This window comes from Bos javanicus, chromosome 18 (assembly GCF_032452875.1).
Source record: "Bos javanicus breed banteng chromosome 18, ARS-OSU_banteng_1.0, whole genome shotgun sequence".
Lineage (NCBI taxonomy): Eukaryota > Metazoa > Chordata > Mammalia > Artiodactyla > Bovidae > Bos > Bos javanicus.
The window spans coordinates 14926545-15066174 of record NC_083885.1 but is presented as its reverse complement, the minus strand read 5'-3'; the positions used below and the strand labels follow the sequence as shown (position 1 = coordinate 15066174).

The following is a 139630-nucleotide window of genomic DNA, read 5'->3' as shown; positions in this document are numbered from 1 at the left end:
GTCCAGTGACCCACCTCCCAGGTCCCTCTGTCCTAATCCCATTCATTCTGTTTTGAACTGTCTCGTTCAGGCCTCCCATCCAGGCCCACTGCTGTTGCCTTGGTTCAGGCTTCCCTTATCTCTTGCCTATTGCATCCCTCTGCTGACTGGTTCTCACACTACTAGGTGGAGTTATACAAACTCAAAAGCTTTCAGGGGCTGGGAGGCCATGCATGTGTATGAAGTAAAAGGGCCCGGAAATGGGGGTGATGACTTAAGACAGGGTTTGTGAGCTGGTTCCAGTTTTCACATTGCTGTCTTCAGTATTCATGCTGCCATCTCCAGTTTTCACACTGCCATCTCCAATCCTCAGCCATAGGGCTGTCCAGGTCCATTCCTCATGTCTTGTGTCCTGCTGTAGTTTTTTTTTTTTAATTAGTTAATTTTAATTGGAGGCTAATTACTTTAAAATACTGTGGTGGTTTTTGCCACACATTGACTTGAATCAGCCATGGGTGTATATGTGTCCCCCATCCCGAACCACCTCCCACCTCCCTTCCCATCCTATCCCTCTGGGTTGATCCAGTTCACCACTTTGAGCGCCCTGTTTCATGCATCAAACTTGGACTGGTCATCTGTTTCACATGTGGTAATATACGTGTTTCAATGCTATTCTCTCAAATCATCCCACCCTTGCCTTCTCCCACAGAGTCCAAAAGTCTGTCCTTTATATCTGTGTCTCTTTTGCTGTCTCACGTCATTACCATCTTTCTAAATTCCATATATATATGTGTGTGTTAATATACTGTGTTGGTGTTTTTCTTTCTGACTTACTTCACTCTGTATAATAGGTCCCAGTTTGATCCACCTCATTAGAACTGATTCAAATGCATTCTGTTTAATAGCTGAGTAATATTCCATCATGTATATGTAACACAACTTTCTTATCCATTCGTCTGCCAATGACATCTAGGTTGCTTCCATGTCCTAACTATTGTAAACAGTGCTGCAATAAACAGGGGTACACGTGTCTCTTTCAGTTCTGATTTCCTTGGTGTGTATGCCCAGCAGAGGGATTGCTGGGTTGTATGGCAATTCTATTTCCAGTTTTTTAAGCAATCTCCACACTGTTCTCCATAGTGGCTGTACTAGTTTGCAATCCCACCAACAGTGTAAGAGGGTTCCCTTTTCTCCGCACCCTCTCCAGCATTTGTTGTTTGTAGACTTTTTGGTATCAGCCTTTCTGACTGCATGAGATGGTACCTCACTGTGGTTTTGATTTGCATTTCTCTGATAATGAGTGATGTTGAGCATCTTTTCATGTGTTAGCTAGCCATCTGAATGTCTTCTTTAGCTTGAAATGTCTGGTTCTTTGGCCCATTTTTGGATTGGGTCATCTATTTTTCTGGTATTGAGCTACATGAGCAGCTTACATAGTTTTGAGATTAATTCTTTGTCAGTTGCTTCATTTGCTACTATTTTCTCCCATTCTGAAGGCTGTCTTTTCACCTTGCTTATAGTTTCCTTTGTTGTGCAGAAGCTTAAAGTTTAATTAGGTTCCCTTTGTTTATTTTTGCTTTTACTTCCATTACTCTGGGAGGTGGGTCATGGAGGATCTTGCTGTGATTTATATCAGACAGTGTTTTGCCTATTGTTTTCCTCTAGGAGTTTTATAGTTTCTGGTCTTACATTTAGATCTTTAATCCATTTTGAGTTTATTTTTGTGTATGGTGTTAGAAAGTGTTCTAGTTTCATTCTTTTACAGATGGTTGACCAGTTTTCCCAGCACCACTTGTTAAAGAGATTGTCTTTTCTCCACTGTATATTTTTGCCTCCTTTGTCAAAGATAAGGTGTTCATAGGTGCATGGATTTATCTCTGGGCTTTCTATTTTGTTCCATTGATGTATATTTCTGTCTTTGTGCCAGTACCATACTGTCCTGATGACTGTAGCTTTGTAGTATAGTCTGAAGCCAGGCAGGTTGATTCCTCCAGTTCCATTCTTCTTTCTCAAGATCACTTTGGCTATTCGAGGTTTTGGGTATTTCCATACAAATTGTGAAATTATTTGTTCTAGTTCTCTGAAAAATACCGTTGGTAGCTTGATAGGGATTACACTGAATGTATAGGTTGCTTTGGGTAGTATACTCACTTTCACTATGTTGATTCTTCCGATCCATGAACATGGTATATTTCTCCATCTATTTGTGTCATCTTTGATTTCTTTCATCAGTGTTTTACAGTTTTCTATATATAGATCTTTTGTTTCTTTAGGTAGATTTATTCCTAAGTATTTTATTCTTTTCATCACAATGTTGAATGGAATTGTTTCCTTAATTTCTCTTTCTGTTTTCTCATTGTTAGTGTATAGGAATGCAAGGGATTTCTGTGTATTAATTTTATATCCTGCAACTTTACTATGTTCATTGATTAGCTCTAGTAATTTTCTGGTGGTGTCTTTAGGGTTTTCTATGTAGAGGATCATGTCATCTGCAAACAGTGAGAGTTTTACACTTCTTCTTTTCCAATCTGGATTCCTCTCATTTATTTTTCTTCTTTGATCACTGTGACTAAAACTTCCAAAACTATGTTGAATAGTAATGGTGAGAGTGGACACCCATGTCTTGTTCCTGACTTTAGGGGAAACATTTTCAATTTTTCACCATTGAGGATAATGTTTGCTGTGGGTTTATCATATATGGCTTTTATTATGTTGAGGTATGTTCCTTCTCGGAGAAGGCAATGGCACCCCACTCCAGTACTCTTGCCTGGAAAATCCCATGGGCGGAGGAGACTGGTAGGCTGCAGTCCATGGGGTCGCTAAGAGTCAGACACTACTGAGTGACTTCACTTTCACTTTTCACTTTCACGCATTGGAGAAGGAAATGGCAACCCACTCCAGTGTTCTTGCCTGGAGAATCCCAGGGATGGGGGAGCCTGGTGGGCTGCCGCCTATGGGGTCACACAGAGTCGGACACGACTGAAGTGACTTAGTAGCAGCAGCAGTATGTTCGTTATATGCCTGCTTTCTAGAGGGCTTTTATCATAAATGGATGTTGAATTTTGTCAAAGGCTTTCTCTGCATCTATTGAGATAATCATATGGTTTTTCTCTTTCAATTTGTTAATATGGTGTATCACATTGATTGATTTGCAAATACTGAAGAATCCTTGCATCCCTGGGATAAAGCCCACTTGGTCATGATGTATCTTTTTTAATATGTTGTTGAATTCTGTTCACTAGAATTTTCTTGAGGATTTTTGCATCTATGTTCCTCAATGATATTGGCCTATAGTTTTCTTTTTTGCAGCATCTTTGTCTGGTTTGGGCAGTAGGGTGACAGTGGCCTCATAGAATGAATTTGGCAGTTTACCTTCCTCTGCAATTTTCTGGAAGAGTTTGAGTAGGACAGGTGTTAGCTCTTCTCTAAATTTTTGGTAGAATTCACCTGTGAAGCCATCTGGTCCTGGGCTTTTGTTTGTTGGAAGATTTTTGATTACAGTTTCTATCTCTATGTTTGTAATGGGTCTGTTAAGATTTTCTATTTCCTCCTGGTTCAGTTTTGGAAGGTTATACTTGTCTAAAAATTCATCCATTTCTTCAAGTTGTCCATTTTATTGACATATAGTACTGATAGTAGTCTCATGATTCTTTGTATTTCTGTGTTGTCTGTTGTGATTTCTCCATTTTAATTTCTAACTTTGTTGATTTGATTCTTTTCCCTTTTTTTCTTGATGAGTTTGGCTAACGGTTTGTCTATTTTATTTATCTTCTCAAAGAACCAACTTGTAGTTTTGTTGATTTTTACTATACTCTCTTTTCTCTCTTTTTCACTTTTTTATGCTCTAATTTTTATGATTTCTTTCCTTCTACTAACCCCGGGGCTCTTCATTTCTTCTTTTTCTAGTTGCTTTAGGTGTAAAGTTAGGTTATTTATTTGATTTTTCCTCTTGTTTCTTGAGGTAAGCTTGTATTGCTATGAACCTTCCCCTCAGCACTGCTTTTACTGAATCCCATAGGTTTCGGGTTGTTGTGTTTTCATTTTAATTTGTTTCTATGCATATTTTGATTTCTTTTTTTATTTCTTCTGTGATTTGTTGGTTATTCAGAAGTGTGTTGTTTAGCCTCCATACATTTGTATTTTTAATAGTTTTTTTCCCCTGTAGTTGACATCTAATCTTACCACGTTATGATTAGAAAAGATACTTAAAATTATTTCAGTTTTTTTTAACTTACCAAGGCCAGACTTATGGCCTGGAATGTGATCTATCCTGGAGAATGTTCCATGTGCACTTGAGAAAAAAGTAAAATTCATTGTTTTGGGGTGAAATGTCCTATAGATATCAATTAGGTCTAACTGGTCCATAGTATCATTTAAAGTTTGTATTTCCTTGTTAATTGTCTGTTTGGTTGGTCTATCCATAGGTGTGAGTGGGCTATTAAAGTCTCCCACTATTATTGTGATACTGTCAATTTCCCCTTTCATACTTGTTAACATTTGCCTTACATATTGCAGTGCTCCTATGTTGGGCACATATATATTTATAATTGTTATATATTCTTCTTGGATTGATCCTTTGATCATTATGTCATGTCCTTCTTTGTCTATTTTCATGGCCTTTATTTCAAAGCCTATTGTATCTGATATGAGTATTGCTACTCCTGCTCTCTTTTGGTCTCCATTTGCATGAGATATCCTTTTCCAGCCCTTCACTTTCAGTCTATGTGTGTCCCTTGGTTTGAGGTGGGTATCTTGGCACATATAGGGGTCTTGTTTTTGTATCCATTCAGCCAGTCTTTGTCTTTTTTGATAAGTATGATCCCATTGCCATTTAATTTGTTGTTTTGGGTTCGAGTTTATAAACCTTTTCTGTTTCCTGTCTAAAGGAGATCCTTTAGCATTTGTTGAAGAGCTGGTTTGGTGGTGCTGAATTCTCTCAGCTTTTGCTTGTCTGTAAAGCTTTTGATTTCTCCTTCATATTTGAATGAGATCCTTGCTGGGTATAGTAATCTGAGTTGTAGGTTTTTCTCTTTCATCACTTTAAGTATGTACTGCCATTCCCTTCTGACCTAAAGATTTTCTATTGAAAGATCACATTTATCCTTATGGGGATCCCCTTATGTGTTATTTGTTGCTTTTCCCGTGATGCTTTTAATATCTGTTGAGTTTAATGCTTTTAATATTTGAGTTTAATCTTCATTAATTTGATTAATATGTGTCTTGGAGTGTTTTGCCTTGGGTTTATCCTGTTTGGGACTCTCTGGGTTTCTTGGACTTGGGTGGCTATTTCCTTCCCCATTTTAGGGATGTTTTCATTTATTATCTCCTCAAGTATTTTCTCATGCCCTTTCTTTTGTCTTCTTCTGGGACCCCTATGATTTGAATGTTGGTGCATTTAATCTTGTCCCAGAGGTCTCTGAGGTTATCCTCTTTTCTTTTAATTCTTTTTTGTTTTTTCCTCTCTGCCTCATTTATTTCCACCATTCTATCTTCTACCTCATTTATTCTATCTTCTGCCTCAGTTATTCTACTGTTGGTTCCCTCCAGAGTGCTATTGATGTTATTGCATTATTCATTATTGATTGACTCTTTTTTATTTCTTCTAGGTCCTTGTTAAACATTTCGTGCATCTTCTCAATCCTTGTGTCGTCTATTTATCTGTAACTCCATTTTGTTTTCAAGATTTTGGATCATCTTTACTATTATTCTGAATTCTTTCTCAGGTAGACTCCCTATCTCCTCCTTTTTTCTTTGGTTTGGTGGGCATTTATCATGTTCCTTTACCTGCTGAATATTTCTCTGCCTTTTCTTTTTGTTTAGATTGCTGTGTTTGGGGTGCCCTTTCTGTAGGCTGGAAGTTTGTGGTTCCTCTTTATTGTGGAGCTTGCTCCCTGTGAGTGGGGTTGGACTAGTGGCTTGTCAAAGTTTTCTGGTTTCGGGAGCTTGGGTCTGTGTTCTGGTGGGTGGAGCTGGATCTATTCTCTCTGAAGTGCAATGAAGAGTCCAGTAGTGAGTTTTGGGGTGTATATGGGCTTGGCATGGCTTTGGGCAGCCTGTATTTTAATGCTCAGGGCGGTGTTCCTGCTTTTTCTGGAGATTTAGCATGGTATGTCTTGCTCTGGAACTTGTTGGCTCTTGGGTGAAGCTTGGTTTCAGTGTAGGTATGGAGGCATTTTGATGAGCTCTTGTCTATTAATGTTCCCTGGAATCAGGAGTTCTCTGGTGTTCTCAAGTTTTGGATTTAAGCCTCCTGCCTCTGGCTTTCAGTCTTATTCTTACAGTAGCCTCAAGGCTTCTCCATCCATACAGCACAGATGATAAAACATCTAGGTTAATGGTGAAAAAATTCTCCACAGTGAGGGACACCCAGAGAGGTTCACAGAGTTACATGGAGAAGAGAAGAGGGAGGAAGGAGATAGAGGTGATCAGGAGGAGAAGAGGGGGAATCGAAAGGGGAGAGAGCAATCTAGCCAGTAATCAATTCTCTATGTGCTCTCCACAGTCTGGAACACTCAGAGAGGTTCATGGATTTACATAGAGATGAGAAGAGGGAAGAGGGAGGTAGAGGTGACCAGGAGGAAAAGAGGAGGAGTCAAAAGGGGAGAGACCAATCTAGCCAGTAATCAGTTCCCTAAGTGTTGTCCACAGCCCAGAACACCCAGAGAGATTCACAGAGTTAAATAGAGAAGAGAAGGGGAGGGAGGAGATAGAGGTGACCTGGGAGAGAAAAGGGAGAGTCAAAGGGGAGAGAGCAATCAAGCAAGTAATCACACCCCTAAGTGAAAATGGATACTGAAGATTAGATTCTTAAAGGTACAAAATTGATAAGAAATACCAAAAAGCAAAGATAAAAATCTAGAGTAGAGGTTAGACTCTCAAAAATACAATATTAAAAATAAAAAACAAAATCAATCACAAAAATTATAAATATATATATATATATATATATGAATTTGCTTTAAAAATTGGGTCTTTTTTTAAAGGTTATAAAAATGAAAAAGGAGTAATGAACTTAAAAAATTTTTTTAATTTGAAATGATAATAGTAAAAATATATCTAGGACTATCTCTGGAGCTGTTGTGGGCAGTGTGGGGTCAGTTCAGTTTCAGATGGTTCCTTGTTCCAGCTTGTATTTCTTCTCAAGGTCTATAGGCCCCTTCCAATGCTTCAGTTCAGTTCAGTTCAGTCGCTCAATTGTGTGCGACTCTTTGCGACCCCATGAATCGCAGCATGCCAGGCCTCCCTGTCCAACACCATCTCCCGGAGTTCACTCAAACTTACATCCATCAAGTCAATGGACATCACTGATGGCATCAGTGATGCCATCCAGCCATCTCATCCTCTGTCGTCCCCTTCTCCTCCTGCCCCCAATCCCTCCCAGCATCAGAGTCTTTTCCAATGAGTCAACTCTTCACATGAGCTGGCCAAAGTACTGGAGTTTCAGCTTTAGCATCATTCCTTCCAAAGAACACCCAGGGCTGATCTCCTTTAGAATGGACTGGTTGCATCTCCTTGCAGTCCAAGGGACTCTCAAGAGCCTTCTCCAACACCACAGTTCAAAAGCATCAATTCTTCGGCGCTCAGCTTTCTTCACAGTCCAACTCTCACATCCATACATGACTACTGGAAAAACCATAGCTTTGACTAGACAGATCTTTGTTGGCAAAGTAATGTCTCTGCTTTTAAATGCATTGTCTAGGTTGGTCATAACTTTTCTTCCAAGGAGCAAGCGTCTTTTAATTTCATGGCTGCAGTCACCATCTGCAGTGATTTTGGAGCCCAGAAGTCTGATGCTGTTTCCACGTTTCCCCATCCATTTCCCATGAAGTGATGGGATCAGATGCCATGATCTTCGTTTTCTGAATGTTGAGCCTTAAGCCAACTTTTTCACTCTCCTCTTTCACTTTCATCAAGATGCATTTTAGTTCTTCTTCACTTTCTGCCATAAGGGTGGTGTCAGCTGCATATCTGAGGTTATTGATACTTCTTCCAGCAATCTTGATTCCAGCTTGTGCTTCCTCCAGCCCAGCATTTCTCATGATGCACTCTGCATATAAGTTAAATAAGCAGGGTGCGATATACGGCCCTGTCAATGTTAACTACAGGGTTTTAATCTGTTGTACCTATCACTTCCAGGACGGTTCCCTCTTTGTTTATTTTGGCTTCCTCTTTTTGCAAGTCTCTTCAGTGTCTAATTTCCATCCTGACCCAAGGGGGCGAAGGTGGTCACTTATTTAGGCTCATCTGCTCAGTTGTGTTGTGGGGAGGGAGGAGCACTGCAAACAAATATGAGTGGCGTGTGTGGGGAGTGGTTGCAGTGTATGGACCTCACTGGGTTTGCCCCAGCTCACAGCAGTGTGAGCTTTCTGGATCTACACTGCTCGGGGTCCAGGTTGCTCTGTCCAAAGCGGGCCCTGTATTTCGTGCACTTCCCAGGTTCAGGTTCTCAGGTACTCCACAAAGGCAGACTTGGTTGGGCGTGCGTTTTGTGCCCTCCCCAGGTCTGAACAGCTCAGGCGACCAGGTGCTTGGCGACTGCACTGTCCCAGGTGGACCGTGAGTCTTAATCACCTCCCCAGTGCCGGCCGCTGGTTTCCTGGGTGCACCACAAGAGCACCATTTCAGGTGTGCCGCTTGTCACCTCTGGGGAGCTGATCTCAGGCTACAACCCTCCTGGTAGGCATCAACCGTCCAGGATCCCAGGAAGACGTGGTTAGCAACTGGGAGCCTGCTCACAGTTCGGTGGAGGATGCCGTCTCTAGGGCCAAGATAGCCTCTTGCCTTCCGGCTCTGGCTGTCACCCGCCTGCCCCTCTGCCTCCAAGGGAGGGAGGGGCCAGTCTGCAGCCAGTTGGTTCTCCTTTGGTGTTCACTCAATCCTTTGTTCTGAGTGGGCCAAGCTGCGCCTTGCTGCTGCTGCTAAGTCACTTCAGTTGTGTCCGACTCTGTGCGACCCCATAGACTGCAGCCCACCAGGCTTCCCCGTCCCTGGGATTCTCCAGGCAAGAACACTGGAGTGGGTTGCCACTTCTCCAATGCATGAAAGTGAAAAGTGAAAGTAAATTCGCTCTGTCGTGCCTGACTCTTAGCGACCCCATGGACTGCAGCCTACCAGGCTCCTCTGTCCATGGGATTTTCCAGGCAAGAGTACTGGAGTGGGGTGCCATTGCCTTCTCCTAGCTTCGCCTTAGGTTAGAGCTTTTCACGGGAAAGTTCTCTCTCTCTCTCTTTTTTTTTTTTTTTTCTCTCTCTCTGGCTATATCCCACATTTTGGGTTGCTATCTCACGTTAGCTCCCTCAGATTGTCCTCAGGACATTCAGACCTGGTCCTTACCCTAAGCATGTAACCCGTGCCTCCCTGTCCAGCCCCTGCTCACTGGTGGCAGACATGAACGTCTGGGCTACTTCTCTGGCAGTTATGGTTAGATGCGTATTCTGTGGGCTTTTTTTTTTTTTTTTTTCCTCCCAGTTATGCTGCCCTCTGAGATTCTAAAACTCCCCACAGACCCGCCGGTGAGAGGATTTCCTACTGTTTGGAAACTTCTCCTTCACCACTCCCTCCCCAGGAAGGGTCTCCGTCCCTAACTCTTTTGTCTCTCTTTTAGTCTTTTATATTTTGTCCTACCTCCTTTTGAAGAGAATGGGCTGCCTTTCTGGGTGCCTGGTGTCCTCTGCCAGTGTTCAGAAGTTATTTTGTGGAAGTTGCTCAGCATTCAAATGATCTTTTAATGACTTTGTAGGGTACAAGGTGGTCTTCCCATCCTAATCCTCCATCATCTTCTCTATCTTACTTTTCAATTCCTCTACCTGTGTTTCCTGGAATCACCTTTTAAATAAATTTCTTATTCTTGAACCCTTTTCCCAGCATTTCTTTCTTGAAGAACCAGAGAGAAAAATGCTATCAAGAGGAAGAGAATATCCGGTTTGGGTCTTGCTACAGTAAGAAACACAGGACAGGGGATAAAATTCTGAATTCCAGGGTAATACTTTACACCAAGTATGTAACAGGACTCAATAGAAAATAATTCAATGTTGGCTTTAAGGTTCAGCAAATTATATATAAATTCTTCCTAAGATGTCATGAAATTCACATTCAGTTCAGTTCAGTCTCTCAGTCGTGTCTGACTCTTTGCAACCCCATGAATCACAGCAGGCCAGGCCTCCCTGTCCATCACCAACTCTCGGAGTTCACCCAGACTCACGTCCATTGAGTCAGTGATGCCATCCAGCCATCTCATCCTCTGTCGTCCCCATCTCCTCCTGCCCCCAATCCCTCCAAGCATCAGAGTCTTTTCCAATGAGTCAACTCTTCGCATGAGGTGGCCAAAGTACTGGAGTTTCAGCTTTAGCATCATTCCTTCCAAAAGAATCCTAGGGCTGATCTCCTTCAGAATGGACTGGTTGCATCTCCTTGCAGTCCAAGGGACTCTCAAGAGTTTTCTCCAACACCACAGTTCAAAAGCATTAATTCTTCTGTGCTCAGCCTTCTTCACAGTCCAACTCTCACAGCCATACATGACCACTGGAAAAACCATAGCCTTGACTAGACGAACCTTTGTTGGCAAAATAATGTCTCTGCTTTTGAATATGCTATCTAGGTTGGTCATAACTTTCCTTCCAAGGAGTAAACGTCTTTTTATTTCATGGCTGCAGTCACCATCTGCAGTGATTTTCGAGCCCCAAAAAATAAAGTCTGACATTGTTTCCACTGTTTCCCCATCTATTTGCCATGAAGTGATGGGACCGGATGCCATGATCTTCGTTTTCTGAATGTTGAGATTTAAGCCAACTTTTTCACTCTCCACTTTCACTTTCATCAAGAGGTTTTTTAGTTCCTCTTCACTTTCTGCCATAAGGGTGGTGTCATCTGTGTATATGAGGTTATTGATATTTCTCCCAGCAATCTTGATTCCAGCTTGTGCTTCTTCCAGTCCAGTGTTTCTCAAGATGTACTCTGCATACTGCAAGGTGGTGAAAAAGCTTTGGCCTAAGGCACTTAAGTATTTGACTCTAGTCACTGCATTGAAAGGGATGCATTCCTTTCAATTCACTAGATCTAATTATATTTGTTGTTTAGTTGTTAAATCATGTCCAACTCTTTTGCGATCCCATGGTCTGTAACACACCAGGCTCCTCTGTCCATGGGATTTCCCAGGCAAGAATACTCGAGTGGGTTGCCATTTCCTTCTCCAAGGGATCTTCTTGACCCAGAGATAGAACCTGTGTCTCTTGCATTGACATGTGTGTTCTTTATGACTGAGTCACCAGGGCTGCTGCTGCTGCTGCTGCTAAGTCACTTCAGTCGTGTCCGTCTCTGTGCGACCCCATGGACTGCAGCCTACCAGGCTCCTCCATCCATGGGATTTTCCAGGCAAGAGTACTGGAGTGGGTTGCCATTGCCTTCTCCGAGTCACCAGGGCAACCGGGTCATAATGGGAAGGGCTATGACCTGACAGTCCAAGCAAATTGACTGGATGGGCATGAGTCAACATACCCATTTATTCTCCCTTCTGTAACCTACATATTGAGGCTCTACTATAGGCATTACCTGTGTGGACCTGTCCCCGAAGGGCTTATGTTTTTCTGGGGAACAAAATACTAAACTGCAGCCAGAATACCTGAGGTCTTATACCTTCTCTATTACTGTGCTGACTGAAGGAAAATGCATAACCTAAAAGTTGAGAGTTATGTTTTATTTGGCAGACAAAACTGAGGACTTAAGCCTGGGACAAAGCGTGTCAGATATTTCTGAGAGGCTGCTCTGAAGAGGAAAGGAGAGGAGCTAGGATGTATAGGAGTTTTGTAATAGAAACCAGGGTAGTTGGGGAATCTAAAGGTTACTGGGAAGTTAAGAAAGTCAGATATTTCAAGATTAGGAATTTAGTGCTTTTCTAGGTATGAGAAGATGCAAAAATCTGGGTTCACTGTAATCGTTCCTTTGATATACACCTCAGCTATCTGAGGCCAGTATCCTGTGTGTTCTCATCCCGAGTCCCCTCAGGGTGCACCATCGGGGCTGCGGCAGCTGTTGACTGCTAAATAATGGGCTTCTTGTTTCTATGCTAAGTTCCCTCAAGGCTCCCTCAAGGGTGATGGTGCTGTGATGGCTCAATGGCTGTAACATCCTTTGTTTACTGATATAACAAGGCAATATTTTTATTTACAACTGTGTGACTCTGGATAAATTACTTCTCCTTTCTGTATCATAATTTTCCCTCTGAAAATGAAAATAGAGTACTAAATGATCTAATTGCTCTTCCAACCCTGTTATTCTCTAATTTATATTTTCTAATCCCCGTATCTCTCAGCAACATTTTGTATATTCTGTCTTCCAGAGATGAAATCTTGGCGTAAAGTTAATAAAGCGGAAAAAAAAATTCACATTGTAGTCTATAACACAACTGCTGTGACTAATATCTAATGCTTATATAGTTTTAAATGTAGCGAACACAATGAAGGAGGAAACAGACAGAACACGTTCCATCTTGAAAGCAGGACTCCATCTTGGGCCAGACTGTGGACATTGAGCTATATGCCCTGTGTCTATGGAAAGGACATACAAACTGGAAAATTGGACCCCCGTCCCCACCCCCGATGGAAGAGCCCCAGGGCTTGTACCTAGACTCTCCATCACCTAAAAAAAAAAAATACCCTAATTATCTGTGTAACCGAATAGAATCATATATTCTATTATGCTTATTGGGGTATGACCATAGGCCTATTGATAATTGTCCACTGTTAACTACCTAGGCTTAAGGCATATGAATCATGGGTTAACATTGATTGTATCTTTTCCTTTGTTCAGACTAGTTTCAGAGAATTTGGGGAGGTGGGTTTGAGCACGTACACTTAGGTTATATAGTCAGTTCAGTTCAGTTCAGTCACTCAGTCGTGTCTGACTCTTTGCGACCTCATGAATTGCAGCACACCAGGCCTCCCTGTCCATCACCAACTCCCGGAGTTCACTCAGACTCACGTCCATCGAGTCGGTGATGCCATCCAGCCATCTCATCCTCTGTCATCCCCTTTTCCTCCTGCCCCCAATCCCTCCCAGCATCAGAGTCTTTTCCAATGAGTCAACTCTTCACATGAGGTGGCCAAAGTACTGGAGTTTCAGCTTTAGCATCATTCCTTCCAAAGAACACCCAGGGCTGATTCCTTTAGAATGAACTGGTTGCATCTCCTTGCAGTCCAAGGGACTCTCAAGAGTTTTCTCCAACACCACAGTTCAAAAGCATTAATTCTTCTGTGCTCAGCCTTCTTCACAGTCCAACTCTCACATCCATACATGACCACTGGAAAAACCATAGCCTTGACTAGATGGACCTTTGTTGGCAAAGTAATGTCTCTGCTTTTGAATATTCTGTCTAGGTTGGTCATAACTTTCCTTCCAAGGAGTAAGCATCTTTTAATTTCATGGCTGCAGTTACCATCTGCGGTGATTTTGGAGCCCAAAAAATAAAGTCTGACACTGTGTCCACTGTTTCCCCATCTATTTGCCATGAAGTGATGGGACCAGATGCCATGATCTTCATTTCCTGAATGTTGAGCTTTAAGCCAACTTTTTCACTCTCCTCTTTCACTTTCATCAAGAGGCTCTTTAGTTCTTTACTTTCTGCCATAAGGGTGGTGTCATCTGCATATCTGAGGTTATTGATATTTCTCCCAGCAATCTTGATTCCAGCTTGTGCTTCTTCCAGCCCAGCATTTCTCATGATGTTCTCTGCTGCTAAGTCACTTCAGTCATGTCTGACTCTGTGCGACCCCATAGATGGCAGCCCATCAAGCTCCCCCGTCCCTGGGATTCTCCAGGCAAGAACACTGGAGTGGGTTGCCATTTCCTTCTCCAATGCATGAAAGTGAAAAGGGAAAGTGAAGTCGCTCAGTCGTTTTCTGCATATATGTTAAATAAGCAGGGTAACAATATACAGCCTTGACGTACTCCTTTTCCTATTTTGAACCAGTCTGTTGTTCCATGTCCAGTTCTAACTGTTGCTTCCTGACCTGCATACAGATTTCTCAGGAAGCAAGTCAGGTGGTCTGGTATTGCCATCTCTTTCACAATTTTCCACAGTTTATTGTGATCCACACAGTCAAAGGCTTTGGCATAGTCAATAAAGAAGAAATAGATGTTTTTCTTCAACTGTCTTGCTTTTTTGATGATCCACCACATGTTGACAATTTGATCTCTGTCTATTCTGCCTTTTCTAAAACCAGTTTGAACATCTGGAAGTTCATGGTTCACATATTGTTGAAGCTTTCCTTGGAGAATTTTGAGCGTTACTTTACTAGTGTGTGAGATGAATACTAGTGTGTGAGATGAATCCAATTGTGTGGTAGTTTGAGCATTCTTTGGCATTGTCTTTCTTTGGAATTGGAATAAAAACTGACCTTTTCCAGTCCTGTGGCCACTGCTGAGTTTTCCAAATTTGCTGGCATATTGAGTGCAGCACTTTCACAGCATCATCTTTTAGGATTTGAAATAGCTCAATTGGAGGAATGTTTACTGAATATCTATTATATACCAGGTACTATGTTAAGCCCTTTTCTATATCAGCTCATTTAATTAGTATAATAATGTAAAACAGGAGATACTATTATTACTTTCATTTCACTGACAGCGAATTTGAGACTTAGAGACATTTGGAAATAATGTTCAAGGTCACTAGCTGCATCTTGGCTGGTCAGGCTCTAGAGTGGGACTGTATATCATTATGCTGCAGTCATATAGTCATTATCATGATCATTACGGCTGCCCCTGTATGTCGGGCCCTGTGCGAAGTGCCTTATGACTAAGGTCAGCTCTACAGTTACTTGTAGGATGTGCCAGTAGACATTCACAGGTAACTCCAACTCACGGCTACAAATTCCTAGAGTCAGTTATTGACAACTGAGCTGAACTCATCCGTGTGAGCATCAGAAGTGGTTAAGGTACCACATAAGCCTGGGCTGTCTTTTCCTTTGTGGCTGGGTTTGGTCGCTGGGCAGGGGCTGATAAGTCTGTACTGCCCTCCCAGTGGGAGAACAGAAGCTACACATTTACCTGGTTCTCTGGAGGAGGCTCCTACTGTCCCTGAACTCACTGGCAAAGTAATCCAGAACTCACTGTTTTATCTTTGAAATTTGTAGTTATTTTGCCTGATAGGCATTTCTGTCTTCACTTGGTGGATAGAGAATTTGAGATGGAGAAATTCAAAGTGAGATGTCTAAGGCTATATACAATTAGTAACTGATAGAGATGAAATTCATCTGGCCTGTCCAGTTCCAATCCTGGTGCTCATGTTATCCCTATTGCACTACTGCTCAATCATTATCAATATTTAAACATCTTCTCCTTTTATTTTCTTCCTTTTAGTACAACAGTAAGACAGAATTTAAGGGCTTGGTGAAAAACTGGTTTTCAGTCCCAACATATATGTGCACATCTTCTATGTGAGAATCCAATAAGAGTTAATTAAATAATGCCTTCATAGAAATTTCATCATTCTTTCTAAATTTCTCCTACAGAGGAACCTGGCTGACTAAAATTTACTGGTGTGCCAATGGCACCGTTTGCAGCCGTGTTTGCAGATCTACTTGCCGGGGTCCAGCCCCGCCTGATCCAGGGTATTCGAAGGGGAGACGGAGTCGGCGACTATTTACATATTTATCAAAGATATAAAGAGTAATAGAATGAGGATAGCTCAGTAGGAAAATTCAGTGGAGAAAAGAGGCTGAGTAGCTTGGTTTACGCGGGAGACCAATAAAACTTCAAGACAAGAAGTTTGCACCACTTACGGAGGCCGCAGGCGCCCTCTCGAATAGCGGAAGGTGCCCCACCCTAGACACCTTCTCGAGTGGGTCTTAGAAGCCCAGGCATAATTAGTAAGCATGGTGGGTTCCGCACTCCAGATGGAGACTTCAGCCAGAATGTGAAAAGAATGACATGGGGAGACCAAGCGTTGGTGAGCAAGGCCCGTAGCTTTATTTTCAACAGGGGTTTTTATACCCTAAGTTACACATAGAGGATAATAGGGGATGCAAAGTCAGCAGTCTTTGGTTCTTATCAAAAACCAGGGTTTCTTTCCTGCAAAGTATACAAATAGTTTAGGTGATTTACATCATCTTCTGGCCAGAAGGCCTACTAACATTTTATGACTCTTGACAAGGACTTATCAACAAAGACTTATTTTTTCTAAGAGTAATTATTTTAAGGTTTGGCGCCATCTTCCGAAGATAAAATTGCATTCCTATAGGGTGGATGTGTACTGGGTTTACAACAAAGAAAAGAATTTATTACCTTAAGGGTCTAAAGTTACTAACACCAAGGCCACTACTTATTTTTTCTACATACCAACTATTAATTAATACACATTCAAGGATACAATTCAGGAATGTGAAAACTTGGCAACAATCATTGGCTCATCAATGAAATCTTTTACTAGTTTATTCTGACAGTTTCTAACTCTCTGAGAGGCTCTAAACTATTTGAATATCTTAAGCTTCCCGTGCCTCTCGAGGCTGGGAGACTGTAAACAATCGTATGCATAGCTGTAGGAGTCCGGGTAAACTTGTCAGGCGAGTTAGAGAGCCATCTGAGGGGTTTGGATTTAAACACTCCTAATTGCCCAGGAACTTTATTAATTGGAGCTGTAAGTTAACTCTTTGACAGAGAGAGCGAGATGGTGGTAGGGGACAGCCCCCAGTAAAGTCAGAGGTGAGAGCACAAAGCAATAAAGTAGGCAGACTCTGGTTTTTTGGGGGAAGATGCTCGAGAATATCTGGGCGGACTCCTGAGGCTCGATCCCGCCTTTGCGTATGCCGAGCCTCCTTCCTCATGACCTTTGTCACGAGTGGAATGCCTCACCGGCTCCCGGCATCTACTGATCATCAGAATCATCTGAGGAGCTTTGAAAAAAATGTTCTTATGCCTGGCCCACTCCAGAGTTTTGGCACGGTTGGATTAGAAGGAAGAAATCTGTAGAGGTTTGATAAAGGGGTCAGAGCACTGGCCTATCAGCTTGGAGGCCTGGGTTTCTGTGAGGGCTCTGTCAGTGACTTGCTTCATGACTTCAATCATGAAGTACGTTCTTCTGTGATGGCCTTGGTCTCCTAACTACCAAATAAGGGAAACTGTTCTAAATCAGAGGTTCCAAATTGGTTTCCTGTAAGATCCAGGCATACATGTTTACCATACACAGAGGCGATATTAAAAATACTTCATAAGTGTACTGCAAGCACTTTATGCTAACTCCTGCTAAAGGGTGAAGAGGTGTTGGCAGATTTTAAGCAAGGATACTCCTGCTAAGGGCTTCCCAGGTGGCAGTAGTGTTAAAGAACATGCCTGCCAATGTAGGAGACATAAGAGATGCAGGTTCAATCCCTGGATTGGGAAGATCCCCTGGAGGAGGGGATGGCAACCCATTCGAGTATTCTTGCCTGGAGAATCCCAAGGACAGAGGAGTCTGGCGGGCTATGGTCCATAGGGTCGCAAATGACTGAAGCAACTTAGCATGCACGCAGTCCTGTTAAAGGTGGGGGTGAGGTGTTGGTTGATGATTTTTGAGCAAAGACCTGGAGCAGCACTCACAACAGTTTTATGGGGACTCAGCTTCAGTAGACAGTAAATGTTTTAGATTTTGCAAGCCACATACTGTCTCTATCACATATTCTTGCTTTCCCTCAACTATTTAAAAATGTAAAAAACATTCTTAGTCATGTAGAAATACGTGGTGGGCTGGATTTGATGTTCAGGTATAGCTTACTGATCAAACTAGACTCTAAGTGATATATATATTATTCACTGAGCAAAAAAACATAAAGATATGCCCTTATGAAATTTTAATTCTAGTATATATTTCATTCTCAGAAAAATCCATCATCAGTATCACATTTAGCTCTATTTTAGAAATAAGGGGAAAAATTAATTTGTCCAAAATCACAGACAAGAGCTGGGTTATGAACAAAGCTCTGACCCCACAGATTACACCTTTAATCCTTGTGTTTCACTCCCTGTCACATGCTCTTCTTTTCTCTATGATGAATCCAGCACTTCTGGCTTCAAGTTTGTTAATTAAGCAAAGATGATGGAGAGTAGGTGCTGAGGAATTATGGCAAACAAGATAGCTGTGACTCTGTATTTGCATTGTGTTTGACATCTTGGGGGGGAGAGAGAGATCTCAAGGAAGAAATATGAAGAGACCAAGAGGCAGGGCTAAACCCTGAAGAGCTCTGCTACGTAAAGCTGGGTGGAGAAGATGGCGCACCTGGAAGGCAGAGATTGAGAGACCATAGGAAACCCAGGAAAGCATTCAGTCATGAAGGCCTGGACAGAGAGCTTTTTAAGAAAAATGGCAGATGCTTCTAAAAGGCCAGGTGAAGTGGGAATTAAAATGTAGTCAGTGGATCGAGGAACACTGGAGCCCCTAGTGCCTTTGGTAAGAGCTCATTTGGTGGGGTTGTGATGGTGAGGTCAGCTTGGGGTGGACTGAAGAGGAAACGGGGGTGAGAGGAAATGGCAACGCCTCATGTAGACAACTCAGGTGCTTTTGAAGACTGACTTTGAAAAGAGAAGAAACAGGACAGGTTTTGAGGCAATGTGCGGTATACTGTGTTTTCTTTTTTTAAAGAGGATACAGACTAGAGCATTTGTTTAAACTCTCAACTGAAGAAAAATGCACAACTTAAAAGCTGCAAGCTAAGTTTTATTCAGGGACCTTACTGAAGATTATGCTCAGGAGACAGCTTCTCAGCTGTGATAACTCTTCCAAAGAGACAAGGGATGAACCAGAATGTATCAGAGTTTTTTGCCAGGAAAACATCCTTGTAGTCAGATATCAAAAGATTACTACTAATCACAAAACCAGACATCTTAAGTTAATTATTTTAGTGCTTTTGTAGGTATGGGAAGATGCAAGAATCTGAGGTCATTGAAATTATTCCTTAGATGTGCATTTGAACTATCTAGGTTCAGTACCCAAAGCACATAAAGCTTTCCATTTTTCTCTATCCTGAATTCCACTCATGGTGCATCCTGGGAATGGAGTTGGGAAGCAGCCATAGTAGCTAATGGCTTGATTCTTGTTTACTGGAATGGTAGGAAACATTCCTGTCCTCTATACCAAGGTGGGGATGATGGAGATACAGGGCGGGAAGAGAACAATGGTGTCGACGGGTCCCTTAGAGGGATAAAAGGCTTGAGGCTCGTAGCACAAACAGAGGAGTGGGCCTTTCCTGTATATCAGGAAGGACTTTGTCCTCAACTGTAAGAGAGCAGAAAGAGGAGAGGCACTGCCGGAGGAAGGTTCATGGATTTGGTAGATGGAAGATGAGAACATTTCAATCTGACACCTTCTATTTTTCTGAGAATTACATATTTCTCTAGAGATCAGTGTTATTTTTCTTGGACCTACATGTCTGGAAGGATTGAGTTAAGCTTGCATAGGGGAAGAAGGGGAGACACTGAGCTGAGCTGAACACATGCAAATTGTCAACTACTCCTTTTTTTCTCGGCTTTTATCCTTTGTTGGAAATAATCCTTCTTATGCGTTTGGCAGACAAAATAAACTGTTCTTGAAAAAGAAATAAGCATGATGTTCAAAGCATGGTATGCTCATATCATCGAGCTGAGTAGGATGACAGCACTTGGAATGCTTAAATTATTTATCAGAAGAAGTGAATCAGGTGTTTAAGATCCAAAGCCTTAGCCAAAGATTTCTTATTTGAGTCAAATTTGCAAAAAATTTTTAAAGGAATTCATCTGTAGCAAGTATAAAACCTTATACCCAAGCTAAGCATACACAGTCTGTATTGGACCATATAAATATGCTGCTCACAACTCAATCTGTCTGCCACAGAGATCAACTCATTGGCAGCTGAAAATGAAATATCCTTGCTGAATTCAAAAGTGACTTCTACTAATATTAACTCCTTGGAGAATCAAACACTGAAGGCTAGTTCCTTATATTTTTCAGATCACCTAAACTGAACCCCAATTCTTTAGATGTAAAAATAGAAAAAAGCCAAAATGAGTTTTATGTTCTCACTCATTATTGTTTCTCAATTTTAATGTAAGAAGTGTAAGGCACAAAGAATAAAGCTCCCAGGAATTAAAGGGACAGGGGCTTTAGCCATGTGAATCATTGAGTCTGGAGGTTGAAAAGGACCTCAGAGGTCCTTGATGGAACCTTTTCATAATGCAAGAATCCCCTCTTCATCAACCTCAACATAAGACCTGTCAGCATTGGTCTTACAGTGAGACCAACATAAGAGACCTTATGTGAGACCTGAGGTGCACTCACACTGCTGTGATCCATTTGTCTTCATATGAAGTGATTTCAGTTTTCCTATAACTCACTAATCCTGTGCTGCTAAGTTCTACAGAGCAAGTCAAATCCCCTTTAGAGATATCTTGGCCTTCCTGCAGTACAACAGAGCACTTAGGAGCATGGGGCTATGAGTCATTCAAATGTGAGTTTGAGTTACATCCCAACCATTCCTGGTGGTGTGATTTTAGGCAAGTTATTTCTTCTCTCAGAGTATCAGTTTCACATTCATAAAATGACATGAGTCTACTACTATTACCAAATGCAAATTCATGGGCCCAATGCACAGTGAGGCCAAACAAACCAAAATGTTGGAGTCTGGAGGAGAGAAAGGTTTTCAGAGGGTTATGCAAGGAGAACTGTGGGTTCATGCCCACCACCACCCCAAACTCCTCAGAGGCTTTCAAGAAAATATTTTTAAAGGCTAGGTGAGGGGGGCGGTTACAGGGTAAGTATTCAACTCATGCACAGTTCCCTGAGTGGTTGATGGTGAGGTAACAAAGTGGTGTCACAGGGTTTACCATTATCAATCTTTAGGCTCCAGGAAGTTTGGAGGTTATGGGCATCAAGTAGTTAACATTTCCCATTTGGTGCGTGTGGGGGTTGACATCTGTAAAAGATCTCAGGAAATGTGCATCAAATACTGTTATCTGCGTACTTCAGAGAGAAGCTAAAGCAGAGAATATGGGGAAAGGATCTGCCTCGGGAAGGCCCCATAAGGTCATGCTGGATATCAGTTTCTGCCTTCCTAGGGCTGTTGGCCTCAAGTTTGTAATGAACATGGTCATGATACAATGCTCTGATATTCAGGGCTTCCACATCTTTTAGTAAATTCACCATTTCCCTGTTGAATGACCTTGGGAAAGCTATGTCATCCCTTGGTGCCTCTGCTTTCTTATGCATAAAATACTCACTTCATAGGATTGTTCTGAGGTTAAATGTAAACGGCTTAGAGCCATTTCCAGCACTGCTGCAGAAACCAGTACTCGAGAAACCAAGCACCATACTCGGAGAGTTGGAGAACTCAGGTTTATTATGCTGGTGGGCCCAGAGGAGTTTCCAATCCTTAACCCATACCTCATCTCCTGGCTGATAGGGATGAACCTAATTGCCCAAAGGAATAGGTGTCCTTTCTAAGGTTTCTCAGGTGATATGGTGGAGGACTTTTCCCAGGGCCTGGAGGTGTTGGGACATCTCCAATTCAGCTAGTTTTGGGGGGTTTCCATTGAGTTTTCCTATCACTGGGGCTGTTCTCCCATATAAGATCTCAAAGAGAGAATAGCCATAGGACCTCAGGGTGCATCAGGCTCAGAGTAAGACTAGGGGTAACATGTAGATCCAAGATAACTGGGTCTCCTGACAGAGTTTAGCTAATGTAGTCTTGACAGTCCGATTCATGCATTCAACTTTCCCTGAGCTCTGTGGCCTGTAAAGTAGTGTGAAGCTTCCACTTGATTCCCAGTGTCCTGGATAAAGTTTGGATTATCTCAGACACAAAAGCTAGCCCATTGTCAGACCCTATGGAAAGAGGCAGCCCATATCTCGGGATTATGTCTCTTAGTAAGGCCTTGGCCATTTCTTGTGCCCATTCAGTGCATGTGGGGGAGGCTTCAGTCCATTCCGAGTAGGTGCAGACTACCACAAGTAAATACTTAGAGCCCCTATAGGGCTTGACTTCAGTAAAGTCCACTTCTTGATCTTCAAAGGGCAGTGTCCCAACTGCCTGCACCCCTGGGTTGGGTCTTGGTCCTTGGCTGGTGGTGTTTTGCACACAAGTCACACATCTAGCCCTGATCTGGGCACATAGGGAGCTTAGGAATGAAATAGTAGTGGCTAGTAAACTCTCCAGCACAGTTTTTCCTAAATGAGTTGTCTCATGATGTTGTTTTACCAGCTGGACTGTTATATTGCTGGGGACAAAGAGTCTTTGGTCTGCGAGCTTCCTCCCACCCTCTTTTTCTTTTATTCTTCCCTCATTTACAGCCCATTGATCTTCTTCCTTGGTGTATCTCAGGGACAGAGGCAATTGTGGTGTCAAGAGGACCTTAAAGATTGCCTCGGGGCCCACTGTGGGGCTCGGTTGAGTTGCCACCTCCTTGGCTGCCTGGTCAGACAACTAATTTTCTTGGCTGATTGGATCAGTTCCTCGCTGATGGCCTTTACAATGGATGACTGCCACTTGGGAAGGCTTCCAGGCTGCTCCTAACAGCTGAAGGATTTCTTTTTTGTTTTTAATCTCCTTTCCTCCTGCTGTCAACGGTCCCCTTTCTTTATAAATGGCTCCATGCATATGTGAAGTAGCAAAGGCATACCTTGAATCAGTATAGATGTTGACTCGCTTCCCTTCGGCGTGCCTTAGCGCCTGGGCGAGTGCCCACAGCTCAGCCTGCTGTGCCGACCACCCTTGTGGCCAGGCCTAAGCCTTCAGTCTCTCGTCCGTTGTTGCTATGGCAGAGCCTGCTTTGCACTGCCCATCTGGGATGAAACTGCTTCCGTCAGTGAACAGTCCCAGTTCCGGGTTCTGGAGGGGAATGTCTGCCAGGTCCCGCCTGCTCGAGTAAATCTCATCTATGACCTCCTTCAGTTATGATCGGGGGTTCCCGCTTCCGTAGGTAAAAAGGTGGTGGGGTTCAGTGTCCGCACAGTCTCAAGTTGGACCTGTGGGTTTCCCAAAGCAGTCCTTGATGGTGAGTCATCCTGGAGCTGGTCAGCCACTTATGTCCCTGGCTGTTCATCAGGGCAGTAACAGCATGGGGAACCTTTACATCTATATTTTGCCCTCGAGAAAGCTTATCTGCTTCTCTGACCAAAGCCACAGTGGCAGCTAAGCCCGGAGGCCTGGCGGCCATCCCGTGGCCACTGGATCAGTCATTTGGACAGGTATGTGACTGGGCACCGCCATGGCCCAATTGTTTGCGTGAGGACCCCCAGTGTGGTGTGACTTTTCTCACCTACAAAGAGGTTGAAGTCCCTAATGCTGGAGCGCGGGTCAAGAGTCTCTTCGAAGGCTTTTTCCCCCGGTCAGGTTCCCACTCCAGGGGGTCCTTACCAGACCCTGCTGTGGCTTTAAACAAAGGCTTGGCAATCAGAGAAACCTGGTATCCAGATTCGGCAGAATCTAGCAGCCCCAAGGAACTCATGGACTTCTTTCTTGGTGTTCGGCTGAGGTACTGAACAGAGGCTTGCTTCCTCTCATGTCTGAGTGCCCGATGCCCTTTTAAGATGACAAACCCCAGGTACTTGACCTCGTGTCTGCAGATCTGAGCCTTTTTCCATGACACCTTGTACCCTGTGGTGGACAGTAGAGCCAACAAGGCTTTGGTGCCTCTCCAGCAGTCCCCTTGGGTGGGGCTGGCTAGCAACAGGTCATCCATGTACTGGGGTAGGGTGCAGTTTAAAGTTTCTCCAGGAAAGGCAGCAGAGTCCGCGGCCAGGGCTTCACCAAACAGGGTAGTGAGTTCCTGAAGCCTTGTGGCAGTCGAGTCCAAGCCAGCTGTGTCTTTCTCCCAGAGTGTGGGTCTTCCCATTCAAAGGCAAACAATGGCTGGTTGGCTGGTGACAGCCAGAGGCAGAAGAATGTGACTTTGAGATCGAGGCATGTGAACCAGCTTGCCTGAGCCGGTAAGAGACTAAGGAGAGTGTAGGGATTTGGGACCACTGGATGGATGGTGATCACTGCACTGTTGACCGCGTGGAGGTCCTGGACGGGGTGGTAGTTGTTCCCTCCAGACTTTTTGACAGGTAAGAGTGGATGTTCCAGGGAGACTGACATTCGATTAGGATCTCGGCAACTCGTAGACGCTGGATGTTGTCCCGAATTCCCAGGCATGCCTCCCATGGTACTGGATATTTGTTTTTGTCTAACAGGAGTGGCTCGTGGCCTCAGGTCCACTACAATGGGGGCATGGTTTTTGGCCAAACTTGGGGGCCTCTTCTCTGTCCAGACATCAGGGAATTCTTTTAGCAGGCTGGGGGGATTTATTTGTTCCCTCCCTGAGGAATAGAGACACCATTCATCTTCCCTCGGCATGGTCACAGCCATCCTCAGAGCTGATTGGCTCCCCAAGGGGAGGCTCACAGGCTTTCTGGGGGCAAAGGTGATCTGTGCCCCCAGTTTTGTCAGTAAGTCTCTACCCAGCAGGGGAATGGGGCATCTGGTAAGTACAGAAATTCATGTGTCACCAGATGGCCCCATAGCTGACATGAACAGGCCTTGCAAAATGAGCGGGCTGCCATGTCCCCTGTGACCCCAACTATAGGTGCTGTTCAGCCTGTGAGGGGAGCCACAGGTGTGGTTACCACGGAGTGTTCAGCTCCAACATCCACTACAAAAGTCATTGATTGGCTCCCTACTTTCATCGTGACCGCGGGCTCCCAGGGGCCCAGGATCAGGGAGCCCAGTCTTCCCTAGTCCGTCTGCTCCAGCCAGGCTGATAAGGTTTTGGACAGCCTGCTCAGGCTGGTACCTTTCTGTGTTGGGTTGACTGAACTTCTTCGACCCTTTAGATGTCCCTCTGTGATGGGGGCATTCATTCCTCCAGTGTCCGGTCTCTTTGCAATGGGCGCACTGGGCCTAGTGGTGGTCTCTTCTTAGCTTTCCCCTTTGCACGAGGGAACAGTCTGTCCCACTGGATGTGAGCTCCTCAGTGCTGCTGCTAGCCGGGCTGCTTTCGGTGTCACTTTTTCTGAGCGGTTGGGCCACAAATTACCCTACTCTGTCCCTGTCTGTTCGTGCAAAATCTTGCCCATGGGGGCAGGGTCTGTGCTATTAGAAGCCAGGAATCTATGTATGGAAACTGACCTGGATGTCCTGGAGTCCCACTGACTACCTGGTGTACTGCTTGGACAGTGGGCAGGTCGAGAGTGCCCTCTGGCGGTCATCCAACATCAAAGGATAGCGAATCAAGCTCACAAAAGTTATGAAGCTTCTTGGGGGTCATCTTGACTCCTACAAAGCCCTTCTTAAAGTTCTTTATCATGCAATCTAAAACTGTTGGCTTACAGGAATTTCCCCCCATGTTGACAAATGTTATCTACCTGGCAGGGTTTTGAGGAAACCTCTTAGATGTCGGCTCAAGGAGTCAGTTGACAGAATAACCAGTAACCAAAAATTTCTCTGATTCAATGAACATGAGTTTGAGTAAACTCTGGGAGTTGGTGATGGACAGGGAGGCCTGGCATGCTGCAGTCCATGGGGTCACAAAGAGTCAAACAAGACTGAGTGACTGGACTGAACTGAATTTCTCCCTCCCTGTGTATCCCGCCCTGAGTCAGTGGCACAGAGAAAAACAAGGGCGGGTGCCCCGTCAAAAGAGGAGACCATTCAGGTTCCTGCTTAGCTGCATTCCCAGGGGAAACTTAGCTGCCTCTTAGCATTGGCAGATCAGTATAAACCCCTGATCTGGATCTGTCTTGCGGGGAGGGACTGGGTCCCCCAGAGGCAGACACCGCCTTGAGCCGTATTACGTCACCACGGAACCACAAGCTAAGGCCCACTCGGACTCCGTAGCCACGAAGGCCATGAAGCCACACAATCGAGCCTGAAGTGCAAGCAAATCAGGCCGCACTCTCATTCACATTCATTTTTTGTCCGCCTGGCCCCTCTCCTGAGGTAGATTTAAGATCCTCTTAGCATTGGCAGGTCAGTATAAACCCCGACCCAGACCAGCCCCTCAGGGAGGGATCAAACCCCCCCAGAGACCGGCACCACCCTTCAAACTTATGAGGTCGTCATGGAACTGCAGGTTTTGGACCCTCTCAGGCTCCGAAGTCTGAGGACTGTGGAGCTCACTTTCACTTCTTCCAATCAGAAATCATGCATACACAATCCCTCAGAGGTTATCACAATACCTCCCTTTTCCCGAGTCCCCAGGGTTCCCTATCTGATGCTCCCTTCCTGGGAGCCCAAGGAGGTGATCAGTCTCCTCTTCTACCCACTGGGGTAGGTTTCTGCCTGGGGACCGGCCCTGGGGCCTTACCTTATCCTATGGCTGTTCCTGGTGAGTTGGTCCATCCCTCCAATGAGTCCAGCCAGGGCTCAGCCATCTGGAGAGTCAGAACGCCAGCTGGAAAGAGAACCGGAAGACCATCAGGTGGTGCCTCCTCGTTCGGCTCGGGGCTCCTCTGCTCCGACCTGGCCGAGCCACCAGTCCCGTGGCTCAGGGGGCCAGCGTGGTTGAATCTCACTGGGGCCTCCAGAAACGTTGCAGAAACCAGTACTCGAGAAACCAAGCACCACACTCAGAGAGTTGGAGAATTCAACTTACTATGCTGGCGGGCCCAGAGGAGTTAACGCTCCAAGCTCTGAGCCCCAAAGGGGTTACAGAGTTTTTATACATGCACAGGCATGATTATGTGGGTTTGCGGGTTTGCAGGGGCTAGGGCAATTGCAAAAGTAGGACAAGGGTGAGTGAGATAAGCTCCAGTTTCTAGTATTGTGAGTCCCCACTTTCTGAGACCTACGTGATCTAGACTTTGCAAGGAGCAAGCTGAGTTACAGAGGCAGAAAGAGCAGGAGGTTATGTAAAAATTTTAATTTTTCCTCTTCATAATGACTAGAGAAATGCAAATCGAAAGTCCAATGAGGTAAGCACTCACATTCATCAGATTGGCCACCTCTAAACATCTTAAAGAATAAATGCTAGAGATGGTGTGGAGAGAAAGGAACCCTCCTGCACTGTTGTTCACAATGATACTTAGGAGAATGTGTGGAGGTCACTTAAAAATAACATACAAGTGTTGCTGGCCAAAATCTTGGCTTTCTCTGTCCACCAAAGCTGAATAAAAAAATATGGAGACAGAACTTGGAGGAAATAGAAAGGTGGCTTTAATCCTCAGCCGGTGGAGAAGGGAACACAGTAGGCTCAAGCTTCAAGAACTGCCCCTCCCAATAAGGAATCTAGGGCCCTATATAAGGCAAGGGCTCACAGTGAGGGATTGGTGAGGAGGAACAGATGTGTTAGAATCTTCTCAAAAACAGTCATAGGCTGGCATCAGTAACCCAGTGATTGAGTCTAGCAGTTCAGTGTCTCTGCAGCCTTCTTTCTGATGTGTGACCACAAGGGGAAGGGTGTTGTAAGGATAAGCAAAGGACCATAGGAGTGACATGTAGCTCCTGCAGAGTTAGGGGGCAGAAAAGCAAACTAAGTTACAGACACGCACAGTTAGCAGTAACTAAAGTAAAAATACTTTGGCTACCTGATGAGAAGAACTGACTCATTGGAAAAGATCCTGATGCTAGGAAAGATTGAAGGCAGGAGGAGAAGGGAATGACAGAGGACGAGATGATTGGATGGCATCACCAATGCGATGGACATGAGTTTGAGCAAGCTCGGGAGTTGATGATGGACAGGGAAGCCTGGTGTGCTGTAGTCCATGGGGTCACAAAGAGTTGGACGTGACTGAGTGAACTGAATTGAAAGTAAAAAAGATAGGGATGCACAGGCCTGCTCACTGTTCTCTTTATCTTCTTTGTTCTCAGGAAAGAAAAGAAAAAAACTCACTCTTCTTTTTTCTTTCCTTTTCATGGCAACAAATTTCCCCATCATTTTATTTCCTCCATATCAGTGGAGAAAGGGAAATAGGTGTCATTCTTGTTCTTGTCTAGCTGAGGACAAAACCTCAGTTTTGCTCTGTTTGACAATCACCAGCTGTTCAGCCCAGGGGCCCATCTATCTTCTATTTCAAATTTTCCTTGAGAGGCATGAACCCCAAGAAATCTTCATTGGGGTGATGAGGGACAGAAAGTCAATCTTTCGTAACTTCTCGAATGCTGACATGGGACTCAGAGACCCTATCTAATCAGGGTCATGGAGCTCTTTCCCTGTTTTATTAAGGGGCCCCAGAGTGACTTTTGTGGTTATTGCCACGGGATCTGCTCAGAGGAGTGGCTGTAATCTCTTTGGGGGCGTGTATTTTCTCTCCACATAATTATTATCTTGATGTAAATCTGTTGTTATCAGGAGGAGACAAGTCTTAACAGGTACTTTAAGAACACAGAGGCCATAGATCAGTAAAAGAGTTATTGTAACTAGGGGTCAAAGGAGGAGTAAGAACCAAGATACGTTTGATGACGATTTTGATTGTGGTCCGGATAGGGTCAGTGCTTGGGGCATCCTGTCCAAAAGGATGGAGCCACTCAGACTCAGAAATAGTTGGAGGAATAACAACCTGAACATTAATAGACAAATTAGAAAAAATGAAGCCTGAAATTGAACCTGAATCCTAATTTAGACTTAACACTTTCAGGGGACTTGTACAAGCTGCCCGGTAGCCAGTTGTCTAGGTTTATCTATGTAGATCTTAACCTTTAATCCTTTAATGTGGCTATTGGCCATTACACATTTTTTTTTTCTTGTTAACATATGATCCAGAGCAATTTCCTTGTCTATACATATAACAGTTACAAGAGACCTTTAAAAAGTAAGATTGTAGTCAGCTGCTGCTACAGACTTGGTTTTCAGAATGGCTGACGGCATCCTAAGCCTGACACAGCTCAGAAAACTCAAGTTCTCAACAATACAAGGCCTTACCTGAAATCACACCATAGTGTCACCTAGTTATTTCCACACTACTCTATTTTGACTTTAACTGTAAATTTTTTTCTTAATAGCCAAAGTGACTGTCACTGTTGGTAATGTTAGTGTTTCTCTAGGTTTGAGAAGATACAAGAATCAGGGGTCATAAAAATCTCCTCCCCAAAGTGTCAACTATCTGAAGCCCTCTTATGCAGTTTTTTTTTTTTTTTCCCCAGAGCATAGAGTGCTTCATTCCTAATTTCCACCCTGAACTTCTTTCAGGGAGTGTTGAAGGTCAGCAGCTTCATGGCCATGATTTAGTCTTTGTAGAGGTAGATGGCAGAGCCCCTTCAGGGTCATGAATCTGTCCACAGTTTGGGGACATTACATGATCATTTTTGTCACACACTTGGTAATGTAAGGGACAACACTTTTTAAATTTTTTTAGATTAATTTATTTATTTTAATGGAGTATTATTGCTTTACAATATTGTGGTGGGTTTTGCTATACAACAACATGAATCAGCCACTGGTGTACATGTGCCGCCCCCATTCGGAAGCCTCTTCCCACCTCCCTCCCCACCCCATCCCTTTTTGGGGATGTTGTTCCAGAGCACCGACTTTGAGTGCCCTGCTTCATGCCTCGAACTTGCACTGGTCATCCGTTTTACATATGGTAATACACATGCTTCAATGCTATTCTCTCAAATCATCCCACCCTTGCCTTCTCCCACAATGTCCGAAAGTCTGTTTGTACATCTGTGTCTCTTGCTGCCTTGCATATAGGGTTGTTGTTACCATCTTTCTAAATTCCATACATATGCGTTAATATACTGCATTGGTGTTTTTCTGACTTACTTCGCTCTGGCTCAGGACAACACTTTTGAAACAGGCAATATAGAAAACAATATAGCTAGCAATAATAATAAGGTCATCAGTAAGAACTAAAGTCAAGAACTTCCACTATGTATAGCCCAATATATACCTAAGTCATCGGACTTAGTTTGTTCCATACAAATCCTTATTTGGTAAGAAAACTATATACTGGCGTTGTCCATAAGGCACCCGGCCTAGTTTTCTAGTGTTATTAGACTGATTATTCTTAGTATGATTTGTTCCCAGTACAGAGGAGACTTTAAATAGGCGCAAAGCGTAGCTCCTGAAGAGTAAGAGGGCAGGAAAGCAAACTTAGTTACAGACATGCAGAGCTGCTGCAGGCTAAAAAAACCCCAAAAAACTAGGAATATTCAGGTCTGCTCACTGTTCTCTTTATCTTCTTTGTTCTCAGGAAGGGGAAAGAGAAAAACTCATTACACTCTTTTTTCTTTTTACTGCAACAAATTCCTCTTTATTCCCTTTTCACTGCAACACGAGTACCTTAGGACCCAGCAGTCCCACAGCTGGGCATAAACCCAGAGAAAATTTTTTTTTAATTTAAAGACATGGGAACTGCTGCAATCTTGGCCCAACAAGGTACAACAGTCAAGTCTGGGAAGCAAGCTAAATGTAGAAATTACAGCTGAATAGAAACAGAGGATGGGGCACATGTACACAATGCAATATTTCTCAATGATAAGGAGGTAGGAAATAAAAGCCACAGGAAATAAAGTAGAGGTGATCATTCCGAGTGAAGGAAGGGAGACAGAGAGAGACAAGTATCATGCGATATGACCTCTAGGTGTAACCTAAAAATGGATACAAATGAAGTTCTTTCCTAAAGAGACACAGCCTCACAGATTTAGAAAAGAAACTTCTGGTCACCAAGAAAATCAAGATGTGGTATATTGAAAAGAAAAAACAAAAAACCCCACAAGATTGTAATTCACTTCTGTTCAAATTGTAGGGTAAAAACAGAAAAATATGTTGATTCTATTCCCCTCAGGCCATAGTGACCTGAGCTGATGTCACATCCCTGGAGCCTGATTGGCTTGGGTACCAAGGCTGGAGTGTCCTGGGGCTGAGGGACCTGGGAGCATGTAGCAGGCAGTGTATCTCCACAACCAACCTGGAGTGCCTGTTGCCCTCTGCAGAGCCCCCAACCTTCAGAAACAAGTGGGAGAAATTAAGAGTTCGGAATTAACATATACACAGTAATATATATCAAATAGATGATAAAAAGTGACTGCTGAACAGCATAGGAACGCTGACGAGCACACTGTAATCACCTATACGCGAAAACGAACCCAAAGAGAATACACATCTATGCGTAATTGGATCATGTATGTGTACAACCGAAACAAACACATCAGAAATCAACAATATTCCAACACAGAATAGCAAGGAAATTACAGGGGAAAAGGAGTGGGGCATGAAGAAGTGCTGCTCCCTTGGGGCCTTTCAAGTTAACAACACCATGAAAAGCAGTGTGTGTGTGTGTGTGTGTGTGTGTGTGTGTGTGTGTGTGTCACTCATTCGTGTCTGCCTCTTTGTGACCCCCGCCAGGCTTCTCTGTCCATGGAATTCTCCAGGCAAGAATACTGGAGTGGATTGCCATTCCCTTCCCCAGAGGATCTTCCCGACCCAGGGATTGAACCCCGGTCTCCTGCATCACAGGCAGATTCTTTATCACTTGAGCTACAGGGAAGTCCTAAAAGCAGTGCTCTGGGTATTTAATAGGCACAAGGATCAAGGGGCTGAGGGTAAAAAATATCTTCAAGAAATGTCCTCGGTGTCACTGAAAAAAAAAATTCTAAACAAGGCAGGTGTTCAAGTGGTCAATTTCAAGAGGTAAGTTTAACTCACACCCTTTAAAAAAATCACACAAAAAGATGACCACATCACCAAATATTAGACTCATGCAAATCAAAACTACAATGAGGCATTTCCTCACGTGGTTAACAAAGACTGTTGTCCAAAAGTTGACAGACAATAAATGCTGGAGAAAGTGTGGGAAAAAGGGAACCCCCCACACTGTTAGTGAAAAGGTGAATTAGTAGCAGCCACTATGAAGAACCGTGTGCAGGTTTTTTAAGAAATGTATGAGAATGAAATTAGAATACTCCCTAACAGAATACACAAAAATAAACTCCAAATAGATTAAAGACCTAAATAAAAGGACAGACAATATGAAACTCTCAAGGGAAAAAGCAGAACACACTTTTACATAAAATCCGGCAAGTTTTTCTTTGACCTACCTCTTAGAATCATGAAAAATAAATAAATGAAAAACATTTTAAAAAATAAATGGGACCTCAGTCACTCAGTCAGTTCAGTCGCTCAGTCCTGTCTGACTCTGCGACCTCATGAATCACAGCACGCCAGGCCTCCCTGTGCATCACCAACTCCCGGAGTTCACCCAAACTCATGTGCATCGAGTCGGTGATGCCATCCAGCCATCTCATCCTCTGTTGTCCCCTTCTCCTCCTGCCCCCAATCTCTCCCAGCATCAGAGTCTTTTCCAATGAGTCAACTCTTCACATGAGGTGGCCAAAGTATTGGAGTTTCAGCCTCAGCATCAGTCCTTCCAATGAACACCCAGGACTAATCTCCTTTAGGATGGACTGGTTGGACCTCCTTGCAGTCCAAGGGACTCTCAGGAGTCTTCTCCAACACCACAGTTCAAAAGCATCAATTCTTCGGTGCTCAGCTTTCTTCACAGTCCAACTCTCACATCCATACCTGACCACAGGAAAAACCATAGCCTTGACTAGATGGACCTTTGTTGGCAAAGTAATGTCTCTGCTTTTTAATATGCTATCTAGGTTGGTCATAACTTTCCTTCCAAGGAGTAAGCGTCATTTAATTTCATGGATGCAATCACCATCTGCAGTGATTTTGGAGCCCCCAAAAATAAAGTCTGACACTGTTTCCACTGTTTCCCTAATTCCCCTTAAAAGCACTGGCACAGCAGAGGAACCCATAAACACAACAAAAAGACAAGCGCCGTAATGAAACTAATATGTGCAAACAGAGACACCCATGAGGAATTTCTCTCCAAAACATACCAACAGCTTATGCACCTTGATATCAAAGAAACAACCCAGTCAAATAGGGGCACAAGATTTAAGTGGACCTTTCCCCAAAGAAGACATAGAGATGGCCAAGAAGCACATGAAAAGACGCTCAGCATCTGTAAGTGTTGGAGAACTGTGAATCAGAAGTGCCATCACCTCACACACGCCAGAATGGTCAGCACAGAAAATCTATGACAATACATGCTGGAGAGGGAATGGAGGAAAAAGAACCCTCCTCCTTGTTGGTGGGAATGAAAGTCATCAAATCCACGAAGGAGAACAAGACAAAGGGTCATTAAAAACTAAAGAGCGAAGTAGCATAGGACCCAGCAATCCCAGTCCTGGGCACACATCCAGAGAAAACCATAATTTTAAAGACAGGTGCACCCAATGTTCGTGGCAGCACTGTGTACAATAGCCAATACATGGATGAAGCCTAAGTGGGTAAGGACAGATGGATGGGTAAACCAGATGGGGTACACGCACAGAGCAGTTATCGCTCAGCCATAAAAGGGTGACATCACGCCACGTCCAGCAACAGGAAAGAAGTAGAGACGATCACACTAAGTGAAGTAAGTAAGACAAAGGAAGACAAGTATCATACTTACCTGGCAGGGGAGATACCATGATCACGAAGGTGGTTTTCCCAGGGCGAGGCTTATCCATTGCACTCCGGATGTGCTGACCCCTGTGATTTCCCCAAATGTGGGAAACTCGACTGCATAATTTGTGGTAGTGGGGGACTGCGCCCCTGATCAACGTAAAAAAAAAAAGGAAGACAAGTATCATATGATATTTCTTGGAGGTGGATTCTAAAAATGGATACAAATGAACTTCTTTACCAAAAAGAAATGGCCTTACAACATAGCAAAGCACCTTATGGTTACCAAAAGGGAAAGGTGGTGGGCAAAGGAAATGAGAAGGTGGAGATGAACATACACACACGACTCTGTGAAATGATCAACAAGAACCCACTATAGGACGAGGACCCCTAATCAACACTGCATAATAAACTACATGGGAAGAGAACCCAAAAAAGAACATGTACTATGCATCACTAGAACATTTATGCATCACTATGCATGTACACCAGAAACAAATAAACCCTACAACATTGCAAGTCACCTCTGCTGCTGCTGCTGCTAAGTCGCTTCGTCGTCTCCGACTCTGTGCGACCCCATAGACGGTAGCCCACCAGGCTCTCCCGTCTCTGGGATTCTTCAGGCAAGAACACTGGAGTGGGTTGCCATTTCCTTCTCCAATGCATGAAACTGAAAAGTGAAAGTGAAGTCGCTCAGTCGTGTCCAAACCCTCAGCGACCCCATGGACTGCAGCCCACCAGGCTCCTCCATCCATGGGATTCTCCAGGCAAAGGTACTGGAGTGGGTTGCCATTGCCTTCTCCAAACTCGCCTCTACACCCTTACAAAATACAAATTACAAAAGAGAATGCTCTCTACAAAAAGAGAATGCTGAGTATACTCCCTTCAGGCCTTAGTGACCTGGGCTGCTGCCACATCCCTGAAGTCTGGGCAGGCCGGGGTCCCTTGGACTGTCTTGGGGCTGAGGGAGCTGGGGAGGATGTGCCAGCCAAGAAGCCCTGCCCCGTGGACCTGGTGACCCAGTTCCCCTATACACCAGCCCACAACCTCCAGATCCTGGCGGGTCCTCCTGCAGTGAAACTACACCTACTGCACCCAAAGGATGTGGAGCCTCTGGGCTGGAAGAGCTCTGAAAAGCCCCCTGGGTTCCATGTTTCCAGGTGATGGGGTTCCCACCTCCAGCTTCCCTCCTGAGGGTCACCCCACCTATGATGAAAGCACCCTCCACAGAATGGTGTTGCAGGAATTGGGATGTGTCCAGGGGATAGGGTAAGGAAGGAAGAAGGAATGGGAGACAAGCCTTGGATCTTCTGGCACATTCCACTCTAATTGACAATCCAAGAACAGGACTTTCCCTAAGGCTCTGGTTCCCCCAGTAACCAGGGTAGGGGCATGGAGACATGCCGCCGCCTTGTGGCCATTTCCCATAATAACAATTTAAAATCCTTAGCTCAGTTCAGTCACTCAGTCCTGTCTTCATGACCCCATGGACTGCAGCAGGCCAGGCTTCCCTGTCCATCACCAACTCCCAGAGTTTACTCAAACTCATGTCCATTGAGTCGGTGATGCCATCCAACCATCTCATCCTCTATCGTCCCCTTCTCCTCCCGCCTTCAATCTTTCCAAGCATCAGGGTCTTTTCAAAAAAGTCAGTTCTTCACATCAGGTGGCCAAAGTATTGGAGTTTCAGCTTCAGCATCAGTCCTTCCAATGAATATTCAGGACTGATTTCCTTTAGGATGGACTGGTTGGATCTCCTTTCAGTCCAAGGGACTCTCAACAGTCTTCTCCAACAGCACAGTTCAAAAGCATCAATTCTTTGGCGCTCGGCCTTCTTCACAGTCCAACTCTCACATCCATACATGACTACTGGGAAAACCATAGCTTTGACTAGACAGATCTTTGTTGGCAAAGTAATGTCTCTGCTTTTAAATGCATTGTCTAGGTTGGTCATAACTTTTCTTCCAAGGAGCAAGCGTCTTTTAATTTCATGGCTGCAGTCACCATCTGCAGTGATTTTGGAGCCCAGAAGTCTGACGCTGTTTCCACTGTTTCCCCATCTATTTGCCATGAAGTGATGAGACCAGATGCCATGATCTTCGTTTTCTGAATGTTGAGCTTTAAGCCAACTTTTTCACTCTCCTCTTTCACTTTCATCAAGAGGCTCTTTAGTTCTTCTTCACTTTCTGCCATAAGGGTGGTGTCATCTGCATATCTCAGGTTATTGATATTTCTCCCGGAAATCTTGATTCAAGCTTGTTCTTCCTCCAGCCTAGCATTTCTCATGATGTACTCTGCATATAAGTTAAATAAGCAGGGTGACAGTATGCAGCCTTGACGTAATCCTTTTCCTATTTGGAACCAGTCTCTTGTTGCATGTCCAGTTCTAACTGTTGCTTCCTGACCTGCATACAGATTTCTCAAGAGGCAGTTAAGGTGCTCTGGTGTTCCCATCTGTTGAAGAATTTTCCACAGTCTATTGTGATCCACACAAGCATTACTTTGCTAGAGTGTGAGCATTCTTTGGCATTTCCTTTCTTTGAGATTGGAATGAAAACTGACCTTTTCCAGTCCTGTGGCCACTGCTGAGTTTTCCAAATTTGCTGGCGTATTGAGTTCAGCACTTTCACAGCATCATCTTTCAGGATTTGAAATAGCCCAACTGGAATTCCATCACCTCCACTAGCTCTATTCATAGTGATGCTTCCTAAGCTTCCACTTGACTTCACATTCCAGGAGGTCTGGCTCTAGGTGAGTGATCACACCATCGTGATTACCTGGGTCGTGAAGATCTTTTTTGTACAGTTCTTCTATGTATTCTTGCTACCTCTTAATACTGTCTGCTTCTGTTAGGTCCATCCCATTTCTGTCCTTTATTGTGCCCATCTTTGCATGAAATGTTCCCTTGGTATCTCTAATTTTCTTAAAGAGATCTCTGGTCTTCTCCATTCTATTTTTTCCCTCTATTTCTTTGCATTGATCACTGAGGAAGGCTTTCTTATCTCTCCTTGCTAGTCTTTGGAACTCTGCATTCAAATGGGTATAACTTTCCTTTTCTCCTTTGCCTTTCGCTTCTCTTCTATTCACAGCTATTTGTAAGGCCTCCTCAGACAACCATTTTGCCTTTGCTCATTGGCACTTAATATTCACTAGGCCTGGGGGCTGTAAGTAAAAAAACTGCTGCCCTCAAGAAATGGCCTAGGGGATGTCAACAGAAAAATATTAAAAACAGAGCAGGCATTCAAGAAGCCAATTTGAATAAGTTTAAGTCACACTGTTTTAAAAAAAAGTCACATGTAAAAATGTCAACATCGCTCAATATGAGAGAAATGCAAATCAAAACTTCAAGTCAGGATGGCCATAGATGGAAACTCTACAAGCAATAAATGCTGGAGAGGGTGTAGAGTGAAGGGAACCCTCCTACACTGACGCTGGGAATGGAAATTGGGAGCAGCCACTATAGAGGACATCGGGCAGGTTCCTTAGCAATGAAAATGAGAATGAAATTAGAATGCTCCCTAACACCATACACAAAAATAAACTCCAAACAGATTAAAGATCTAAATAAAAGGACAGATACTATGAAACTCTTGAGGAAAAGAGTACACGCTTTGACATAAAATGCTGCAAGTTCTTTTTTGATCCACCTTGTAGAATCATGAAAATAAAACAAAAATAAACAAATGGGACCTAATAAACATTAAAAGCATCTGCACAGCAAAGGAAACTGTCAGTGAAAGAAAAAGACAACCCTCAGAATAGAAAAAAAAAATCTTGCAAAGATACTTACAGGGAATTTCTCTTCAACACATACAAACCACTAGTACAGCTCAAAATCAAAAAAAAATTTTTAAAAATCAGCCAAAGAATAAATGCACATTTCTCCAAAGAAGTCACAGAGGTGGCTATAAAGCACATGAAATGATGCTCAGCATCACTAGTTCTTAGAGAAAGGCAAATCAAATGTACAATGAGGTATCACATCACATTGATGAGAATGGCCACACTGAAGACCCTATAACAATAAAGTCTGCAGAGGGTGTGGAGAACAGGGAACCCTCCTACACTGTTGGTGGGAATGTCAGTCAGTACACCCACTAGGGAGAAGATTATGGAGGTTCTTAAAAAGCTACACACAGAAGTACCCAGTGAGCCAGCAATCCCATACCTAGGCACAGATCCAGAGAAAGCCAAAATTTAAACAGACACCTTCACCCAACGATCATGGCAGCACTAGGTACAATAACGAAGACATGGAAGCAACTTAAGTGTACAAGGATGGATGAATGAAGACAGAAAATGGGGTACATGTACACAATGCAGTATTACTCAGACGTAAAGAAGGATGAAATAATGCCATTTTCATTTACCAGGAAGAAACTAGAGATAATCATACTAAGTGAAGTAAGTGAAAGAGAAAGACAAGTATAGGATATTACTTCCTGTGGAATCTAAACATGGATACAAACAAACTTCTTTACAAAAGAGAAACAGCCCCACAGACTTAGAAGAGAAACTCATGGTAACCAAAACAGAAAGGCAGAGGCACAGGGAGTAATTAGCTGGTTCAGATCAATCTATACACCTTAAAACAGATGCTAAAGGGTTCATAATAGTCACAATTCTGAGAGGGCTGTAAATGACACCCGCCGTCAAGAAGTGTCCTGGGTAAATCATCAGAAAAAATATTCCAAACAGGCCAACTTTAAAGAAGCCAGATCGAAGAGGTACATTGTTCTCACAAGGTGTAAAACAATAATAAAAGCACATGGAAAGATGGTCCATATCAGTAATTGTTAGATCAATGCCAAACAAAACTATGAGGTCTCACCTCACACTGGTCACAAGAGCCATCGTCGAAAAGAGCGACAAAGAATAATTACTTCAGAGAATGTACAGAAAATAAAATCCTCCCACAGTCTTGGTGGGATGTAAATGTAAGGCTACGATGGAAAACAGTACGGAGTTTCCTTGAAACACTAAACATCGAGGTATCATATGATCCTGCAACCCCATTCCTCAGCTTAGGTCCAGAGAAAATCACCATTCAAAATGACACGTGCACCCTGATTTTCAGGACAGCACTATTACAATAACCAAGACACAGAATCCACCAAAATGTCCATGGACAGAAAAATGAAGACTCCACGGTACATCGATACACTGGAATGCTACTCAGCCATGAAACAGAACGAGATAATGATATTGGCAGCAGCCTGGATAGACCAAGAAAGTATCATACTACAAATACTTTTCAGAGAGAAAAGACAAATAACCTAAGATATCACGTACAAGTGGAATCTGTAAGTTCAGACCAAAGACCTAATTAACAAAATAGAAACAGACTCACAGACTGAGAAAATCAAAGTATAACTATCAAAGGAAAGGTAGAAAGGACAGATAAATTAAAAGTTTGGGATGAAAATATACACGCTAATATACATCAAGTTGATAACAAAAAAGGACCTACTGAATAGAACTGAGGACTCTACTGAACAAACTGTAATAGCCTATATGAGGGGGAAAAACAGAAAAAGAATAGATACACATCTATGTAGAACTGAATCAAGTTCATGTACACCTAAAACAAAACACTGGAAATCAACTCTACCCCCAATATAAAATAACAGTAAATTACACATTAAATTACATGAACTCAGTCTAGAGGAAACCAGACAGTGGTGACCCTATGAATTAGATATATGATATTAATGTGACACATTAATATCAAAGAAAACCAAAGGTTTTCTTTCACTCAGCAGAATGCAGAGCGGCAACTCACTCAGAGGTGCCTGACCTCATGTGACTGTGACAATATGAAGAGACGTTAAAGGACCACAGGTTAAGCTGGGCAACACCCTCAATTCAGATGTTGGAAATCTCAAAGCGGTGTAGACACACCGAGGTAAAGAGCAGACATGCGGTCCTCTCGGTACAGGATCCAGACCCTGTGGATGGGGTGGGACCCACACAATCCACAGACCCTGCACGCAGGCTCACACGTCCACAGTCTCCAGGGTGAACCCCCCCCAGACCCTGAACCTGAGCTCACACGTCCACAGTCTCCAGGCCGACCCCTCCCAGACCCTGTACCTGGGGTCACATGACCACAGTCTCCACAGTCTTCACAAAACAGAAACAGACTCACAGACTGAGAAAATCAATGGCTGACCAGGCTGACCCCTCCCAGACCCTGCACCTGGGGTGGCAAGACCCTTGGTTAGGACAGCAGGTCTCTGCTGGCTGGGCCCCTACAGTGGAACGAGTGAGTTCCTATAAGCTCCTGGCTTGGTAGATAGAAGTGTTGGGGGGGGGGGTCTCCTTCCCCCACACTTGTCCCAGAGAAGTCCTCCTCTTTTCCCTTTGGTTCTATGTGATATTAACTTTTTTTTACAGCTGTCACGATAATGCTGAACACACTACCTTGGTGCTGGCTGAGGTGCTGTGAAAACACACCAGACGCTGCGCTGGAAGACGAGGGGCAGATCTGGTCGCTGCTGAGCATGGGCGGTCTACTGGAAGGAGATCACAGCAGCAACCTCACCTGCTACTCACTGGCTTTTTGCCTGATTTGTGTGCCCTGCAATCAACTGCGCAGGTACACCTGCTCCCTTCTCGCCATGCTCATGCTGGTGAATTGGAATAATTACCTGAGCTCACCTGAGGAGTCTCCAGGAGCCCCAGGGATGGGGAACCTCACTCACAGGGATAAAGAGGGAATAGGCACAGGCCTGTATAAAATGATACTGTAATGCATTTCCTAAACACAAGTCAAGTGAAGCTCACATGTATTCTTCCCTTTTTCTTAGCTTTGAGTGTATGGTCTCCCTCTGCATATGATTCTGACCCATGCAGATGGGGTGAGACTCACACAGTCCCCAGACTCCTCAACCTGGGGTCACACGTTCACTTAGTCAGGACACCATGGCTGTGGTCGGCGGGCCCCCAATGTGTAACCAAGCCAGGTCCATATGGTCAAAGCTATGGTTTGTCCAGTAGTCATGTATGGATGTGGGAGTTGGACCATAAAGAAGGCTGAGCACCGAAGAACTGATGCTTTCAAACTGTAGTGCTGGAGAAGACTGTTGAGAGTCCCTTGGACTGCAAGGAGATCAAACCCATCAATCCTAAAGGAAATCAACTGTGAATATTCGTTGGACAGACTGACACTGAAGCTGAAGCTCCAATACTTTGGCCACCTGATGGGGAAAACTGTCTCATTTGAAAAGACCCTGATGCTGGGAAATACTGAAGGCAGGAGAAGGAGACAACAGAGGATGAGATGGCTGGATGGCATCACCGACTCAATGGACATGAGTTTGAGCAAACACCAGGAGATAGTGGGGGACAGGGAAGCCTAGTATGCTGCAGCCCATGGGGTTGCAAATAGTTGGATACGACTTAGAGACTGAACAACAACCAGGTAGCCTGCCTGAGGTGTCTCGGTGAGCCCCAGGGGAGGTGAACTCGTCAGAAGGAAAGACTAAGAGCTCTACCTCAGCACTGACCCCTGGGAGGGCCATGGAGCCCCACGATTACCCAGAGAAACCCACCTCAGCTCCAGACCCCAGACATCTGAGCACTGACATTCAGACACAGGCACGGAGTTTTCCAGGACAGAGGCCAGGCCGGGTCTCCACCCAGGTCTCCATGTCCTACTGCACAGAGAACCCGGTCAGGTGTAAATGTTCTCAGTGTAGAAGCACATGATCTCATCTAAACATAAGCAGTGTAGTCAGGACTTGCAGAGGTCTGAATCTACTCTGTAGACAGAACTTGGTCAGGTTCAAAGAAACTTAGGGCTGTGCCAGGAGGCACAGGTCACACATTTGGGGTCGTTCATGGTTGGACAGGGGGCTCACCCACATGTGAGAATGAGGATGTACCTTTCTTGAAGAAGAAATCATCACTGGGCTCCACACGTCACCCACATCAGGAAATGGAACAAAAGATTTGTCGCTAAACATTCCAACAGGCAAAACAAAACCGTCACCAGGTTCTGTGGCCACGTGGTGGTCAGGGCCCAGGGGAGAGCCAGGAACCTCCTGGAGCGCGGCAGGACAGATCAAGTGGCCCGGCTGCAGCGTCCCAGGCTTCCAGCAGGAGGCGCTGCCCTGGCCTCCCAAAAAGGACAGTCCTGCAGGGTCCAGCGGGTAGAGTGGGTCCGTCCATCCTGATGGTCAGGGATGGAGGGCGCTCAAGTCCTGCTTCCCTGCAGGGTGGTGGGGTAGGGAGCCTGACACCTCCTAGGCTCACAGTCAAGTGACTTCGTGCCGGGGTTGACGCCCATAGGGCACCGCGCTGCATCCAAGTGGAGAATGCGGGCAGAGGTGGGGCATAGACACCATCAGAGCAAAGAACCCACAGGGAGCTCCCACTTGCGCCCGCCTGCCCAGCTCGGGCCCCAAGCCCCCAGCCCTTAATCCATTACCACAAAAACACACACGCCCATGCTGCACACATAATGCGCTGTGCACCTACACCATGCACACAAACAGCATATGTCTGCAAACAGGCGCGCACATACGCATAGCACACACACGGGGAGTAAAATGAATACCCTAAGGCGTTCATTCCTAAACACAAGTGAAGCTCACATGCATTCTTCCATTCTTCTGAGCTTTGATGGGTTTCAAAATAAAAAAGTTTATAAAGTAGCTAGTGGTGAGTGACTTTTGGATCATCATGGGACTTTCTGAAGTTATTCCACAAATATTACAAGACGTGAGAGATGAATGTAGATATTCCCTGGGTCCCTCAACAGAAGAACGGACAAGCAGACCATGGTCCATCCACACAATAAATGTTGTCCAGCCTGAAAGGAAGGCAGTTCTGACACAGTCTACAGCGCGGATGAACCCTAGGGCATTATGCTCAGTGACATAAACCAGAAACGAAAGAACAAATGATGTTTGAGTCCACTCATACAAGCCCCTAGAGCAGTCGGCTCCGTATTCACAGAAAGCAGAATGGTGGGTGCCAGAGGCTGAGGGAGGTAAAAGGGGACTGAGTGTCTTGTGGGGTCTGTCTCAGTTTTGCAAGAAAGAAGTAGCGACTGAACAGCAACAACACACACACACACACAAGCATGCACTGGAGCAGCATTTACAATAGCTGAGATATGGAAGTAACCAAAATGTACATGGACAGATGAATGAATAAAGAAGTCATATATGCATAGAATGGAATATGATTCAGCCATGAAAAAAATGCCATTTGCAGGGATAATCTAGGACAATCATAGTAAGTGAAGTACTTCAGAAGGAGAAACTGATACCAATGAGCTATTTTATAAAAGCGAAATACACGCACAGTCTTAGGAAACAAGCATGGTTACTGAAGGGGAGTTCTGGGTGGAAGGGATAAATTAGGAGGCTGGGATTCATGCATAGTCACAAATACATGTAGAATATAGAATCAACACGGACCTACTTTGAGAAAGGTGCTGTACTACACACTCTATAATAATATGTATGTGATAAAAGCAAAGATGAATCAATGTGTATGGGGATAACTGATGAAGAATCTCTCCACCTACAAACACAACATTGTAAGTCAGCTATCCTCCAAAAGAAGTAAACATTAAGTTTAACAAACAAACAAAAAAGGATTAATGAGACACAGGCTTCTGGCACCTGTCAGAAGAAACCACAGACTAGGGGTAACCCTAAGGTTCTGGTTACTGTAGTAACAGGAGTAAGGCGTGAAGAAATTCTGTCTCCTTGTGGCCATTTCCTGCAACAGAAACTTTAAAGCTATTGCTTATGCTACAGTGAAATAAAAATAAAAGTTTTTTCTCTTTGGCCTTTTGATTCCTTCTTTACATTAGTGGTTCCTGATCTAGCAGTCTACATTGATAACTAAGTTTCCTTCTTTGCAGAAGATTAACCTATTGAGTGTTTTGAAACAATGCAAAAAGGAACAAGCATATGGGAACCTTATACCTTTGTGGAAATAAATGTTTTTTGGAGGAAATAGAAAGATGGCTTTAATCCCCAAGCTGGAAGAAGAGAGAACACAGTAGGCTTATGCTCAAGAACTGTGTCTCCCCCAATAGGGAGTCAAGGGGATCACACAGTTAGGGCTCACAGTCAGAGGCTGGAGATAAAGAGCAAACACGTAAGGATCCTGTATGCTTTCTTTTTGCATTGTTTCAAAACAGTCAACAGGCTGTGTCAGTGAGCCCAATAACTTGGGTCTGGCAGGCAGTCCCAGGAGTTGGATCCATTGCCTTTTGTGGATTGCACTGTGCCTTTCTCTCCGTAATGCAGAAAGAGGGACAAACACATGACAAGGGAAGGTTTGCAGAAAGAGTAACGTAAAGTTAAGCATCACTTAACTTAAGGATGTGACTAGCATGAAATTAAAAGATAATAGATGCAAAGTATGGCTCATGCAGAGTTAGAGGGCGATAGGTGGGGGATATCCCTGGAGAAGGGTATGGTAACCCACTCCAGTATTCTTACCTGGAGAATTTCATGGACAGAGGAGCCTGGTGAGCTACAGTGCATGGGATCACAAAGAATCAGACACAACTAAGCAACTAACATACACACACACACAGGTGCAGGTATAGCTTACATAACAGATTAGTCTTCTGTAAAGAAGGAAACTTAGTTATCAATGCAGACTGTAGATCAGGACCAGTTAAAGTAGAGAAGGACTCAAAAGGCAAAAGAGAAAAAGAAGACTATTTCTTATTTCACTGCCACACTTATGAACACTTCATATTCACAAGGATTGCTGGGCTCTAAATGATAACGGCACTTTAAAATTTTCCATGGGTAACTAATTGAACCTAGCATGTTCAAAAGCAGAGACGTTACTTTGCCAACAAAGGCCCGTCTAGTCAAGGCCATGGTTTTTCCAGTGGTCATGTATGGATGTGAAAGTTGAACTGTGAAGAAAGCTGAACGCCGAAGAATTGATGCTTTTGAACTGTGTTGTTGGAGAAGACTCCTGAGAGTCCCTTGGACTGCAAGGAGATCCAACCAGTCCATTCTAAAGAGATCAGTCCTGGGTGTTCTTTGGAAGGACTGATGCTAAAACTGAAACTCCAGTACTTTGGCCACCTCATGTGAAGAGTTCACTCTTTGGAAAAGACTCTGATACTAGGAGGGATTGGGGCAGGAGGAGAAGGGGACAACAGAGGATGAGATGGCTGGATGGCCATCTGACTGACTCAATGGACGTGAGTTTGGGTGAACTCCGAGAGTTGGTGATGGACAGGGAGGCCTGGCGTGCTGTGATTCATGGGGTTGCAAAGAGTCCAACACGACTGAGTGACTGAACTGAACTGAACTAATTGAAAATAAATAAAAACTGGGCAGACTGTGAAGAAGAAAGTGTCCACAGTCAATTCCACACACACTAGTTAAAATCAAAATCCATGAAAATGAGATGCACATCAGGAATTGTTAGAGACATGCAAATCAAAACCACAGCGAGGGAACACTCTGCACCTGTTTGAAAGGCCATCCTCAGTCTACAAAGGTAAATGGTGGAGAAGATATGGAGGAAAGAGAATACCTATGGTGCTGATGAGATGTTAAAGGTAAGAATCACTGTGGAGAGGAGTAGGGAACGGTCTCTTTTTTAATTTTTAGTAAGACAAACTGCCGGGAGCCACCACGGGAGATCCCACCCACGACAAAGGTCATGTGGAGAGAACCTGACAGGCAAAGGCGGATCAGGCCTCGAGGGATTCCCTGGATCTGCTCAAGCATCTACCCCCAAACCAGAATCTGTCTGTCTTACTATTTTGTGCCTTTCATCAACTCTTCTGACATTAACAGGGGGCTATCCCCGACCACCTTTCTCTGGAAAAAGTCAACTTAGGGCTTTAGTTAATAAGTTTCCTGGGCACGATAGGAGTGTTTCAATTCAAACCCCTCTGATGGCTTTCTAGCTTGCCTGACAGGTTTATCCAGACTCTTGCAGCTACACATGTGATTGTTCACAGCCTCCCAATCGTGAGAGACACGGGAAGCCTAAAACATTCTAAAAATATAGAGCCTTTCAAAGAGTTAAAAACTATTAGAGTACTGCTGGTGTAAGATTTCATTGTTGAGCCAATGCTTGCTGCCAAGTGCCCATGTCCCTTATCCACTGTGCACCTGGGAGTGCATTAGTTAGCATAGTTGGAATGTAAGAAAACAAGTAGTAGCCTTGGAATTAACCACATCAGACCTTTGAGCTAATTGGTTCTTTCTTTGTTGTGACCCACTGCACCTTTGCTCCGTGAGAATGTAACTCTGTTTAGCACTTTCTGAGGCTGACATAGATTAGAAATATAAAGAAAAAACACTTCAAGGGAAAATAAGTTTTCTGGCTGATCAGCCTTTATCAAAAAAGGGTCATAAAATGTCCACAGGCCTCCAAGGCCAGAAGATAATGTACACAACATTGTTTGTGGGAAAGGTATGCAGAAAAAATCCTGGTTTTGCTAAAGACAAAACAGATGTAATGTGTGGGCTGACTCTGCATGACTTTGCATCTTTCATTTCCCTCTATGTACAAGTCAAGGTATAAAAGTTCCTTTTGAAAATAAAGTTATGGGCCTCACTCACCGAAGCTTGGTCTCCCCATGTCATTCTTTTTTCCTTTTCTCTCTCTGTTCTTCTTTCAGGATGACTCCTTGGGGCACAGGGGCTCTCTGAATTCACTTTTTTGCCTGGGCTTCTAAGACCTGATCGGGAAGGTGCCCTGCGTCTTCACCAGGGAGGGGGTGTCCTGCGTCCTCACGCCACTGAGAGGGCGCCTGCAGCCTCCGTGAACAGAGCAAGTTCCGTGCCAGGAGCTTTATTGGCTTTCTGTGTAAACCAAGGAAGATCAAGCCTCTTTCTCTCCCTTTTTTTACTTTCCTTATCACCGATGCCGTCATCCTGAGGGTACCCCTGGATCCTGCTGGGGCTGGACCCTGGCAACAAACATATTGATTCCAGCCTAGGTCACAGGAGGACTTAAAATATGTCCTGCTCAGCGTTCCCTTATCATCAGCACCAACAAAGGAAGAAGGTGTCTGAACAGCAGCTCCACCAGAAGCCGGCAGACAGCCTTGGTGAGGGACACATCAGTCAAGTCTCATACTCATCAGGTGGTTAACGAGGCTCTCCCCTCATAGAAAAGGGTCCCTTAACTCCAAATTCATTTTCCACAGAGAAGAGAAAAGAATCAGACATAAACTATAAATGAAATCAAGTATCTTTATTTTTAGATTTAAATATAAAAAGTAAAGGATAAAAGCAGTAAAAATTACACTTTAAGTGAATAAATTACTATATATTTTGACATTTATAAAACACAGGAGGAGGATGGAAGCCACACAAATTACTGTAAGTGAGCAGCCGTTGACTATGTGGGTACCACCCAAGTTCTCCAGTCGACTCCACCACTAGACTCGGCTGCAGATACCATCTGGGAACCAGAGCTGCTCTCTCCTTCACACCAGGAGGAGCCTTCCTTATCACCGGGGCACGGAGAGAACCCAAGTGTGTGCCTTCAAGTACCTCTTCTGCCAGGCTCCAAGCAGAAGGCTCAGCCTAAGTTGTGTTCTTCATCTTCTCCTGCAGGTTAATGGTGTTAAAATGAAGCAAAGGAAGTGCCTAGAAGTTGGGCACCTCTCCTTTCTGCAGTTGTTTTATTTTCTTCTCCTGTAAATTAATTTTTTGAATCCAAAGAGAAAGGGCCTATTTCCATAGTTCTCCTCACTGGGATTTTGGGCTTAAAAGGTACTCCGCAGTAGGGCAATTGTTAAGCTCTTATCACTATTGGCTGTTCCTCGTCTTCATCTTCTTAGGTGAGTTTTGGGGTTCTCTTCTTCCAAACAAAGGCAGGTGACCTGGGGTCAATGAGTGGAATTTCTTTCTTTTCAGGAACACCCACAACATCTAACAAGCTACAAGAAAGGCAAGGCTCCACATGAAATTTAAAGTGCTTATCCTCCCATACCTTCTTTGCTTCTCATTGTTTGATTCTTTCTCTGTTTCAAAATCAAAGCCAGTAGGGATGGTGAGTGGCTTCTCTGGCAGTTTCTTAGACAAAATGGACCCACCATCAAGAATCCCGAAATCCAGTTTCCATGCTTTAAATTTGCAGAGCTTTCAGGACTTCCCTGAGCATTCAGGGTTTAAGAATCCACCTTGTAATGCAGGAGTCAGGTTCGATGCCTGGTCTGGAAACTAAGATCCCACAGGCCTCAGAGCAACTAGCCCTCAAGCCACAACTAGAGAGTCCATGCATCTCAATCAAAGACTTTGTGGGATGCAATGATGATCCCGAGTGTCACAGGATTGTCACGAGTGTCATGATCCCGGCTGCCCCCATCCCTGCTCAGCTGCTGACAAAGACAAATAAATAAATAAATATGCAAAAATATTGTACAGTCCTGCTTCTACAGGATTACATTTCTTGGATTTTCCATTTGTTTCCAACACCTCCACCACATCTTGCTGCATTTTATTCTCTTCTCTGACTTGCTTCTCAGTACTTTTTAGGATCTTCTGTATATGGGGAAAAGAACCTGAAATGGAATAGATATGCATTTATGCATGGCTGAATTAAGTTCCTGTACACCTGATACAAACACAGCATTGGACATCAACTCTATTCCAATATAAGATCAAAATGAAATTACAGAGAAAGTAAAAGAAAAAAGAAAGGGGCATGAAGAAATGCTGCCACCCTGTGGCCGTTTTTCATAACAGCAACGTTAAAAGCTGTGCTGATGGACACGATATTCAGAAGGCCTGTGGGGTTGAGTAAACAACTGCCCTCAGAAAATGTTCTAGGAGTGTTCATCGAAAAACAGGGCAGACATTCAAGAAGTCATCTGCAAGAGGTTTAATTCATAACCTTTAAAAAAATCACAGGAAACATTGTCAACCTTGCTAAATATTAGAGAAATCCAAATCAAAACTACAATGAGCTATCACCTCACAACGATCAGAATGGCCACTGTCAAACATTCTACAAAGAACCAAGGCTGGAGAGGGTGTGGAGAAATGAGAACCCTCCTCCATCAATGCTGGAAAGTCAACTGGGAACAGCTACTATGGAGTGTGCATGCTAAACCACTTCAGTTGTGTTTAACTCTTTTCGACCCTGTGGACTGAAGCCTGCCAGGCTCCTCTGCCCATGGGATTCTCCAGGCAAGAATACTGGAGTGGGTTGACGTGCCCTCCTCCAGGGAATCGTCCCCACCCAGGGATCAAACCCAGGTCTCCTGCACTGCAGGCGGATTCTTTACCATCTGAGCCACCAGGGAAGCCTGAACATGCCAGTTCCAATAGATTAAAGCTTCCCCAAATTGTCACTCTGCTTATTTAACTTCTATGCAGAGTACATCATGAGAAACGCTGGGCTGGAAGAAGCACAAGCTGGAATCAAGATTGCCAGGAGAAATATCAATAACCTTAGATATGCAGATGACACCACCCTTATGGCAGGAAGTGAAGAGGAACTAAAAAGCCTCTTGATGAAGGTGAAAGAAGACAGAGAAAAAGTTGGCTTAAAACTCAACATTCAAGAAAATGAAGATCATGGCATCTGGTCCCATCACTTTTCATGGGAAATAGATGGGGACACAGTGGAAACAGTGTCAGACTTTATTTTGGGGGGCTCCAGAATCGCTGCAGATGGTGACTGCAGCCATGAAATTAAAAGACACTTACTCCTTGGAAGGAAAGTTATGACCAACCTAGATAGCATACTGAAAAGCAGAGACATTACTTTGCCAACAAAGGTCCGTCTAGTCAAGGCTGTGGGGAGCCAGCTCCGCCCGTGGCAAAGGTCATGAGGAAGGAGGCTTGACATACGCAAAGGCGGGATCAAGCCTCAGGAGTCTCCCTGGAAATTCTCGAGCAATCTACCCCCAAAACCAGAGTCTGCCTACTTTCTGCTTTGTGCTGTCACCTACACCTCTGACTTTACGGGGGGCTGTCCCCCACTACCTCTCTCTGAAAAGAGAGTTAGCTTACAGCTCCAGTTAATAATTCTTGGGTGTGACAGTGTTTCAACCTACAAACTCCTTTGGAAGTCCTCTAGCCTGCCTGAATAGGTTTTTTCCGGCAACATGTGATTGTTCAGAGCCTCCCAACTGTGAGAGGCAGGAGATGTTCTAAACTGTCTAAACACAGATTCCTTTGAGTAGTTAAAAGATTGATTAGAAATTGTATTGGTGAAGGGTTTTTCACTTGTTGGGCCAATGTTTGCTGCTAAGTCTCCATATCCCTTACCTACTGTGTCCTTGGCGGTGTATTGATTGATATAATGGGTGTATAGAAATGTAAGCAGTTGCCTCAATGTTTGTAATCTTGGACCCTTGAGTTAATTCTTTTCTTGATTGAGCCCACCTCACCTTTGCCCTATAGGAATGCAACTTTCTCCAATGCTTTTTGGAGGCTGGCGCCTGACTTTAGAATAATCACCTTTAGAGAAAAATAAGTTTCTTAAAATGTTAACAGGCTTCCTGGCCAGAAGATGATGTAAATCACCTAAACTTTTGCATATGATAAGTTTGAAAGCCTGACTTCGATAAGGATCAGGAACTGCTGTCTTTGCATGCCTCTACCCCTTCCCCCATTATCCTCTATGCACAACTTAAGGTATAAAACTGCTTTGGAAAATAAAGTATCTCCTTTTGTTCACCGGAATTTGGTGTCCCCATGTCGTTCTTTCTTTCACCTTCTGGCTGAATTTTTCCTCTGAGGCAGGGAAGCTTGTCAAGCCTACTAATTTTGCCTGGGCTTCTAAGATCCGACCGGGGAGGCCTTAGTGTCTCCTCTCCTTCGGGAGAACGGGAGGACGCCTGCGGCCTTCGTAGGTGACATTAATTCCCTGCTTTGGAATTTTATTCAGTCTCTTTTCTTCACTGAATTTTCCTACTGAGCTATCCTTATTTCAACCGCTTTTCTCCACTAAATTCCCTCACTGAGCTATCCTCATTCTATTACTCTTTATATCCTTAATTAACATTTAATTAAGCAATTGTCTCCTGATCTTCGCCTACGCGTCTCTCCTTCGAATACCCTGGATCAGCCGGGGCTGGTCCCCGGCACAAGGCTATGGTTTTTCCAGTAGTCATGTATGGATGTGAGAGTTGGACTGTGAAGAAAGCTGAGAGCCGAAGAATTGATGCTTTTGAACTGTGGTGTTGGAGAAGACTCTTGAGAGTCCCTTGGACTGCAAGGAGATCCAACCAGTCCATTCTGAAGATCAGCCCTGGGCGTTCTTTGGAAGGAATGATGCTAAAGCTGAAACTCCAGTACTTTGGCCACCTCATGCAAAGAGTTGACTCATTGGAAAAGACTCTGATGCTGGGAGGGATTGGGGGCAGGAGGAGAAGGGGACGACAGAGGATGAGATGGCTGGATGGCATCACTGACTCGATGGACGTGAGTCTGAGTGAATTCTGGGAGTTGGTGATGGACAGGGAGGCCTGGTGTGCTGCGATTCACGGGGTTGCAAAAAGTTGGACACGACTGAGCAACTGAACTGAACTGAACTGTAGTTTGAAGAGACATTGCTCTGGAAAACTCCCTGATGTTCTCCATACGTCTTCAAGTAATACACCTTTCCTTCCGATGAGCTTTGGCTGAGTTGTAGCTTCTGGTTCAACAACCCCCGAGAGGCAAATCCACTTTTCTGGTAACACCTCTCCATCCAGACTCCCAACCAGCACTCCTGGCCCCCCTTGATAATAATTCTACAGTCAGTTGTCTTGCTTCCAATACATGGAAATCATGTTATTTTTCTGCAAGCAAAGCTAAGTAAGGGCCAGAAACAGTGTCCCCATTTTATTTTGTGAAGCCAGTAGGTGTCAAACAAATTCTCTTCTGTGGATCCATCATCCTCCAGTTCAATGCCTCCTTTTATGGAAAACACTGGTAGGGCTTTGAGGTTTTATTTATGGCTCATTTCTGAAGCCTTTTAATACCTACATTGTGCTTAGTCGCTCAGTCATGTCCAACTCTTTGCAATCCCATGAACTGTAGCCTGCCAGGATCCTCTGTCCATGGGGATTCTCCAGGCAAGAATACTGGAGTGGGTTGCCATGCCTTCCTCCAGGGGATCTTCCCAACCCAAGGATCGAAGCCAGGTCTCCCATATTGCAGGAGGATTTTTTACCGTCTGAGCTACCAGGGAAGCCTATACCTACATTAAATATACAGATTACTCATCAGTACCACTTCTACTTTGAGGTTAAAAATCCTCCAAGTTTTTCCTAATATACTTATTATTCCATGCATTGCGTTTAAATCTTTGTCCATATGTTATTTATCTTGTGTCTCATCTGATTTAGTTAATTACACAGTTTTCCCCTGAATAACGCGGTACTCATCACATACAGTTCTTGCCAAAACTGGATTTGACAAAGTAGGGCACAGGTGGGCCTGGGAGAAAGTTCGAGAGCAGGACTTCAAGTCTGGTGGAGGCGAGAGTCTAGTTCAGGGAACTGGAAGGAAACACCCTGCCTGAGGACCCACCGCCGACTTCAGGCTCCAGGACTAAGACTGCACCTGAAAACAAAGACAATTGCCAAGATGCGCCTGCGCGCTGGAGGCCTCCTGCTAGACACGCGCGAGACGCAGAGCAGCCAATCCCCGAGTGGTGGGGCGGGACCTTCTGCGCGCTCCGCACTCTCCCGGCGCCTATTGGCCGGGCTGCTTCGGTCGCAACGCCGATTGGAGGCTTGTGCCTGACAGGCCTGTATAAGCCGGCTGCTCGCCTTTCGCTCATCTTCAGCCCGGGAGGACTGGACTAGGCTCGGCTGGACGCCGCCCAGCTCCGGGCGCGCCCCGGGCCGGGTTGGGCAGCGCCGGAGGATAGACGGAAAAGCGCCCTGTGAAACCCTCGTAAACTCTTAGCCTGGCCTCTTCCAATTCCAGGCTGGGAAACCCCAAATCCCAGAAACACCGAATCCCCTAGTGCTGCGACCCCCAAATATCTAGAGGAACCCCAATTCCCCTCAGCCTGAGGCACCCTAAAAACAGCACCTGCAGAGAGACCAAATTTTCTTATCCTCAGAGACCCCGAATACTTTAGCCTGGGAACTCTTAATCCTGTCATGCTCAAGACCCCAACTGTCCTGCATGTTGGACGCCTAAAGCCCCTTAATGAGAGATCCCCAATTTCTTCAGCCTCAAAGATCCCAAGTTCTCTCACCCTGTGCATTCTACATCAGCCAAAAGACACCCCCCCAATCCCCTCCTTCTGAGGAACCCCAGTTCCTTCAGCCGGTGTGACCCAGATCTCCTGAAGCCAAGCGACTTGTCCCTTAGATGTAGAACCCATGTTGTGCCCAGATTTTCCCAGAGTACCCAGGCGGAGATCCCCAAAACACTTTTTGGAGAAATATTCCCTCCCAGGCACTGGAACAGAGCCCTGATTTCAACCTGACCCCAGTCCAGCAGTTAGGGGCTTCCAGGTCTCCTCAGGACTCCCTCTGTCACCCACAGACACAACACTCCCAGTGCCTTTCCTCAGAGGGGCTGAATTGTAGGGGAATCAAAGAAACCAAATCTAGTTCACATTAGGCTGGTCTGCCATAGCTGGTTAGGATCCCTCCATCCCACCAATACTCCCACCCCGACTTTCCCCACACCTTCCTGCCCTGGACACTCCACACAAGGAAGACAGACCTGGCCATGGACAGTGGTCTAGGCTATTTCAGCATCTTCTTCTTCCACAGGTAACCTTGGCCTTGAGGCAGTGCCATGGCCATGAGCCCCAACAGGTCCCCAGAGGAGAGCATTGAGGGAGATACTGGGAGAACAGAGTGGAAGCCCACGGTGAGCGGCAGAGTGGCAAAGCTGGACTCTAAGCCGGCCCCACAGGAAGGACATGGAGGTGGTCCCTGAAGGACCACAGACTGCTTGCCTGCGCCACGGAGTAAACTCTGTGAACATACACAGGATGTTCCGGTCCTGTCTGAGACGGTGGGATAGACTGGGGTGGAACAGGACACTAGCATCATCAACTGCTCTGTGTCCAGGGACAGTTAGGAGGCTCAGTGTTTGCTGTTAAGCAGGACATAGTCCGGAAGGAAATTATTCATCCCTGTCTCACAGAGACCATCCACTAGCTTCAGGCTATTCCCTGCACCCAAGGTGGAAGAGAAGGCCCAGCTCTAAAGTCTGACTTATATGAGTAAGTCACTGATGAACTCTATTATTTTTCTTAGGCCAAAGATGCTTTCAAAGACATTTCCATATACTTCTGCAAGGAAGAATGGGCACAGATGGGATAATGGGGGTAAAGTCTGATATAGGAATGTGAAAAGGAACTATGAAGCGCTGATTACTTTAGGTAACAGGAAGTGCTGGGTGCCTGTGAGCTTAGGAAACATGAAACAGGTCTTGGGCCTCAGTGTTAACTTGGCCCTCTCTTTGGTGGCTTCATCTGCTCACAGTTCCCTTTCGTGTGGAGACTAAGGAGGAAATTTTTATTTCTCGCTGGGTATGCAGCTTTCTACTCCTGGGTGCCTGCCAGCGAGGGGCTCCCAAGACACCTCAAGCTGGGGTTAGCGATGGGTGAGCTGGATGCCAGGGAACCCAAGACCCTGCAGCAGGTCAGTGCAGTATGGACAAGGGCTGGCCTCACTGAATGGTTAGGCCCTGTCCATTCAAGACACCCTCTCTGAAAAAAAAAAAAAGACACCCTCTCTGGACTCCAGATGAAGGTTCTGCTGCCCTCAGTGCCCACCTGAGTCTCAGGAGGTAGAAGAAAGACTAGGTTGTCTCTCCCACCTCCTGCCCAGAGAATGACAAAGGCCAGTTCCCAAAAGTCAGTGCAGGGTGAGCAGAGCAAGTGCTTGGGTCTCACAGCGTCCCTGTGAAGAGGGGTTTACTCGTGATCAGATCCTTCTTGGCTAATTCTCTTTCTGTGTTGTCTTCATATCAAATCTCACAAGGACAAGGCAGTCCAGGTGTTCACAGCATCACTGGCCCAGGTGCCGACAAGACGCTCCTTATGGTGTGTTTATTATAGGCAGGGAGATAGGGTGGCTGGTGTGACGCTCCCCTGGACAAGGGAAGAGACCCCCTAGGTTGTGTCTCTTCTACCTCCTGAGATCCAGGTGAGCACTGGGAGCAGCACTACCTGGGGTCTGGAGAAGGTGTCCTGAATGTCGGACAGGGCCTAACTGTCCAGTGTGGCTTCAGGGGGTACTGGCATGAGGGTACTAACCCCTTTTCTAAAAATATCAGACAACCACTGAGTTCTTTTTGGGGTTTGGCTTCAGGTCTTTTTTGATATGGTCCATTTTTGAAGTCCTTGTTGAATTTGTTACATATTGCTTCCACTTTATGTTTTGATTTTTTGACTGCAAGGCATGTGGGATTATTACCAAGTCCAAGCTCGCTTTGCTTGCCGCACAACAGGTCAATAAATCAGAGGTGAGGTGCTGAGGCATGGAATATGACTTTACTTAGAAAGCCAGCAGACCAAGAAGATAGCGGGCTAATGTCTTAAAGAAGCCACCTTGTTGGGGTCTGGATGCCAGTGTCTTTTATAGGACACAGAGCTGGGGAGGTAAGGAAATAAAGTAAAAAGGCCATTAATCTGGCAAATATCTCCTGGAATGGCCAGGCTCGGGAGATGTGTTACTTTCTTCCTTCCTGTACCCATCCACAGGTGGACAGGTCCTGAACAAAAGCAGAGGGCAGGGTTTCCTGAGGTGGGCCATTACGTATGGACAGTATCCTTACAGTAAACAAGCCAACAGGAAGCAAAGCTTAAAGTAAAGGATTTAATTTTTTTTTTAATTTTAAAACATGGAGTCAGATTTTGTTCTTCCCTGTAACAATTCCCCACTGTCAGTGTCCATTCCACAATCTTATGGAAAAATGGGTGATGACTGTTCTAATTACTCCATCAGTTACATCTTTGGGGGCGTGTCCACCATTGGTGCCAGTGTTCTGAATGTCGAGATTTGTCTTCTGTTGTTCTTTGGAAAGTGTCTACTTCACATGTGTAGACATAAAAATATTTATAACATAGGTGTGAGAGTTAAGTTTTATTCAGTGAGAATCTTTTAGGACTTCAAAACTGGAGGCAGCATCTAAAGGTAAGGAATTTAGCACTTTTCTATGTATGGGAAGATGCAAGAGTCGTCTCATTGAAATTATTCCTTTTGATACACACTTCACCATCTGGGGCCAATATCTTGTCTTCTCCTTCCTGAGTTTCTTCAGGGCTCGCAGTGGAGACTGGCTGTAGTCTGATAGCTGCTAGAGAGCAGGTATTCTTCTCCTTCCCGAGTTTCCTCACTGCTCACGGTGGGGAGTGGCTGCAGTCTGATGGCTGCTAGAGGGCAGGTATTCTTCTCCTTCCCGAGATTCCTCAGGGTTCACAGTGAGGAGTGGCTGCAGTCTGATGGCTGCTAGCAGGTAGGAGGGGGAACCTGGGTCCCCATTGTGATCACCTCAGCAGAGAGATCAAGCATGTCCTGTGACTCCAGACAATCTTCCAACATTCAGGGTTCAGCATTCAGCCTGCAGGATCCAGAGCTACCAGCTCAGCCACCAGCTCAGCCACCATGCTCTGTGCTTAGTTGCTATGTAGCCCTAAAACCTACACTGCAGGAGGCCTTCTAAACGAGGCGCCCTGTCGAGCAAACTCTTGGTCACACACTCCAAGCCCGACCAAGGCCCAGCTTTGCTGAGCGGGCCTCACTGGGGACCCAGGTTCCCCTCCTCTTCCACATTCCATATCTGAGTGGGGATAAGGCAGGGGCTGGGGGCACAGTGCAAGTAGGGCAGAGGGTCTCCCATCGCCTTTTCTGGTCCATCCCTGGGAACACGGTCTTGTGTCATGTCCAGTGGCAGGGGACATGTGTCCCCAGCTCAAACACTCTCTCTAGGGGATGTGAGCCATGAGCACTAACACAGGAAATCCTGAGTGACCTGCTTAGGCTGGAAGACTAGTTCCTGGGATGTGAGATGAAGTCAGAAAGCGGCTTCTCACTGGGACTGGCCTTCTCCAGACCTAGCTTGTGGGCAGCAAGAGTGGGATAAGGGGCTCCCAGTTGGGGCAGCCACACAGTGCCTCTTGACAGCCCCATGGAGACTGTGTGGCCAGAGCAACCACGAGCCTGCATTCACACAACAGATGGCCTCTGAGAGGTCCATGACAGACCAGAGTGACCACAAGCCCACATTCACCTATCAGACACCCTGTGAGAGATATGTGACAGACCACAGTGATCATGAGTATGCATTCACCCAGCGAACGGCCTCTGAGAGGTCTGTGACAGACGAGAGTGACCATGAATGCGCATTCACCCAGCAAACGGCCTCTGAGAGGTCTGGCAAGCCCACATGCACCCAACAGGTGGCCTCTGAGAAGTTGAGACATCTATGACAGGCCAGAGTGACCACAAGCCCACATGCACCCAGCAGATGACTTCTGAGAGGTCTTGGACAGGCCAGAGCAATGAACATTCATTTGACTACCTCTGAGAGGTCTGTGACAGACCAGAATGACCAAGAGCCTGCATTCGTCCAGTGGACGGCCTCTGAGAGGTCTGGCGAACCTGCATTTACCCAGCAGATGGCCTCTGAGAGATCTGTGACAGGAAGCCCACCATTAGACAATGGAGGGTTTTAGTGACACATGGAAACACCACCAGGGAAAATATGAAGACTCTGGGAAACTAAAGTATGAAGATCAAAGAAAATCTTACTGCACTGAAGGTTCCTCTTGGGACGAGCAAGGGCAGCTCCGGGACTGCAAAGGCTTTTGTGGCTTCAAGCAGTAGAGACCCTGGTCCAGAGTGCTGGGACTGGGGCGGAGGTGGGGAGGCAGCATTTCACAGCAAGGGGGCCCTTCTGGGATTGTGGGGCTGCCACTGTCCACTATCTGGGGTCACCCACAGCCCAGGGTCATCCACTGGCAGCCCCGCCCCTGCTGTGTCCCTCCTGCTCACAGGCCCTCCTGCCCGCGGCTGCCCCCATCCCTGCTCAGCTGCTGGTTGTCCTTTCATGCTCCCAACCCTGCCCCTGAAAACAGGAATCTGACTGGCCATTCCAGGGCCAACCTCTCCCTCAGGGGGTGCCGTCCCGCTCTCAAACTCATGCCCCACCTCCAGCCGCGGTGTCTTAGGAAGCTTCTGTTGGTGCCATGTCCACAAACCCAGAGTCTCTGACCGACACCTAGGACTGAAAAGTACCAGGCGTTTCCCAGGAAAGGAAGCTGGGAGAGGGTGTTCTCCTTCCCCTCCAACCTGCAACCAGCAGCCACCAATGCTGCCTCTTCTGCCCCCATGCTGCTCAGCGGGCAGACAAGCTGTGTTCTGATCACGCACGTGAGGCCTTGCGCTGCTCAGTGGGCAGACAAGCTGTGTTCTGATCACACACGAGGCCAAGGCCATCTCAGGCCCCATCAGTGGACCAGCTGCCTCCTCTGCCCCCACGCTGCTCTGCAGGCAGACAAGCTGTGTTCTGATCACGCACGTGAGGCCTTGTGCTGCTCAGTAGGCAGACGAGCTGTGTTCTGATCACACACGAGGCCAAGGCCATCTCAGGCCCCATCAGTGGACCAGCTGCCTCCTCTGCCCCCACGCTGCTCTGCGGGCAGACAAGCTGTGTTCTGATCACTCACATGAGACCTTGTGCTGCTCAGTGGGCAAGACGAGCTGTGTTCTGATCACCCATGTGAGGCCAAGGCCGTCTCAGGCCATCAGTGGACCAAACAGAAGAGGCTCAGTTCTAACAACCAGGACACATGCCCCTAACCCGTTGGGCCAGCCCCCAACCAACCACTTCTCCCCCTCTGGTTCGTGTGCTCAGCCCAGCTCCAGCCCCGTGGCCAGTGGCCAGATAAGACGCCCCTAACAAGGGCGGGGAGAAGGGAGCAGTGCATGATGGAACGGTGGGAGTGTGGAGCATCACCCTCCCCTTCAGCACTTAACAGTTTCCCAGTCCCTGAAGTTAATCACATCAAGGGGAACCTATTCCCCGATAGTGACAGTCACATTGAAAGGATGCCCTAAAGATTTTTGGAAAAGTAAGCAAACCATGTGGAAACTATTAAAATACTGTGATGAAGTATTTGAACTGGAACTTGTATCAGTTGATATCAATTTATCATCTCCATCATGAGTAGACTAAATAGGGATACATTTGATTGTAGATTTTATGCTAGTTTGCCTTGTCACACTGGCTGAGACTACCAACTCCCCTCCCCTTTGTCCCCGCAGGAACCTCTGTGATGTGAGTCTCAGCGTTGGACATGGGTGGCAATAATGAAGCCGACAGCACAGACAACTCGGCCGTCGCCAACACCCTCAGCCAAGACCCCTCGGTGCCATGTCACATCAGCTAGCACGTGGAGACCACCAGCATGCCCACTGCCAGATGCACCCACAAGTCAAGGGTCAGCAGGGGGCCACCCAGTGAAGCCACCGAATCGACACTTGTCCCAGCTGGTGAGGGACAGACACTGCAGCCAATGAGAACAGGCAACAGCAATGAAGACATAAACGAAAGACATGACACTGTAAAAATCCCTAGAAGACAACACAGGCAAAACATTCTCTGACAGAAATCATACCAATGGTTTCTTTGGTCAGTCTCCCAAGGCAACAGAAATAAAAACAAAAATAAACAAAGGGGGCCTAATCAAACTTACAAGCTTTGGCACAGCAGAGGAAACCATAAATAAGATGAAAAAGGCAACCTACAGAATGGGACAAAATATTTCCAAATAATGTGACCAACAAGGACTTAATTTCCAAAACATACAAACAGCTCATACAACTCAACAAAAAAAACAAACAAACAACCCAATCGAAAAAAGGGCAGAAGAACTAAACAGACATATCTCCAAACAAGAAATACACAGGCACCAACAGCGTCGACCCTCTGGCTTTTGGCCCGACTGCAAAGTCCAGCTGAGGCCAGTGCACATTCCATGACCTGTGCTCTAGGGTGGCCCTTGTGTCACTGGTAAGCAGCGGTGTCACGATGCAGCCCAGCGGGACTCAGCCTGGCGGACTGCTAGAAACAGCGGGGACACCCTGACCCATCAATGCTCCCAGTCCTGGACGAGGCAGTGACCTGAACGGGCAGACGAGTGCAGAGAGCAGAGTCCATGGCACGGACAAGGTCCAGCCGTCCCCAGGCAGGGAAGGGGCTTCCCTGGCTTAAGAATAAAGAAGCTCCAGGCGCGGGTGGTGGGAACAGACTCAGAGCCACTTTTTAAGACATGCAGAGCAGGACACCCAGGTGAGCAAAGGTCAGAGGGAGTTTACCGTAAAAAACAGTGTCTGGGAGAACAGACAGGCTTGGGTGGAGCTGAGCCCAATGGGGGCTGGGAGGTTGGGCTTAGAAACCCTGTATGCCTTTCTCTGCCTCCTAATCTACTTAACCCCCACTCTGCAGCCTGACACTGTCTGTCCTGTGCATCTGCATGCTCAGACTGTCCATTCATTCAAAGGATATTTGTTTAGCACCTGCCTCTCACCAGGTCACGTTCCAGGCACAGGAACAGCTGTCAGGAGACAGACAATAACCCCAGTCCTTGGGGAGCAGAAATTCTACCAGGGGCCAAACGCACCCTTCCTGCGGCCACTGGCCCCAGCCTCACCCTCCTCAGCCCATCGGCCGGCCCTCCTGAAACTCCAGCCCACAGCTGTGGTTCTATCTGAGCATCTCCCATCCTCCAAGAAGGCGACTCTCTGAACTCACCGCCCATCAGCCTCTGGTACCCCGTGCCCTGTATCCTTCTCAGCACGTACCGCCATCTGAAGTGGGCTCCCTGACACCTGCATCACCTCAGTGTACCTGGCAATGTTATGTCCTTGGTGAGGGAAGGTCCCAGCTGCCTTCACACCCTTTCTGTTGAGTTCCCACCACAAATTCCTGTCACGGCAGCCTGGAAGGACTCTCTAGGCAGGTGTGAAGCAGGGGCTCAGAGGAGCCTGAGAGGCCGCACCCACCTGGGCCACTCCAGGGACCTCCCAGCACCGGCTCGGACCTGGACAGCAGGCAGACCAGCTTCCTTCTTCCTGGGACCACAATGGGGAGAGTCTCTTGTCACTGATCAGGGTCGTGGCTGCCCGGGAAGGACTGTCAGTTCCACAGCACTGAGCACCCTGTGTGCTGTTGCACGTTTTACCTGCATGATCTCAACTTCCTCAGGCAGAATGCTTCGGGCTACATGCTTGAAACAATCAAAAGGAGTGGTTTAAGGTCACTCAAGAAAACACAATCCAGACACAAAAGGCCCCACACACCTGCCAGGAGGCCCAGAGGCAACACCAGAAAGGGAGGTGCTCGTCTCCTCCTCGTGGTCTCATGTCTTCCTTAGCACAAGTTGTGCCTCCTTGTGCTGGGGAGCTGCTGCACCTCCAGCATCACATCACACAGTCAGAAGGGAGTGGGAGGAGGAGGGCTGGCCCACCAGCAGAGCTGCACTTTGCTCCCAGGAGCCTGAAGGTGCTGTGTGGCAGCTACCGCTTAGGGGTCACACGGTGAACGTGGCATGGCTGGCCCTGGCACTATTAGGCTGGACCCCTTGCCTGCTCTTAGCCTCCTGCCCTCTCAGGTTCCAGGTGAAGCCTGCAGGCTGGGCAGGGGCCCTGGTGGGGCCACAGAAGCAGCTGTGGCAATGCCCTGCCCTGCCCGGTGCTCTCCCAGGACTAGGTTCTCTCTTGGGCAGAGAAGGCATCAGGGCTCTAGACAGAGGGGGTGACAGGGCAGCCAAAAAAGTTTGATTGTTGTTTTTGTTAGCTTGCTTCTGACATTTGAGACTGTAAGTGTACAAGGAAAGGTTACAAAGTGAAAATGATCAGCCCGTTGACACTGCTCATCCCTGACGTGGTCCTGGCATCACTCGCCTGTGTCCCACACCAGGAAGTTTTCCAGCACACAGCCCCTTTGCACGTCAGCTTTGTCCTCTGCAACACGGAGACTCTGACAGCCGCACCCTGAGCCTGTGATGGTGAAGAGGTGAACGAACCCTTGTAATAGAGTGAAAGCTGCTGCAGATTCAAACATGAGGCTAAAGCTGCCTCTCCCCCCAGTCACCAGCCACTACTCACCGCTTACTCACACACCAACACTCTGCACTGGGCTTACTCTCTGTACTGGGCTGTACTGGTCTCACTCTGTGGACTGGGCTCACTCTCTGGACTGGGCTCATTCTCTGGACTGGATTCATTCTCTGTCCTGGGCTGTACTGGGCTCACTCTCTGTACTGGGTTCATTCTCTGGACTGGGCTCACTCTCTGGACTGGATTCATTCTGTCCTGGGCTCACTCTCTGGACTGGGCTCACTCTCTGTACCGGGCTGGACTGGACTCACTCTCTGTACTGGGCTGCACAGCTGCCAGTGTGTGGAGGAGTTCATTGATTTAATTATTCCTCGTTGGGGAAGTAAGCTTGTTTCTGGTCCCATCCCCATAGCAGTTTGCCTAAACAGGTGTGTGTATCTCTGTGGGGTCACCTCCTAAAAACATAAGCCCTGCCAAACCTCATCATGTTTACCTCAAACACACATTTCCTGGTTATCTCCAAAGCAGTTGTAACCAATGCACAAACTTTGCCAGAGGTCTCTTTCCCCACCTCAGAGGGGCTTGATCCTTAAAGCTCAAACTGAGAACGCTCACTATCCGATCATTAGACCATGCAGTTTAGCGAGAAGAAAAACCACCCCACACCCAGAGCAACACAACCCGTCAGGCAATGTCACGCAGACTGTAAATACAGAATGCCCTTATTTTTATGTTACATAAAATCTGTTCGTGCGCACATCACGTGATATTGTAGTACAACGAGGAGATTCATGCCTGTGTGCTCAGACTTGTCTCTTCCTTCATTTCTGCACAGTCTTCACCCTACGCTGTCAGTGTGCCGGGTCCCTGCACCTTGGGGGTCGAGGGTCAGAGCAGGTAGGAGGGGGTAAAACGCAACCACAAGGGTGTCACCCCGCACCATCACTCTCAACCAGGGGTCGGTCCTGCCTGAGGCACCTCCACGCGGCCTGTCGGGGCTTCCAGCAGATCCTGACCATCCAAGGAAGGAAAAGAAACTGCACCGGTGTAGGGCCCTGGGGCTGATTGGGCTCACTGCGCCGCTTCCAGTGGCAGGCGTGGGCGCCAGCTGGAGCGCCGCCCGGCCTTCCCCCCACCGCCCCCTGCCCGTGCTGCGCCCCTCCCCGTCCGGTCCCGCCCAGCACTCCACCCCCACGTCTGAGCCCTGCCCCTCGTACCCCGCCCCTCATACCCCACCCCTACTCCCAACCCTACGCGGCAGGTCCACTCCACTTCCGCCGGGAGGAGCCTCCGTATCCTCCGCAGGTCTGCGCGTTGCGTTCGCTCTGTTGGCCCCCGCAACCACCACCAAGAAGACCCCTAGGACCCCCTGGGTGGGCACCTTCCACTCCTCCCCGGATTGGCCGGACACGTGGGAGGTGCCAGGGCAGGGCTTCCCGGGGAGGTTCTGGGGATGGCGGTGTGGTGACCTCTGGCCTCCTCGCCAGTCCCCAGGTCGGCCGGCATGAGCTCTGGGGCCGCCCAGCGGCTGCAGACACTCCAGCGACACGTGGGCTTCCGGGAGGTAGGGGGACAGACCTGGGTCCGGAGCCCCTGACCTCTCCTCCACCTGGGGCTAAGTTCTGAGGTGGCCCGCAGATCAGGGGACTGAGCTGGATTCAGAGAGAAGCCCCTGAGGTCACCCAGGCCCTGAAGAGGTTGAAGGTGGCCAGGGTGCTCTGGGTGTAGAGACCCCTTCGGTGCTGGGAGGAGGGGGAAGGGTCAGCATTGTATATGGCAATGTGTTACCCAATTCCACTCCCACCCCCAGCGCCCCGCCCCCCCCAACCCTGCTCAGGGCAGTTTGGGACTTTGATCCTGGGGCTGTTTACTCCAAGGCACTGCCTCCTACCAAGGGGTGTGGACACAAGGTCTGCCCCACAAGCGCATCCCTGCCCCTCTCGTGGCCCAGGGCAGAGGCATGGAGCCGGGCAGCAGCCCGCTGACCACACACGTGCTGGACACTGCCTCAGGGCTCCCGGCCCAAGGCCTCTACCTCCGTCTGTCCAGGCTCGAGGACTGTGGCCAGCAGTGGACCGAGCTGAAGAAAAGGTAGGAGGGTGGTCTGGGGCAGGGCTCAATCCAGAACACTCCCCACCTCACCCACCCACCCCACCCCACCCCACCCCCCTGCAAGGGGCCCTGCACTGGGGCAAAGGGTGTGGGCACCGCTGGCAAGTGGCAGGGCTGACCGGGCCGGACGGTCTCCCTGCAGACTCTCAGAGCCTCTGTTTCAACAGGCTGAGTAGTCCTGGTCATGCTACAGCCTTGCTGGCAGAGCTCACACCCCAAGTGCCCACTGCGCTGGTACAGGGCTCTGTCTCTCCTTGCCCATTGGCCAGTTGAGGCCCGAGGAGGAATCGGAAAGGCCTGGTCGTCACCGTGACTGGCGGGTGACCTGTGCTGGGCAGCTCTTGAGCGCTGGAAATTTGTTAGGTTCTCACTGTACCCTGTGTACAGACCCCGCAGGAACCCCTTCCACACGTGAGGAGATGGAAGGTGAGGCAGGAGGCCCCTGCCCCTGGTGGACCTCCAAGGCCTGGGGCCTGAGACTACGGAGCCCTTCATGAAAGGGGGTCCAGGTCACATCTGAGCTTGGAGGAACACATGGAGCCACACAGAGCCACTCCCAACCCCCCTAAACTGCGCTGGTAAATGCTGCTGATGCTGATCACAGCACGGACACTTGAGAGCATGGCCTCTCGGTGAGCAGAGGCCCTCAGAGCCGCCGGCACTGCAGCTAGAAACGTGGCTGGCAGCCTGGACACAGTTACTCACCCAGAAAGCACAGTGTAGTGAACAGCAGGTGCTTGGTTTTACACTTCCCAGGTGGTGACAGCGTAAAGAACCCGCCTGCCAATGCAAGAGACTTAAGAGGCATGGGTTCAATCCCTGGGTTGGGAAGATCCCCTGGAGGAGGATATGGCTACCCACTCCAGTATTCTTGCCTGTGAGATCCCATGGACAGAGGAGCCTGATGGGCTACAGTCCAGGGGTCCCAGAGAGTTGGTTACGACTGAAGTGACTTAGCACACGTGCACACGTCATGAAACAGTATGGCTAGTACAACAATTTTTTTTAATTTGTAAATAAGCACACTTATGCATAGAGAAAATGTGAAGTCTTTGTGCCAGATATGAAGTGCGGGGGAAGGGAAGGTTCTTTCCCTTCTCTTCTCTGGGGTTCCCTAAGGACAGTGAGGGGACATAGCCCTGGTCCTGGACGCTGCCCTGCTGCAGAGCCACCCAGGCCCTGCTCACCTAGGTCCGAGTCAGGCCACCGGGCACACGGACCCAGGAGACCTAGGCATGTACCCCTCTGCAGCAACGCTCCTCTCCCCAGTTGCACAGATCGTGACGGCCGCTGCCCTGGGCTCCTACCTCCAGGCCAGATGAAGGCGGGCACCTACAAGCTGTCCTTTGACACCAAGGGCTACTGGCAGAAGAGGGGCCAGGAAAGCTTCTACCCATACGTGGAGGTGAGGGCCAGACGGGTGGAGGCCCGAGATGCCCTGTGACCTGCAGGCTGGTCCTCCCCCGCCCCATCTCAACAAGCACCCGCTCTGAGCTCCTGGCCTTGACCACCCCACGCCTGCACCGCGCCACTCCAGTCAGGCTGACTCAGCCCCGGCAGACAGAGGTTCACCCGAGCCCTTCCAGCTCTCTGTCCCCTTCGCCTGACCTGTTCAGGGTGGTCCTAACCCTTGGGAACCTTCAGGCCCAGGGGCCCCTTAGACCGAGTGCTTCCCCTGGGCAGACCCCAGCCCCACCCACAGTCCTGTCTCCGCTTGGCCAGGCTGTGTGTACTCCCAGTACCCCCTCTGCCCGCAGGTCGTTTTCACCATCACAAACGAGACCCACAAGTTCCACGTGCCACTGCTGCTGAGCCCGTGGTCTTACACCACATACCGAGGGAGCTAGCGGCTGACCAGCAGCCAGCCTGTGGGCGTGGACACGGCACCATGGCAGACCGGGCCACCCCGGAGCAGGGGGGTGGGCAAGTTCCTGATGGGCACCAGGGTCACACTTTCCCTGGGATGTTCTGGCCCCATGTCGCAGGGGCAGGTGTCACTCAGGCTTCAATAAAGTTGCTGCTGACATCTGCGAGGTGGCTTCAGTCATGAGGCAAGCTTGGTGGGAGCTTCCCTGGGGGGATGAGGGGCGGGCGTGTGCACAGGGGGAGCACTAGGCCCCGAGGGGATGAGGGGCGGGCGTGTGCACAGGGGAGCTTCCCCGGGGGGATGAGGGTGGGCGTGTGCACAGGGGGAGCACTAGGCCCTGGGGGGATGAGGGGCGGGCGTGTGCACAGGGGGAGCACTAGGCCCTGGGGGCACCTCCCCACACAGCCACACAAGAGGACACGCAGCGCTCGTGGGAACCTTCATTCTCTGACGCACGCCTACAGGACAAATACCTGCTGTCCTGCTGTGGGGGGACCTCACCCGGGCTGGGGCTACGTTGGAGTGCCCACAAGTCCTGCGGGGCCCTGTCCCAGCGTCTGCCCGATCACAGCGGTCTCCAGGGGCTTGAAACCCACGTTGTCCAGGGGGACTCCGAAGGCCAGCAGCTTCGCCTCATAGGTGCGCAGCAAGTCATTGTGGGCCTGCAGGGACACAGCGGTGTTGTAGGGGGGTAGCCGGGGTGACCCTTGCTCAGGCCACCCAGCCCCGTGGAGGACACGCCTTTTCCAGGTGCTGACTGTGCCAGGCCAAGGCCCAGCCCCACACCCACACGCATTTATGTAAGTTTAAAGATTTAGATTTAACTAGCTCTACTCGGGGCTTCCTGAGTCGGCAACAGCCACTTGTTAAACAGAAGGGCGCTCCAAGGAGCTGCACGAGATGGAGGCTCAACGGGCGTGGAGGGGCGGGGTGCGGCCACCCTCCAGCATCGGTGCCTCCCTGAGGGAGGCGGGGGTCTTTAGCAGGTCACCTCCCTAGTGCTGACCAGAAAGCCCCAGGCTGATGGGTCGGAATCTCCACTCCTGGAGAGGCTGAGGTGGCGGTCAGTTTAGGCGGAAGCCCTGGTCGGGCTCAAACAAGTGACCACTGGGGCGTCCCGGTGCTTTCTAACAGCCCCACTTTGATCAGGCTGTCAGCCTGAGAGACGTGGTCTCAGCTGCCACCACCTGTGGCCTCTCAGCCTGTGCTGACCCTCTTCTGTCATTTCCCCCTCTTCTTCTTAATGTCCCAGTCTTAAGGAGAGCATTTGCTTGACAGTTAGCAGTGCAAACAGGCATGTAAAGCTTTTCAGAGCACCTGACTCTCCAGGACATGATTAAGCAGAACAAACCCCAATGATTGGCCTCCATAAGACCAAACTCACCCAAGAAAGGCCCCATGGAAGGAGCCACTCTTTTAAGCCAAGAGGATTGAAGTCACTGAGTCTCCACCCCCGGAAGTGCGGTTCCAGGTAAGTGGGTGGTGATGGCCATGCACAGACACCTCCCAGCTCAGCTGGAAGATAACCAGGAGCTTCCCTACTGAGAGAACAAGTGTGGCCCAAGTCTAAGAACTTCATCAGGTGCTACCCAACCACTTCATGTGCGGGACCTCCAGTAACGTCCGATTCACGGCTGGGGAGGCTGAAGAGGGGGTGCACTCAGAGTTCCTGGTTCCCGCAGGCATTTCTCACTCAGGCTCACCATCCCTGCCTTCCTGGGAACCACACTCCCCGCCGTGTCTGTCAGCATCTATTCCCTTTCCCCTTCCCAGAAAAGCCAAGGTCTGGGCAATGGTGCTGGCAGGACCGATGCAGGCAGGATCTCTGTCCCCTCTACTTTTTCTCAAAGAGCACATTTCACAAGGTGGTGGTAAGGGTGTGAAGAGCGGAGCATGTTACATGCTGAGAGCCTAGCCTGACTCAGGACAAAAGCTCAAAGGGATACCTTGTCCTCAGCATCGTCACGACAAGATGCTGGGAGCTGAGACAGAAGGGCAGCAAGGATCAGGCTCCGGAAGATCTTGGGGATGGGCCCCAGCCCTCCTCCTTCTCTGGGGCTCAGCCCTCCCGACAATCAGATGTGGGTTACGGAAGTTCTCCTGAGAGCCTCACGCACCCAGTGCATGGCCCTAATTTTCTGCGAGTACGCATCAGGGTTGCCAGAGCACCCGGGGAGGGCCCGATGGGCAGGGAAGGCCAGGGGATTTGGTCACCACGGAGCCCAGTGCCCATGATGGCAGTGCCTTCACCCGGGGCTCCAAGACCCAGGGCTCGTGTCTGAGTCACACTTGTGGGGTGTCTGCTCTCTGCAGGCAGCACTTCATCTGTGTCCCCACAGGCCAAACCCTGACAGAACTGTGGGCTCAGCCAGGAGCTGGGGACGCTCGGTGCAGGACACAGATGGTTACCAGGGTCAGAGCACTGTGCAGGAAGTCTCCATGAATGGGCGAGAAAGGCCGGAGCCCTAACTGCCCCTGCTTGGAGGACATGGACATTAACCTGGGGGAGCAAAGAGAACCCCCTGACAACCGCCCCAGAGGCCAGGCTAGCACCACGGTGCCAGAGCAAGGGTCGCACGGGACACCAGGCAGGCCGTGCACCGGGAGGCGCCAGCAGAGGCTCGGCCACACACAGGCCCAGTGACCCTGGGCGGGCACAGATGGCCTCAGACTGGGTCAGCACCCTGATCTCGGGGGTCAGCGTCAAGATCAGGGGCTCCTGGGTGAGGGGGCGGTGGGGGGCCCTCCGCACCTTGCAGACCCGGGCCAGCTCGTACTGCAGGTCCTTGATGGCGCTGTTCTTCGATTCCAGAACGTCCTGGGGAGAGGAAGGCATCAGGGAACCATGGCCTGGCCCCACCGCAGGGACATCCACACAGGGAAGGACTGCCATGGGAAGGCCTCAGAGTGAGACCCCAGTGTGTGTCCGCCCCCTAGACCCCGAGAGGACCTAACCTCAGGCCTAGCAGCCTCGGGTCACCCAGCTGGCCAGGACCCCAGAGCCAGGCCATGCCACCCTGGCAACACCAGAGACCCCCGCCCCCGTCACCTGCTCTTTCTGTGACACATCCCAGGTCAGGGAGCAGAGGGTCGAGGCCCAGCTCTGGGTGGGGTCCCTGCCAGGTGCGGTCAGGCCCTCTGGCCCTTGGGCACCGAGGCCTTGTCTGTCCTTTCCCAGCAATGCCCAGTGCCCAGGACAGCCCGCCCCAGGGGAGCACCGCAGACAACTGCGGACGCTCGAGGGAACAGACGCTCAGCCTGTGCTCAGGCGTGCGTCCCAGGGAAACCTTCCCACCACCCGCCGCACAGGCCACCGCAGGCCTGCCTCTCGCCCGCCATGGTGAGGGGCCATGGTCTCTTCCAGCACAGCTTAGGGTCCAGGCGGATGGAGGCTGTGGCCTCGGCTAAGAGACCAAGTTGGAGCAGGCAGTGGACTCGGGCTAGAAGGGTTAAAAGGCCAAGGAGGGGCTGGGGAGACCTTGAAGACACTGGAGCTGGGAGTCCACGGCGCACACGGACCTGGGCTCTCTGGCCAGGAAGCTGCGACCGCCCCTCCCCGAGGCTGACTGAGGGTCTGCCCTGGAGGGATGAAGCCCTGAGCACAGCCCTCGAGGCCTACCTCCAGCTTGCGGGACACGAGGGTCAGGGCCGCGGGGTCCAGGTTGGAGGCCGCTAGCACCTCATTGAACTGCACCTCCTTCTTCTCCACGGCGGCAACCAGTGCCTGCACCTTGCGCTCCAGGACGAGGTTCCTGAAACCCGCCTTCTGCTGCACCTCCAGGATGGCCGAGGTGAACTTATGGTACAGGTCGTCCCGCTCCTGCTGCACCTGCGGGGCATGGGTACCTCGCTGGCAAGACGCCCCTCCCACTCTGCCCAGGGCCACACCCCCACCTTCCCCAGCGTCCAGCCACAGACAGGCTGGTCTGTGCCCAAGCCCCACTCTCTGCAACCAAATTAAAGGAGTGCAGTCTCCACACCATGGGAGGCAGGAGAAAACACCTCTGGGAGGTGTGGCAGGAAGCCATGGGGACCCCCAGGATGAGCTGCAGAGCGACCCTCCCACCAAGAAGCCAGAGCCAGCCCTGCCCTGGGTCTGGATGGCAGGCTCAGGACTGCACCCCACCCCCAATCATCCCCACAGGAGATCAGGGCCTCAGACTCAGCAATGCTGGGGTGAGGGGCCTTGAGGAGGTACACTCCATCTGCCCCAGATCCTACAGCCAGCTGCCTGCCCACCAAGGACAACGTGCTTCCGCGTCTTCTTTTAACTGTGCACCATTTAGAAGTCAAGACTTAGCAGGGGTGTAACAGGAAAAAGTGACCCTCCTAAACCCCACTTCACAGAGGCCACCATCTGAGCACTGGCTGGGACTCCTTCCAGAATGTTCTCCACGCCCGTAAAAAACACAGCACTGCGAGGCATGACGAGCACTGTGCTGCAAACCTGCGGCCCCGTCCTTCTGACCATACATACTGCCACACCTCACATCTGCTTCCGTCCACTCCCTGGCCCTCTGCTCTTTAAAACCTGATGACCCTGGTTTTCCAGGACACTGCCTCTCTCACATACTGCGTAGACATGCAAATGGAGGACAAGGGGCAGAGAATGCAGACCTACAATGGCCTGAGCCTGCCTGAGCCGCCTCCTCCTGATTCATGCCCACTTTGACCAGCGGGAGCAGCATCTCCCTGGTGCCTGCAGGACCCTCGGAGGCCCCTTGGGGGTGACTCCAGATCCAGCTGCTTGTGGGATGTTCCTGAGGAACTGGGTCCTTTCCACCGTCATAGTCTGCAAGAGTGTTTCAGTGGGAAAGGTGCTAACAGCTGACACACGAGGTGCTTGCCCGCGGCCAGGCCCCGGGAACCAAGCACGCTGGGGGGCTATCTGCAGAGAAGCACGTTCAGTGAGACACACACACCCAGTCCCATCAGTGAGGACCTGGGGCTGGGGACGGCCCCCTGGGAAACCATGGATGAGGCCACAACCCTGAACAGCCCTCAGGCAGACCGTCCACATTCTCAACACCAGCCGTCTGACCCAGCAATTCCCCTGCTAGGAATCACCATTCCAAAAAAGGGTCACACACCACACTAACAGGGTGCCTATAGCAGCAAGGACTGACAAGGGATTTTCACCAGGGGACACAGGCTGCTCTGGAGAGAAATGCGGGCTGGGAGGAATAGGCAGGCCCCCACTTCTGGGAAGCAAGGTCCTACACCAGCACACTCGAGAGTTTGGAAGAACTCAGGGTGCTCTCGCCGTGTGAGGACCAGCATGCAGCCCCAAGGCCTTGCATTTTCACCCACAGGCTTCCTACGACACACGTAAAGGGTTAGGACTCAGAGACACACACAGGGATGAAAGATGGGCCAGACCACCGCTGCTTCAGAGGCCAGCCCAAGGTGAGAGCAGTGGGGAACTGCTAAGACATCAAGCTCGTCCACTGAGAGCCCCGCAGAACGGGGAGGGGCCAGAGCCAGCGACCTAGTCCCCCAGACGTGCCAGGAGCACCCAGACATGCCGGGAGTCCTCCAGATGCCCTGGGAGCCCCCAGATGCACCAGCAGCCCCCCAGACATACCGGGAGCCCCCCAGATACCCCAGGAGCCCCCACACATGCCGGGAGCCCCCCAGACGCCCTGGGAGACCCCAGACGCTCTGGGAGCCCCCCAGATGCACTAGGAGCCCCCCAGATACCCCAGGAGCCCCCAGACACATCGGGAACCCCCCTGATGCTCTGGGAGGCCCCAGATGCACCAGGAGCCCCCCAGACGAACCGGGAGCCCACCAGATACCCCAGGAGCCCCCAGACATGCCGGGAGCCCCCTAGATGCCCTGGAGCCCCCCAGATGCCCCAGGAGGCCCCCACACATCCCAGAGCCCACCTTGACAAACTGCCAGCCCCCCAGATGTGCCGGGAGCCCCCCAGACCCCCCAGGAGGCCCCAGACATCCCTGGAGCCCACCTTGATGAATCGCTGCTCCAGCACCTCATGCTCCCACCTCAGGCTCTTCAGCTCCTTCTCGGTGACTTTCAGACGGGCTTTTGTACACTGGAGAAAAGAAGGGTCAGAAAGCACCCCCAGTTCAGGCACCCACAAGATGCAGCTCAGGAGGGATGACCAGGTGAGGTGATCGTCAGAGCGAATGGCTCCCGGTCACAATGGACCGAGCCACACCATGGCGGCCAGGGGTCACTGGGCTCCCAGAACAGGTGCCAACCCCACGTGCCCCCAGGTCACCAGGCAGGGGACGGAGGGGTTCAGCACCTCCCCTGGTGCCCCGAGGGCCGGCTCTGCTCTGGGACTCGGGAGACACCTGCCCGACCTTCCTGCCCCTTCACACCAGGGAGGGCTGGGAATGCAGCGGAAACCCACCACCAGGATCTGCTTGTCCCTCTCATAACTGCCGAGCTTCTTCTGCATGTCACTCATCTCCTCCCGAGCCTTCTGCAGGGGGTCTGCCAGGCGCCGGTTCTGCATGGCCACCTCCGTCATCTCCTTCTCTAGGTGCTCCTCCTTCTTCCGCATGTCCTCCATCTGCTCCTGTGGGTGCCGGGGGAGGAGCGGGACAGGGGTGTCGGTGGCAGGACTGGGTGCTGTGGCCTGCACGGGGGCTGCGAGCTCTCCTGCACAGAGAGGATGGTCCTGGGCATGTGTTCTGTGTGTAGACACGGAGAATAGTTTCTGAATTCTCTAGTAACGCGGCCTGCATGCAAACAGAGCTTCTGCTGTGCTCACTGCCAGCACTTGGGTGCGATGACACCCCTGATGCACGTGGGCCTATGACTTCCCCACCACGCAAGGGGACTCACAATATGTGCGTTTCAATCAGGGGCCGCTGAAGGCCAGGTGTGTCTACGAGCAGGGGTGTGGGCTCGAGGCGGCAGGCAGCCCCGGTGGCACCTTGAGGGAGTTGATGAGAGCCAGGTTGTTGAGGGTGATGTCGTTGTAGTAGTTCTTGATGTCGGTGAAGGCTTCCTCGTGTCGTTGCATCAGTGTGGTGATCTGGCCGTTCTTCCTCTCCTCCACCTCGTGGATCTCTGTCTTCCTGCGCAGGTCGAGCTCGTCCCGAAGCATCTTCATCTTCTTGTCGTACTTGGCCTCGATTTCTGAAAGGCAGCAGCACCCGGAGCAGCTGAGCAGAACCCCTGGTGCCGTGGTGACGAGAACAGATGGCGGCTGTGCCCAAGGCGGAAGACCTCCCAGGGGATGGAGGCCATCGACAGCGGGACAGGGCGGGGCGCTTCTCCTGCTGCGTGGCACCAGCACATGCCCTCCTCTGCCTGTCTCAGGCACCGCTGATCAGTCCCTGCCTCAGGGATCCCAACAGCCAAGCGCCACCCGGTGCCAGGGGGCACGGGCCACAGCCATCCAGCCAGACTGTGGCTAAGGTCGATGCCTCTGCAGGACGGGAGGGACAGCATGCTACCCCCTAGCTGGGTGACCTGCTCCAGGAGTCACTGTGTGCCAGGGTGGGGGGGCGAGGGGGGTCCTCCCAGCCTCCTAGACACCAGCCTTAGAAATGACCATGTCCTCTCACTCCGCATGTCTGGGCTGTTTTAACTGGAGGGCAGTTCCTTCCTGACAGGAGGGGCTCTCGGGCCGCCTTACGCAGCGGAGTGCGGGAAGCACTGACCTCGCACCTGCCTCTCAAAGTCGTTGCGCATCTTGGTGATCTCCTCGGTGTGTTTCTGCAGAGGCGGAAGCGGGCTGTCACTGGAGGCCAGACGGGACAGGACAGACACCGGCCCCGCAGCAGGGTCCCCTCCTCACTAGCACCGACAGCCTGTGCGGCTGCTGCTCCGGCTAGACCCTCACCCCCGAGCTCAGGACCAGCCCAGAAGAATGAGGGTCTGGGAAATTCCACGTTTCATAATGGACTGGGGAAGATGCTGATGACATTCACACCCTGGCTGTGCCCACAGGCTGGGCAGCAGGACCAGACCCACCCAGAGCTGCAGGCACCCCGTGTGCTGCTGACCTGCTTTGGCTTAGAACACCAGGACAAATTACTCTGACAGCTATAAAGTTTGAATAAAAGGCTTAAATTATACTTTATTTTCATGCCGAGAGGCACTCTGAGCATGTAACTATTCCACACCATGCCTTGGGTGAGCAGAGACTGCACTCGGTGGAAGCCAGCCCATGCTGTGCTTCTGTCAAAACAGCCAGGCCCCTCAAGGGACCATATCTTCAGCACCCTTAAGCTTCACGGAAAACTGCAATATTACTGAGTGTTCCCAGATTCAGTTGAGGCTAGGCTGCGTCCAGACATATAGCAAACGTATTGACAAGTCTTTCAACCCACAGCCAGGAGAACCTTTGAAAGCCAAAGTTGGATACATCCTCCCTTTGCCCAAGCCCTACAGAGGTCCCCAACTCAGGTGTGGCAGGGTGGTCAGAGCCCCAGTCCTGTCCGCAGCCTCCTCATTCCTTGCATCCCAACCCTTCTCACGGCCTGGTCTCCCCTAGCCTGGCTCAGCCCTGCCTTCCCCCACCTTTGCTCAGGTGTCACCTTCTCAATGAATTCACAGAACCCGTAGAGAAATGCAACCACCTCACTTCCCGCATCTCCTGGAGCACCCCCTCATGCCCGCGGACCTGTGATGCGTGTTTGACGGTTTACTTTGTTTTCTGTCTCGGGGTGGCCTGTCCTCTCCTGACCATCAGCCACACACGGGCAGGCATTCTGTCAGCCCCACCCTCTGAGCACCCACAATCAGAGCCAGGCCTGGTGTGCTACAGAAGGAATTCCAACCTCCACCCAGAGCCCCTCAGCCTCCCTCTGAAAGGATCAAAGAATCTCCAAGGCCAGTGAGGTGCTTGTCAGCATGGCTCACAGGACAAAGGCCGCAGCAGCTGAAGGGCTGGCGGGCAGCTCACTCCAGGGGCCCGGGGTCGGCAGCACGTGGAGAGCGGCCCGGGCTGGATCTCCCTGTCGGGAAGTCAACCGGTCGAGTCTGAGACAGAACTCTGCACCTGGCCCCAAAGGGGTTTGTTTGGCTGATGCAATTGTTGTTGCTGAACATTTCAGTTAATTGCCCACCAGCAGGCTTTTTATACAGAACCATGAATTCTCAGGTGTGGCTAAGTTGACATGTTCATAGCTGCCCTGGCACCTACCAGCCGCAGGTTCTTCACCATCACCTCGTTGGCCAGCTCCTGCTCCTTCAGCTCCACCTTCAGCGCCCGCATGTCCCGGCGCAGTGTCCCCTCCTGTGCACGGTGCTCCTTCTGCGCCAGCTTCATGACCACGGTGCCCTCCGCTTTCATCTCCGTCAGGCTGCTCTGATGCTCGTACAGCAGGTGCTTCACCTTCTGCTTGTAGACCTGCGGGTGAGGGAGTACCGCTGCTCACCTGCTCTGTCCACTCACCTGCACACACGTATGCTCGCCTGTGCACACAGGCTCGCTTGCACACACAGGCTCACTTGCACACACATGCCCACCTGCGCACCTCTACACGACTTCTCATCTGCACACATAGGCTCACATGCTCATCTGAACATACCTGCTTTGTTATTAAAAAATACCTTCAAGCTCCCAATGTCAAAGGACACAAAGGGCGGTGACCCCAAAGCAAGGCATGACCGTGCCCCCGGACCTCGGGCCAGCTCCTCTGCGCGCGGCGACTCCCATGGGATGGGGCCAGCCCCCTCACCTTAATCTCCACCTGGTGCCTCTCCTCGGCCTCCTCCATCTCCCGGTCCTTGTTCCGCAGCTCGGCCTTCTTCTCCTCCAGCTGCCTGCGCGTGATCTCCCAGAAAGTGTGGATCTTGTCGCGTTCCAGCTGGAAGTAGTTGCGCTCCTCTCGCTCGCGGTCCAGCTCCTCCCGGATGCGGCCGATGTGCTCCTCCACCTGGCGGGCAGAGCGGGGTGAGGCAGCCAGAGGGCCTACCCGCGGCCAAGGGAGGGTGGGCAGAGAAAGGGCAGGAAGATGGTGGGGGGCGCTGCTCTCATCTCAAAGTAAACCATGAGTGAAAAGTGAGAACCTAACTCAGAGTGCCGGGAAGGCTCAGGGACAGGAGACATCAGCAGACACCAGAAATCTCTTGTATTTGGCCAAGAGTCATAATATGATTATATCCTTTTATTCATCCCTGGGAATTTACACTAAAGAAATTTCTCAAAAGAACACAGGAGTGTTCCACTTAAAGATATTAGCAACACTGTTAGTACAACAGCAAACAACTAAAATGGACATGATCCAAGTTGCTTCTAAACAGCATGGTTGAGAAACAAGAGTATATTAGCCAGAAGGTCATATGGACCTATGATACAAAGATATGAAAATGATGCAAATATTTTCATACAAATGATATAAAATGTAAAAACCTTTCACCTTTAAGGATACACATCAAGCAAAAAATAGCAGACAAAACCAGTAGATCTGAAACAGTCAAGACGGTTTGATCCAGAGCCAAATGCAAATCTGCAAATAGGTAAAAGAAAAAGAAAAAAGGACAGATTTCCAGTTTCTTGAGACTCTCACTTGTAAGAATTAGTTACCTTTTGACCATAACCTCAGGCCCAGGCTGTAAAGTTTCACTCTTTTGATAACCATGTTCCCCACAAGGAAACCAGATGTCTTACTTCAAGAGAGGGCCAAGACAACAACTCAGCAAGGAAGGGTAGCCAGGAGACTGGGAGGACTAGGGCTGGGGTGGGGCTTGGCTCCCCAGGAAAAGTCCTGACCCGCGGGCCTGCTGCCTTCGTGTCGCTCAAAGGAATCATCTAAACCAGACTGTGGCTCACGCTGGATGTTCCCTCACTCGATATTTAGACTTCTTATAAATATCGGGATTTCTCACTTGTCTTCAAATATCAGAAAACAGCTCTGGAGCCCAACGTCCACAGGGTAACCCTGCAGCAACTTGGCAACAGTTCAGTTCAGTTCAGTCGCTCAGTCGTGTCCAACCCTCTGCGACCCCATGGACTGCAGCAAGCCAGGCCTCCCTGTCCATCACCAGCTCCCGGAGTTCACCCACACTCATGTCCATTGAGTCTGTGAGGCCATCCAACCATCTCATCCTCTGTTGTCTCCTTCTCCTCCTGCCCTCAGTCTTTCCCAGCATCAGGGTCTTTTCCAATAAGTCAGCTCTTCGCATCAGGTGGCCAAAGTACTGGAGTTTCAGCTTCAACATCAATCCTTCCAGTGAACACCCAGGATTGATCTCCTTTAGAATGGACTGGTTGGATCTCCTTGCAGTCCAAGGGACTCTCAAGAATCTTCTCCAACACCACAGTTCAAAAGCATCAATTCTTCAGCGTTCAGCTTTCTTTACAATCCAACTCTCACATCCATACCTGACCACTAGAAAAACCATAGCCTTGACTAGACAGACCTTTGTTGGTAAAGTAATGTCTCTGCTTTTTAATATGCTGTCTAGGTTGGTCATAACTTTCCTTCCAAGGAGTAAGCATCTTTAATTTCATGGCTGCAGTCACCATCTTCAGTGATTTTGGAGCCCAGAAAAAATGAAGTCAGACACTGTTTCCACTGTTTCCCCATCTATTTGGCATGAAGTCATGGGACCAGATGCCATGATCTTAGTCTTCTGAATGTTGAGCTTTAAGCCAACTTTTTCACTCTCTTTCACTTTCACCAAGAGGCTCTTTAGTTCTTCTTCACTTTCTGCCATAAGGGTGGTGTCATCTGCATATCAGAGGTTATTGATATTTCTCCCAGCAATCTTGATTCCAGCTTGTGCTTCTTCCAGCCCAGCGTTTCTCATGATGTACTCTGCATATAAGTTAAATAAGCAGGGTGACAATATACAGCCTTGACATACTCCTTTTCCTATTTGGAACCAGTCTGTTGTTCCATGTCCAGTTCTAACTGTTGCTTCCTGATCTGCATACAGATTTCTCAAGAGGCAGGTCAGGTGGTCAGGTATTCCCATCTCTTTCAGAATTTTCCACAGTTTATTATGATCCACACAGTCAAGGGCTTTGACATAGATGTTTTCCTGGAACTCTCTTGCTTTTTTGATGATCCAGCAGACGTTGGCAATTTGATCTCTGGTTCCTCTGCCTTTTCTAAATCCAGCTTGAACATCTGGAAGTTCACAGTTCACGTATTTCTGAAGTCTGGCTTGGAGAATTTTGAGCATTACTTTGCTAGCGTGTGAGATGAGTGCAATTGTGTGGTAGTTTGAGCATTCTTTGGCATTGCCTTTCTTTGGGATTAGAATGAAAACTGACCTTTTCCAGTCCCGTGGCCACTGCTGAGTTTTCCAAATTTGCTGGCATATTGAGTGCAGCACTTTCACAGCATCATCTTTTAGGATTTGAAATAGCTCAACTGGAATTCCATCACCTCCATTAGCTTTGTTTGTAATGATGCTTCCTAAGGCCCACTTGACTTCACATTCCAGGATGTCTGGCTCTAGGTAAGTCAGCACATCATCATGATTTTCTGGGTCATGAAGATCTTTTTTGTACAGTTCTTCTGTGTATTCTTGCCACCTCTTCTTAATATCTTCTGCTTCTGTTAAGTCCATCCCATTTCTGTCCTTTATTGAGCCCATCTTTGCATGAAATGTTCCCTTGGTATCTCTAATTTTCTTGAAGAGATCTCTAGTCTTTCCCATTCTATTATTTTCCTCTATTTCTTTGCACTGATTACTAAGGAAGGCTTTCTTATCTCTCCTTGCTATTCTTTGGAACTCTGCATTCAGATGCTTATATCTTTCCTTTTCTCCTTTGCTTTTCGCTTCTCTTCTTTTCACAGCTATATGTAAGGCCTCCTCAGACAGCCATTTTGCTTTTTTGCATTTCTTTTTCTTGGGGATGGTCTTGCTCCCTGTCTCCTGTACAATGTCACGAACCTCTGTCCATAGTTCATCAGGCACTCTGTCTATCAGATCTAGTCCCTTAAATCTATTTCTCACTTCCACTGTATAGTCATAAGGGATATGATTTAGGTCATACCTGAATTTCTTTAATTTAAATCTGAATTTGGCAATAATCCAAGTCTATGCCCCAACGAGTAATGCTGAAGAAGCTGAAGTTGAACGGTTCTATGAAGATCTACAAGACCGTTTAGAACTAACACCCAAAAAAGATGTCCTTTTCATTATAGGGGACTGGAATGCAAAAGTAGGAAGACAAGAAACACCTGGAGTAACAGGCAAATTTGGCCTTGGAGTACAGAATGAAGCAGGGCAAAGGCTAAATAGAGTTTGGCCAAGAGAACGCACTGGTCATAGCAAACACCCTCTTCCAACAACACAAGAGAAGACTCCACACATGGACATCACCAGGTGGCCATCGCCGAAATCAGAGTGATTATATTCTTTGCAGCCAAAGATGGAGAAGCTCTATACAGTCAGCAAAAACAACACCGGGAGCTGACTGTGGCTCAGATCATGAACTCCTTATTGCCAAATTCAGACCTGGCCACAGCTGCCCTGAATCTCTCATCTTACTACTGCCTGGACCCCAAGAGCTTCCAAGCTCTGCAGACTGACCCCTGCCATGTCACAGGACAGGAAGTAAACCCATAGGCAGGAAATAGTCCGATTGTTGGGGCGACACAGCGGGTAAGCCAACCTCCATGAGGCAGCCCCAGTGACCCCCTCAAAGCACAACCTGACCTCATTACCCTCTACAGACACTGCCGATGGCTTCCCTGTGTGAGAAACAGAGCCTATTCACCACTTTCAAGGGCCTCTGCCCAGCTCTCCATCTTCAGGTCTTATGCCTTGTTGAGTCTCCTTTGATTTCTTTTATCTTAAAACCATCAAAAGTAAGTAAGAGTGATGAACACTTCCAGACCACATTTGCTGTCATGGGTTGCACAGGTTATAGGTTTCGGGAGCCTTTCAATTGAAACTGTAATTAATCAAATCATGTTCCCTAGGTCTTAATATCATTGAAATGAACAACCAGCCTAAAATAACTCACAGTGTTTAATAGTAAATCAAATAAATGAGAATGCTATAAGTGTATATACTATGATTAATATCTCTGTAAACAGTAGGGGCCTAAAAAGGGTAAGAATGAAAAAAACTTAAAATAGCTTTTATATCAGAAAAACATTTCCTTCCAAATTCCTACTACCCTAGAGAAAAGTTTACCCATCACACGTGCTGCACTGTTTCACATGTCTTGGTGTGGACAGACGGCAGGAGCCAGACTGAGGGGAGGCAGACAAGGAGCTTGGGGGCTGTGATCTAAAAGAAGTTCCTAGGATCAGCGGGGGGCAGCAAACCCATGCCACCCACCCAGCAAGGGGCCGCGGCCCGGCCAGCCCGCTCACCTGCTCCTTGCTCATGTCCTCCGGAGCCAGCCCATCAACAATCGGAGTGCCTTTGCCTTTGCCTTTCTTCCCTTTCTTTTTGGGCGCCTTGGATTGAAGAACACATGGTCGGGTTAGGGTTCACTTCTGGCTGGTTCATTCCCTTTCAGGGCCATTCGAGAGAGGAATTTCTGCCTGGAACCTCCATCTGACTGCCCACTGTCTCAGGCTTCCACCCGGGCCGCCTCACTCTGCCCTAAGGTTTCCCATCCTTAACCACAGGCACATTCTGTTGACACCTTTGGAACAGCAAGGAGAAATCTCCCTTCTCAGAAGAGAATATTGCTTTCCCTCGGAAAGGAAAAGGGAGAACATGTTCCTTGTATACAGCAGAGACTTCCTTGGTGTGGAGCAAAATCTACTCGCCCTCACAAAGGAGTATCCCCAGCAGCACAGACTATAGTGCTTGGCGTGCCAGAAAGAAACCTGCAATATATCGCTCCATGGGTGCAAGGTGGGTGCCTCAGAGACCCAGGGTGAAGACTGCTGGCACAGACTGGCACTCACACACTGTGGGCTCTGTCAGTGGGGTGATACCTGCTTTTAACTACTTCTCCAAGGTGCCAGAGGGGACCTTCTGCGCCACTCCCTCTCCAGGGGCCACTCAACAGAAAGCAAACTAACGCCTTATCCTCTGCCCTCACTTCTCCCAGGTTTCTGTGGCTCATGCTTTTGTCTGTACGTAGGCACGCATCTACACGTCTCTGTAACATTTTTATTACCAAAAAAGTTTATGAGGAAATGTTAGAAAGCACAAAGTAACAAAAAAAAAAAAAAAAAAAGGAAAATCATGCATATTTCCCACAAGTTAGTGAAAGTAGATGTATTTTGGTGTACATCACCAAATGTGATGATGTATCTTTACCCAGCTGACTTGCAAAAGACAGAGCTGCTGAAATCTTCACTCCTAAAACACTGCCCTCTTTATAACCCTCTACTCCAAGAAATCCAACCCATCAGAAGAGCCCGGGGGCTTGTCGCCACTCAGCATCTGGGAGTAAGGCAGTGGTTGGGGCCTCTAGAACTCCTGGGGCCCCTACACACAGAGGGGTCCCCACACTGATGGCCACCCCGCCACACCTGCCTGGAAACTGGGTGACCTACAGCCCGTACAGCACAGAGGGGAGTGCGCAGCTGAGAGCCCTACCACAGAGCGGGTGGGGATGGAGAACCCCAGAGGCACCAAGCTCCGCTCTGCTCAGTTCCCACCTGACTCCTCGCAGGTTTGCCCAAGCTCTGCCCTGGGGACTCTACGTGCTCTGGAACCGCTGTCAGGACCCTCTGGCCACCATGGTATACCCCAGGCTCTCGATCCCAGAGACTGGAGGACCTCTGTTTCCCAAGGATCTGATCAATGAGCCTTCCATTCCAGGTAGGGAAGCCATTCGACCCAGGTTTTCCGGTCCGGACACGTACACACCGGGCCCTAGGTCTGGGGGCGGGGGAGACGGTGCTCTCTGACCACCACCCCGGTGTGCACAGGATTCTGGAGAGACCAGATCTCTCAGCTCCACTAGGGAGCCGCGTCTGGCGTTCGCGGCACCCTGGGCCCTCCCCGAGAGGACATCCCCGCCACCCCCCAGAGCACCAAGCCCGCAGCTCCAAGATGCCAAAGCTACAGATCTCCCGTCCCGGGGACTCCCGGCGAGCAAGGCCCGCCGACCTCTGAGCCCCAGGGCCCCGGCGCGGACCCTACGAGACCGCCTCACCATGGTTGTGGTTTCCCGCCTGCCTGGACCTACAAACCAAAGCGCGGGGCCTTCCGAGGATGCGCCGTCTCCAGGCAACGACTGCAAGGTCCCGCGCGAAGTCTCGAGAACCATCGCGAGAGCCCGCCGGCAGGGCTGGTGCCTCGCAACGGCAGGAGTCCTTAGCAACTAACCAGGCGGAGTCCGTATATTTGGGCCGAAGCTGGACATGATCCACAAGCTACCTCTCCAAGACGCCTGGGAACGCATTCCTTTCGGGACAGGTCATGTTTACTGCGGGTCTTCCCCACTAAAACTTAAGCTCCACGGAGGCTGGAGGAGCGGTTTCCGTCCACTTGTTACGTACTCTACGTGGGTACAAGACCTACAGCGCGTGAACTCCAAGAGTGAGCGAGGGGAGGCAGCCACACCGCGACTTTACCCAATTAGATTCAAATTTTCGCGGAACCTCTGCGCTTGGGCCTCACCTCACCCTGTCCCCCTTTGACGATTACTCCCACCTGAGGCTGGAAGACGGCTGGATTTCCACAAAGCCTCAGAGGAAGCAAAAGTAAGACGAGAAAAAACATATTCCAGCGGGGTCCACAGTTTTGAAATCAGCAAGCCTCCCCTTCACAAAATCTAACTGCTCTTCCTAAAGAGACTTTGTCCTCCTGGTGAAGAAAAACTAGAAACCTTTGCTACGGGTTTCCAGGCGAGCTCTGCAGGGAAAAAAGTCTTCAGGGGGTTTCTTCCCTCTAACCTCTTGCTCTGAAAACTGCTAACTGCTTTACAAATTGCAGAGAGAATTTCTGATCCCTTCTACCATCCAGCTACCTATACCCAAAACAACACCATTTGTTGTCTTCTTTTCCACACTCTTAACATTAGCATCTTACAAAACAGTGGTTCTACAGTAGGTCAAGGTTTTCTGTCAGTTTGGGGATGGAGAGGAATCTTCTCTCCCTGGAGAACTGCCTTGGGCACAGAGTGTGAATAGTGGAGAAAGGCTCCGGTCAGGAAAGAGAGCCACAGCAGCGAGCCTGGGGGGTTCCTGTTTGCCCACCCAAGACTTGATTGTTCCTGGAGAGGAATGGCCCTTTGGAAGGACTGTATCAACTGACTGGCACAAAGAGTGACATTTATAGCAGCCCCAGGGCCTCTGGAAGGTCTGATGGTGTCTCTGTGCCTGGGCTGGCAAGAGCCTGAGCCTGTGTCAGACACGTGTGGTCTGATAGGGGTCTTCTCCCCTAAGGTAGGCTCCTCCCACAGGAGTTCTGGCAAGTAAGACAGTGCAGCCGGGTAGCACAGAGTGTTATTGATTATTATTTAGCACTTACTATGCTAGGTGCCTCATGCTGACTGGCTTTTTGCTTTAGAATTCTGGCTGGGAGTCCTGAATTAAACGAATGCATTAACAATAATTCCTTTCAACAAAAAGGGCAAGAATAGGAGGGTTAGCTCAGGATAACAAGACAGGGTATTCGTTTGTCACAAATGAACAGCACAGCACGGTTTATCAGTGTGCACTGCAGAGATGAAGAATTCAGGGAGGCCTTGTTGCCAGCTCTCTGGGCTCCCCACAAGGCCCATGGTGACCTGTGCTTTTCATACTGAATTTGAGTTCAGATTTATAGAAAAGAGCCTTTCTCCACATGGGTGGCTTGAGATACTTTTAATCGGAATCAAGCTGAGCATCTCAGAAACCCAGATAAATGACATCTGAGTTTCCTACAAAATGACAGACCAAATGTTAATACAAACCCAGTGACCTATGGTGAATATCTGGCTCTTCCTAACACCCACGTACATGGTCATCCAGGTAAATTGCCTCAGATCACAACAGCAGCTCGATGGAGGCCTGAATGTTAGCATAACAGAGTCCTCAAGAAGACTAAACATTTTTAGAGATCAACAGTGAAGTATTTACAAAAGAAATGACATAATACATACAGGATTTGCTTCAAAACAACCCAGAAGTGGAAGAAGGCATTGAAAGCAGAGAAGAAATACGATCAGCCATGAGTCAGTAATCACTGAATCTAAATGATGGGTATAAGTGGGTTAATTATGCTATTCTACTATTGTTTGATTTTTTTATTTTTATTTAGTTTAATTTTTTTTAATTGAAGTATAGTTGACTTCCATGAAAATGTTTTGAACGAAAAGTTTGACCCTGGCCTCTGGGGTCAGATCAGCTGGTGCCCTGGACAAGACTCCCTGTGTATCCACTTACTCATCTGTCAAATGGGGATAATTATTAAACACCAAGACTGTTACAGTTACTATGGCTGTGTGACAGGTTGGCCCTGAAATGAAATGGCTTAATATAGTGACAACATCTGTTTTGCCCATGAATCTGCAACTTGGCTGGGACCCTGTAGGGACAGCTCACCTTGGTTCCATGTATTACCCCCACCCCAGGGAGAGTGGCTCAAAGGAAGAGTCTGGCTCCTGCCTGAGACCTTACATCTGGTTCATTGGCTACTGTGGGCCAGACAACACTCAAGTGGCCCTTCAAATGGCCTGGGCTTTCTCACACAGAGTGGCCGAATTCCAGGGGAGCCTGGGGAGCGAGACCTGACTCCTACTTAAGACCCAGCATTGGAGTCACATGGCATCAGCTGGACACAGTCCACTGGTCAGAGCAGCACAAGCCTTGCCCAGGTGCGAGCAGGAGCACAGACAGGGTATGGCTGGATGGAACCAGAAGGTTCTGGAAGACATGGGGAATCAGAGATACTGCTCTGACCATTGTGAGACAATACAAACTTCCACCCCAGTAGCCAGTGTCCACCTACTGTCCGGACCTCTCAAGGCTTATACCCCCACCACCCTCAGCTTTGTCCCAGAGGGACTGACCTGCCTCTTGGAGTGCAAACTGCAGCGGCTTGTCCTAATGGGTCATGACATCATTTTAGCAGTTTTTCTTTGTTTTGTAAGCTAAAGAAAAATAGAAACTATTAGCCTGCCTCACTGACTGACAGTTGACAAAGCTTAGCTATGGGCTCGGGGTGACTGGAGAGGACTGAGGCCTCGGATGGCTGAAGATGCCTTAGGAGGGTACCTTTTCTGAAAACACCAAGTTCACACCTTCCTCCTCTGAGAATTTCTCCACTCCCAGCTGGGAACAAGTCTGTCTTCCTGACGCTCTTCTTTGGTTGGTTTGTCTTTGTGTAGACCAGGGGCTTGCACTTGACTCCTCTGGCTTCCTGTGACCGGCTGTGCACCTTGGTCGCACTTCCCTGCCCCCGCCCCTCCCCACCCCGTGTTCACCTTCACCTGGAAAATCAGGGCCTCGTCTGCTAAGGATTCCCCAGGAGAATGAAATGCGATACTGTGCATCAAGGGATTGGCACAGGGCTGCATTCCAGGGCCTTGTGCAGGGGACCAGCGACTAGAAGTGGGACTCCGCTGAACTGTTTGGAGCTCTCGGCACGCCCAGACGCTGCCTGCCTGCCTTCCGGGACGCCCCCTCTCTGCCCACCTCCCTCTCCTTACCTCCCTTCCCCTCTTCCCTCCCCATTCCCCTCACGCCCCAATCCCCGCACCGCGTCTCTCCAAAGCATTTGCCACGGTCTGCAATGCTTACGGGCCCTAGGATGTTGTGCCCGTCCCTCCATGCCCCGCGGAGCGCCGGCACGTCGTTGGAGTCCCACAGATGCGTGAGGATGATCCCGCACGGTGGCGCGGCTGCTGAGTGAGGGTGCGCGCAGGGACCAGGCCAGGGATGGGGGCCGCGGGCAGGTCCGGGTGGGAAGCCGGACAGGAGGGGTGCTGTCGGCGGGGAAGGGTCTGCAGGGGCCGACAGGGGGCGCGAGCAGGGCGGGGCGGGGCCGCACCTGTGCTGCGGGGGCAGAGGAGGAGACGGCGGGCGGGCGGGCGGGCGGGGGGGGGGCGGGACCCGGCCCCGGAGCAGCTGCGCGCCCCGCCCCGCGGGCTCCTCCCCGCCGCCGCGGTCCCCCGGCTGCTGCCCCGATGCGCTGCGCAGGGAGTCGGGGCCGAGTCGCCGCCGCAGCTGCAGGGGCGCCGGGGCCGGGTGACGCCGCCGCCGCCGCGCGCGCGGCTCCCAGGCCCTACCGGCCGCATGGAGCCCTCGGAGGGCGCCAGCCCAGGAGGTGAGTGTGGCCCCCCTGAGCCCGAGATCTGCGCCTCCCCGCAGTCCTTTCCCCCGGCCCTCTCACCGACCACGCCCCAGGGCCGCCAAGACCCGCAGGCAGCTCCGAGTTCCCCTATGCCGGGCCGGAGCGTGGAAGCCTAAGCCCGCCGTGCTGAAGAAGCCAGGCCGGGGTACCTCCGGGAGCGGCCCCCGCGCTGGGCTAGAGGCGCACGGACCGCGTCCCCGCCCCCTCGTCCTCCGCGCTCCCGGCCGGGGCAGCGGTGCCCGGCGCGCTCCTGAGTGGGCGGCACACAATTTGGTCCTGCGCCCCCTCCCAGCAGAGCCAGGGAGGGATTCGGGAGATGGGGGCGTGCCGGGACCAGAGTCGGGGTCCAAGTCAGCAAGGCGTAGGGGGGAGGCTACGCTCTCAGCCGCGCATCTGCTTTGTTCGGCCGTGCGGAACCTCTCTGGGGGTTGGGCGGGGAGGCGGAAGCCGGGATGCTGCGGGGCACCAGGCTGAGATACAGGCTCAGGCTCGGGCTTGGAGCGAGGGAGGCGGATGATGCCCCGGGCTCGGCCTGCGGGGGCTCCCACGCCTGCAGGGGTTGCTTGCCCTGGCGCGGCCAGGAGCGCACACACCTGGGAGTCGAGGGGTGAACGGAGTGACCCCTCCTCAGGGCCTCTGTCAGCTGTCCAGACGGTGGAGATGTACTCGGGGGTCTCTCCCCTGGGAGTCTGGCCCTAGCCTGACCCTGGCCCGATGGTGAGAGGAAAACTCTAGGAACGTTCCCTTTCAGGAAGGGTTTTCCTGTGCCGTCGGCCTAGGAAGTTGGATGCAAACTGCTGGGCTCCTCCACCCATCAGGCCAGACCCCAGGCACACCTAGGCTTTCTTGGAGGTCCCCTCCCCAGGAGCCACTCCCTGAGCACACAGGGATCCGCCGGGGGCCACGTAGCCCACGAGGGCCGCCTCTGGAGACCCAAATGCTAGCCGTAAAGTGTCCTGAAGCAGTCAGTCCACTCACTGCTGTCTGAAGTCTGAGCTGAGCAGGTGCGTTCCAGACACCTTCTGGGGGCCCTTGTCACCCTCCTCCTGAGCACCAGGAGAAACACTGGGGAGGGTGGGGGACAGTGGGTGTGGTTTTCTTTGTTTTGTATTCCTGTGGGCTGCACCAGGACCCCAGGGCTTCCGTGAGGCCTTATGATGATTCGATGGGGAAGGCTTGGTGAGCAAGGGCTTAGGGATGCCGGCAGCCAGACCTCTCTGAGCTCCGTGACCACTCCTCTCAGTGGAGACAGACCCTCTTCCCTGCAGATCAGGAGAGCAGACAGCAGGCATGAGGGAAGGGAGTGTTCTGGAGCCCCAGAGACCTGTGTTCACCAGGTGCCTACTCTGTGCAGGCACACAGTGGGTCTGGGGCCAAAGCCGGCAGACAGACTTCTTACCCCACAGCCACCTACCCCACAGGGGTCACGTGTGGGTGGCTGTGACTGTCATTCTGAGTTTGCCAACTTCTGGGAACTTATACTGGAGAGAGGGGCACATACAGAAGTAGAACAGAAAGCGGAAGCCTCCCGCATGGCCCCGGCCAGCTGCTCACCCACTTCCACCAGCCTTCCTTCAGTACTAATGTGGCAAATCTAAATGTATTATTTCATCCTTAAGTACTTCTGAAATTACTTCTATAAGGTTTTATAATTAAAACCTAAATGAATCAATAATTTAATATCAAATGCACAGGCAAGGAGGGGAGAGTTGGGGGTGCACTCTGCAACGTGCTGTTGGGAGACCAAGCGTCTAGCCCACCCACCTCCAAGTCTTGTCTATCTGAGAGAGGGGCTGGGGCCCAACCCTGGGGCTGAGCTGAGACAGCATCCACCAGGCACCCTCGACTTAGGGGATGGTGCCCACACCTCCTTTGCTGCAACCATGTTGGTTTTATGCTATTCATTCATTCACTTCATTAATTCACTCATTTGTGATGGGTGTGTGCAGAACCCCTCCTCCAGGCTTGGGGCAAAGTCCTGGGCACACAGCAGGGAACTTGAGATCTGGGCCAAGTTCTTGGCACGAATGTGCTGGAAAATAGGTCAGCAGCGTAGCACAGGGTAACCCTACCATATCTGTTCACAGCGGACCCTGGACAGGGCAGGACTGTGGCCCCCCAGCTCCAGTCTCCCCATGCAGGTACTGCCTCAGTGCTTCCACAGGTCAGGGCAGCAGGTCCCCCTGCAGGAGTCACAGGCTGCACTTCTTCAATGGGACCTGTACTGGGCTACTGGTCCATGCTGAGCTTCCTGGGGAACTAGAAACACCCCTCACCTTTGCCCTGGCCTGGGCAACCCTGGGGTTACTTCTGGGCCACAGGCAAGCACCCTTGCCCCTGTGTCTACCTGTGTGATCAGTCACTGCTCTGCTTCACACCCCAGAAGAAAAGGGGGTCTCACCTATGGAGAATCTGCCCCTTCTTCCTAGAGGTCTATCAAGAGGGTATCAGACAGACTCAGGTAGCACAGCTGCTTAGGAACTCTGGGTGGGGTCTTGGGCTCATTCGGTCAACCAGCATTTATGGTGCACCTGCCGTGCACAGGGACCAAACCAAGGGCCTGTTTCCTTCACTTCCGACTGAAAGATCAGCGTCCTTGATGCCAAAGTTGTGTCTTCCGCTGCTCCCTCCCTCTTCCCAAAGCTCTGACACAGGCCAGGACACCAGGATTTACAAAGTAAAGAGCAGACCACTGCCAAAGGGAGAAGAAGGAATAAAAAAGTCAACAGAAGGTGACTTAAAAATTCACGGTTAACATATTCCACTGGCTCTGCAACACCCATCAGCTAAATGGTGCTGTTTCAGACACACCGAAATTTGATAACATGTGCTTCTTACAATCAGTACAACAGGCCACTGTGTCTGTGGGGGCTGGAGGGACCCCTGGATCCCAAGGTCTATAAGGAGGCGCATCTGCTTGCCCTGCCCCCATCTCAGAAGCTGTAGACATCCTCCTTTCCACTTGGACCGAGTCCCATTCCATAAACATGCAGGTAGGTGCTTTCCTACCCAGCTCACCCAGAGCAGCCAGGCTCCCTCAGGGCCTTCTCCTGGCCTCCGCTTCACCTTTGATCCTAGTCCCCTTCTGCCTGGCCAGGCCCTAGCTTCCCTGTGGGCACAAGGTCAGGGTTTCCCCTCCCTCCATGGGCTGGCAAGTGGTGACCAAGAGTTCCAGCTCCAGAGCCCCTGTTAACATGCCTGTGACAAGCTGATCCCCTCCGTGTTACAGGACAAAACTCCCAGTCCCTCCCTCGTAGCTGGTTGTGACATTAGCTGAAAACCATTTTGCTGGGCTTGTGTCTAGCACAGAAAACCAGGAGCTACTGTCACTCTTCTTCTTCTTAACCCAGAGTCACCCGCCCCATGTGGAGGCTCCACAGAAATGGCAGCACCTGGCCGGAGCCCCCAGCTGGACAGAGGCCACCCTCCTCACCCACCAGGATGGGCCACGTGTGCAGAAGAGGAGCAGGACACTCCAGGCACGCATGTGCCCTTGGGGAAGGGCGATCTGGCCGCTGTGCCATCTCTTAAGAAACAGAACTGTGTCCCTACAAAGGCCCCAAGGGCTTCCTGGGCCTAAAGCTGCAGCAGGAACTCTGAGGCTCAGGAAAGCTGCCCCTGTCAGGCTGGGCGGGCTGGGCCACCAGAGGGTGTAACCCTGCCCTCTGAGGATGCTCAGACACCACGTGCCAGATGTGGCAGCGAGGTGGAAACCAGATCCTGAGCCCCGTCTGGCAGGGCCAGCCCTGGGCCCCAGTGACAACACAGCATGGGGCAGAGCCGGGCAGGCCCTGCCAGTCAGCAGGCCCACCTGCCCTCAGTCACACTTCCCAGGGAGGGGTGCCCTCTGAGGCTGGGGCAGCCCAGCCAGCTCTGCAGTCACAAATCCATGTCCCACTTCCCACTCAGCCAGGACCCGGTGGACCTATGCGGCCTGCCGGGCACATCAAGGCTGCTGGCTGCACAGGCCCACCCCTCAAAGGCAGCTGTTGGTGCTGGGCCCCCCTGATCCCCTTTGGCAGCTGCTCCCGTGGCCTTGTCCACACCCCACTCTCCACACTCGCCCGCCGGGTCGGCAAGGCCCCACTGCTGATGGAGGAGGGACTCCGCACTCTGTACTGGGCACCTGTTCAGCTGGGGGATCCCTCAGCTGAGGGGAGGTCACTGTGGAAAGGCGTCTCAGGGGAGCCAAGGGGTCCAGCTGCCTCAGGGCACGTGCCTGACAGACGACTGGGACCCTAGCTGTGGGGGGAGGGACACTAGAACACTCTGGAAGAGAGGAATGGGTGAGCTGTGGATGGACACGGCCCTCCGTGGAGTGGAAGCCCCACCTCTGAGTGGCAGTGCTCACCAAGCAGATCCCCAAGGGGCCTCAGCTCTCACCTGACAGAGACAAGCTATTACATGAAAACAAAATTTGAGCAGAAAAAATCCCTGGGGGAACATCCCCAATTGTGAGGTTGGTGGGGAATGGGTCTCTTTCACTATGAGAATATGTTATTTTGAGTTCAAACACAGCATACGATAGACACATGAGCTGGGGCCAGGCTGGATTAAAGCAAATGTATGACCATCCACTAGACCCTCAGTTCAGTCGCTCAGTTGTGTCCAACTCTTTGCAACCCCATGGACTGCAGCACGCCAGGCTTCCCTGTCCATCACCAACTCCTGGAGCTTGCTCAAACTCATGTCCATCGAGTCAGTGATGCCATCCAACCATCTCATCCTCTGTCGTCCCCTTCTCCTCCCGCCTTCAATCTTTCCCAGCATCAGGGTCTTTTCAAATGAGTCAGTTCTTCCCGTCAGGTGGCCAGAGTATTAGAGCTTCAGCATGAGTCCTTCCAATGAATATTCAGGACTGATTCCCTTAAGGATTGACTGGTTTGATCTCCTTGCCGTCAAAAGGACTCTCCAGACTCTTCTTGGAATAAAGAGTTCATGATCTGAGCCACAGTCAGATCCCGGTCTAATTTTTGCTGACCATATAGCTTCTTCATCTTCAGCTGCAAGATAGTCTTCTTTAGTAAACCCTAGTGGGACCAAAAGTAGACAGGTGACAGTACTGGGGTCTTGGGGGCTCTGACAGAACCAGCAAGGGTCCCCGCAAGACCAGCGGTGATTCCCGTTCAAGTAGTGAGGGCAGAGGATCTGGAAACCAGAGAATGAGGAGCCGGGGAAAGTCAGCTTCCTCAGAGAAGCCCCCAGCGCCCTGTCCTTCCTGACCCAGGACCACCCCCATCACTACCTGAGCCTTGAGGGCTAGCTCCATGGGCCAGGTTCTCAGGTCCTCCCAGCCTGCGTCCTGGCATTGGGGGTGAAGACCCCAGCCCCTCCCAGGTAACGCCCTCTCTGTTGCAGGCTTAGTTAAGGAGGTCGACATGCCACAGGCTGCCCTCAGTGCCCCCGTCCCTGTCACGGGGACCAGTGGCCAGTCTCCCATGGCTGAGGAGGAGTTGGGCATCCCAATACCAGCACCAGGCCTCCTGCAGGTCACGGAAAGGCGGCGTAAGTACGGCCCACCCACCCATCATGCTCCACAAGCCCCCTGGGACCAGGGATGGGTCTCTGGGCCCCGCTGTGCCCCAGGGAGCAAGCGCCAGGAATGGGTCGACCCCACCTTGTTCCCCTACACTGGCCGTCACCAGGCCCACTGACGTGCCCCTCTGCCCCCAGAGCCGCTGAGCAGCGTCTCCTCCCTGGAGGTGCACTTCGACCTACTGGACCTCACAGAGCTCACCGACATGTCTGACCAGGAGCTGGCCGAGGTCTTTGCAGACTCGGATGACGAGAACGTGGCCAGCGACTCGCATGCAGGTGGGATTGCCACCGGGCTCTGAGGGTGTTGTGGGGAGGCCCCGTGGCCTGAGACCACCCAGCACCGCCCCCTGAAGACCTGGTCTGGAAAATGATTTCCTTCCTAATGCATGTTTGTCAACATGGCACCATTTCACTCACTGCTTCTGCACTTTACATACCCTTCTGCTGACTTTAAGGAATTGTCTGCCCCTCCTTAATTTCGGTTTTCAAACACCAGCAAAAGACCACAGCCACAGGCCCCCCAGTAGAATTCACTATGCAGATTTAATTATAAGGCAGAACACAAAAGGGGTGGCATTCACCAAACCTGGCTGCTCATCTCAGTTCCAGGGAAGCACTGGACCCCATTGACCAAAGAAATGGCATGCAAGCCACTGGGAGTGTGGAGGCCCAGAGACCTTCCTCCCTCCCTACTCCCCACCCACACCAGCTACAGGCCAGGCTCACACCCAGGGTGGAACCTTGGCTGCATGTGGACCCTTCTGGGAGCATCAGGAAAGCCAGTGCCCAGGCTGCACCCAGACCCATATGCACACATTGCTGGCACCAGGGGGCCCCAGGTGTGGCCGGACACCATGCTGGAGGCACAAACAGGCCAGGCAGTAGGTGCAGGAGTGACTGGTCCGCCACACTGACCCAGCCCACGTTCCCACCAGGCCTGCACCCGCTGCCCCGAGCTGGCTGTCTCCGCTCACCCTCCTGGACGCGCACTAGGGCGGAGCAGAACCGTGAGAAGCAGCCCTTTGGTGACCCTGAGCGACAGCCTGCCATTGTGGACACGATTCTTACTGTGGAGAGGCCCAAGGAGGACTAGGCCAGCTGGCCCGGGGCCGAGATGGGGCAGATCCAGACAGCCGTGGCCACGTGGACACTGCCCGCCCTCCCCACTGCGGCTCTGGGCTGGGGTCTCAAGGCACTTCAGCATAAGCACAGCCCAGTGGCCTTATATCAGCTCCTTCCTGGTCCCTGGATCAGGGACAAGGCCCAGGGATGAGAGGAGACTTGTCTGCAGGAACGGTGTTATCATCTGCCACCAGAATCCTGGGTGGGGCCAGGGTGAGTGGGGATCTGCCGGTGAAAGGGGATGAACCGCCATGCCCAACTCCAGCTCACAGGAGTCTGCTGTCCAGCCAGGGAGTGGATAGGGGAGTGAGTCCCCCAGATCACCTCTGATTCCCCGCTGCTCCCTGCTGCTGCCCTGGAACACTGTCAGCACCAGACACTCCCAACAACTTGCTAGTCCTCCTCCCTCCCCGTCAGCCAGACCCACCTTCCTAAGCGCAGAATGCCAAGTCCATCAAGATGGCCTCAGACAGCAGGGCAGGCAGAGCTTGCCCAATCCCCACAGCCCACCAGGCACACATGCACACACAGGCACACACACATGTAGGTCTGTGTCCCTGGCTAGCATCCCAGTCTGGGGTGCAGCAGTCTGAGGGGGTGGGGACATGAGGGCACCTGGGCACACCCCCTGAACCCCAATTCAGGGATGCCAGGCTTGACTGCTCCCAATGCTGCTTATGTGCTGAGGACAGGGCCAGCTTCCAGTATGACAGCAAGTCTAGTCTGCTTTCTGTCCCCAAGGCCACCTGTCCTGACCCCTTCTTCACTGAGACATTTCTGGGGAAGGAAAAAAGGCTCCTCTGTGGAAGCCCTGGGCACACCCTGCCAGGAAACAGTCACCTCTGCACCAGCACTGGGGCAACACTCCTGCACATGAAGGACAGCTGCACGGGGGTGATTTCCAGACACAACCAAGAGTCTAACGGAAAAGGGATCCCATGAGGGCAGCCGCACCTCGCCCACCCCAGGGTCTCCCCTCCAGCCCTCATGCTTCCTGCTGCAGCTTCCGTGACCTCGTTTCGAAAAAGCGCAATTAAAACATCACCCTGTCCTCAGTCTCGCAGACCAGTGTCTTCCTTTCCAGCTGACACTAGAGCTCAGGGGTGAGGGCTGGGCAGGGGCAGGGGGCTGGCTGCTCTAGGAACCTCCAGGAGCTCTGTGCTCTGGTCCTCCCCCAGCTGAAGCCTCTGGGGGCTCCACTGTGACACATGGGGGGCTAGCATTTGGCTCTGTCCCCACAAGCCCAGGCTGGAAGAGGCAGCCCCAAAAGACTCCTCCCAGCCCAGGGCAGGATCTGGGGAGGCAGCCAGCAGGAAGGGCCAGTCTGTGAGTAGAAGAGTAAGAAGAGAGCAGGCAATTCCTCCCACAGGGTGGAGCCTCCCTGAGCAGACACTCTCAGCCAGGCCTCAGCCCAGGTGCTCAGCCAGATGAAGGGAGTTGAGGAGACAGGAAGGGGTGAGGGGACAGGGCCCACACACAGGGGCGCTATCACCAGGGGTGTGCCCTGGACCTGGGGAGGGGCAGCACCCAGGCTTGGGACAACATAGGGCTTTCCTGAGATGAGGGAGCATCCTACCTCCATCAGAAGGTCCCAGAACAGGCCCCTGCAGGGTCCCCAGCAGTTCAGCACAGAGGCTAAATGGTGGAGGCTGCAATACAGGGCAAGCCCCAGAGACAAGAATATCAACAATACATGTTCTACAAAGAGCAAAGTTGAAAGTGTTTGTCCCAAGTTGGAAATTCTATTTTTGAGGCAAACATACCAAACGATGTGGAAAATTTCATCCCCAAGGCCGTGTGTGTGGGCTGGGCTGGCAACGGGGGAACATGGGGTGGCACCCCTTCACTCACTGTCAGCCCAGAATGCCTGTCCCCCCATCCCTTCAAGGCAGGAACTGCTGCTACCATCATGACTCTGAAGACTCCAGCCCCCTGGCTGTGTGCTGGGGACCTGTGGGGCCATTTCCACTAACCCCAGCTCCCTGGGACCGGGCCCTAGTCTCGCTCCAGGTCCAACCAGACAACTGCCGGCCTCAGCCCAAGAGCTTAGCTGCACCCCCAGGGGCTGTCCTGTCCAGAGTCACCTTCTGGATTCTAACAAAACCAGGCCACCAGGAACAGCTTCCCAGAGACATGCCAGCAACAAAGCCCCACCCTGAGAAAATGGCAACCCCTCCCCCTCAGGTTCAGACCCCTAAGCCGCCCCCCACCCCGGCCATAAGGTTGTGGGAGTGCTGAGCTCCATCCGTGAGGACCAGCTAGCTTTCCACTACCCAAACTGCCATTCCCTAGATTTTGGGCTTACACACTTCTGCTGAACCTCACGACCTGTGAGGGCTTCTGAACTGGGCCTTCTCTCCCTGAGGCAGGTGAGGGCACTTGCAGTGACCAGGTCCCAGCTCCCCTCGGTGGAAGGGTGCCTGCAAGGAGCAGGAAGCCCATGGTCTTCAAGGACCCTGATTGGAAGAAAGCTGTTTGTGGGTTGCTGCTGCTGCTGCTAAGTCACTTCAGTCGTGTCCGACTCTATGCGACCCCATAGACGGCAGCCCACCAGGCTCCCCCATCCCTGGGATTCTCCAGGCAAGAACACTGGAGTGGCTTGCCATTTCCTTCTCCAATGTGTGAAAGTGAAAAGTGAAAGTGAAGTCACTCAGTCGTGTCCGACTCTCAGCGACCCCATGGACTGCAGCCCACCAGGCTCCTCCGTCCGTGGGATTTTCCAGGCAAGAGTACTGGAGTGGGGTGCCATTGCTTCAGGTTATATGTGCTTTAATTTGCTTCCTGGGGTCCCAGAGGCTGCTCTCCAGGCGGAGGTGCTAGGCTGGGCTCTCCTGCAGTGGGACCCCCACGCCAGCCCTGCAGACCCTCGGGAAGGGCCGTGTCCTCCTCCAGGCCGCCGGTGCCCTCCACGAGCTCCTCGTAGGTGACCTTCTCGGCGAACGGCCGCGGCCCGAGCAGCTCCACCATGTCCGCCCGCTCCAGCACCTCCTTCTCCAGCAGCCGCCTGCCCACCTGCACACCCAGCAGCTGTCAGCCGGCCGCCTGGCCTGCAGAGCCCCGCCCGCGCCCGGGGTCCGGCCACCCACTTGCCTTGTCCACCTGCTCGCGGCAGCGCGTGAGCAGGTCCAGGGTGCGCGCATGCGCAGAACCAATGAGCCGCCGCACCTCCTCGTCTATGAGCTGGGCCGTGGCCTCGCTGAACGGTTTCTCCACCAGCGCCTCACCTGGCCGCGGGAGATCGAAGGACACCTGGCCCAGCTTCTCGCTCATCCCGAACTGCACAATCTGCAGGAGGCGAGTGCCGGGGTCAGCCCGGTGCAGAGCCCCCTGCCCCCAACCCCCCAAGGCTGCTGCTCTACCTGGGCATAGGCGCTCTGGGTGACCTTCCTCAGGTCATCCTGGGCCCCCGTGGTGACCCGCCCGAAGAACAACTGCTCAGCCACGCGGCCGCCCAGCATGGCACACATGCGGTCAAAGAGCTGCTCCCGTGTGTACAGGTACTGCTCCCTGGGCAGACACTGGGCATAGCCGAGCCCCTTGCCCCGGGGGACGATGGACACCTGTCAGACACAGCAGGGCGCCCTGTCATCCCCAGGGCCCCTGATCACCACCCATCTCCATAAGTGTGGGAGGAGAGGAGACCCTGGGCCCCAGCACACACAGGGGGTCACCTTGAGGGTGAACTCAAAATCACCCTCTGTCCCGCAGTCCCCAGGAAGCTGTGGAGGGGCCTGCCTTCGGGGAGAAGCTTGCAGTGAGGTGAGTTCAACCAGGAACTTCCAGGTGTCAGGTGTCCAGATCCAGACCCCTCCTGGAACCAGCACCCCGCCCCTGCCCTCCCATCCACCCTTCAAGGACACATTCTAGATGGTTCCATCTCTTCAAAAGCCAAAGGGCTGACACCCGCAACACACTGTGCACACATGGCCCTCGGGGTGGGAGCAGGCCCTGGACCCACAGGAGATGTGTAAGGGGCTGGACTGACCTTGAGCAGGGGGTCTGCGTGTTCCAGGAACCAGCCCACCACCGCATGGCCAGCCTCGTGGTAGGCCACTGTCATCTTCTCGCCAGGCTGCAGGACCTGTGTCTTCTTCTCAAGGCCTGCAAGTCACACTCCTGGTGAGAGGCACAGGAGGAACGCCAGCGAAGTGGTGGGAACCAAGCCCCCACTCCAGGGTTCGGGGGGCTGATCAGAGCAGACATGCAGCCTGTCAGCTCCACACACACTGCTCAGGCCCACAGGGGTCTGTCCCTGCAAACCAGACGCTAAGCTGCCTTCTGCTCTGCAGACATCCCGCACCCCATTCCACTTCCTGTGCAAGCAACATATGCTCAGGGAGACCTGTTCTTAGGCAGCAGTGTTAGCTACTCTGTGGCTCAACTGGTAGTGAAGCCAAAGCAGGGAGACAGGAGCGTTCTCTACACCCTGTACACGCAGTCACAGGCAGAGAACAGGGCACGGAGAGGCACAACTAGTGTGAGTCAGTTTCACGGCAGCTCAGCTCAGCATGGCCCATGACAGCCCCAAACAGCCGTGGCAAGTGCCTTGGGCTCCTGACACTACATGCCTGCGTACGTGTCACACCTCAATACAAAGTGAAGTAGACGAAGCAACTCTGGCTACCTGCCATCTAGACGTGCTGATGCTCACAGCTATGAGGTGGGGTCATGGATGGCTGCTGGCCACACGGATGCCTCCCTGACCTCTGTCCCCAGGATGGCACTCCGAGACCTTGACCCCTCATGCTGAAGCCTGCACCCTCTCTGGGTACGCTGGCCACTGGGAGCACTGGGGACCCCGGCAAACTTTCCAGGGAAGCACCCAGCAGGCCGTCCTCTAGGGCACAGTGGGCACCCGGACCGAGGTCTGACTCAGCACCCTGGAGGTTACAATTCTCTGAGATTCTGAATGTTGCTCCAGGAAGAGCAGGAGAGCTGCTGGCAGGTCCCACGTCCCAGATCTGGGTCTGGAGAGCTGCCCAGGTGGAGCACCCTGAAGTGAGCCTGGGGCCCCAGGGTGGAAACTCACCCATGGTGGCCCAACTTACCTCCAATGACCCTCTCGATGGCCTGCTCGAAGTGCTTCTCCCCGACAGAGGGGTTTAGGTGGCGGGCGGCAATCAGGGCGGCTTCATTGCAAACATTAGAAATATCAGCACCTGACCCGGAGAAGAAATCGTCCATCAGGGGCCCAGGGCAGGCTGTCACAGGGACTCTGCAGTACTGGAGCCAGAGCTAAAACAGGTCAAGGGCGTGAAGGAAACAGGACCTGCTCTGTCAGTCACTGCTGCTTTCAGCCAATTTTCTGGCTCAGTGATTTCCTGAGATGTGATTCATTTAACATAAAATCTATCCATTTAAAAATGTGTACATGTCAAAGACTTTCAGTAATTTCATCAAGATGTGTGACGACTGCTGTCATCTCATCTCAGACATCCCCAACATGAAGGTGCTGTCTGGGGCTAGATCCTGTACCCAGGCTTAGCCGAACATGACTCTGCCATCTACGTCTTTAGACATGCCCATCCCGGAAGTCTCACATAAGTGCAACCACACAGTATATGGTGTGTGTTTTGTGTGTGCTCCTTTCACACGACACAGTGTTTTTCCATTCATCCACTGTCAGGAGCGTGTCCTGGTATTTCATTCCTTTTCACGGCTGAATAAGGTTCCATCTGCCCTGAGGCAGCCACAGGAGACACCAGATTGCACAGATGCTCGAGTCACTCATGTAACACGGCCAGCTCTATCTGCAGGTTCCGCCCACGGTACACGCATCTAGTGGTGACACGCTGCTGGACACTGGGGTGGTCTCCACTGTTTAGCTATTATGAGTAATGCTGCTGTGAACATCCATGTGCAAGCCTTTATGCAGACAAATGTTTTCAATTCTCTTATGTAGGAGTGGAACTGGGGGTCATATGCTAACTGTATTTACTTCTAGAAGTGCCAGGCCGACTTCCACAGCCACACTACTTCACATCCCCACCAGCAACATATGAGCGTGCTCGTTTCCCTACATCCCTGCCAACCCTCCATCTTTTACGGCCACCCTGGTGGGCGTGAGGTGGTGTCAAACTGTGCTTTTGATATGCGTTTCCCTAATAACTAATACCATGACCACCTTCTCACATGGTTTCTGGCCATCTATATACTTTGGAGAAATGTCTATTCAAACCCTTTTCCCATTTTTAAATTGGGTTCTGTATATATTGTGGATTCTAGACCCTACCAGGTGCATAATTTCTAAACATTCTCTTCCTTTCTGTAGGCTCTTTTCATCACATCAATAATGTCTCTCCATGTACAAAAGATTTCAGTTTTGAAAAATTCTATTTTGTTTTCTCACTTGCAGTCTGTGCTTTAAGAAATCATTGCCAAATCCAAGATTTTAAGACATTTTACAGTTCTCGCCCCACTGCTCAGGTCTCTTATCCACTCCGAGTTGACTGCTACATGTGGTCTAACGTCCAGTTTCATCCTTTTGCTTGTGAATACCTGGTCAAACAGACTATTCTTTCTGCACTGGATGGTCTTCACACCCTTGACAAAACAACTGACCGAGATGCACAGGCACACACCTGGCCTCTCACTTTTATCCTGATGGTCCGCGCCCACCCTCAGAAGCTCCACGTTGGGGAAGTGTCTGCCACTTTGTTCTTACAGGCTGTGTGGCTCTTCTATACCCTGGCAGCTCCAGGTAGCTCCTGGCAGCTCCTGAGGATCCAGCTTCACAATGTACAAAGGTTCTGCTCCTATGCAGCCCCTCTCACCTTCACAGGTTACATCTTTCTACACTGTGTGTCCATTAACACAGATATGTGATTATGGTTTTACACACCTGTCCTTTATACGGGATGCCTTAATTTCTCCTTTACTACGGAAGAATAGTTCTGCCTGACCCACTGCCTCCTGGGCTCCATTTCCAAAAGAAGTCAGCTGCTACCCTGTGGTCTTGCTGGTCTCAAGGCCTCTCCCTACATCTGACCAACACAGATGATGCTGTCTCAGTGTGGGCGTCTCGTACTTTATCCCACTTCCTGGATGTGCAGACCCAGATCTCTTACGCAGTGTGGCAAGGGTGGAGCAGGACTTCTTCCCTAAGCAGCATACCAAGAGGATAGGGCCTTGTCACCACATTACGTTCCCGGGGCGGTGGGGCGGTGGGTGGGGGCACAGTGAAAGCCGACAAAAGCCAGTTTTGGGGCCTCGGGTGTGCCCACCAGATTCACAGTCCTAAAGACAAGGGCGCAGTTTCAGGACCAAATGGCACAACCAGACACCACCTGCTGATGATGCAGCCAGCCCCAGGGCAGCCGCCTGGCCTCCATCACTCACCTGTGAAGCCTGGAGTGAGGGCCGCAAGCTTCCTTGCCAGAGCATCCTTGCTGAGGCTCTCGTCCAACTTGAGTGGACGCAGGTGGACCCTGAAGATAGACGACCTGCCTTTGATGTCCGGGGGCCCTGAGAGAGAGAGAGGTACAGGTGGCCAGGGCAGGGTCACCTTCAGCCGCTTCACCAGGGCCAGGAGGACCCTCTCCTGCTTGTCTGCACTGCACACTCGACTACCCGACCAGGGCCAGAGCTCCCGGTGGCAGAAACGACCCACAGGTCACATCCATTCAGCTCTCCCTTCCTCACTGTGGGGCCTCTAGTCCACACAACTCAATCCCCAGGATGGCTGCTCTGGCAGCAGGGCACCTGGGCAGGAATGAGGTCCTAAATTTCTAGGACCTGCTCACAAGTGGGAAAGGCCAGGGTGAATGCTTCTCTCGTAAACAGTGCACAAAAAAGAAAAGCTGAAGGACCCAACACTGTCACCTCACTCTCAGCTGCATGGACTGCTATGACCTTTTCCGCATCCCAGCCACACCTGTTCATCCTGAAGTGGGGCCCAGTCCTGCACCTCCACTGTTTCACAAGTGGGGTTAGCTGCTTTAGGGCACCTCAAAACCTCCTACAAATACATAGCTAATGATCAAACCAAACTTTCAACCCTCAGCACACTCACCAATGTAAATCTGACGGTCGAAGCGGCCCGGCCGCATCAGAGCTGGGTCAAGGACGTCAGGGCGGTTGGTTCCAGCCAGCACGACAACGTTCGTGGTAGAGTTGAATCCTGGATACGAGAAGGAGGTGAGCCCAGGCAGGGCCCAGCCAGCAGCTATCTCCTCTCCCCTGCACATCTGGTCCCCACTTTCCGGGACCACTGCCCACCCAGGGACAGGCAGCAAACGGTGGCTCTGGCTGTAACCCAACCTTCCTCAGCCAACTGGGAGGCCCATGGCCCAGTCTCAGGATGTAAACTCCTATCTTAATTTGGTACTGATCCCTGCCAACCTCTCACACCACACAGTGAGCTGCAGGAGCCACGCAGACCCCTCCACCCAGGTCCTGGACAGCTTGCTGGGCCCAGGGAGCCAGGCTGGGCGAGAGCAGGGGAGATGCAGTGGGGAGAGGATGGGGGTACCCAGCAGGGTGAGGGCCTGACTCACCAGCACTCATCCTCAGAAAGGTCAGCTGGGGCCCTCGGCCGCCCCAGGACCTGGGATTCAGGGAGAGGCCCCGCATGCCTCAGTCATCTGAGTAGATGATATTTCCTCCTGGGAGGCAGGGGTTGTGACCCATGCTGGTTAAAGACTGCCATGTGACCAGCCCCAGGGGAAACCCTGTCCTAGTCGATGACACTCCTGAGTGTCCCCCAACTGGCTGCCAGGAAGAAGCTGTGACCCAGACTCAGTGGGCAGAGAGCTCTGGAGGCTGTGGCCACCTTCCCAGCCCAAGTACCTGCTCCCCATGATTCTCCTGTGTCCTGGCCTGGCAGTCAACTGTGATTATGAATCCAAGGACCCACGGATTCCTCCCAGCAAGTGACCAACCTGGGGTCACGCTGGGTACCCTGACTTAGCTACAAAGCCAAGTGAGCACAGGACCTGCCAAAGGTTCAGTCAAAGCTTCTCCAAATTCGAACCTGGCACAAACGCCCAGACCCTCACCGAGAAGGCTGCAGCAGGCCCATGGCTATCACCCCAGACCGGACCTTTCCCAAGACGCAGCAGCAGGCCCGTGGCTGTTACCCGGACCAGACCCTGCCTGAACAGGAGTCCTGAGGTGGAGAGAGGGTTCTGGAGCAGGAGGCAGCAGGACAGAGGCGGCGAGGACGCAGCCTGGGCGTCAGCCCTTATCCAGCCACTGAGCTCGGAGGGAGCTCCCTGCACCGTGGGGCCTGAGGACAGCCTTCCTCAGACTGACTGAGCGGGAGTCTCGCCCGGGGAGCTCTGCCCAGAGAGCAAGCCCGCTCACCGTCCATCTCCACGAGCAGCTGGTTCAGGGTGTTCTCCTGCTCACTCTGGCCTCCAAAGTGCCCACGGCCACGCTTCCGGCCAATTGCATCAATCTCGTCCACAAACAAGATACAGGGAGCGTTTTTCCGGGCCAGTGCAAACATGTCACGAACCTGAAACGGGGTCCACACACAGTTTTGCTCTGTCACTGGCGCCAGGACAGGACTAAGTTCCCTGGGCTCGGCCCACCTCTGGGGCTTGACTCCCACCTCGGCTGCTCTGTCTGCTTGCCAGGTCGTTTTTACATCCGTGCTGTGCCCTGCACCCATCCCCAGGGTCCCACCTGAAGGCCAGGGCAAGGACAAGTGTGCCTCTACCTACCCGAGCTGGGCCAACACCAACAAACATCTCCAGGAACTCAGACCCATTCACGGTGATGAAGGGCACACCAGCCTCCCCTGCGGTTGCCTTGGCGAGAAGCGTCTTGCCGGTACCGGGAGGACCTGTGAGCAGGGCTCCCTGAAACAGAAAGGCGACACCTGGTTCTGAAAGGGGAGAGACAGGGCCAAGGAGAGTCTCGTTCCACTGACTCCTTGGCCTACTCCACGCTTTTGGCTGAGGTGTGCCTTCCATTTGAAACTTTCTGCTTGTAAAACGAATGTGCATTCACCATGAAAAGTTCAAATGCTGCAGGTAGAGGAAACCCCCCAAAGCCCCAGCCCAACCGAGCAGGTTATTTCTTCAAGTGATGCTCCCAGGGCAGGACTCAATGGATCTCGCGGTCCAATGTTTACTTTAACAGTTACTAGCAAATTGCTCTATGAAACACGCCAACTCACACCAGGAAGAGCAAGAGGCCCTCCCCACACTCGCTCCCATGATTCTGTCCAGCAGGTCTGACAGCAGCACCTGTGTGTGGTTCTGTCCGCAACCTGCCTTGTTCTAGACTGACTCAAGGCTGAAATTCGCACCCAGTAACACACCTAGGTATTCCTTTCATGAGAAGGGACTTAAAGGGGTGGGGGGCGGGGGGTCACACTACTTCATTTCTAGTTGACAGTATGGGTTGCTGCTGCTGCTGCTAAGTCGCTTCAGTCGTGTCCGACTCTGTGCAACCCCATAGACGGCAGCCCACCAGGCTCCCCCGTCCCTGGGATTCTCCAGGCAAGGACACTGGAGTGGGTTGCCATTTCCTTCTCCGATACATGAAAGTGAAAAGTGAAAGGGAAGTCGTTCAGTCGTGTCTGACTCTAGCGACCCCATGGACTGCAGCCTACCAGGCTCCTCCGTCCATGGGATTTTCCAGGCAAAAGTACTGGAGTGGGGTGCCATTGCCAACATCTACTTATTTCAAAAGAAACAAAAAAGTTGTTTTTTCTAAGTCTGTAAAAATAAAAACAAAACATATAGAGCTAAGGAGGATGAGGGAGCCTCAAAACAAACTCACAAGGCACCAGGGCCCCAGGGCCCCATAAACATGGATATGGACTCACAAAGGGTCTCCACAAGACAGTGGGCCATGGGACCAGGGGACCCCTGGGCCCACCACAGCCCAGTTTTCCAGCCAACCTTACCAGGTGGTCAAAGAGAAGCACAGGCCTCCTGCCGCCTCATCTCCAGAGGTCAGTCACGTTCTCTGCTGTTCAGGACAGTCTCAGGGAAGCACACAGGGTTACCAGGAAAGTCAGTGCACTGAGTCTCCACCCTAGAGAGCTCGCAGCCTGATCTAGAACCCAGAGATGCCTTGCGTGGGGGTGGGCGGGGGAGGGCGTGGTCTGTGACCCTCTTCCATGTGAGATGCAGACCTTTCTAGGAAGGGGTTCAGCTACTGCTGGGGCCCCTGAACATCCATGACACCCAGAGCCACCTGCAGGGAAAGCCAGCGGCCACAATCTCCACAGTGTCACTTCCTGAGTGCAGAGCCTCGACCCACGTCCACGCTGCACACCTGTCCCACTGCTGGGTCGTGGGTTATCTGACAGGCAGCTGACCCCAGACCCGTTCATGGCAGTTCGTACTTGTTGGTTCTTTGTTTTCTTGGGTTTTCTGGCTATGCCACACAGCTTGTAGGATCTCAGTTCCCCAACCAGGAACTGTACCTGGGCCCCAGCCATGAAAGTGTGGTGTCCTAACCTCTGGATCAGGGAATTCCCTGCACTTGCTTTAATTATATACTTTAACAATAAATAATAGAATAGAAAGTCCTTTCTTCAAAAACAAAGCTGAAACTGTTAATATAATAAATCAAGGCAAATTATTAAAGAAAAAAATGCTGTCAAACTGAACGGACAAAAAACTGAAATAGTAAGAAAATGTGATAAAAATATATGATTCTGTGCTTATAACTGCTTTAAAGTTCTCAGTTCAATTTAGAGAAACAAAACTACTGACAAAGGCTTTCCTGGTGGCACGGTGGTAAAGCAGCTGCCTGCCAAAGCAGGCAACAAAGGCTCAATCCCTGCTCAGGGAAGATCCCACAAGCCAAGGAGCAAGTAAGCCCGTGTGCCACAACTACTGAAGCTCGTGCACCCTAGAGCACAAAAGGAGCCACCGCCGTGAGCAGCCCTTGCACCAGAACTAGAGAGCGGCCCTCACTCTCTGCAACTAGAGAAAGCCTGCACACAGCAATGAAGACCCAGTACACCCTAAAACTTTAAACAAAAAAATGCAAACTTTCCATTTAAAAAAAAAACTGTAGTGCTTTGTGCAGGGTACTGAACAGAGAATCTAATCGCGGGTGTCACACTCAAAGGAAGGCCTGTTTTCTAAACAAAGCACGGGCATCTGTGCTGGCAGGTGAAATAAACACAGGTGGGTGTGCACTGCTTACACTGTTACCAGATAAGAGGATTCGACTCTGCGAATGCTATTTCCACTTCTCGATGTGATTAATAAAACACAGAATCATTACCAGAAGCTGCTTGGTTCTGGCTCAAGCACCACTGCATGCTCTCTCATGTCAGTACCTTTGGAATTTTGGCCCCAAGGTCCTGGTACTGTTTGGGGTTCTTCAGGAAATTCACAAACTCCATGATCTCCAGCTTGGCTTCTTCGCAACCAGCCACGTCTGCAAACTGCACACCGATGTCATCTTTGATGATCTTGGCTATTGTCTCACCAATGCCGAAGAGGCCCCCTCCTCGCCCACCACGCCCAGCCCCCATTGGACCCCTCCTCATGGCATAGAGGAAGATGCCAATCAGGAGAAGGGTGGGCACCAGGCTTCGCAAGAAAGTCCTAGAAAGGCCAAGAAAACCATCTGTCACATTCCCTTGAGAGACAGGCTGTGAACAGTGGACCTGGCTCTGCTACACAAAAGCAAGCACTGTCCGTCTGGACACACGGCCTCACCCACTGTAAAGGTCCTGTCCACGAGCACCTGTCTGCCTGACTGCCCCTGTGGGCACGGCAGGGTAGCTGTGGGCTATCTCCAGAAACCCCCTGACCCAGCACGGCCTCCTTCCAGCTAGTTCTGCCCTGCTGCCGCACCACAGCCCTCAGGCTACCAAGCTAAACATTTCCCCACCAATTCTTTCCCCAGTAAAAACACAGCTAACAAACTTGTCTTTACCATAGACACTGACTACCAGAAGACACCTACAACATGCCTGAACAAGTTCAGCAGGAAGTGCTACGTGTCCAGTACCAGGGCCCGACCACACCCGCTCACCCATCGCTCTCGGTGGTGTAGACCACGGCCGTCTGGTTGGGGGGCTCGATGCCTAGCTCCCATTGGGCGGTCTCCAGGTTGCGCTCGAAGGTGTCCACACTGCCAATGCTGAACCATGCATACTTCTGCAGAAACCGAGGTGCCAAGCGCTGTAGGGGGCTGCCCCCCATGGCCACCACCCGCTCCCCAGCTTCTCTCACAGCAAAGTCCTGAGCGGCTCTGATGGGCCTCCTGTCCTGGCCCCAAACCACAGGCTTGGGTTTGAGGTCAAAGTATAAATGTCTATCGATGACTGAGTCTGCCTCTGTCCCCTATCTGTCATTTTAGTCTCCCCTCTCGGATCTCAGCTGGTGACTGTCCATGGTACTGGGCAAAACTGAAGCATGGCTACAGCTTCAGGAGAGTCCTGTGCTACGTGGAAGACTCTTCTCTACAGGTACATGAGCACAGGTGGGTGCTGGAAAATGAAGCCAGGAGCGGCACTTCTCCAATAAAACAGAAAACTATCACGTATTTTTTTTCAGGTCACACAGCTTGTGGGATCTTAGTTCCTGGACCAGAGGCCTTGACCGTGAGGGCACCTGCTACTAACCACTTGACTGCCAGGGAAATCCCAGAAAACTCCACCTTACACTGACACCGAAGCCTGCACGTGGAACACTGGCCTTGACCCCAGCCCTCACCTCGAGTGATGTCCCAGGGGCAGGAATAACACGCACGAACTGTTTATTCACCACTTCCAGCCGATCCACCTAGAAGACAGACAGCCAGTCAGGACCAGCACAGCACCCTGCGCCTCGGTCTCAGTCAAGCCCCACACGCATGGGTGGCACCTGTCCCAGCGTAGCTCACACTCTGCAGGACAGTTTCGGCTCTGTCTTCCTACCAACACGGACAATTCTAGCCTGGGATTATGGCAATAAACAGGAACCGATTCAAGAAGATGAATTAAAATGTGGCACATCTGAGCACTAAGCCTTCAAACTGGCTTAAAACTCTAAAAGGAGGGGAGTTCCCTGGTGGTTAGGATCCTAAAATAAGTTTTAGGCTCCAGTTCAATCCCTGGTTGAGGTGGGAAGCTGAGACCCTGCAAAATGTGCAGCATGGCCAAAAAAAAAAACAAAACAAAAAAATTTCAAAAACAAAAAAACTCCAAAAGGAACACAAATGAAAGTCTTGTTCTGACACTTGTGCGTAACACTCAGTCCATCCGGTTACAGCCCACCGCCTGGAAGCCACACTGTTTCTGGGGAGCTTCAGACAAGGCCTGCTGTCACCACCTCATTAACCACGACTAAGCTCCTTCTGGAAAACACAGGAACACTCAGGATTCCAGTGAGGACACGATCCTGAGTGTGGAACTTCACCGCCACCCAACATGACTCCAGAAACCATGGTAGACAGGACTCCGGGCGACTGCCCCCTTGGTTTCTCTTCCGCCAACATGCAGAGCCCCAGCCAGCCAGGCCCATCAGTTCTCAGGTTCATGAGACAAGGGCGTGGCATGTCCTCCTGGCCCTGCGAGACTCCTGCCAGCTGACCCCTCATGCCTCCCCACCGCAGTGCTCACTGCCAGTGTGCAACGGGACAGAGGGCACAGAAAGGTGAGCAGCCTCGCCTTCAGACTGTGGCCAACAGGGTCACAGAAAAAGGCCCTGGACGGGCACAGACGGTGACTTCCTGCTTTATACTTTTACTTCATGGTACATTTGTGACCAGGGGAAACAAAAGCGCTGCTTGAAACAAAGACTGCAGGGGCTTCCCTAGCAGTGCGGTGGTTGAGACTGCGAGCCACCAGCGCGGGGGGCGGGTTCCATCCCTAGGCGCAGAACTGGATCCTGCGTACCCCACCATGCAGCCATAAGTAAAGAACTGAATGAAACGAAGTCCGCTACTGAGGTTTTGTTATAGTTCTTTGTTCCTAAACAAGCCTTTCACAAAAGAACAACCGGTCCAGGCCAGGGACCTCTGCACATAACATCATTTATTTCCATGACATTCTGAGATTTTATCAGGGGACCTCTTCGGACAGCTCAGAGGGGCTGGAACAAGACGCAGCCCTCAGGTTCAGGTGCTAGACTCTCCCAGCTGATGTGGAAGTCCCCTTATGTGAGGGGATCTGGTCCTTGTCTAGCTAGGCCAGGCGAGCGTCAGCTCCCAATCAGGCACCACAGGTTTGGCCAGGGCTGCATTAGGTGGGCTTGAGTGGGGGGATGGACATGTCACCTTTCTGTGCTCCGGGCTGTGCTGTGCTCCAGAATAAGCATGTCACTGTCCGCCACGTAAGACCTCGAGGAACATCTGGAACCAATCCAGACCGCAAGCACAGCAGGACACCTGTCTCCCCCCGCCCCTCAGGCCACACCTGCTGGGGGCAGGTCCTCAGCAGAAGGGGCTGCAGCAGCCCTTCCCCCACCATGTAGAGACCATCACCACGGGCCTCCCTGAGGACAGAATGTGGACAGACCTCAGGGCAAAGGAGAACTTCCTGCGGATGTCACCACACAGCAGGAAGGCCCAGCCTTAACAGTGCGCTGTTCATGCAACGGGGAGCAAGGCCACTGTGTTTGTGAAGGTGTACGCTCAAGCCCAAGTGTGAGGAGGACGGAGGACTCCACTGGTGTGACTCAGAGCCCAGTGCTGGCCCCTACTGTCCAGGGCCTAGCAGTGGGCCAGGGGTGCCCTCAAGGAGAAAGGCTCTGAGTCAGAGTCACGACTACAGTGTCAAGATTCACAAACAGAACCAAGTGAAATGAGAAGCCAGAGCTAACACACAATGAGTGAGTGTTTCAGGGAGTGGGCAGGTGTGGGGGTGAAGCAAGGTAGTCACATCTGCACCCCGAGGCCGACAGGCCATCTCCTTCCAAGGCTGGCAGTGTGCAAATCCTCTCACCAGACCTCTCGCCAGGTAATACTGCACGAAGTGCTTCCAAGTGATTTCCTTCCCAGGATCTCGGAAATAGAAGTAGAGAAATCCTGCAACGACACCTGCCCCCAGCACGGCCAGACTGCGGAGATCCTTGTCGTCCCAGGGCACCTTCCCCTGCAGGGAGAGGACACAACATGGGTTACACTGAAAGAGAGTGGCTCTCTCACAAAAATGTCCTTTCACAGACGAGGGAGAAGTCGCCAAGCCCTCCACCTGAACCCCCCCTGCCACTGGCCTCCATGGGCGCAGCATCTGCCGGCGTGTAAGGCCACAGCAGCTCCCAGGCCACTCGGGAAAAGCAGCTAGCCTTCCTGAGACCATCGCTTCTCTGGGTCTTTAAAAACTCCGATGGAGATCTTAGTTTTAGAAATTAAATCCACTGCTTAAAATCTCTGAATTAGTTTGTACAAAGCCCAAGCCCTCAGTGATTACTTCCTCAGAAAAGTGACAGGCCGTCTGGAACTGGCCCTTACGGACACGCACGAACCTTCTGCATTCGTTTCCACCAGGCAAAGTCATCCCGCTTTCCTCCTCTCTTCCCTCCGTCCGCTCCAGGACCAGCATCCTTTGGTTCACTAGTTCCTAAGAGAAAACAAACTCTGACCTCAGGGAATGGTCACACCGAACTGCCCAGAGAAAGAGGATTCAGAGAAGAGAAGAACTCTTCCAAAACACAATTTCCCCAACACAGCTGCCTTGAGATAAACGGGGAGCGTAAAGCAAGTGCTGCGTGTGGCAAGGGGCAGAGCTTCTCAAGCTGAGAGGAAAACCTACAGTGCCCTCCTGGGATCAGGGCAGGGGCCAGGGTAGTAGAGACTGCAAGTCTACACCAATCCCAGACAGTTCCAGCAAGAAGGGAAATTTACAACAGTTTCTTGCGCTTTCTGAAATCAGAGTGACTGTGTGTGTGCCAGGTAAGATCTAGGAGGCATTACCTTTTGGTTTGCTTTTTTCTGGCTGAGCCTCATGGCTTTCAGGATCTTAGCTCTCTGAACCTGGACCCTTGGCACTGAAAGCATGAAGTCCTAGTCTCGGGACAGCCAGAGAACTCTTTAGGCTGGCACTCACGTCATCACCTCTCAGAACATTTGTGACGCACAGACTAGATGACTGAACCCAGTCCCCAAGCCTCTTTCTTAACGTGTGCGTGTAAAGTAGTAACAGCTCAAACCACACCAGGGCACCCCCAGAAACACTCCTGGAGCCCCCCCACCCTTCCATCAGGTGCCAAGAATGTCCTGGGGGGATGGGTCTCACTCAGGACACACCCATCTGTGGTCTAAAGCTCCCACTACCTCCAAGTACAAGCTAACGGTCAGGTGGCCTGAACCATCCGCAAAGCTGGGCATAGGCAACTCAATCAACTATTCCTCCCATTAAAACATCCAGAAGGCATTTCAGCATACACAGAATGACAAGGGGAAATAACACAAGATTGTTACTCTGGTGCAAAACCAGAAGGAAAGAGTTGAGAGTAAAGAACACACAGGAATGTGTTTTCCCAAAAGAACTTAAGAAAATAACCCAAAACAGAAAAAAAATCATTCCCCTGAGAAAAGAAAAGGTAGAAAGACAGAGGCGTGAGACAAAAATCACTTCTGTGTCAGTCAACAGCAGAAGACACAGGGCCTGAGCACGACATCACAAGAGTTCCCGGAGAAATGGGGCCAGAGCAGCCCCTGATGTACAGGCACCACAGCAACAACCAAAACTCAATGCCTGGAAGGCCAAACTCAGGACAGGGTAGAGCAAAGATCTGCATAAACGTGAAGGACAAAACACGAAGTCCTACAGTCACAGCGAATCACCTCCCAGCGAGCTCTGTGCGCCTCTTCTCTCACGATGCTCCAGGCTCCCCAAGCAGGAAGACACTACTGCACACCCCCCACGTCACCAAACTTATGATCAAAGATAGGTTTGTCGAGGCTTCAGATCCACACAAGCTTTGCAGGTGCAGAGGCCCGAAGACAAAGGAAGGTAGTGAGGCCATGTCCACAAACCAGTGAAGGGAAGGAAGTGCTGAGACCACCTGCACACAGGCCCACCTGCTCGCCACCTCCCACGATTATCCCAAAATTAATGAATGCTTCAAAAATTCTCAAGTGTGGGACTGCCTTGGTGGTCCAGTGGCCAGGATCTTGTACTTCCACATCAGGAAGCCCAGGTTCCATCCCTGGTTGGGGAACCCAGACCCCATATGCTTGTGGCATGACCAAAAATAAAAGTTTAAAAAAAATTAAAAATTCTCAAATGTAAAACTTTGATAGTCTGATTGGTCAAATTGTTCCTTTTACGAGCTGTTTTATGAGCTGTTGCATTTCTAATTCTGTGTTTCTTCTCCTCCTCTTAAAGAATTTCTCAAACCCATAGGGAAAATGATGAGATTCTGGCACTTTAAAAGCACGCGCCACACTCACACAAGCAGCCAGACTGTCCAACAGGAAAGGAGTAAGGGAGAAGCCGATTTTCTTCCTGGCTTCAGCCTGGTGCAATCGGCACGCACCTCCAAGTCCGAACTCTGCAAGCCTCCCCACACAGGGTCTCCGAGACCCACTGCACAGCCCATAACCTGCGCTCAAAGGGCACATGTGCTCCAAACTAACTGCAATAGACATGAGGTCCCTGTCCTGCTTTCCAAACATGAGACTCAGCTTAACCCTCAGATGTGCAGAAACAAAGCCTTGCTCCCCAGCATCCCCAAAGATTCACCCACCACTTCCTTCTGGAACACCTTCTCTCTTTTGCCACCTTCACTGATATATTAACACTGCAAAGACGTGGGGCAGGTGACCCAGAAACGGGAGAGGAACTAGGTGTGACTCAATACATATATAAGCTAGAAGAGGAGTGGCCTGGGTCTCCTGGGCCGTCATGCACACTGTCCCTGCTCCCCACAAACACAGGGCACCAAGGAAGCCACTCTCAGGTCCTGTGACCTCATGCTGCTAACGATGGCAGGAGAAAGACACATACCTTTGGGTGGTTTTGAACACAGCCAATGGGAAACTGACGCCAGTCTTATCTGCACAGCCGACTGCTGAAAGCGGATTCCCTGGAGACACTGAAACGGGAGACAGAATTAGTTTCCACAAATTCTGATGCAGCATCTTCTCACAGTGGCAGTTCCAGGTTGGAAAGGACCAGGATTCGAGTGCAGGCATAAACCTGAAGCCTTTACCTGCTTTATCTCATTAAAAATATGATTCAATGTGACTTCCCTGATGGTCCAGGTGTTCAGACTTTGCCTTCCAATACAGGGACTGTGAATTCAATCCCGGGTTGGGGAGCTAAGATTTGTGGCCAAAAAACACAAAATATAAACTACAGAAGCAATATTGTAACAAATTCAAAAAAGACTTTAAAAACAGTCCACATCAAAAAAAAAATCTTTAAAAACAAATATGATTCAAGCAGGAGAAACAGAAACTACATTCAGTGCAGAAATACATGAAGAATTTTTATAGCTACAGCTATCAAAAAAAACTGCTAAGTAATCACTTCCTGCCTGAGGCAATTTTTGTCACTGAAGCTATTAAAACAAATATTAATAACCCTTAAAAACAAACATTAAAATCATGTGAAATTCAAAAACCAAAGGGTATTACGATTTATCTTTGATCAGCCACAGGTCAGTGGTTTTGTCAGGAAAGCAAACATTTTCTGCCTGCTAACTTGCTCCAGTTGTGTCTGATTCTTTATGACCCTATGAACTGTAGCCCACCAATCTCCTCTGTCCATGGGATTCTCCAAGCAAGAATACTGGAGTGGGTTGCTGTTCCCTTCTCTAAGGGATCTTCCTGACCCAGGGATTGAACCCACATCTCTTATGTCTCCTGTACTGGCAGGCAGCACCACCTGAGAAACCCTGTATTTTCTAGAGTTCTCAAAAAGGAAAATGACAGTTTTTATTACCATAAGCTACTAACAATACTTAACATCAGTTAAAGACAGGATGAAAGACAATTTTGGTTTCTCACTATCATAGGTCAAAAGCCATTATAGGAAAAACGAGTACAACAGAAGCCACCACAGTAAAAAAAAAAAAAACAGCTCTAAGCACAGTCACTGAGTATTAACTGCAGCCAAAATACCTCAACCAGGACTTGCCTGGTGGTCCCCTGGTTAAGAGTCCACCTGCCAATGCAGGGGACACAGGTTCGATCCCTGGTCCGGAAAGATTCCACATGCCAAAGGGCAAATAAGCCTGTGGACAGCTGCTGAGACCCTGCTCTAGAGCTCATGCTCTGAAACAAGAGAAGCCACTGCAATGAGACGCCCTTGCACCACAACTAGAGAGTAGCTCCCCGCGCAGCCACAAAGACCCAGCAAAGCCAATATAAATAAATACTTTATGGGGAGGGAGGAGGGAGGAAGGTTCAGGATGGGGAACACATGTATACCTGTGACGGATTCATTTTGATATTTGGCAAAAACTAATACAATTATGTAAAGTTTAAAAATAAAATAAAATTTTTTTAAAAATGTGGGAAAAAAAATACTTTAAAAAAAAACTGTTTTAAATGTTGATCCAGGGCAGAAACCAACACATTATTATAAAGCAATTATCCTCCAATTAAAAATAAAATTCTTTTTTAAAAAGGTCCATAAATGGTTAAACAAACAAAAAACCCCAACCAAAGATTTGGATTGTTCCCAATATTTTATTATAATGAAACTGGATCCATACATGACGACTCTTGTGTTATTTCAGCCGTGTCGTCTTTTAAGGTGGCAGGCTATTCCCCAGTGCAAACACCATTTCTTAGTAATTATTAATTTGCTGATAAGCCCAATCATTCACACATCCTTATCAGAGGCCTCAGAGCACTAAAAAGTCAGGTAAGCCATGAGAATGTTATTGAAATCCGGGAAAACCATAAACAAGGGGCTCAGGAAGGAGACACAGCAGTAATGGTGATGAGGCTCCTGGAGCCTTTGCTCCATGAGTGTCCCCTCCCCACACAGAGCAAGTCACCACACACAAGGGGACCAGAACGTAATGTCACACAGGTTGTCACGTCACCGTAAGGGGAGGCCTAGACAAAGGCTCACAGAAGAAGATGGTCCTGGGCCCCTCTGCTCCCCAAGGCCCCCCCGTGTCGGGTGGAAAATGCAGAAGTGAGGAGAGGGAGGTGAGGGCCTGAGGTAAGGTGACGGGGAGCCAGCGGTATGTGATGAGTGCTCTGGCACCCAGCCCCCAGGGTTTCCCCAGCACCTCCCGAGAGAGGGAGCTGGGGCTCCTAGAGGTGTTAGGAGGTCTCCAGCCCTAGAAAGACAAAGTACGATCATCAGGCCTTCAAAACTTGAGAAACATCCCTCTCCTTTATTTCATGACTTAGTGTTTTGATTTGCTTAGGGGACCACAGTAGGTCAGATACAGCTCTCAAAGACAGGGATCTACCACCCATTCTTGGTGTCTGGATATGCAAAGCCAGCATGTGAAGCTGTGCACAGCAGTCTTCCCGTAACAGGCAAAGTGTCACTGTCCTTTATCAGGTCACGAATCAGGTGACTCCAGCCTGTGTCTCAGATGCACACAGGTGCAGCCCCAGCAGGCGCTTGCGAATCTGCTGGCAGCTCCTGCTCAAGCCTCACATCCTTCAGGAGTCGATTACCCCACCTCTCACAGCGTGGCACTCATCCTCCTCCACCCTTCTCTTCACTGTCTACTCCTTCTGTTCCGTTTCCTTCTCCTTCATACCTCCTAATACGCTACCTACATGTTGTTGTCTGGTTCTCCTTCTGGAGTGGAATGGACAATGTAGGAAGCTCAGTCAATGAAAACGTAACTGCGAGAAGCATCCAAAACATAAGCTTCCCCTTGAGGAGTACTGACTGCTCCCACACTTCTTTTAACCAAAAGGCAAACTGCGACTTCATCTCCAGCCTTCCCACGCCAGGTCTAGCCTTCAAGTCCCTCAAAGGAGAGCTCACATCTGTTCCAGATGAGATGCCGTGGCTAATAGACTCCACAGCAGAACAGCTTTGTCTGGAAAGGAATTCAAAGATCATCCAACTTCCTCCCTCCCTAACTAAAACCACTGAGCTCCATGGAATTCAGAGCCTCATGACACAGCTGTGTTGCACCCCTCAATCACTGCATTCCATCCAGCTAACAACTTGAACAGTCCCCCTGCAAGGCTGAGTTGCCACACAGCCACAGATGAAAGGCTCTCTTTTCACTGATATTGCCAAAAACAATCAAACTGACAGTGCACCATCCCCAAAATGAAGAGGTAAGAAGGAAAAGTTCACTCCTGGAAACAGGACAGAAAACAAACGCATGGGCCCCCTTCTTCCCCTTTCAATACTGTCTGAAATCAAGACAGCTTTCTCTGACCAGAATCCAGAGGCTCCACAACAGTCCGCCACAAAAGAAATCTACGTGATCACTGTCCCCCTGGGATGCTCAATACAAAAATAAACCTTAAAATATGGTCTACTTCAGAGAATCTAACCCAGAGGAAGGCGTACAATACAGAAGTATCTAAAAGCGGAGATACTGACTAGCTATGCTCTAGCGTCTCCTCTCCTATAAAACAGGGTTTAGTGCAGCGCCTACCTGCCGGACGGGGATAAGACTTAAATGAGACATTCCCTGTAAAGCCCTCAGCATGAAACCCCTCAAACAACGTTAGCTATGATTACAGTGTAGAACTGGGCTCGACGAATGTTGTCTGAATAAAAAACACGTAACACTTTACAAAACTGTATCATGACGGAGAACAACCCTGTGATACTGAGCAGAAGTGGTATCACCGCTGAGCCCAGGAGGAAACCACCTCGCAGTCGGAGCCAGAGTCCGAGAAAACAAGTTAGGCTCACAGCGGAACAAGGCTTGAACGCAATTCGCTCAACGCGGCTCTTGGGAGCGGGGAACAAGAACGCAGGGGCAGTGGGCAGGGCACTGAGAGGCTGAGGGAACTTTCAAAGAAAAGGGCGTAAGAGGCCACAAGAAGGAAAGCAGACGGAGACCTGTTTGGGCCAGCGGCAGCCGCCTCAGCCGCTGGGAAGGGCTGGAGCCCCGGGACCAGCCAGCTGGCCGGAGCTGTGGCCGCCGCCGACGCGCCTCCGCTTTTGGGGCTCGGGTTCGCGCATCTGGTTCCCTCACCCGCTCCCCGCGCCGGTGGCGCACGTGGATGGCGTCACCGCGGCGTCGAGAGCGACCACCGCCCCCGCCGCCCGGAATCGGCGGGCTGCGCCTCCCCGCTCACCTGCTGAGCGGTTCCGAGCGCCCGAGCGCCTGCCCCGAACGTCCTGCCCCCTCGTGGGCCAAGGCCGCACCGCCACAGCAAGGCGAGCGGCCCCGCCACCGCCCTGCTGCCGGCCGCCGCCACCAGCCACTGCGACATTCCCCCTCAGACCTCGCGCCGCTCGGCGCGCGCACGCGCAGTGCAGCGGCGAGTAGGTCATAGGGCACCACACCTCCAGCGGACCTCGGGGTCTCGCGCATGCGCGGTGAGGCCAAGGCGCCTAGGTGGGGACCTTGCCTCAGGTGTCTACTGTCGGACCTGACTCGGATCTGAACGTTTGCGCCACCTGCACTACGGTGGCAGACGCGGGCAAGGTGCTGAGGAGACATCCTTTAGACTTACTTTAAATCTGGAGTCCTCCTTGGGAAGCGGCGTACACCACCCCGCCTGTCCGCCGACTCCTTGTGGTCCAGGTACAGCGCTGGGAACCGGTTCCCGAGGAACCGAAGATCCCGGGCGGCGTGTGCTGTGCGGTATTACCGCCCCTCACGGAGTTTTGTTTCTGCTTCAGGGAAACCCAGTCCTGCTGTCCAGGGATTAGGCCGCTCTGATTGACTCCCTGGAACCCAGAAGGAACCGGCCCTGTCCTGGGCTGTATCGTGGGCCGGCCTGTGCTGAGCCGGTCACGTCCCCGGTGTAGTCATCCTGCGCCTCCGGGAAGCCCCAATTTCTCTTCCCCAAATTCTGCGAAGGGGCATGGAGTAACCACAGGCTTTCTCGCCCCTGAGACTGCTGTGGTTAGTACACACCGGCGGCAAAGATGCCTGGGAAAAGGTCCCTAAACGCCGCAGTCATCCGGAGTGCCAAAAGGGAAAGGAAAGCAATCACTCTCGACGTGAAGTTAGAAGTGTTAAGACGTTTTGAAGTGGGTGAGAAGCTCAGCCAGATCGCAAAGGCCTTAGGCCTTGCTGCCTCTACGGTGGCAACCATCAGAGATAATAAAGACAAAATCAAAGCGAGTTCACAAATAGCCACTCCTTTGAGAGCCTCCCGGTTGACTCGCCGCCGAAGTGCAGTCATGGAGACCATGGAGCGGTTGTTGTGCGTGTGGCTTGAAGACCAGAGCCAGCGAAACGTGCCCCTGAGTGTCACCGTTATTCAGAAGAAGGCCAAGAGTTTGTTTGATGACTTACAGCGTGAGCAAGGTGAAAGCTCTCAAACAGAAAAGTTTACTGCAAGTAAAGGGTGGTTTGTGAGATTCAAGGAACGCCACTGTTTGCCCCACTTCAAAATGAACATCTCAGCTCCTGCCAAGAAGGATGAATATCCAGAAATACTGAAGAGCATCATTCAGGAAGGTGAGTACACACCCCAGCAAGTTTTTAATGTGGATGAGACAGGTCTTTATTGGAAAAGAATGCCTGAAAGAACGTTTCTTTCAGTAGAAGAGAGAGCTGAGCCAGGATTTAAATCATCCAAAGATCGCTTGATGCTGCTTCTTGGTGGCAACGCAGCTGGGGACTTCAAATTGAAACCCCTATTGGTGTACCACTCAGAAAACCCCAAGGCTCTGAAGGGGTACTCCAAGCCCAATCTGCCCGTGATTTGGCGCTCAAGCAGAAAGGCCTGGGCAACCAGGAGCATCTTTCATGAATGGTTCACATATTTTTTTTGCCCTGCCATTGAGAAATACTGTGCCCAAAACAACCTGACCAACAAAGCCCTGCTCATCTTAGACAAGGCACCATGCCACCCAGTCAATCTGAACGATCTGTCTGATACTGTAAGAGTGGAGTATCTTCATGACAGCACAGCTGACTCGATCCAGCCCATGGGTCAAGGTGTAACCTCTGCCTTCAGAGCTCATTACCTGAGAAGGACTTTTGAGCACATCCTAGAAGCAACAGATGGGGAGGATACAGCAGAGATCAGGGAGTTCTGGAGAAACTACAGCATTGTGGACGCTGTGGACAACATCGCAGTAGCCTGGGGGGAGCTCAGACCAGCAACAATGAACAGTGTGTGGAAGAAGATTTGGCCTGAGTGTGTTCAGTTCCAGAGTGCTTCCCAAACAGATGGCATTGCACAGCTTCAACAAAATATTGTGATCCTTGCCAAGAGTGTGGCTGTTGGAGAGGTGGGAGAAGCTGATGTGGACCAGCTGCTGCAGTCCCATGAGGAGGGTCTCTCAAATGAGGAGCTGATGCAGCTGGAGCAGGAGCCCGCAGGAGAGGAAGAGGAGGGTGAAGAGGCTGCCCCTGCCCTGCGCCAACTAACCACACGGGAGCTGTCAGCAGCCTTCTCACATTTTGAGGCTGGCTTGCAGGTCCTTACCAGTAACAGCCCTGATGCCGCATGGAAACTGCAAGTTTCAAGAGCAATCAATGATGCAATAAGCTGCTACAGGGAGCTGTACAGTGAGAAAGAGCGGTGCTCCAAACAGCTCTCCTAGGTGACCTCAGTGCACAACACACTCCACGGCAGGAAGACCAGACACAACAGGGCAACCTCCTGGGTGACGCCTGGCCAAGTCTTGGCCTCCAGATGTTTAACATCCTTGGAAACCCTGCTTCTGGTACATTCATTTTGACACTAAAGAACATCACATCTTGTTACTGAAATTGTGCTTAAATATGTGCTTTAAGAAGATTGAAAGAAAAATCCAGGAAAAGTTATTTAAAACACACAATGAGACCAGCCCTGCTAGACATTGAAACACACTATAAAACCTCTGATTGAATCAAGGAGGTACTCAAACATGTAGAATACAATAGAAAGTCCAGAAGTAGATACAGATAGGTTGTTTTTTTTTTTAATAGTGCAGGACAGCTAGATAAAATTTGGCAAAAGCTAATTAGTTCACACCTCACAGCATACACAGAAATAAACAGACGAGGGATTTGAATCTAAAAGCTGAAACAATACAAGTGCTACACAACCCATGGATATATGCCTCTTCCCCATGGGTGATCAGAAAGATCTTCTGTAACTCAAAGTCCAGGTGAAATTTAAGATTAATCAATTTGATGATATGAAAATGTAATAAAACTTTTCCATGAGGATAAAAGAGGACAAACAGAGTCAAAGGCAAATGATACACTGGAAGAAAATTTCTCACAGATAATGAGTTAATATCTCTGATATGTGAAGAACTCATAAATATTGAGAAGAAAATACCAAAAACCCCATGGAAAAGTAGGCAAAAGATATAATTCATAAGAAGGTAAATTAGTGCTTCAAACATAAGAGAAGTGCAGATGAAACAACACTCATACCATTCTCATTATTCAGATCAGCAATAATCAAAAGTATGGCTACATACTCCACTGGTTAGGCTGTGGGGTCAGAGGCACCCTCATTCACTGCTGGTTCTAACACAAACTTGTACATCCCTTACAGAAGAGTATCAAGCACTAATACAAAATATATTTATTTTGATTTAACAATCCCACTTTTAGGAGGATACACTTCCAACAAAAGAAAATACAGATGCATGGATTTTGTTGCAGCCTTGTTTGTAACTTCAAAACCTAGGAAATAGCCTGAAGAGTCTCATGTAAAAAGTCAAATATGAAATGGCGCTTGTACACAACGGAGAGTTAGACAGTTGTAAGTGATGATAACTACAATAATAAGAGAACAAGGAAGAACTCAACTGATGTGGAGTGGTTTCCAGGATATATTATTAATAGAAAAAAAGCAACATCAGGAGTAGAGTATGCTACCTTTTGTGGAAGAAAGACAGGGAATAAGAAAATACGCATACATCATACTCATTTGTACAATAAGAAACAAAGGTGGGAGAAATCAGACTAAAGAGATTGGTTCCAGAGGTGGGAGGAGATATAACTTTTGTACCTTTTATGAAGTTCTGACTTTGGGGACCATGTTAATATACTGTACAAACAAAAGTAAAGAAGGATGGGGAAGTAAAGCAGTGGACTACCTGAACGGAACCGTATTTCACAGGAACTGCACACCCACAATGAAGAAGCAAAAGCAAGTACTTTTTGACTGTATGCCCTCGGGCTATAGACAAATATTAAAGGCTCGTGAGTAGCCTTGTTTCTCACCAGCGTAAGTGAGCAGTCCCAAAGGTGCTTTCTGTGTACTGTCGGACTGAGCAAATAAGTGTATTCTGGATAAGGGAGCCAGCTTTCTCACTGTCGAGCAAGGAAATAATAAACATGAAAAAGGGAAAGAATGACTTGTGTTGTTTTGAAATTGGAAGTTTCACTGTGAACTCATGGTTTTTAATGTTTATAGACCAAAAAAGAAATAGATAAGGAGTACTATTTCCACACTACTGAAAGGACCTCTGGGCAGTGATCAGCCCAAAAGTGAGCACACCCAACTATCACATCCATCCTCCACCAGAAGGTCCCAGGGCTCCTTGGAGAGATGACTGGTGTCAGGGCTGGGACTGGGGCAATTACTAACTAAGCCTGGAACACTTTCCTGTGCTAGAAAGTAAGAAAGTGCCTAAAGAGTGCCAGGAAGATGTCAGTCAGCTGGGCCAAGTGGACCAGAGCGTTTTGAGCAGGATAGATGACAAATTGGACCCACCCACCACTTTGGTGGGTGGAAAATCCCACCAAAAGGGCAAAGCCCGAGTCCAGTCAGAAAAACCCACACTGAAGGAAAGTCTTCAGAATAATTTGTCTGTGATTTTCTGTGTCAGAGTCCTGAACCCTTCCAGATTAAAGGCTAAAATGACATGGCAACTAAGTGGCTGAATTTGAACACGGTTTGCTGTAGGCTTTACGGTCGGCATCCACGTGAGCATCCTGATGTCATGGCCACACCATAGCTGTGGGAGGCATATCCTTGCTGGGGTAACACAGGAGCACTTAGAGGCAAAGGGGCACCATCTGCAACTTCCACCAGATGGTTCAAAAGAAAGTGTGTGGAGAAAGAGTAAGGCAAATGGGGAAAATGTTAACATTCACGGAATCCAGGAGATGGGTACCTGGGAATGTGTTTGCAGCACTTCTGTAAACCTACAGCTGTTAAAAGTTTAAGAAAAACTCATCCTCGTACCTGAAGTGGGTGGGTGGAGACCGCATGCTCCCTCTGACACAAAGTGTGGCTTTAGTTGTTTGAAGTGGAGGTGCTAGCGTGGGCCCACAGACAGCCCACACACACCCTTCCCCCACCCCTTTGCCGCACACTCCTGATGTTTCTTTGAGATCATCCTCAAAACCAGAGGTCGTATCTCCAGAGAGAAATGTACATACACAGAGGTTGGAATGTCATTTGGGAGGGGGTCTTGGGTTCTCCTGAGCTCCAAGGGCCCTTTCAGTGAGTCAAACTTGAAGACCAGAAGTGCTTCTGGGAGCTAGACCTGGGACCGGCACTGCTTGCATTGAGTTAACGTGACAGTCTTCCCTCTGGGAGGACTCAGGAGAGAGGACGTAGGTTCTGTTACAGAGCCAGACTGGGCTCAGCACTTCCTGGAACCCAAACAACCCCAGAGGGTGCTTTAGTGCAGCCTACAGAGGAGGTGTCAGCACACTGAGGCCAAGGTCAGGTGCCCCATTTACACCTGACCCTGTGGGAGGGGCCTGTGGGCTCTGACTAACCCTGCAGCAAACCCCGCCCTATCCCCAGCACCCAGCCCATACGGCTCTCCTGGGAGGCCTGGCCATACTAACTGGTTCCTCTGGGTTCTGGCTACTGTGACGTGGTCTCAGAAAGACCTACACATGATTCTGTTTAAAGAATCTGTCACCCAGAAGGGGGAGGAGGAGAAGACGTGATGTGAGAGGAAGTTTTAAAAAAAGAGTCAACTTTGCCCAACAAATGGCTACTGACATTTCTTACGGACACAGTGACTGTAACTGGAATAACACAGTGCTGATTACAGAGTCCATTTGGGAGAAGCCAGGATCCCTGGGACAGAAATGCGATGCCGCAGTGAGACGTATAGATGTGAGGTGCAGGAAGAGGGCGCTTAGCCTTTAACCCCCTAGACCCAAGAACGGGAAGCAGGGTGGCCCCATGTGGACCAACCCCCACACTGACACTCTGAACAGCCCAGCACAGTCGGAGGGTGGCCTAAAGTCCCTGGGCAGGGCTTCCCTGGGGTGCAGAGGGGCAAGGAGGGGTTGGCACTGTCCTTACCCACCCCCCACATTGGCTCAGCCAGCCTCCCTGTGGGCCAAGCCTCTCCTTGCACTTCCCAGTCAAAGGTGATGGATGTCCAGGTGACTGCCTCCTGCCCACCAGCCACCCCAGGTGTCAACAGCCAAGCACAGTCCAGGGCAAGGAGAAGGCCAGCAAGGCTAGGGCAGCCTTCCCCTGGACGGTTCCCACAAATGCATCTTCCCCACTGGGTCAGTCCTCCATGCCCGGCTCCCTTTGCCGCTGGTGGCAGGACCTCCCACACCCCATGAGTCCTGCCTGGTGCTCCCCTGAGCAAGTATTTCCAGTGCCTGATCTCAGTTCCCCAAACAGAAGGCCCCGGTTGGGGGGTCTCCGAGTGATCCGGAGCCCTCCATAGGCACACTCGGGCCAGGTCTACTGTCCCCTAGCCCTCTCACCTAACCTTGACCTGCCAGGGGCACAGTCCTGCCCAATACCTGGAAGCGCACTTCCTCGCTGGGTGGGACCCCCTCAGCCACCCAGCATGAAGCACCAGAGTGAGCTGGGCTGGGCCAAGGCAGGGGCGGTAGGAGGTGAGATCTCCACAGCAGCCAGTAGCCGCTGGAATGGTCCTGCTGGCGAAGGCCCCAGAGAACCCGGGGGGCAGGGGCAGGGCCCTCGGGAGACAGGGATGAACACAGCCCCAGCCAGGGACAACCAGGGGACCTCAAAGAGGCAAGGGGCTGGGGGAGGGGCCTCCAAGTAGAACCCATACCGTCCACCACAGGTAAAAGTCAGGCTAAGACTGCATCCTCAGTCTTGTCGGCACTCCCTAGAAGGCTTCCAGGATTTCCAGTGTAGCCAGGGCCCAGTAGCCTTGGTCCCAAGGTGGGCAGGGTAGGGTGGGGGGCTCTTGACCAAAGGGGAGGTGAGGGATGCTCCCCCCACCTGACCCTCAAAGCTCTGCAGTGGAGGACGTCCTGGCCCTCACAGCAGCCCACCCAAAAAACAGACGCCCCAAGCCCCAACACGCACTGGGGGACGGTGGTCCTGGTGGTGCTGGCTCAGCAGTCGGGGGGTCCAGGGGCTAGACCCTAGGTCTCCAGAGTACAGGAAACACCTTGACTGTGGCAACGGCCAGCAGGACAGACAGGCCTAGAAGGGCTTCCATCGCTCAGGCGTCCAGGTCTGGACCAGGCTCCCGGAAGAGCGACTGCTTCCGCAGGGTGAGGCGCGCACACCTAGGGCATGTGGTGGAATTGTCGTAGTAGCAGTCCCTGGGGGAGACAGGGATGGCCGTGAAGAGGAGGCTCCACAAGCAGAATTGTAACCCTGAGTCTTCACAATATTCCTTTAACAGACGGGAGCCTGCAGCAGTCTCATCCAGGTGTGCCAGCCAGGCCTGTATCCCATACCTCTGTATAGACATCCCAAGGGGCCACACCTATCACCTGGTACCCTCTGACCCTCTTAGTGACTCCCCTCCCTGACCTGTTCCCACTACCGTGTAAAGCACCCCCCGCTCAGGGCTCTGTGGAGGTGCACACGGTCCCCATGGCAGCTTAAATTTTTGAAGGGGGCACAGAAACATTTGCCAGGACACCTCACAAACTGCCAGCTCAAGGGGGCTCAGAGTTTCAACACTTTGTGCTACAGTCCTTACTGAGACCGCAGTCCAGTTCTGCTGACCAATGAGGTTGAGGGTCACTCTGAGAAACAGCAAGGGCCAGGAAAATCCAGTGTGGACAGAAACAGGGTGGTGGGGTCCCATCTGAGCCCAGTGTGACAAGCCATGTGGGCCCCACAGGCACACGCCTACTGATAAGTGTACTTAAAGAGTTCACATATCTTCTTCCCACTGCTGTGTATCATTCTTCCAAACATCCACAAGGCTTTAGGACATAAATGCTTCCATTGTTGAACCTAAGTACTTAATAAATAAAACTGTTGGGTATTTCTTGTAGCCTAGGGATGTTTGGAAAAAAAAAAAAATCACAAAAACTAGAAAGCTTAGGAAGCTCCAGCCTCAGTAAACCTAAGTCCCATTTGAAACCAGGTGGCAAAGGTCAAGCCCCAGCCTCTCCCCACCTGACACTCCCAGCACTCTCTCCCACACCTGTCATCTACCATCTACGGAGGCGGACGCTCACACAGACCTGTGGAAGACAGCAGAGCAGTCGGCGCACACGGACGTGTGGCTGTCGAAGGGGAATAGCACATCTCCCTCCCGGCAGAGCTCACACACAAAGCCCTTGGCCTGGCACCGCTGCGGGCAAGGCGGGGAGGTCAGTGCCCACTCCCAGGTAGGGGGGCACATCCTCCCGAGCCGCCCTCCCGCCTCCCCACCTGGCTTGTAGGGGCCCACCTCACAGTCCAGTTTGATGTGCTTGGCAAACAGCGTGTGGGTCTCAGCCAGTGAGCAGCCCAGCCGGCCCGTGTGCGTGTCCAGCAGGTCCTGCACCGAGTACATCTCATCGTTCTCCACAAAGTGCTGCCGGTCCTGGAGCTGCAGGCACAGCCATGTGACCCCGGAGCCGCCAGGCCAGGGCCCTTGCCTGCCCGGAGCCCTCTTCCCAGCTTTATCTTGTCCACACATCTCATCACATAATACGCTGCTTCCTACTCTTCCTGCCGGCCCAACCCGGAGAGTGCACTCCTAGGTGAGGGCCAGGTCCCGCCCACTCTGCTCCCCAGGATCCAGAACACCATCGGCCTGCAGCAGGCACCCAGTGAGTGCTTGCAAACAAGTAAGTAGGTGGGCCTTGAAGTGTTCTGTGGTTGGCCATCCCTGGGTCCACTCCATGGAGGCTCCCGTGAAGGCTGCAGGGTGACAACCCACTCTCTCAGTGCTTCTCATGCTGACAGAAGCAGGGAACACTTTTGTGGGTAGAATGCTTTTGTGGGTAGACTTGGTGTTCCCTGGGACAGTGTGGAGACCCTCTGCTGATGGCACAGCACATGCGCAGTGTCAAGTCTTCCCCTCACGATCCTGGTCTGTTTCCTGCCCTCCTGGAGGGCCCCTTCCCCACCCCACCCCTCCTCTACCCCGGGGGGCGGGTGGACTGACCTGCAGGAGCAGGCGCGCTGCCATGGCCTCCCTGCAGGTGATAAAATATGGCTTCATGAGCAAGATATCCTGGCGCAGCTTCTGTGGACAAGAGGGGCAGGTGGGCATCTCTGGCCAGAGCAGGGGCTGTGCTGGGCATGTCTGCATGGCCAGTGGGGGTGAGGCAGGGCTGGCTTTGTGGGAAGCTTTGTCACTTTACAGTCTGGGTCAGTAGAGGACCGTAAGTGCATTCCCGCCCCCCCACGACAGTCCCAGCTTTGAGGCCTCCAACCGAGCTCAAGGTCAAGACACAGTTTCCCCACCAGGCAGGACCCTAAGCTTCCATAGTGCACAGTTGCTCCCCGCCCAGCTCCACATGCACACACACACACCTTGGGAGCGCCTGAGCTTGCATCAGACTGCCCAGTTGAACCCAGATCCCCTGCTCAGCTCAGTGGCCCTGTGCCTCAGCTCCTCCCCACCAAGTCCCATCCCTCTCCGCACCCACCTGAGGCACACCCCACCCCGCCCTCCTGCTGAGTGCCAAAGAGAGGACCCCCAGTCACACACAGCTCCTCAGAACAGCGACCAGATGTGGCTGGGCCAATGTGAGGCTGCTCTTGACAATACACACTGGGACGCAGTCTAATACAAGACAGAAACGCCACACGATGTGTCTCAACAATGTGCACGAAATAAAAGACATCACTGAGATGAACTTCACCTCATTTTTCTACTGTGGTTGCTACAAAATTTCAAACTGCCTCTGAGCCTCGTGTGCTATTTCGTATTGTGACTGGACAGTTGCTCTAGCGACTTTAACTTAAAGGGCAGTGGTGGGGGGGGGGGTGCGGGGGGCAGCGACACAGATGGCATCTCCTCACACAGCTGCGAAAGTGGAGCAGGGTTGCCCCACGCCCGCCACTCCACTGTCTTACCCGGATCTCTACCAGCTCCTCCACATAGTTGAACAGCAGAGGATTGATCTCCCGGAGCCGGAGCACTGGCCTCGACATCATCAACGCCAGGTAGCGCATGCTGCCACGGGACACCTGGGCCAGAGGGGCGGAAAGGTGGCACCTCTGCGCTCCGCCCCGCCCCTGCAGCACCGCCGCCCTGTCTCGGGCCCCGCCCCACTCTGCCCCACCCCGAGGCCCCGCCCCAGCCTGTGCCCTGACCCGCCCCCGCAGCCACGCCCCATGCCCCAGCGCTCTGCCACGCCCCCGGCCACACCACGCCCCCACCCAATCCCCAGGGCGGCACCCCTCGCTCCCCGCTCTCTCTCTCCGCACCTTGCGCGGCTCGAAGTCCCAGTTGTGCACCACACGCGCTGGGATGACAGCCAGATCGTTCCAGTGGCAGTGACTGCAGTAGTACTGGCCAGTGTAGTCGCACTGCCGGGCCTCACTGGGCACGCCCCCTGTGGAGGAGATGTTCCAAAGTCAGGGAGATCTGAGAGGTCCCCTCCCCCAGCTGCACCAAGGGTTCCCCACCGCCCGGCCCCGCCCCTGACTCGTCCTCTTCTAAGTCGCCCGGCTTCCCGTTTCTCATCAGTAAAACGAGACAGTAGATGGGGAATCCCTTGAGTCAATGTCAGTATGTTTCTAGGAAGGCCTGACACACAGCGTGTGAGTGCAGTGTGGTCTTCCCATGGGGTGGGTTTTCTGTGATGATGCGGTCACAGGAGAGAGACTAGCCCAGCCCTGCAGGGACTCCTAGGGGAACCTTGGTCAGGTTGGGCGGGCGTGAAAAGGTGCCAAAAGCAGTCCTTTTTGGCTTCCCAAGGAGAGGAGCTCAACTGCGCATTCCTCCCATTTACTCACGCAGCTGATGGCAGGGCACCCTGCCCAGGACAGCTCCCCTCAGCCCTGCGCCCTGCCCAACTCCCACCCCCCACCCCGGGGGCACTCACGCAGAGAGATGGGTGCTCGGCACTCTGCACAGCGGTAATCCTGGCTGTCCAAGCCTGCCTCAGGGCAGATGTTCAGCTCATACTCGGCCTGGTGGCTGACTTTGGACCGCACACAGGGCTTGGAGATGAGGTTCAAACACTTGCTGTGACAGCGGTAATAACACCCTGGGATGGGGGCCCAACAGCATGCCTCTTAGGAGGAGGGCCACTCTGCAGCCCAGGCTGACCTTCAGCTTCCAGGACCCCCAGGGGGCTCCACTCAGCTTCCCAGATCAACCCAAGAGCCTCTCCAGGTGCCACTGCAGGTCCCCAAATGTCCCCACCCCAAGCCTTGCCCTGAAAGTACGTGCACACCTTTCCCCCAATTTCAGACTCAGAAGTCCAGGGGCCTACCAGCCATGCCCACTGGGATACCCAAGGGGATCAAGGCCAAGCCATCTAAGTGAAACCCGGCTCTTCCTACCCAAATCCACCACAGCTTCCCATCTCAGATTTCAGGGACTCTGTCTTTCAACCTCCTGAGACTACAAACTGGGAAGTCATCCCGACTCCTCTCTTACACCCATGTCCAGCTATAGCTGCACTTGGCCCTTCTCATCTGAATGTCAGAGTCTCACCCTGGTCAGAAGGCCATCATTTTCCCTCCCCCATGCCATACTCAGCTCAGCAGCTGGAGTTAAAACCTAAGTATATCCACCCACATGGACCCAGTGCACTTAGAGAAAAGCCCCCTGCCACCTCTGAAGTACCTCTATGCCACGCTGCTCTCAACTCCTCATGAAATACACTGGACACACACTGACCACAGGCCTTTGTACATACAGCTCCCCTGCAGAAATGTTCCTTCCCAGATATGCTCCTGGTTTGCCCCTAACCTCCAAGCTTTTTTATTAAATGTTACATGAAGCCTTTTCATTTCACCCTAAAATAGTAGCACCCCACTCCCTGACATGCTTGTGCCTCCCTAGCCTTCCTCACTGTTTCTAACACACCACATTACTGACTCATTTGATTTCTCATCCAGAGCAGCACCTCCAATACAGTGATGTGTCTCTACAATGTCCAGCGGGGTGGCCACCAACCTTGCATGGCTACTGTGTACTTGGAACATGCACAGTACAACCGAGGAGCTAGTTATCTATGTTCAATGATTTAAATTTGAGGAGTCACATGTGGCTAGTGGACTTGAGCCCAGTGAAGGCAGACACCTGGGTCTCTCATCTCTTGCTACACCCACCACACACTACCGGGTTCTGCAAATAATGAGGACACGATAGAGAACCCCTCTCCCCGGAGACCTAGACTGCCAGCCCAGAAGGGCAGTCTGGTCTCCGCCCACCTGTGCAGGTGTACCAGGTCTGAATGAGGCCCCAGATGACTGTGTTACACTTGTCACATGTCTGCTTCACACTCTTGCTCTTCTCCTTGTAGAAGCGGTGCTCGAGAAGGACTCGAATGTTGGGCTCATCCTCATTGGGGTCCTAGGGAGGAGACCAGGGAAGGGTCACAGCTCCTTCTGGACACATGAACCCCTTGACTGCATCTCCCAGGCACCACATAGCAAAGGTTACCACAGACCCCTCCCTTTACAATAGGACAGGGTGCCCGGTCAGGCTTGGTCCACTGAGATTACAGACCACCTCTGTTCCTAGTTGCTGCACCAGGGCCACATTAGGGCCAAGGGCACGTGAGCAGTACTGAGGGGTGCTTGCTGCCCTCCCTGCTTTGTTTCAGCTGGCTGAGAGCAGACCCAGATTGGTGGAAGCTGTCCTGGACTTGCCAGGGAAGAGCAGAGCAATAGAAAAGCGGAACCTGCGGTCTCCAATGCCAGTAGCTGCCAGATAGGCCCAGGGAACCCGCAACACATCCACGTGAGTAAATCTACACAACCAACTCCTTTAAGCCACTGTGTTTCGGGCTGTCTGAGCCCATACCATTGCCTTACCTATATTCTAATGAAATTACCACTGTCCAAAACCCATGGACTCATGAACGGACCCCAGCGGTTATTGGCTTCCAGGATCCATGACCCCTTCTGTTGTCATCTTCAGGGAACCAGGCCACACTCTGGGTCATGTGGTTCAAGGTGGGACTAACTCACCCACCTGCTTCAGTAGGTGGACACATGACCCAGGACTACAGGCAGGATCAGAGCTGGGTTGAGGGCCCATCACTCCCCCAGCCTCCAGTTCAGCTCTGGCTGCTGGTGAGGGTGGACCGGCACCCACCTTCAGCTCCTGAAGCTTCAGCCGGAGATGGATGAGTCTCACCACGGCGTCCTTCTGCTTCTCTGAGTGCTCTGGAAGGTCCAGGATGACCTGCTTGCACTCCTGGATGGCCTGCCGCAGCTGCTGGACATCAGACGCCAGGAACAGGCCCTGCTCACGTGGAGGGGGAGCAGTTTGGGGACAATGATAGTTAGATTGTGTGTTGTTGGGCCCAGAACAGATCTCCCCACCCATCTCGAGCCCCGATGGCCCAAAGACTTGCTCAATGCCCAGGACCGTCAGCAGCAGAGGCAGGCCCCAGCCCACACCACCTGCCCACTCTCTGGACCTGTCCACCCACGGGCCTCTGGAGACCTAACTCATGGTGTTCTTCAAAACACAACTTCCCTCTTTTAGAAATCCAATTGCTCTTCTGGCTGTGCTATCTCACTTGCTTCTACAGAACTTCCTCTTGGATGAAATCAGGGGAAATGACACTTGTTTGTCAAGAAGGAGAGGAAGTGGCCTCTGGTTCAATCGCCAAGCTCAGAGACACCCCTGGCTGCCACCTGCCCTCAGGCCCAGCACCTCACAGGCTGACCCGAGCTCGGGTCCAGCAAAGCCCTAAGCTTGGGCAAGGAGACAGGCCAGGTGTCAGAGCTGGAGGCTGGGGCCCCAAGAAAGGGGGGTCACTGCCCGCAGGAGCGCAAAATAAGGGTTCAGACACATAACTGAGAGGAGTGTATGTACCTACAGAATGTAAAGTTAAAGGCCGCATGACCAGCAAAATGAACAGCAAACGAGAAACGGGGGCTCAGGCGAATCTTAAAGTCCTATGTGAATGTTACCATAGCATCTCTCTCAAACAACAGTTGGAGATAGTTTGCAAAGATTTTGAAACTTTAAAGGAATTATTAGAGCCCTTTAATTAAAAAAAAAAAAAAAAAACACCCCACAAGGTTTTCATGGAACAAAACCTAGCTCAGACAGGAGTGGCCCTGCCTAGCTGAGCAGGTGGTGGTGGGCAGTGGCCGCCCTCGCCTTCACCCTGCAATGGACGACAGGATTCCCCAGGACCCCAGATGGAGTCAGCCCCCACATCTGCTTTGTAGTATCCTGCATGGAGGGGAGAGAATGGCTGCCCAGGAGGACAGAGCCCAGGCTCCCAAACACCGCATCCAACCCATTCCCACAGGCCGGCACATAGGTATAGGGTGGGAGCCGGGTGTCACGCAGGCCTCAGACTCCACGCCTAGGAGGCCTGGCTGAGATGGACGTGGCCAACTCTTCAAACTCGGGGAGGGTGGGGGGAGGTGGGTCACCTTGTCCACCCACAGACCCTGAACCTTACCACGGGGCGAGCGAAGTGGTCCTCAGACAGGCCAAGATCCATCACACGCTCTGGGCAGCGGAACTCTGGTTCCCCGGGAGGCAGCTCAGGCAGGCGTGCTGCAGCGGGGCAGGTGGGGAGGGTGGCAGAGAGATGAGTCAGCCCACCACCCCAGGAGGGTGCTGCGGAGCCCTCAGGGAGCAGGGAGCCCACAGAGGTGCCCAGGGAAGCAGGTCTCTACTCTGGGGTGAGCCCTGCGTGCACCTGCAGAGGACCCTGTGTCCTCGTGGCGACAGGACAGAGCCGTGCAAAACCAGGGTTACAGAAACATGCCGGTTTCTAAGGCTCACAGCTTGGGTGTGCATCTGTGGACTGGAGGAGGACCTCTGAAGGGCTACACGCTGGAACATGGGAGCCCCTGTGTGGACTCTGGCACCCTGTGGGCTCAGTCTGCAATCTCAGGGCTCACATCCTGCTGACCTCTCACCCTGCAGGTCTCGGCTCTGAGTTCACACCCCAGGTGTTCCCCGAGGGGCACCTGCTGTGTGCGGCCCCTGGGACATGGCAGACAAGACAGTGACACATCCCTGCCCAGGGGCGTGTTCATTCTCCTGAGGATGGACCAGGGGGAAGCAGTCTGAACTGTGAAGAAGCCACCTGCATGCCCCCAGGGAGGAACCACCTGAGGATGGGGGCTGGTGTGAGCAGGGCAGACCACCTACACAACCCCACCCCCCGAATCCACCTTGAGAAGTAATGCCCGGGGCCTCCTCGCCAGCCCCCTGCTCATGCTGCTGCTTGTTGAAGGGGTTGAGATGGACCTGCCGGAACCGGGCGAGCTTCTCGTCATATTCCATAGCACCCCACCTGCGGACAGCCGGGAAGAGCAGAGGTGGGTGTCCAGCACTCAGGTTCACTGGGGTCCCCTTCCCTTTTCAAGTGCCTGAGGTATCAGAGGGGAGACCTGGCCCCTCTCACTTCCCGGAGGGTCCAGGCCAAATATCCCCACACCATGGCCTCCCCCTCAGAACCCCTCCCCAAGTCAGCTCAGCCCCCACAGCTGGCCCCTCAGTGACAGCAGTGATGCCCAAGTCACCGATGGGGCAGGCAGGGCTGGGGGTGCCCAGCCAGACCTCCAGCACAGAGCCCCTTTGGTCCCGTGCACATCGCCTGGCCAGCCAACACTCAGTGTCTCCCTCTTGCCCGGGACCCAGGGTGCTCCTTCCCTGTCAGAGCACTCAGAAAGCCCGGCCAGCAGAAGGCTCAGTGCTGATGCCAGGGCTCAGGCCTGCCCTGCCACCTGCAGTGTGGCCCAGGGCAGGACCGACCTTAACACTGCCCTGTGGAGAGGCCTTCTGAATGCTGTATGACCACCATGCGGCCTGAGCCCACGGCTGGCCCCACACCCCGGGACCCAAGGGCACAGGCAGCTAGTGCTGAGCTCACAGCTGGGAGCTCAGCAAACCACAGACATACAGGGCTGGTGGCTCCTGAGACAGAGGCCCACACTTAACTAGCTGACCCACATTCCTTAGCTTCTCTCTGCTCCAAGGACAAATGAGTTCACAGGAGGCTGAAAGATGTTTTCAAAACTTTGTAGGAAGGACATGGACGTTGGCTATGCTCTGCTGACACCTGGGTTGCAGTCTGAATAATCTGTAATTATAAAAGGCAATCCTGTGACTCCTGTGTGCCCACACACACACTGAAAGGAAAACTGAGCCAGCAGCGATGGCCTGAGGCCACCCTCCACCCGTAGTGTTGCCCTGCACCTAGGTGGGGACCCCCACACCTCTGCGGGACCTGTCTGCCTCTAGAGGGATGTGGGTTGAAAATTCTGGACCAGTAGAACTGGCACCTGCAGACCAACTACCTGTTGGTCAGAGCAGGGCAGGACATGGTGCCACGAACCCAAATCCCTATCTCCCTTATAACTTGAGGTCTCTGGGAAGCTCGCAAACTGTTCAGCTCTGATGCCCAGTGCCTCACCAGATGACAGGAACCACAGTGCCCAGGGAAGCCTCCAGAATGCAGGGGAGACCCAGCTGTCCCCATACTCACCAGCCCCTTCTTCCCAAGTGGTGAAGAATCCCTGGGCTGCTCACCCCCAGGCTTCATTCAACTGAGACACAAATAAACTTCTGTTTAAACTACTGTTATCAGGAGGAGGATTTCTGTCTCTTGCAGCCAAAACAGATCCATACTAATGACCCCCAACAGACTGTGATCAGCAGGCAAATTGGCCCTACTCAAATCCACACTCTATCAGCTCTAGCTGTGTGACCTTGGGCAAATGCCTAAATCTTTGTGTGCTTTTGAGCTGTCATGTTTTAAGCGGGGATAATAATAGTATCCGCTGTAAAGAGTTACTGTCTAAACGAGACTACAAACTGGAGAGTAAGCACAAGTGCGTGGCAGTCAGTCCAGCCCCCAAAGACTGGAGGGTCAGGAGCCACCCCCATGGGTCTCTGCTCAGAAACCTCTCAGCATTTTACAATACAGCCAGAGGCATTAGAGAGAACAGGATGACATTCCTGAAAAAACTAGAAACAGACTTGCAATTTGATTGTGCAATGCCACTCCCGGGCACACATCTGGAGAAAACTGAAATTCAAAAAGATATACACACCCAGCATCCATCAGAGCACTATTCACAATAGCCAACACATGGAAAGAACTTACATGTCCATCAACAAATGAGTGGATAAAGGTGTGGTACAAATACACACAATGGGGAGAAGGAAATGGCAACCCACTCCAGTGTTCTTGCCTGGAGAATCCCAGGGATGGGGGAGCCTGGTGGGCTTTCATCTATGGGGTCACACAGAGTCGGACACGATTGAAGTGACTTAGTAGTAGTAGTAGTATACTGTATTGGTGTTTTGCTTTCTGGCTTACTTCACTCTGTATAATCGGCTCCAGTTTCATCCACCTCATTAGAACTGATTCAAATGTATTCTTTTTAATGGCTGAGTAATACTCCATTGTGTATATGTACCACAGCTTTCTTATCCATTCATCTGCTGATGGACATCTAATTCTTTAAAATCTCTTGCCCTCTGATCAGCAATGGGGATTTGGTTTTTTGGAACATGAGTCCAGCTTCTTCCCAGGATTGTCAGCTTTCCCAATAAAGCTATCTTTGCTTTTACCCAAAAAAAAAAAAAAAAATACACACAATGGAATGCTGCTGCTGCTGCTGAGTCACGTCAGTTGTGTCCGACTCTGTGCGACCCCATAGACGGCAGCCCACCAGGCTCCCCGTCCCTGGGATTCTCCAGGCAAGAACACTGGAGTGGGTTGCCATTTCCTTCTCCAATGCATGAAAGTGAAAAGTGAAAGTGAAGTCGCTCAGTCATGTCTGACTCTTAGCGACCCCATGGACTGTAGCCTACCAGGCTCCTCCGTCCGTGGGATTCTCCAGGCAAGAGTACTGGAGTGGGGTGCCATTGCCTTCTCCGTCACAATGGAATATTAGCCATAAAAAAGAATGCAATAATGCCGTTTGCAGCAACATGGATGCAACTAGAGATTCCCACACTAAGTCCAAAAGACAGATACCATAGATATCACTTAAATGTGGAGTCTAAAATATGACACAAGTGAACATATCTGCAAAACAGAAACAGACACACAGATGTGTCAAGAAAACAGACTCGCGGTTGCCAAGTGGGGGGGTGGGGGTTGGATTGGGGTTATGGGGTTAACAGATGCAAACCATTATACAAAGGATGTATAAACAAGAAGATCCTACTGTATAGCACAGGGAAATATATTCCACATCCTATAATAAACCATAATGGACAAGAACATGAAAAAGATATCTATATCTGTAACAGAAGCACTTTGCTGTACACCGGAAACTAACACAACATTGTAAATCAACCACGTTTAAATTTTTAAAAATACATAAAATGCACACGTTCTTAGGCCTTGGTCAGAAAGAAAATAAAACATGGCCTGAGGAGCTCAAAGGCAGGAACACTGCTCAGCTGCCCTCCTCTGGGATACAAGCCCTCCAAGAAATCGCATCTCTCATTAAGCTCCTGATGGGTAGGCCAGGCAGAGAGGCCATGGATGAGTGAGTGACTTGGGTAACCTGACCTCTTTCAGCCTCAGTTCCTCTCCTGCCAAAGTTAAGAAAATTGCATTTTCCAGGGAGAAGGGGGTGCTGGGAGCAGCCAAAAGGGGTCCTAATGCAGGGGCCCAGCAGACAAAGTGTGCAGCCACTGGCTTAGAGGAGAGCAATAGCCACCCTCACCACCCGACCAGGTTCACCCACATCTCACCCACATCTCAGCTCTGCACCCCAAATTCAGGCCTGACCTCAGACAAGAGCAGGCCAGAAGGTGGACACTGAGCAAGCAGCATGCAGGACACCCACTAGTCCACTGTCTCCCCTTCTCCAGAGACCTCCTCTCACCAGGGTCAGGGTGAGGAGCCCACGACTTTGCAACTAGAGGACCCTGAGAACAAAGCCCAACATCTCTCAGGCCCTGAGGAACACAGGGCTGAAGCTCAGATGTGCCCAAACCAGCCTTGCCCGTTCTGCTTGTGACACAGCCACCAGAGGTCCTGTCCTCACCCGGCTACCACCAGAGGTCCCTAAACTTTGCACCAGAGGGGACAGGGCAAAGGTGCACCCTAGCTGCTCGCGGCCATGAGGAGGCCTCCAGGACCCCACCGGGAGCAGGGCCGATACTGTCCCTTTAAGGATTGCTTGCCACTGAAGCTTGGCAGCGCCACCCCCACCTCTGGGTGACGCCACCCCAAGAGGGCCTCCCCCACTTTCACCCACAACAACAGCAGCAACATACACTCTGGGGACCCTCGCTAAGTGGCTCCGCACAGGGCCAGCTGTCTTCCACCACACCCCGTCCGTTTAAGAGATGAGGAAACAGGCTCAGAGTGGTCCAGCCCCAGAGCACCGTGGCACAGCCGTGGGGTCCCTTCTGCCCTCTCGCATCCCACAGACGCGCGCGGTGACAGCTGGAAGGGGTGACAGTGTGCCCGAGGACGGCCTTCCCAGCTAGACCCTGACAGAGCGGGATCGGGGCCGCTGAGGTCCCCAAGCCCTTCTGCCCCCAGGTGATCGCCCGGGAGTCTGAATCCTGCTTTGCGCCCGGGCCTGGGCCTCGGCCGGGTTCCTCGCCCCCTACGCCCCGGTGTCCACTTCGGGAGAGAGGCTCCCCGGGCTCCGGGGCGCGGCGGCCCGAGCGTCCGAGTCCCCGCCACCCAGAACCCCGCCCGCGCCCCTCCCGCCGCTCACCTGACCACCGCCGCCCCGGTTACATTGTAGCCGCCCCGCCGGGCTCGTTACAGCGTATCCATCGCCGCCCTAAATACACTGTATCCGCCTCGCTCGCTGCTGCCTCCTGCGGTCGGGAGGCTCACGACACCGGCGGAGTCTGCGCGTCCCACTCCCGGACTCAGGCCTCCACCTCCCAGTCCAAGAAATGGGTGACCCTTCATGCCAATTGTTGAAGATGGTGTGAAATAAAATTCACGCTTCATGGAAGACAAGGAAAATTTAAACACGAAAAATTTCTTTGCTCTTTACCCGCCTCTCTCCTCGCTGTGCATCTGATCTGCATTTATGCATCTGCCAAACCACCCCCATCAGCAGAAACGCCTCCTGGAATCCAGCACATCTGCTTAAAAGATAAGGTCACTTCCTGAACTTCTTTGCCAAAAGGTTCTTATAGTCAAAGCTGTGGTTTTTCCAGTAGTCATGTACGGATGTGAGGGTTGGATTATAATGAAAGATGAGCACCAAAGAATTGATACTTCCAAATTGTGGTGCTGGAGAAGAGTCTTGAGACTCTCTTGGACTGCAAGGAGATCAAACCAGTCAATCCTAAAGGAAATCAACCCTGAATATTTAATGGAAGGGCTAATGCTCCTTGGAATCTGAAGCTCCAATACTTTGGCCACCTGATGGAAAGAGCTGACTCATCAGAAAAGACCTTGATGCTGGGAAAGACTGAGGGCAGGAGCAGGGGACAACAGAGGACGAGATAATTGGATGACATCACCAACTCGATGGACATGAGTTTGAGCAAACTCTGGAAGATGGTGAAGGACAGGGAAGCCTGAAATGGTGCAGACCACGGGGTCACAAAGAGTTGGACACAACTTAGCAACTGAACAGCTTCTTGATCTTGTGAGGGGCCATGATGAGCTTAGATTTGAGTTGTGTAAACTGTGGATTCGGAGAAGGCAATGGCACCCCACTCCAGTACTCTTGCCTGGAAAATCCCATGGATGGAGGAGCCTGGTGGGCTGCAGTCTGTGGGGTTGCTGAGAGTCAGACATGACTGAGCGACTTTACTTTCACTTTTCACTTTCATGCATTGGAGAAGGAAATGGCAACCCCCTCCAGTATTCTTGCCTGGAGAATCCCAAGGACGGCTGAGCCTGGTGGGCTGCCGTCTATGGGGTCGCACAGAGTCGGACACGACTGACGAGACTTAGCAGCAGCAGCAGCAGCAAACTGTGGATTACGCTCCTGTGCTCTGTCTCAAGAAACTTGTATGACTGTGACTTAACTTCTAATGGCAAAACAGTCCTTGGAGCTTTCTGAGATGCTGTTCTTGGCTTATAATCCTCAAATTTGGATTGAATAAAAATTTCCATTTCTTTCTTAGATCACCTGATTGATTTTTTGCCCACAATGGTAAGGTTGGGGCGGGGGTGGGGGTGAGGCAGCACTGACTAGATTTTCCATAATCACAAAAGTTTTTATTTAAATCAAAAACCAAACACTCTTTTAAAAATTGGTGGGGCCTCCCTGGTGGTCCACTGGTTGACTCCACACTCCCAATGCAGGAGGCCCAGGTTTGATCCCCGGCTGGGGAACTGGATCCCACATGCTGCAAGTAACGGTTTACACATCATAACTAAGGTTCAGTGCAGCCAAATTTAAAAATATATGTGTGTGTGTGTGTCTGTGTGTGTGTGTGTATAAGAAAAAAATGGTGTTTGATTTTCTTTTAAACCCTAGCAATTGTGGGGAAAATGGAATAGGTGATCGCTGAGCAGAAGCAGCAGCTGTGTTTGCCTCCACCATGTTCATCACTGGTGAGGGAGAGGTTACTGCGATGCTACCCATTTCACAAAGGAGGAAACTGAGCCACCGTGAGACAAGGGGCTGTTCAGTCCAGATGGGAGAGATGTTGGAGAAGCCTACTGCTCTCCAGAGGCCCCTGCTATGGTTCTCTCCATAATTCTTGTCACTGCCCAATGTCCTACATCTTGTACTTTTTCACTTGATTTTTGTCTTTCTCCACGGGCACCCCCAACCTCCACCTGGCACCAGAAACTAAAGGCTGCAGGCAAGGGTTTTGTTTGCTTTCTTCACTGCTTTGGGGCCTAGAACAGTTCCTAGGTACATAGGTGCTTAGTTTCAGGGACTAAGGAAGAGCTGGCCTCACTTCACTTGTGCCCCCCTCCCCCACCGACAGGGGCCCAGCCCGACTCTGACTCAGCAGGGAGAAGGCTGGCGCAGCCCCAGAATGCAAGGAGCCAGACAGTAAACAAAGATGCACATTAGTAAGAGACGTGAGGCACAGCAAGAAAATAAACAGGATGACAAGGCAGCTGACAAGTTCTCACTCCCCAGTGCTCCCAAGGGTAAGAATGAGGGAGGTGGGGGACAGTTGGGGGAATGTTCAGGAGCGGCCCTTGTAAACATGCTGGAAAGTGTGGGAATCTTGGGGAGACTCTAAGCTACCTTATAAATGGCTCCTGCTGGAGGAGAACACAGCCCTCCTCCAAAGGCCCTTGGAGAAGGAGACAGGGAAACGCACAGAAGCACGCACAGCCATGTCCCCATTGCACCTGGGCTCAGCAGCACCCCAGGGAGCAGATTCCCATCAGTGTCAGGGTCCTGGTCTGAGGAGGGTGCCTTCATACCCCGCCCATGGTGACTCAATTCCCTTCAGCTCTGCCTGACTCTATCCAGTCTTGGACCCCCTGATCCAGACTTGGAACTCTGATCCATCCTCTTTGGGAGGACCACCACCCCCATCCCCACCCACACTTGTGCTGGCGGCGAACTCCACATCCAGTCGGCATGCTGGGTTTTATCACAGTCATATGTGCACCTGCTCATTTATTATTATCTAAGCAAGATGTTTTCTTTCCAGTGAGTCCATCTGGAATTTCAGCTCCCAAAATATGAGTAGGACATGTCCTTTTCCACTGGAGAAACTGCCCTAAAGAGGGGATGTGCCCTGCCAGGTGGCGTGGCAGAGTTGAGGGTCACCTGTATCCCACACTCACTGTCCCCCTTCACATCTGCTGTGGTTCCCACAGTGGTGGGAGCAGTGACAACTCCAGTATCCTCCTGTGTTCCTGCCCCCGGCAGCTGGGGTCTTGGGGCAGCTTTGTCTATCCCCAGGCTTCAGCCTCTTCCTTGAAAGTATCCGCCTCACAAGTCTGTAGGGATGTGTAACATAGTGGATGATGAGTTCAAGGCGACTGGGCCCCCAGAACAGGCCCAGTGCAAGGCTGGCCAGCCCCTAGCCTAGGCTTACCCCAGCTTTGTAACTGAGGAGTAATCTCTTGGTACAAACATGTCCCCAGAAACGATGCTATTTGTTCTTCATCTGAAATCCCAGTGTGACTGGGCATCCTGGATTTGCTTTGGCTGCCCTGCCCCTGGGTGTGAGGCCATCTGCTGGCCCCTGAGCAGCTCTGCATGCCAGGCTAAGGGTGTGCCCAGGACAGGAGTGTGCCCAGGTCTGGACACCCCTGGCCCATTACCAGGCTGAAAGGAACAGACCGATCTGAAGGCAAATAGCCAAGGAGGTAGGTGGCGCCAAAGGCTGCCCGAGAGCACCTGCCGTCAACACTGCATGGTGCTGGGCCAGTCAGAGCCCTCTGTGAGGCTCACGTGAGATGGAGCAACCCCTGAGTGGGCTGCCCCCCTCTTGTCCAGGTGCACCTGCAAATACACACCCCTCAGCAATAGTCACAGGTAAATGAGCACTAACGCTTAGGGCTCTCGATATGGGCCACATGCTGTCCCCGCCACTTTCCGTGTGTATTCCCAATTGCAGGTGCACAGCGAACCACTCTGAAATGCAGTGACATGGAGTACAGCCATTCACCCCGCTCAGGGCCGCGTCTGCTCCACCATGCCTGTGCTGTGAGGGTGAGGAATGAGGCCATGACTGAGGGACACAGGAGAGAACTAAAAGGCCTCTCATCAGAAAGGGGGCTGGAGCCTCAAGGGGTAGGGCTGAGGGACTCTGCAGGGGGAAGGGAGGGGGGGCTGGAGGAAGGACAAAGAGAAGACTCCCCCACAAGGGCTGGAGTGGGTGTGGTCCAGGGGAGAAGGCGGGGTGGCCCCAGTAGGCCAGCTTCATCTACGTGACCTGAGCCAGGATGAAGTTCTCACCGTGCAGGTGCTCAGGAGGGATGTGTGATTGCAGCTGTCTGAGCAAAGTAGAGTGGAGTGGGCCGGCCCACTGCTGTACTACCTGCCAACTGGCAGATGCTCCTCTGAGTCCCACTTCTTGCCAGGGAAACTAGTGGCCTCAGTGTGAAGGTTAAACCCTCAGGAGAGACCCCACAAGATCGTGGACCCAGAGCCCAGCATGAACACTGGGATATCAGGAGCCTGGGGCACCCTTGTCAACACTCAGTGGGTGACTCAACCGTCTGGGGATCATGGAGAGCCTGCAGAACCTGGGCTGTGGACACCCTTCCCCCCAACAGCGTGGAGGCTGCAGTCTTGTGAAGGTGGGGTCGGAGGGCCCTGCACAGGCTCACACGCTGAAAGCTGGCCGCCTTCAGGGCCAGCAGTGCAGTGGACTTCAAGCCACCCAGCACAGAGCAGGTGCCCAG

General features: G+C 50.8%; 6 protein-coding genes and 1 pseudogene across 25 annotated transcripts; 4 read left to right on the top strand and 3 right to left on the bottom strand.

Annotated features, from left to right (window-relative positions):
* Positions 1–33350: 33350 nt before the first annotated feature.
* Positions 33351–33504, top strand: LOC133231210 (U1 spliceosomal RNA; annotated as a pseudogene).
* Positions 33505–46656: 13152 nt separating this feature from the next.
* Positions 46657–84995, bottom strand: GAS8 (growth arrest specific 8). Of its 6 annotated transcripts, none has more exons than XM_061385899.1 (12): positions 81340–81443; positions 79592–79678; positions 74990–75187; positions 74452–74658; positions 72965–73019; positions 72232–72437; positions 71704–71871; positions 71293–71379; positions 68944–69153; positions 68077–68142; positions 65798–65986; positions 46657–47872 (listed from the first exon to the last, which is right to left on the bottom strand). In XM_061385899.1, exons 1-11 carry the CDS (start codon positions 81340–81342, stop codon positions 65837–65839), a joined length of 1437 nt encoding a protein of 478 aa, XP_061241883.1. In that variant the 5' UTR covers positions 81343–81443; the 3' UTR covers positions 46657–47872; positions 65798–65836. The 6 variants fall into 6 exon arrangements, with proteins under 6 accessions (XP_061241883.1, XP_061241884.1, XP_061241882.1 ...); XM_061385900.1 differs by lacking the exons at positions 46657–47872; positions 81340–81443 and adding exons at positions 84181–84261; positions 84386–84625 and having other exon boundaries at positions 64444–65986; XM_061385898.1 differs by lacking the exon at positions 46657–47872 and adding an exon at positions 64444–65529.
* On the top strand, positions 62592–65487 carry LOC133229524 (5-hydroxyisourate hydrolase-like). 4 transcript variants are annotated; one of them, XM_061385922.1, is made up of 5 exons: positions 62592–62650; positions 62833–62909; positions 63297–63436; positions 64727–64862; positions 65215–65487. In XM_061385922.1, exons 2-5 carry the CDS (start codon positions 62850–62852, stop codon positions 65302–65304), a joined length of 426 nt encoding a protein of 141 aa, XP_061241906.1. In that variant the 5' UTR covers positions 62592–62650; positions 62833–62849; the 3' UTR covers positions 65305–65487. The 4 variants fall into 4 exon arrangements, with proteins under 4 accessions (XP_061241906.1, XP_061241904.1, XP_061241905.1 ...); XM_061385920.1 differs by having other exon boundaries at positions 62629–62718; XM_061385921.1 differs by lacking the exon at positions 62833–62909 and having other exon boundaries at positions 62630–62718; positions 63223–63436.
* DBNDD1 (dysbindin domain containing 1) lies at positions 84925–93178 on the top strand. 7 transcript variants are annotated; one of them, XM_061385915.1, is made up of 6 exons: positions 84925–85024; positions 86215–86467; positions 88814–88942; positions 90822–90968; positions 91137–91277; positions 91937–93178. In XM_061385915.1, the coding sequence occupies exons 3-6, from the start codon at positions 88846–88848 to the stop codon at positions 92092–92094; spliced, it is 543 nt and encodes a 180-aa protein (XP_061241899.1). In that variant the 5' UTR covers positions 84925–85024; positions 86215–86467; positions 88814–88845; the 3' UTR covers positions 92095–93178. The 7 variants fall into 7 exon arrangements, with proteins under 7 accessions (XP_061241899.1, XP_061241895.1, XP_061241893.1 ...); XM_061385911.1 differs by lacking the exon at positions 86215–86467 and having other exon boundaries at positions 84929–85024; XM_061385909.1 differs by lacking the exon at positions 86215–86467 and having other exon boundaries at positions 84936–85024; positions 88308–88942.
* A 1697-nt stretch (positions 93179–94875) lies between these two features.
* Positions 94876–115684, bottom strand: LOC133229519 (AFG3-like protein 1). Of its 3 annotated transcripts, none has more exons than XM_061385897.1 (16): positions 115602–115684; positions 110980–111067; positions 108494–108588; positions 107971–108120; positions 105761–105829; positions 105078–105202; positions 104374–104644; positions 101789–101926; positions 101427–101580; positions 100135–100242; positions 99462–99587; positions 97172–97282; positions 96109–96224; positions 95483–95683; positions 95214–95408; positions 94876–95135 (listed from the first exon to the last, which is right to left on the bottom strand). In XM_061385897.1, the coding sequence occupies exons 3-16, from the start codon at positions 108500–108502 to the stop codon at positions 94893–94895; spliced, it is 2016 nt and encodes a 671-aa protein (XP_061241881.1). In that variant the 5' UTR covers positions 108503–108588; positions 110980–111067; positions 115602–115684; the 3' UTR covers positions 94876–94892. The 3 variants fall into 3 exon arrangements, with proteins under 3 accessions (XP_061241881.1, XP_061241879.1, XP_061241880.1); XM_061385895.1 differs by lacking the exon at positions 115602–115684 and adding an exon at positions 115221–115446; XM_061385896.1 differs by lacking the exon at positions 115602–115684 and adding an exon at positions 114982–115082 and having other exon boundaries at positions 107976–108120.
* Positions 115685–116019: 335 nt separating this feature from the next.
* Positions 116020–117651, top strand: LOC133229408 (tigger transposable element-derived protein 1-like). Its single transcript, XM_061385792.1, has one exon. The coding sequence runs from the start codon at positions 116020–116022 to the stop codon at positions 117649–117651; it is 1632 nt and encodes a 543-aa protein (XP_061241776.1).
* Positions 117652–117989: 338 nt separating this feature from the next.
* Positions 117990–135189, bottom strand: DEF8 (differentially expressed in FDCP 8 homolog). Of its 4 annotated transcripts, none has more exons than XM_061385908.1 (12): positions 135048–135189; positions 130524–130645; positions 129800–129897; positions 128470–128619; positions 127581–127722; positions 126242–126406; positions 125622–125749; positions 125268–125381; positions 124351–124428; positions 123649–123789; positions 123440–123549; positions 117990–122560 (listed from the first exon to the last, which is right to left on the bottom strand). In XM_061385908.1, the coding sequence occupies exons 2-12, from the start codon at positions 130633–130635 to the stop codon at positions 122458–122460; spliced, it is 1341 nt and encodes a 446-aa protein (XP_061241892.1). In that variant the 5' UTR covers positions 130636–130645; positions 135048–135189; the 3' UTR covers positions 117990–122457. The 4 variants fall into 4 exon arrangements, with proteins under 4 accessions (XP_061241892.1, XP_061241889.1, XP_061241891.1 ...); XM_061385905.1 differs by having other exon boundaries at positions 124351–124431; positions 135048–135186; XM_061385907.1 differs by lacking the exon at positions 135048–135189 and adding an exon at positions 134596–135011 and having other exon boundaries at positions 124351–124431.
* Between the last annotated feature and the right edge of the window lie 4441 nt (positions 135190–139630).

What these genes read in the sequence shown, in the direction of transcription:
- LOC133229524 (XM_061385919.1), top strand. Translation starts at nt 64,521, where the DNA reads ATGAAGTGCGGGGGAAGGGAAGGTTCTTTCCCTTCTCTTCTCTGGGGT. An exon ending in GCTTCTACCCATACGTGGAG is followed by an intron (nt 64,863 to 65,214) that starts GTGAGGGCCAGA and finishes CTCTGCCCGCAG; the next exon opens with GTCGTTTTCACCATCACAAA.
- GAS8 (XM_061385899.1), bottom strand. An exon ending in GGCACCAGGTGGAGATTAAG is followed by an intron (nt 74,659 to 74,989) that starts GTGAGGGGGCTG and finishes CCTCACCCGCAG; the next exon opens with GTCTACAAGCAGAAGGTGAA. An exon ending in CTTTGAGAGGCAGGTGCGAG is followed by an intron (nt 72,438 to 72,964) that starts GTCAGTGCTTCC and finishes GCTGCCTTTCAG; the next exon opens with AAATCGAGGCCAAGTACGAC.
- DBNDD1 (XM_061385917.1), top strand. Translation starts at nt 85,406, where the DNA reads ATGGAGCCCTCGGAGGGCGCCAGCCCAGGAG. An exon ending in GGAGGGCGCCAGCCCAGGAG is followed by an intron (nt 85,437 to 88,813) that starts GTGAGTGTGGCC and finishes TTCTTAACCCAG; the next exon opens with AGTCACCCGCCCCATGTGGA. An exon ending in AGAGGAGCAGGACACTCCAG is followed by an intron (nt 88,943 to 90,821) that starts GCACGCATGTGC and finishes TCTCTGTTGCAG; the next exon opens with GCTTAGTTAAGGAGGTCGAC.
- LOC133229519 (XM_061385895.1), bottom strand. Translation starts at nt 115,358, where the DNA reads ATGTCGCAGTGGCTGGTGGCGGCGGCCGGCAGCAGGGCGGTGGCGGGG. An exon ending in CATCGAGAGGGTCATTGGAG is followed by an intron (nt 96,225 to 97,171) that starts GTAAGTTGGGCC and finishes TGTGACTTGCAG; the next exon opens with GCCTTGAGAAGAAGACACAG. An exon ending in CCCAGAGCGCCTATGCCCAG is followed by an intron (nt 95,409 to 95,482) that starts GTAGAGCAGCAG and finishes CGCCTCCTGCAG; the next exon opens with ATTGTGCAGTTCGGGATGAG.
- LOC133229408 (XM_061385792.1), top strand. Translation starts at nt 116,020, where the DNA reads ATGCCTGGGAAAAGGTCCCTAAACGCCGCAGTCATCCGGAGTGCCAAA.
- DEF8 (XM_061385905.1), bottom strand. Translation starts at nt 130,635, where the DNA reads ATGGAATATGACGAGAAGCTCGCCCGGTTCCGGCAGGTCCATCTCAAC. An exon ending in GGGACTTCGAGCCGCGCAAG is followed by an intron (nt 125,382 to 125,621) that starts GTGCGGAGAGAG and finishes CCTCTGGCCCAG; the next exon opens with GTGTCCCGTGGCAGCATGCG. An exon ending in ACATCAAACTGGACTGTGAG is followed by an intron (nt 123,550 to 123,648) that starts GTGGGCCCCTAC and finishes CCTTGCCCGCAG; the next exon opens with CGGTGCCAGGCCAAGGGCTT.